Below are 144,179 nucleotides of genomic sequence, written 5' to 3' on the forward strand. Positions count from 1 at the left end.
GTAATGACGTCACTAAAACAATTTTTTTGACTAACCACCGCCCACATGAATTCACAAACGGGGGGGCGTGGCTTTGTTGTGCTCCAACGGAGAAGAAGGAAGAGCTGTTTGTTTTTGTCACCATGTCGTTGAAACGCAGTTTTTTCATCTCTGAGTCCAATCACCTTTGTTTGGGCTTCCCAGGAACGCTGTACTTTGAGATTAATGGTTACAATTTATCTTTAACTCGGTTCCTGAGTTAAATATGCACATGTAAAACTATGTGCAGCTCATTTTGCTGAGGAGAGTTTGCTGAGGACAACTTTCTCAATCTCAATCAGTTTAATGCTGGATTTGCACAAAGATTATTCTTGAAAGATGGAGCAGTTCCCTCTTTGTCTGGACCACAACTGGTAAGTGTATTTTATTATTTAAGTTGGTGCGTTTAACAGTTTCTGTAACTTATTACACAAAGGGCAACGCTGTTTAGCTTTGTTAACTAGATGTTAGGGCTGTGCAAAAAAACAAATGCGGTTTTCATGCGCATCTCGTCAGTAAAAACGCTCCTGTGACTATAAATACATCTCCAGCACGTGCGTTCTAGCCCAATCGTGTTACCAGGAGGGCAGCCTGCTCTCAGCTGCTGTCGAATCACAACACAGGAACCGCTGACCCAATCAGAACTCGTTACGTATTTCTGAAGGAGAGGCTTCATAGAACAAGGAAGTCATCAGCCCGTTTTTATGACAGTGAAAATAGCAGTATACAGATAGGTGAATTGTGTGAAAAATACTGTTTTTTTACACGCGAAACATGAACACATGTTAAATTGCACATTGCAAACACAATCAAAGCTTAAAAAAAAAACGGGACCTTTAAAGGAACGGATCACCGAAACAATCAAAACTTGCTGAAAATCTACTTGCCCTCAGACCATCCAAGATGTAGATGTGTTTGTTTCTTCATCATAACAGATTAGGAGAAATTTCTCATTACATCAGTTGCTCACCAACTGATTCTCTGTAATTAATGGGTGCCTCCAGAATGAGAGTCTTCACAAGATGTTAATTGGTGGATCTGAGTCATGTTGATTAGTTGTGGAATATTGTGATTTTTTTTTTTATCAGCTTTTTGGACTCTCATTCTTACGGCACCCATTCACTGCAGAAGATCCACTGGTGAGCAAGTGATGTAATACTACATTTATTCTAATCTGTTCCCTTGAAGTAACAATCTCATCTACATCCTGTATGACCTGAGGGTGAATATTTTGTCAGTGAATTTTCATTTTTAGGTGAACTATTTATTTTTTAATGATTAATTTAATGAGTTCTTGTGTCTTTTTTTAAAGACTCACTATTAGACATCAATAGCAAAACAAGTCTGAAATTTTAAATATCCAATACTGTTCAATATCAATAAATGCGTTTTAAAAAAAGTTGTCCAATAATCAACATGGTACCGAAATAAAGAATATTGTGCATCTTTACTTAAAACAAGGGAATAACGGAAGTTTCAAGAGTTAATTCAAAGTTTGCGAAGGGCAATGTTGGTGTAACATACTCCTAAACAAATAGGTAGTCGTGTTAGGGCATATGAGAGACAAATACTTGTGAATCAGTTTAACCTTTGATGTAATGACGTGTTAAACAGTGACAGAATCCCCTGGATTAAGAGAAATGGATACAACAGGAGATAGAGGAGGAAAATCGAAGGACAGCAGTAAATAATGGTGAGGTGAATTAGTCTGGCCTTCAGGGTCAATGCTGTTGCACTGCAGGTGAATTTCAGCCAATTCTCAGTCAAAACAGTCTTGCAACTGTGTGCCTGCTCTCTGACACCTTTAAAAAACATCCACACTGACCCTTAGCCAGCATTAAAAAATACAAGAGAAATGAGCTCAAGATATATTTCACATTCTAGACTTCTTGGGCTTCACACTTAAATTTGCTTGGGCTTTGTTTGCAATTAGTTTGAGTGCACTGATATAAAAATATTAAGAATTTATACATACCCTAATGTGTATTAAACACTGACAATCTGAAATAATCCACATTCACAATTGCAAAACTTTTTGTTGAACAGTATATAAAGTATAAACTAGTTAAACAGATGAATATGCATGTGTACATCCCATGTCTTTTACAGTTCCATTAGATGTGAAGAGGCACTTTACAGCTGTAGCACCTGTTTTATATTAGTTCACAGAAAGCTTTTGTCACTTACTGAAAATAGTATACTCTACTGTGCAGCAGTCTGGAACTGAGATCCACAAAACACAATATTCTTACAAAATTAAAATGATTTGAAAATTCCCATCCAACAGTCTGTTTTATGCAACTTACTGTATATATATATATTATCACTTTCGAAAAGAAAAAGCTTAGAAATCAACCTTATTGATACCTTGTATCTATTTGCTTACAGGTCACATTTGTAGTGGCCAGCTGTCTATGCCCCATTCACCATCAGCCTGTGTTTTGGTGAATATCCAGACACATGCACAAATGGGCCGAAACAATTGAAGACACCTGTCCCCTATTAAAACACAAAAGAACCAGTGGCACCCAGAAACACATGAGAATAACACGCACATTAATGGCCCAAAATGCAACTGCATGTCAACAAGAATTTTCCATATTTTAAAAACAGTGCTACTAGAAACCAGAGAGATGAAAATTGAATTAATAGTTACCACAAAAATAAAAATTTGCTGAACATTTAGCCTCCCTCTGGCCATTTAAAGATAATTAGCTTCTTTCTTCATGAGAAAAGGTTTAGCCAAATTTAGCATTACATCAGCTGCTCACCAATGGATCCTCTGCAGTGAATGGGTGCCATCATAATTAATGGAAACAGTGGAAAACAAATATCACAATAATCAACACAAGAACATTAAGGCATTTTAACTTTAAACCAGTAGCCCTCCATCCTCAATATTGCTTTCTCTGGTGAAAAAGATCAAGCACTGTTTACAACCGAACAGTCCAAAACATTTCTAAACAAATAATTTTTGGTGTCTCAAAGTGATGGTAGGATTATTATTATTATTATTTTTTTCCCCTATACTATGAACTTTACTCATCCTATGACTATGGACTTACTATAGACTATAAACAGTTTGAAAGTGACTTATTAAATGCTGTATTACTGTATACTTATCATATAGCCAACATTCCTATCAGCCAATCCGATTTTAGGGGTGGGCTTAAGATTGGGACATGAACCACATTTTTAACCTATATATGATTTCCCTCTGAATTTAGGTTCAGTTAATGGTTGGTCTTACAGTCAGGTTTAGGTTTAGTAACTGTGGGTTTGGTTTAGTTTAGTTAAGTTCGACAAGTATGTTGTTCCAGAACCAACAGCAAAATGTTTTTCCTCAGTATAAATAGATGTGATGCAAGCATGTTTAAAGGGGGGCTATTTCATGCATACTGAGTTTTTTTACACTGTTAAAGAGTTGGATTCCCATACGAAACATGGACAAAGTTTCAAAAATTAAGTTGTACGTTTGAGTTGTGGCTGAGCCAATTCCGGTTTGTCACAAGTTTCGGAAAGTTTTTTTCGAGTATGGCTCTGTGTGACGTTAGATGGAGCGGAATTTCCTTATATGTGTCCTAAGGGCACTTCTCCCGGAAGAGCGCGCGTTCCCGTATAGCAGAGCAGAGACGTTCACTGATCAGAGCGAGAGCAAAATGTCACAGAAGTGTGTTTTTGCTTGCCAGGGCAAGACAACCCTGCACAGATTAGCAAAAAAAAAAAAAAAAAACAGCATTAAGGGACCAGTGGATGGAGTTTATTTTTACAGAGCATCAACGGAGTTGTGCAAGTGTTTTTGTTTGTTCCCTGCATTTCGAAGATGCTTGTTTTACAAACAAGGCCCAGTTTGACGCCAGATCTGCGTATCGTTTATTTCTTAAAGGGACACTAAGTAGGAATTACTCCCATCTAGTGGTGAAATTGTATTTTGCATTCAAACTAATTTTGCTCTCCAGCGCCTCGCTTTTTCAAATGTGCGTTGCATCTACGGTAGGCGATATGTCCCAAAAAGCTTTGACGGGATGTCTTCTAATAGCACTTCGTCGAGTTTTCCTTCAGGTGAACAGGTGTGTTATTTCAAACAAACTGCAACATGACCATAAACAAACGAATGTTACAGTATGAATTACTGACTGTGGAAAACATGAAATATTGTAATTAGTAGTTATGTCTTCTTTATTCGTTATATTTTCTGAATAATGTGCATTGTTAGATATAAAAAAAATATTGTAATATAGATTGTAACACTGACTTACCTGTCGAGAAGAAAACTGGCCACTTCAGCGTCTCTTTTGAAATCTTTATCCAGCATTAGCTCTTTCCACCTAGAAAAAGCTTCCCAGACATTAACTCTTGTTTTCTGTAATCTACGGTCACGTTTCCTTTTACGTTCTATTTTTGACTGTTTTGGCGACGATGTTTTCTTCTCCTGTGGCGCGGCATATGTATGGTCCATAATAAGAATGCAATCCAGACTTTTAAACTTGCCGGTGCAGTTTCAAGCGCCTCTCACTGCTCTGCACCTGCGTTTCTGACTCTGACCGAAAACGCATTGTGGAAACGCGTTGGCTTAGTACTTTTTTTCCCTCTCTGCTATTATAGTTTTGCAAGATGGCGGAACTACATGGAAGCCTCCGTCAACCTACCCGTCCCATGTATATAAAGATAATAAATTCTTCATTTAATAGGATTAGTTTAAACATTGGCATAGGTATTTGTACACCATTGAGGGCATATTTATGAATAAAAATATTGATTTTAGATAATAAAATACCTAAAAAGTTACTTATTGTCCCTTTAAGGATAATGCAGTCCCAACGAAAAAGGGTCACGATCGTGTGTTGGAACCGCATGCGGTGAGTAAAACTGCTTCAAATATCTCTGTGTTATTAACTTAACTATCAGCGTGTAAGAACATCAAGTAAACAACATACGATGTTGTCATCAAACTGCACTTTCCCCATGTACACAAAAAAATTCGACATAAAGTGTAACTTAGTCATTTTCCAAAACCGCTAAGCAAATATATACAGTTTCAATACACACCACATAGAGACGTCGTTGCTGATGCTGCTCTTGTTCAATTTCAGCCTCTGGATCTGATTCTGGATCATAAATATACGCTGAATCTGACTGTAAGCCATGGTTTGTTTTGGATGATGTTTTTTCCTCACGGTAATGTCACAGTTTCCAGATGCTCTCAACGCAAAAGCCTACTCTTTAGCTCCGCCCACACGTCACGCCTCCAGCCACTCGTGTTTTTCCGGGAAAAAAACGGTACAGACTATCTTTCTCTTATAAACATAATAAAACTAAAGACTTTTTGGAGTTATGAAGGATCCAGTACTCTATAGGTACTCAAGATTAACAGGATATTGAGTGAAAACGAGCATTTCACCCCCCCTTTAACTTTTTTTAGCTACTGAACTTCCACCAGACTTGGCCACTGATATAGATGACACGATCTTTCTCTAAAATCCCACCCTCCAAGACAGACCCAATGAAACAAATCAGAGGGAGAGGACATTTCAGATCGGCTACCTTTCTTTTTTAGCTGTCTAGAGAACCTGTAGCTGTCACAGGGACTGACGTGTTTTCTCAGGAGACCTATTTTGGTGATATCTGTGAGGAAGTGGAGATATTTTATGAATAGTATATAAAAAAATAAATAAAAAAAAACATGCTTACAGCACCTTTAACTGCCACTGACAGGCATCTGTGGAGTATATGATAATACATTCAACTCGCAATGTAAAGGGCTGCCAGACATTCACTTTTTCTCATATTTCAGTGTTGTGAGACACATCAGATAATGTGCAGAAGAGCTGGACAGGCCCACAGTGCATCCACTTACATAACACCCTCATTATAGCCTATATATACATACACTACATCAGCTGTAATTATGGGATGTGCACATATGCATAACACCCACTCCCTGAGCCTCTTATTTTGATTAATTACTAAATTTCATTGATTTTACATCTATATGAACACCTCTACAGCTAAATGATCACAGACTAATAAAGGCACTAATAACATCAGTAGAATTAAAGGTCCAGAGCGCATTCTAGCTAACGGAAAAGCCAATGGCTAGAAAATCAAGATTAAAGTTCACAGTGTGATGACACTATTGATTATCTGTGAAGAGTAAAATAACAAACTCAAACTCGAACAGCCCCTCTACCCTTAGCTAATTGAAATGCACAAGGCTGTTTATTGCATATTAAACAGAAGCAGGTGAGTTTGTTTTCACGGAGCATGCAATTTGTTGGTCATAAAAATCCTTTTTGTTTTGTGTTTTTAAATGGTTAAGTAATTTCAGTTTGTTTGTCTTTTATACTTCTACCGTTTTGTTTATACACAATTATGCTTGGAGAAAAAAATATACACCGAATTTTGAAACAGTCTCCATGAAGGATGAACGATTTTAAAGGCATAGTGCACCTAGAATTGATTATCATTGTAATTATCATTATTTTCTCACCATCATGATTTTTCAAGCCTGTATGACTTTCTTTCACAAAAGAAAACGTGAAATATATTATTTAAAGGCTGTTCTTTTCCAAATAATGAAAGATAATGGGGAATGGGGCTACAAAAATTATATAAATAAAATAAATGAGTCCTACAATTCTAAAATAAATGAAAACAACTGGCTCGAAAGCCCCAGTCCCCATTGACTTTCATTATATTATATTCTAAAGAAGAATGTCATTTAGGCTTGGGACAACATAAGGGTAAATCAATGACAGCTTTTTTTGTGTGTGGTTTGTTCTATTAAACCCTGCTTTTGAAGCATGTCAGACCCAGTCCCCATTTACAAGGAAATATGAGTGACCAGGATATTCTTCAAATAATGATCTACAGAATTCTACAGAATAAAGAAGTCATAAAAGCTTTGATCAACATAAGGACGAGTAAAGAACACAATTTTTGTGTGAACTGTGCATTTACACCCTGTATTTGAAGCTTGACAGCCCCAGTCCCCATTGAAATGAGAGGCTAGGGCATGTGGTCTGTTCCTTTAAACACTAGGGCTAGTTCAATGTGTTTCTCATGCTCCACTTGAAGGAAATGAAAATCCACTGCCAGTGGTCAGACTCGTCAAGCGTTCAAAGCCAATTATTGTGGATGCGGCCCATTTTACCATATAGTAGTGCATGCTTTCACCAAACCCTGTGAATGAATGCACAGTAATTTGTTCCAGAAGCAAACTGAAGTTGGCTAAAGTTCCACAGAAAACCACACAGCACCCGATGGCAGTGAAGGCTAATAGAGGCCAGAACCTCATAAGAAAAGATGAAGGCATGTTCTGCTAGAGCTTGAAGCTTCAGGACTCTCAAAATGAAATGTGTTGCTTCCACTTTGCACTTCGTCAACACTGCTGGGAATGATCTCATTGCTGCCACCACTGAGTTGTGAAAAGAAGGGACAGAATAACCTGATGTGGTGATATCAGTGTCAAGGAGGTCTATAATACCTGGAGAGAGCTATCCGTTAGCATAAACATTCATCTCAGTGGCAGTGGATCAAAGTGAAGATTGAAAAAAAGATCTTGTCAAAGCATGTCTATTACCTGTCACCATGCTGAAAAAAAAAGTGACTGATGCCACTATTAAGAACAGCTTTAATCTGATTGGAGGATGGGAACTGGCATATTTTTCTCTCCTCTTTCCTGATGGGTCAATGACATGAAGGCAGATTATTTTTTTATTTTTTTTATAGTATTGGATCTATCAGATTTATAAAAATACAATTTATAATTATAATGACTTTATATATATATATATATATATATATATATATATATATATATATATATATATATATATATATATATATATATATATATATATAGTTCATAGGATATAATTCTACAAGTTACACATTTTCAGTAGAAAAAAGTTATCAGCACTGTGGGTCAATATGATTGTTATAGTTTCAGTAGCTGTAGGTGTAGAAGCTATGAGATACAAAAAAGGCTTACAGATGTTATCTGTAATAAATTTGTGATCGATTGAAGTCAACAGCAACCCACTGTTCATCCCCCTTATTGTGTGTGTGTGTGTCCTCTGTGGCTTTTTAGATATGGATGGAAGCCCAGTCCATCACAGATATTTGCAAGAGGAATGCAGAGCTAGAATTCCATAGAGTATTATAGAATTTTCCATAGATCAAGCATTATTATGATTTAAGTCATGTTTTGGACATAAGCAAAGGTTAAAAGTTAAAAAAAAGCCTTTGTTTCTTACAAATAGGCAGCTTTTTATACTTTATAAGACTTTAATCGATGAACTAGAGTCGTGTGGATTATTGTGATTTTTTTTAAAATCTGTTTGGACTCTCATTCTGACGGTACCCATTCACTGCAGAGGAGCCATTGGTGAGAAAGTGATGTAATGCTGAATTTCTCCAAATCTGAAGGTGAGTAAATTTTCAGCAAATGTATACTCTGGAGTGAACTATCCCTTTAAACCAACCTACACTGTTCCAGTGACCAGAAAACCAGAATGATTTAAGATTTTAAGATATGTAAACAAACATGCATTTGAAAAATGTGTGTTCTTTATCTTAAAATGCTCTTAAGTAAGCACTAAACAATGCTGATGAAAGTAAAACATTAAGAGCTAGCACCAATAACGATAGTGTGTGTTTGTGAGCTAGACAATGATGGGTTGTGTTAAAGATGTGGGCTGATACTGTGATTTTTCCCACCGGTATGTCAGCATTTTTAACCTGTCCACACAAAGCAGGCATCAGTTTCATAGGCATGAAAATAATATAGCTGTGTTGTTCAAATCTATTTCCCCTTATTACTTATACAGAAAAATGTCCCATGGACAACAGTGCATAGAATTATAGCAGATAACAATGGCTGAAAAAGTCAACAATGTTCATTTTTTTCCTTTTAGACATAAAGTCACGCATGCCAAAGTTTGGGAGAAAATGAGTTTTAACTTGTTCTTATTTTGTCAAATTATATTTGGCAGCAAAAATAATGATCGACCAGGTATCTTGAGAGACATACAATATCCCCACAAGCATATTTTAAAGTAATTTTCTTGCCATTCAAATAGGCACACATTATCCAGCCAGAATTCAAAACAAAGACAAACAATCACTCAAAATGCAATTTACCGCTATTTACTTGTCATCAAAAAGCTTTTATAAACATGTTTGAAAAGTCCATTCGATGCAATGTCTTTATCGTTCCCTGCCCATATTCGCATATACAAAGCAACTGACATTCACAAAAGTCAAAAGGTAGAAGACAAAGAAAAAGAATTGCTCTTTAAGAGAAAAGACGCTTGACCAAGAACTAATCTCACTATGCAAAAGACTTGCTGATATCCACTGAAAAAACAAAACAAAAATACATAAAAAAACCTTAAGACATACCAATCAGTGCAGAGATAAGGGCCAAATGCCCTTAAAAGTAATTAAAAAACTCAATTTAATGTTAATTGTGGTTAAACAGACTGCTTATCATTTTCTTGTAAAGTACCACTGATAGGTCCCAGGATTATAATGGCACTCAGATGATAATCTTTATAAAAAAAGGTGAATTGTAAAATTGCGTATTGTTGTCCTTGCAACAAAGAAACAATTTAGAGAACAAGGCTTTATTTCTGAGTGAATTTGCATTGAACTTAGAGACAGGCAGATGTCTGTGAGAAATGTGTCATCTTCTGCACTGTAGGTGCAGCTGTGTTTAACCAACAATGCATCTGTTGTTTGATATGCTCTGCTTATCAAAATGAGGCTGATATTAATTCTCGTGGCACAGTGGAGGAGCAAACAGCAGGGTTTTCACTGGTTATAAATGTTAGTCAGGTGGAATATTACCGTAACGTGTGCATTGAAAATCACTGTACTTCCCGTAGCCAGTCTACATGCAGTAAGCTTTGAGACGGTGATGAGACAGATGGGATAGAATCGTGAGAGTGATACAAGAGTGAATTCATTTTTTTTATGGTTATACCTTATCTGAGAATGAAAACAGTGACAGATGGAGGACAGTGAGCCTCCAGATGAGAAACAGCAGCATGAATCTCAGTTCCTAGTCCTATTACATTAGCTTTAAGTGAAAATGCTTTGAAAGTGAATAAAAACACTAATGAAACTAGAAAATGAATGAATGAATGAATACCTTGCCATAGCACAAATTTACTAATTTATCTATTATTGTTTTCCTAACACTTTTTTTAACTAGTGCATTATACAATACTGATTATATGAAAGCAGCTTTACAGTTTCAAACAGGAAAATAGTTTGTAAGTAATTCAAAAGGACAATAACAGTCATTTTAACTGGAAGATGGATGTCATCATCTAGTTCAGATCTCTTCCAATAGTGTCTGTGCCGTCTTGAATAATTGTTGAGATGACACCACAACTAAGGGAGATAATCTGTGTAAAATTCTGAATACTGCTACTACTAATACTTTATGTAAAAACATTGAACACAAATATTATATAATGAAATTAATTTTAATAATTAAGATGTTTACATGTTCTCAAAAGAAGTAATATTGTGAAATAATATTATAACTTACAATTTTAGAAATTCTAACATCTTAATTTATTCCTGGAAAGGCAAAGAAGATTTTACAGCAATCATGAATCCACTCTTTAGAAATAATTCAGAAAAACATATTTTATATATATACATTTGTTTTTGCCGCCATTTTTCATGACCTGAACTCTAAGATATAAGACTTTTTCTATGTACACAAAAGGCCTATTTCTCTCAAATATTGTTCACAAATCTGTCTAAATCTGTGTTTGTGAGCACTCCTCCTTTGCAGAGATAATCCATCCACCTCACAGGTGTGGCATATCAAGATGCTGATTAGACAGCATGATTTTTGCACACGTGTGCCTTTTGCTGGCTACAATAAAAGGCCACTCTAAAATGTGCCTCCTGGTATCTGTCCAAAAGAAAGGTCATTTTCTCCTTCATATCAGACAGGGTCAACCATAAATCAGCGGTTCTCTTCAGCTTTAATATATCATGTGCTTGTACTTCTTCTCCTTTATCTAGCTCTTTAAGCAAGTCGGCTTGGTATGCCTGCAACACAGCCATTTTGTGCAGACATGCACCAACCTGACCTGCTGCTGTGTAACCCTTGCCCACCAGCACTGAAGTGGTTCACAGTGGCTTGAAGTGCAAGACCAGAGCCTTTAAAGATGACGCCACGCTCCCTCGAGAGCCAACTCCACATGCTTCACTCCCAAGCAGACCACGCACAGACTGTGTGTATCTCCGCTTGTGATGTAGTGTGGGTAGGGAGAAATACACAATCTGTAACATGATCTGCTTTCGCCCATTAAATGCTTGGTTTTACCCTCAGCCTTTTTAGACATATTAAACTTATATGTGCTGATTATGCTACTTTGACAGACAACATAAGACTCACAGAACATAAATTGCGACTGACACACACAGAGCACTTGCTGAATGACAGAAAGCTGATGCTGGTTTCCACCTCACAAGCTTTTATCTCGCCCTTACATTGGACTGATTACACATATATTTCAGAGTGTGGTCACACTGGGGGTGTTACCATAGAGTTTTGACGCAGCTCAAGTTCTTGAAAGGGAACCAAACATACAAATAATGAGAAAAAAATGTATCTTCATTTTTATAATTACAAATAGTTTGAGAGAAGTTTATCTTCAATGTTAGAGTTTTTTTATTTTATTTCCATCACACCATAGATACGTCAACTACCTATATATATATATATATATATATATATATATATATATATATATATATATATATATATATATATATATATATATATATATCTCATGCATTCAGCCAAGGTACATTCTAGTTTAATTAGATGATCAGAATAGATTACTTGCTGAAAGATGTCCTTGCTTGACGTCAGCTCTTTACACTGCCATCTAGGTTATTCAGATTTCAGAATCTAATATAGAGCCTGTATGACTCCAGAGTGCTTTTACTCTCCAGCAATGTGCAATGATTGCTAGAGAAAACGGCAGAAAAAATATATGCAACGTTAGCCAAGTCTGCGTACACGTATCAATATGGATTTCTGTACATATAAAGGATGAACATAGAGTATCAACACACACCAAATCAGTGTTCGTTTCATCTGGAGTGTGGGGGCAGAGACAGGGATATCATGTATCATGGAAGAATACATGGGATTATTCTTTATATTATTCTTTGTGTATATATATATATATATATATATATTAGTGCTGTCAATCGATTAAAAAAAATTAACTAATTAATCGCACAATTTTTTTAAATTAATCGCGATTAATCGCAATTAAAAGACTGAAACATTTTGGATATGTAAATGCAAAATGTAAATAATTAATGTAAACTCAAGACAAAGAAACTATTTAAATTCAAAATATGATTGTTTATTGGAATTTTTGTTTAACTTGTAACACAGATTTTCTCATGTAAACAACATACCTGCAATAAACCATCAATATCCTCCAAATTAACTGTTGGCTTGAAAGCCATATTTATTACAGAAATAAAAACACAGGCATGTAAGTGCCCTTTGAATTTCAAAACAATCAATGCCAATAAAAAAAAAAATGATTTCCATGTTGAATTCTAAGTGGACTGCAAAAAAATTCCAAAGTATAGTCATTGCCAGTGCTTTAAGTGGGCCGGTACGCACCGCAAAATTCGGGACAGTCCCGAAATCTAAACTGTTGTCCTGACTCCCGAATCTGGCCCTAATTGTCCCGAAAAATATACTAAAGCAAAATCTTGAGTATTTATTGTCTGATAAACATTAAAAACTGTCTGCGGAGGTTGAGTCGTCCTGCAGCCCCCGCTGGCTGCTCATTGGCTGCAGCATCTTTTTTCTAAGTTCTAAAAAAATACCGTAGACGGCATGGCACAAATTTAGATATTCATTTATCTAAATAATGTATAGCCTATGCACAAAGACAATATGATCTTTTTGTCCCCTTTTTGTTTTAAAGCTTGATGAAGAGAGAGAGCGCAAGTTGCTGCAGCTGAGGAGGACAGTGATGCACGCGCACAGGAGTGATTGACAGTTCGCGGCACTGTGTACAAAATATACTCCACTACACAATTATTTAGTTATTTTCGTTTAAGCTTATTAACGTTAGCGTTACAGAAAGGTCTGATTTACGCACTGTTACAACAGTCATTGTTTTTTTTTTTTTTTTTTTAAACAATGACATTTGAGTTCATGATTTTAATGTTGCTGTTTCTTGTGGCAGACTGAATGAAGAGTAATGTTTCTTGTGGCAGACTGAAGAGTAATCCGGCAGAGTTTTATACTGAAACTTTCCGTCTAAAAGTCCTTCCTTGGTCTTATCCATATTTCTTTGCACGTTGAACACACATAGGCCACAACCGGAAATTAAAAAAACTGCAACCGCGTTAATTGCAATATTTCTTTTTAACGCGTTAAATATTTCAAATTAATTAATCGAATCGAATTAATTTTGACAGCACTAGTATATCTATATATATATATATGTATATATATATATATATATATATATATATATATATATATATATATATATATATATATATATATATATATATATATATATATATATATATATATATATATATATATAGACTGATTGATTGCTTATTGTATAGTTTAAGATAAATACCGTTTCATTATCTCTTAACCTGGTAATTGTTGGAACTGGAACTAGAACATGAACTGGACTGAACGGTATGGGGCATCCCGAACTTTAATCATCTTTGACCTATAAGCCTCAGCCACTACAGTGCAAAACTCCCCATGGAGCCTAACAAACCTCTCTCTCTCTCTCTCTCTCTCTCTCTCTGTCTCTCACACACTCTCTCATACACACACACACACACACACACAAAGAATAAAGAGAGAGATAACTTCCTCATTTCAGAAGTCCATCACTCTGCACTAATACTGTATAGTTAGAGCGTTACATAAATAAATTGCCATGGAGCATTACCTTGGAGGCTAATTTGCAGCTATGTATAGGAATAAGTCACTGCTGAAAACAGCATGTTTCTCACAGATATCACAGTCTAATCATGGGTTCTGATCACTCACTCTGCTTTCACGCCGAAAAAACGTCAACCTCCATGACAAGGATGACTGCTCAGTCAATAGTACTGGGCTTTCTTGGAGGTGCAGGCCTTTTTCGTCTCCGCTTTAGCCTTAGGTAAGAGAAAAACAAGCAATTGGGGAAGAATAATGCAAATATTAATGAAAACGGGAAAGTGAAGAGTGAGGCCACCAACAGAGTAAAATTGCATTGCACTTACCTGCCTATTATTGGAGTGATTTGATTTAATAGTCAAGGACATTAAGGATCATCTACTGTGCCATTATTATTATTTTTTTCTCTCATAACACCATGCCCTTGGAGTGATGACCCTGCCAACCATTCCTGTTACCATGACAACTTATTCTGAAAGTGATTTGTTTTCCAAATAGAAGGCAAATGTAACATAAGGCAATGCTTGAAATACCAGGACATTAGACTCCTGGTGAAAACGAATGTGGCACAGGAAGCAGAAAATCCACTCTGGCCACAAATGCACCACTTTAATTGCTGTAACACTACAGCTGTCATCTATTATTGTCAGAATATCAGTACAGAGACCCGTAGGGGCTGCCCAGGACCAGTTTTAGGACACCGTCTATTTAAAGCAACCCATTAGACGCTGTCTAGATCAGTAAACGGGTCTCTCCAGTGGTACGGAAATGGCCTGTGGTCAAAGTCCTGGTCCTCAATCAGATTAGCAGTAGACTGTGTCGACGACGCTTGAAAACACCGGTCCGTGTTCACCACAAGGACACCGAGCAAGTCACCTTGGTGCATCGAGAGATAAATTATGATATAAATGGAGGCAGCCATTCATTAAAAACACATTGATTGCTCAATTAACTTTTGTTCAAGCCACACAACTGTGCTTTCCCACTTCCGTGGTGAAATCATCCCTCAAAACTTCTGATGCATTTTGGAGTCATAATAAATAATTTCTACTCAAAATTCGTATTGCTAGTCAAGAAAATAACTTCAAAATGGCACTCGCAATTATCCCTGCATTCATTAACCGGTATAGCACATTTGCAACTTGGCAAACTGGCAATATTTTTTAATTGTTTGTATGTTGTTAACGCAGTCTTTACTAGATTAAAAGTTTAACTTCAGCTGAAGCCTGGCTTCAAATACAGCGGATGTGAATGAAAAGTTGCAAACGAGCCCAAGATGAGGAATTACAGTACCATGGTCTGTTTCAAGCCAATCCTGCCATGTTTTTGGTGGGTGCATTTTGCTCCCTAGTTAATGATGGAGTTATGTGAAGTTACAGTAATTAAATGCTTGAAATGCCACATGGTGTTCAAAAACACACTGTTCCCATTTGGATAATGTCACATGCAGTTCTCCTACAAAATCCCCTTACAGAAATGCACAAACGCTTTAGGTCCAAAAATGCATAAAAAATACAATATTAAATATAATAATATGAATAGCCTGATATTTCCACAAAAGAAATATCTATCTATCTATCTATCTATATTTACATAATGCAAAACAAACCATTTACATACACAAACACACACACACTTATATACTGTATATATATATATATATATATATATATAGAGAGAGAGAGAGAGAGAGAGAGAGAGAGAGAGAGAGAGTAAATACAAAAAACTAAATCCTACAAAAAAGTGCATTTTAAAACCCTTTTGACTTCATAACCTCAATTTTTAAGAGTGCAATGATGAATATCCTCCGTTTATGAGATACTATGACAGCATCCTGTCCTAATTCTTTCCCTGTCTATATTAGTATAATGTCATGACTTTTTCCCTCACAAATCAAGTAAATCATATAAATAAACTGGCAGTCTCCATCTGAAGCTCCTCTACCACCCATGAAGTTGATATAGCAGTCATGTTGCGTGTGGGACTATAAACCCCCACACAGATTGTTGGGAATGAGATGAGGCAGTTGATGGCTTCCTCTGACTGAAGTCTTCACGCTTCTCTTCGTCCTATTATGACAGTGCATTGTGCCTCACGGATAATGAAGTGGAACGCTACTTCCAGACCACTCGCTGTAATGGAAGCCCAGTCACAATGATTAATGTGCTATTCACCATGAACTCAACGTTTTTCGAAGCTTGTCAATTCTTCTGGCCTGCCACCGAACAAACATAACAAATGCTTTGGCTTTCCCTCATTAAAATGCAAATGCATTTACTCTGTTGTTGATTTTTAACCAATACATAGGACTCACACAATTTTAATGAAAGCAGATGTGACTGAAGTGTTGTAGCTGACGTCATACCTGCAGGTATGACTACACAGTTTTACATAATATGTAAAATTCTAAATATATATTTAAGACTTTCCTGCATACTCTTTTCCTGTGGTTCAGTGGTAAAGCATTGCATTAGCAGCATGAAAGGTTGTGGGTTCAATTCCCAGGGAACATACATGCTGGTAAAAAAAAAAAAAAAAAAAAAAAAAAAATATATATATATATATATATATATAAAATATATATATATATATATAACCTGAATCCACTGTAAGTTGCTTTAGATAAAAGTGTCTACTAAATGCATAAATTAATTAAATAATAATAAAAAAATAATACTGTATATAGAGGCAGGAAATTAGTTAGTGATCATATAGTCATGCTATTTGATATTAATTTAAGGTGTTTGGTTAATTGTAAAATAATCGAGTTCCATTCAAAAGTAAGTGGTCTTTTTTTTTCTCAAGAAATGGATATTTATATTTAGTAAGGACACACTGAAGTAATCAAAAGTGACAGTCAAGACATTTATAATTTTACAAATGAATGCTGTATATCAATACAGAAAATAGTTATTTTAAATTGTAATGATTAAATGCAGCTTTACAGAACTTCTTTTAAAAAATATGGAAAAGTAAAGAATGAATTTTAATGGTAAGGTCTAGAGGGAATCTGTCATTATTAAATTTGTGCACAGATACCATGTTTAAAATACCAGAACGACAGTGTTCTCTCCTAGTGATACTGTGATATCTGCACTGCTTTGACACCAGAGAGAATGAAAATGACTTATTATTCTATAAAACAGAAAGGAAAAGACCTTTCACCTGAGAGTTAGTTTATATCAAAACTCTTTCACATAAAACAAAAAAACAACAACAATGCTTACTTCCACACTCCGTACATCGTTTTTTACTTTCACCTCAAGGGCACAGTAGAACTGTCAAATACAGTACATCTATATCAGATGACAATAATTCAACTATTTTTCATTTTCCCAGCCTTTTCACACCAGCTTGCCTTGTCCAATTTCCCTTAGCTTGAGGACATGAAAACAGTTAAAGAGTCTGCAACTGCAATGGCATACTGTATAATAATAATGATAATAATATAACATTAATATTTATATGATTATTAATTTGCCAACTTCTAACATGCAATCCAAATTGTGATCAAACTGCTAGACTTGCACAGTTATTTTTTACTGAATCAAACCAATTCACTGAAATGAATGAAACGAGTTGGACAATCAATCTGAATTGAACAAAGCATCATGAGTCTGAGTCATGGACTGAATCATCAGACAACTACATTTGGATTATTTATGCACTTCCTGAACTTATGCATTATGTACTGCATGACTCAGAATGAGCCAAGAATCATTACTGATCTTTCAGCCTTTTACTGGCTGGTTTTTAATTTGACAGCTAACAATCTAAATGTTTTAAACAGAGTATTGTTATCGTTAACGTGTTTTTAGGAATCGGTAATGCTAAAGAAAAAGTGGAAACAATTTAGTTTGGGGACCAATTCTCAGTATTAATTAGATTCTTATTATAATGCATATTACTAGCAATTTGGCTGTTTATGACATATAAAGCCTTATTCTGCTTGACCATAGTTTAGCTCCCTTAATCCTACCCCATAACTAAACTTAACTACTACCTTACTATTAATAAGCAGCAAATTAGGAGTTTATTGAGGTGAGAATTGGTCCCTAAACTAAAGTGTGAAATAAATACACACATACATACAGTACACATAAACAAACAGATGACAGGTAATGAAAGAGTAATGCTATTTAATAATTGTTGAATGATTTGAAGAATAACAGACACTAATTAACAGATAAAGTAATCCTTAAGACTGCTCTCTGAATTAATCCAATATTCTTTAAAGGAAGGTCACATCAACACAAGAGTGTAGACAAAATAATGCAGCGTATGTTCACAATAGTTCGTTCCTGTCACACTCTCTTAGGTGTGAAATTCTAAATTCTTCAGACGCCGCCATTTCTGAGAGGAAAAAGCAAGTATATGCTTAGTGAGCTTTTTCGCCAAAATGCTGAATGAATATTTGCATTCCATTCCGAACAGAGAGAGAGCGAGACTCACAGATAAACTACAGCCACTGCTGCTCTCTCTGAAGAAGAAAAAAAAAAAACAGCAACAACTTTTTATTGCATATACATTCCATAGACTTAGCGTCATGAGGCTTGCTATGCAATTTTTCTTATCATATGAAGAAGAAAACCTAATATTTTGAGCTTTAGGCACTTCAATAACTGACATTTACAAAAATCTTAGAGTATATCATTCACACACAAAGAAAATGTACAGTTAGCTCAGGATAATGACAGATTAACTATTATTTAATGTGAAAAAACCTAAACAAATAAAGAGGATTATATATGTTTTTGTGAACAGACGACGTTTGAATGAACATTATTTCTGTAATGCATTATTTCTTTTTCAGCTAAATGTTCTAAAAGGCAACTCTCTACCCAGTGATATGAAAAATCGGCATAAAGAGATCTTCCATGTAGCTTAAGTCACACCATTACATAACTGTATTAATATCTAGTCTGGAATGTAAATTACGCCATCTCTGGAAAAATTTGATTGCTTAAAGGTTGTTTTTTTTCTCAATGTTAAAATTAGGCACCAAAGAGACAATAAAGACACAGATAGAGTTATAATATTATTGTGGTTAACATAGCTAAGATTATTTGGGATAACTGACTGACATATACATTTTATATGTTTATAATTTCATTATTGTATTTTTAAAATTATTTTTATTTTATTGAAAAAAATATATAAATGTATATTTTTTTATTATTATTATTATTATTTCAAAGTCATATGAAGCAAACACGAATACATTTTGTTTGGGGGGGGGGGGGGTAAAATATATTATTTAAACATTTTTAAAAATAAATTTTTACGCAAAGATTTACACACAGACAATTGTAGTGAAATTGCAGTACCTGCTAAATTGTAATTATTTTACCTAAGAGGGATCATACAAAATGCATGTAGTTATTTACTAACCTAAATAACATATTTCTCATAAAAGATGTTTACATATTGTCCACAAGAGAAAATTATAGTTGAATTTATAAAAATGACCCTGTTCAAAAGTGATGTTCAGCAGTTCTTCTTAATAATAAACTTATTTTCTGTTCATCAGTCACTAGAGCTCAGAAAATATTGTCATGGTGAAAAAGAAATTTAATTAAATGATTTCTTTTTATTTTCATTTTGCCATATATTTTGCATAGTTTTCTATAATGAAATTGTTAATATTGTTTGTATTTTCAATTTTATTATTCAGTAGATTTATTTTAAAATAGCGCTGAAGCCCTGATGCAAGTCAAGTGAAAGGGACTTGCAAATGTGTGACTTCAACATACCTGTCAGCATAATCTTACTGTAAGTGACAATAAACGTCAAATAAAGCATGAATTGAATGGTAATCTTTCACATCTTATCGAGCTAAAGATTTTGGTAATTGCTTCCATTTTGCGTGCACTACTTAGAGAGAGGAGTGTTTGCCAAGAACATACATTTAAATGTCATTTTTTCAATGCTTTAATGTCCGTCTATATAATGACTACCTTCCATTCATACATGTTACTTTCCCCTGCATATCTCATTCTGTTCAGCTTTTATTGATACCTTTTCAAATTAACTACTAGACTGCCACACGGGGAGAAAAGCAGTGCAAGTCTCAATCATGAGAAACTGGCCCACAGCAACAATTTATTAGACACCAAAATAAATCCTGCACTGTGGACTGGCTCTAAGCTGTGGAAAGATCAAGTCTACAAATCAATAACGGCATAAACGTGACAGCTCTCACTAATTGTCAATCCATACTTGGTGTTCAAAACGTGTTATTGAGATATAAGCCCATTTTTTCATGAACAATAATGGAATATATGGGTTCAATATAAATTATACTCAATCAACAGCATTTCTGGCATATTGTTGATTATCAAAAATATGTATATATTTTAGTCTCAAGAATTCTTATTTCTTCTTATTTCTTTTTCTTATTTATTATTATAACAAATAGCAATTATTTAATTATTGTATAGTGCTGGGATATTAATCGCATTGTTATGCACAGAACTAATAATGCATTCAAAAGTAGTGTATTGTGCACTTTTTTCCCCTTTAAAAGTAGGCCTACTGCTTTTTGAACAAAAGTGTAATAACATTTAATTTTTTTGGCTTTACCATCACAGGAATAAATAGCATTTACAAATATATTAAAATAGGAAAATCTTACCGATCTAAAACCTTTGAATGGTAGTGTAAATAATACTAAAACGACACTAAGAGTATTGCAATGTTTACATACTGTTCTCATACACTTCCTTTGCAAATGTCATGAAAGATGTGGATTGAGCTGAACTTGCAATGAAGCTAAATTTAATTCACTAAAAATGATTTGTGCCAGCATTACCACCCACTTTCTGCAGGTGATAAAACCACAATGTGACTGAGTTTTATTAATAAGGCACACAACAAGCTCAATTTACATGAAAAAGGGAGGCATATAACTGTACTGACAAGCATAGCATCTAATGGTGGGTGGCTAGTGAATAAGACGCACATTTTTGTGCTGAAATAAAATGGCACACTAGTTCAGTAAACACACCCTCAATATTTTAGGGTGATGACACAGTAACAATTATTAATCACACTATAAACCTGAAAATGAAAATACTCTACCAGTGTAGCCGACTTTGAGTATAACGTAAGAGTTCTGTAATTACAAAAGAAAATTATTAATTTCACAGATGAATGATTCTGCAGGTAGATATTACTCCACCAAATCACAGTAATCAACATCCTCAGTTAGTAAACGGACACGTGCCTTAAACCCAGATTCACTGAGAATAAATACAACGTGAAAACATCCATCAGCATATTCAACATAATTACTATATATCTCTAAAAAGAAAGAAAGAAGAGGGGGGAAATCATTTTGCTTTGAAAAAGGGCTCTTAGATGCAACATTGGTCCCAGAGTTCCCAGTAGTGAAGCACTGCAGTCATTTGTGATGAGTTCTAGACCTATTAAGATCGCACAGTAATCAACAGCCGGTGATGCTGTTGTATATAAGAAAATGTCTGAAGACTTCCAATAGCTTTTTAAACTGTTTTGGGAAAGTGGAGTGTGAGGTGAAGAACAAAGATGTTTTGTTCGTAGTGCAGCATAAAAAAAGTGAGACTGTCATGATTTTGTAAGAATTTACAGCATGTGTGTCCACTTTACGGAGAACCAGAGTTGCTAAGTGGGCTTGTAAATCATTTTTTGGTCTCACTGTGCCTGTGTGTCCTACATTATGTCTCGGTTAAGGATACCCTCATTATACACAATGTGACAAATTTATTCCACAGCTGAACCAGTGCCCTGAAAAAAAAATAGCTTTTATGTGGTGACCCTGATAGGGATATTCCCAAAAAGTGCAAATTTACCATACAAAAAAAGTTGTTGAAAGTTGGTACTTTCAGTTTTGTGTGTTGTAATGGTAGATGTGAGTGATTATGTAGATTGAAAAAAGCAAACAGCTCAATTGAGACACAATTATTTCCAGCGCAGTACATGGCATCCGATGACTGGCTCAAAGCAGCTAGGACAAGCGGTGTGTTTGCATATGGCTATACTAATTATGCTTCACACCCTACACTTAGTCCAGCAAAATACGAGCACCCTGCTGTTCTTTAAATGATTGCACATTTTCATGGCTTTTGGGTCCCCAAAATGGGAAATGGGCGGAATCACACCAGGAGACAAGGCTTAATCAACTGAATGTGAACGGACTGTGACAAAGCAGTTATTATTTAGGCACTGTCACATTTACAATTGCTCAGGGCCCGGTTTCCCGATAACGCTCGCTCTAAGCGTGCTAAGAAGACCTCGAAAGATATATCTTACCAAAGTTGTTTATGTTCCTAAGTGTGTTCCCCGAAGTGTCCCTTAGGAAGCTTCTTAGCACGGTGCCTCTTACGTCCGACGTTACAAGAGCGCTGTCCAAAGTGAGGGTGCTGAATTAGTTGGCGTTGATTGCTCATGAATCGATTTTCCACTTCACGCAAAGGTGCAATACAAGACAACACGTTCTATGCAAATGAAATATTCCTCAAATTATTATAGTAACATTTATTTGAACATATTTTAAGTAGAATATCAGTAGAATATAGACTATAAATTAAATTCTCATATGGTCAGTAATATGTTCAGACGATATGACGGTTAGACAAACCGGGTATCCCTCGCTAATCATCCACCCTCCTTATCCCGTTGTGACACTTGTGCTACTTTATAATACACTTTTATATTAATGGTAAGGTACTTTACAATCAGAATTGATTGGCAAGCAGCTGCAGTTACTTCTGTTTAATGCGGTATTGATTGCAATTGGTTTATGTTTTAAATAAAAAGCAACCTATCTACAATGATCAAAGAGAGAGAGTTAGATACAGAATATGATGGGGAAGCAATGTAAAAAAGGGCACCAAGCCTCTCGTCAGAGGAAGTTGAAGTTTTGGTGGACATTGCCACCAGGTCGGAGATCACACCCCTGTGGTCCACTATAACCTGCTCGTTTATGGCCGCGTCTCCCTTTCGCGATGAGTAGCCTACGGCTGATCAATCACTGATGGATTGGCGATAGGGATATGTGCCATCCACCAGGATGTAATCCCCGGCATGGCGCAGAAGGGCGTTGGTGACAGTGTGGACGCACCTCCACACCGAGGTCTTGATTAGGCCGTAGCCCTCTCCCAAGACCTTGATGAATCTCTCTGTAGCAAAAAAAAAAAAAAAAAACACCTAGCGCTGGGCTTCAGGGTTTAAAGCAAAATCCCACCGCGTTAGCCTGGCAAGCGCAGGTCTGAGAAGGTCCAGCAGCTAAATAAAGAGTTGTCTTGGGAGGCGAATTTTATTTTAATATAGCCACGTCAGGCAAAATGTCAGAAGGGCTTAAGTTTTGCCGAATAAAAAAATTTACATGGACTAAACGGCTCCGCGTCCGGCTCCGTCTTTGATTCAATACAAGGACACGTTGGATCGCTGCTATAGTTGGTCCCTTACTGGACACCACCAGGCTTACCCATTTATAGATCTTAGCCATTTAGAGCCAAATTGTTTGCCAGATTTTAATTATCAAAAAATTTATTTCCAATTCACTTTAATTACATTACGAAAAAGCCATAGGCTAATTACCACCATATTAGTTCTGATACCACATAAAGTCAACTTCATAAATAGGCCTGTATCCATTGCGAACATAATTTATTATGAGTCTTAAAAAATAACATAAAATCATTAATGAGCCACAACATTGTCAACATACCATAGTTTGACTTGTACTGCACTGCGCTGATTTCTAAAGACTGCTGTACAGTAGCGTCTTGAGCTCAAATAACGCTAAGAGAGAGCTTACGAATGGTCCAGGCCAACCTTACCAAAGTGTGACTTACAGAAGATATACTTAGCGTACGAACGTGTCGGGAATTGTGCCATAAGGTTAAGAGAGAGGTTAAGGAATAGGTTAAGAACTACTTAGCGATAATAACGTTTTGGGGAACCGGGCCCAGTTCATTTCAGTAGGAATCTACTATACACGCTTGGGAATGTTTGTGTGAGGGTGTAACTTTTTACCTTTTTTTGCCTGCAAAATTTTGCTGATGTTACCATTTGCACCATTAGTTTGTAAAGTATTTGTACTTTGTGTGCCAGGGTTCCGCTTATCATCAATGACGGCAGGTCTTTTTCTGTCAGCTTACTCTCCATTGGCTCTCAGAACAATTAACACTTTCAGCAAATATAAATCAAAACTTTAATCAGAACTATCACTAAATAACATTGTGTATTTGTCCCATATGTATGATTATTATTATTATTACTTAGTTTGTGTTATATGTAACTATCTGTGACTGGATGGTAACATTGTAATGATTATTTGTTGTTTTGGTATACCTTGTAAAGCTTCCTTGAGCCTGGGAAAAGTCCTATATAAATGAAACATTATTATTATTTTTTATGTAATAAAGTCATTGCTATAAACCATAAATAGTTACTAATAATGTATATAATACTTGGAGTAGGCTATTCATGGATAACAATGCTTTTTAGAACTAGATAATGTAGCAAAAGCTAACATAGATATGCCAATAAGCTAAATCCCTTGTTTGCTACTTGCTACTCAGTTGTAGATGGTATTAGGGATACATTCTCTTTCTAGAGAGCATTTGATTGGAAAAACATCTGTGTTTAGTGTACTATTCATCAATATTTTTTGCTCCAAGGGAAATATTGTAGATGTGTTTATTTGCTAAAAGTGCATTTTGCTAACTTTACATTAACAAACAGACATTAGCTAGAAGCCACACAGTTCTCACTTTTAATTTCGATCTTTAAAGCAAACAAACTCCTATGATGTCAGATCAAACTGACCTAGCGGGTATCATTTTAATCTTATTGGATACAGAAGAGTCCAAGACTGTATTAGCATGGAGGTAAGCTAATGAAAGAAATAAATCTTGTTTCATTACCGATGGACATTTATGAGCCCTCTGAACTGTATAATGCTCCGATTTGAGTCCTGAGGGTTTTTACTAGCATAAGCTGGACAATGGACAGTTATTGTACAGTTTCCGAGTGGTGCTGACCAGACTGACATTAGCTTCTCCCTGTACTTAGATTACTAAGAAATCTTCACAGCAAAATAAGAATGTGCCTGTGAATAACAGTCTGGAGTAGACAATAGTAGTTTTAAAATCCTAAATGGCTATGAAATCTGGTTGTAGGACACAAATCTTAGCAGATTTTCTACCCTCAAATCTTGAGCATGCACACACTACAAGATTTGCAAATCATTGAGCATCACACACAACAAAATATTATTAGGATTATCATGCCACCTCACCTGATCTCACACAGAGATAAAATTTCTACATTATACAAATTTCATTTCATGTTGATCATCCCGATTTAAAATAAATATCAAACATTATTGATATGATGAGGGATGCACCGATTTGTGTGCAAGCAGATCAGGAGGTGCAAGGTTGGAACTGTAAACATCTCACATGAAACCGGGTTCACACTACAGCAGTTTTAGGCTGATGTATGCCAGATTTGCTGTACAGGTCTGTTGGATAGTGGAGATGGAGGAAACTGCATGTGGAAGTTTTGCAATTATGTACAAATTGCAAATTGTCTGTATTATGTGTCGAAAACGTACCACAACCGGAAGGATAAAAATGAATGGCCTCATCTTTGAACATTCCGGATGAGTGTAGAAAGTTGCTAGCACCCTAGCTAACATATGTACAGTAAACATTAGTTGCTGAAACGCCAATGATGATCTGCTGCATAAAATCACACGAGGTGCTTTCAAACGCCTGTAGTCTGAAATCAGCTTTACCAGATGATCTGCGGAACCGATCGAGGTCCTCAACAAGATTTTTCTCCGATTCTCAGGTGGGGAAATTCTGGGATAAATCAGCCTAAAACTCCTGTAGTGTGAGTCCACCTTTATGTTGGTCCGATCTATAAATTTCAGAGAGCCATTTCACAGCTACAAAATCATGAAGTAGCCAATTTATTTCAAAAGTTTATCTAGCGTCTTTACTGGGGTCCAGTAGAAAGAGTTCATTATGTGCAGGAGAGGATACTGAATAAATGAGTGTAACGACTCTTGGCATGGTTCAGACTGACTAGAAAGATGAACAAATCTCACAGCTAGCATTTCTAGCTCTCACGGAGAATCCACTTTGTTCACTGTAATAACGAAAATGTGCCCAAAGTACCCAATCAGAGTTTTATCATTCATGGTTTGGCTGAATACACCAGGTGTACTCCAGGCACAAGGTAATAAAAGGACCAGGGTGACCTAGAACTTCAATACTGTATGCCCTGTGTCTGTCATTTATCTTAAACGCTGTAATTAATTGCAGACTGTGTGTTTGTGGCTGAGTAAGACCATTAAAATTCTCTTTATAGAATGAGAAAGCACCTCCTCTAAATCTCCTTTAAACAGCAAGTAGCAAATCATGTTTACAGCTGTGAAATACAGGCTGATTAGTAGTTTTCAAAGGAATTTTTACATAAACTTCTATACAAGTTTAACAAAATACAATGCTTGTTCATGGCATAAAGGTGAGCAGAGGACAGTCTGTGAGACAGCAGAGGACACACAAACCCTCAGGGCCATTCTAAATATATTGTCAAGGCAAGTTTGAGTTAATTTTTCTTTAAGAGAAATGTCCTAGGTCCTATGTAACTTGAGGACATAGCTTGTCACATTGACGTTTTGTAAACTTTCCCCCCCTGTTCTTTTTAAATGTTCTAGTTATGAGATCAAAATAGCTTAAAAGAATATTAAATTAAAAGCAAATACAAAATTAAGTTCTCAAATCTTTCAAATATATGAATAAATGAATATTCATTTTGTCGCCTTGGTAACTAACAAATTACCTAGAAAAACAAAACTAAATAAACAAAAGGTCTTTTCTACATGCGAATATTATAACATAATTTTATGGAATCCATTTCACTTGCAGAAGATCCATGAATGAATAAATTAATAGCAAAATTAAAGCTAATTTATCTTGACATTTATATTGATAGTTATTTATGTATTATTATAATTTTTTAAAACACTCCTGTTGGCTTGGTAACAAAACAAAAGAAAACAAAGCAAAGCAAAAATAAATAATATATATATATATATATTTTTTTTATGTGAACATTATAACAGGTAATTTCGATGACCGCATCATTGATTTGTGGTTATAGACATACAATGAGACACTATTAAATATAATTTTCAGGTGCAGAAGATTATGCATAGGATGAACAAAGTAATGAATATAGAATTATATAGGTTACATATAAAATAAAAGGATGGGGGGAAAAACTAATTAATTTTATCTCAGTTTTCTCACTAGGGAATGAGTTAAATTAAATTAAAGCTTAGTCTGTAAGGCAAATGTGCTGAAATTCATTTTAATTATAACTTTTCTATCAAGTTCTACATCTTCCGAGCTACAGACCATCCCCATCATTGTACCCAGCTCATATTTCCCACAGTCCCTTGGCTCCTTTTTGTGCTCTTGCTCTGTCTAATTATATTGATGGCTAAAAACGCTTTGGCAACAGGATTCTGAAAGAATTGCTTGAAGATATCAGCCCAGCTGACAAGTGAAATAGTGCTTGAAGCAGTCATAGAAAAGAACATTTTGTGCAAGGGAAATTGCAGTTATTATAGTCCACGTAATGCATGTCCCGAACTTAAAGACACAGTGCATCGACTGATAGGCAGCGAAGAGCAGACTGTAGATGGAGAACTCTGGGACTCAGGGGGATATGAACAAGCTTGAAGGGGGGATTTATAAGAATAGGTTGTGACTTGAGGCTTATAGAGAAGAGATTGTACTTCTTTGTGTCTTTCCTGCCTGAGAGAACAACAGTTTTTGTTTTGAGTGAGTGTCTGGGTAAAAAGACCTAGTTTTAGAAGTGGTGAGGCAACAAAGTCAGGTACAAAAATACATCCCTTCCTGAAATATCTAGGTTTGAAGGGAAATGGAAGCATCTGATACTTTAGACATAAGTGTTACTTTTGTTGTATTGATAGAGGTAGCGACAGAATCACAGAAGGGGAAGAAGTAGCCAACTTCTGTGGAGAACGAATGTTTATAACAACAAAAAAAGAGAGAATTGACCTTTGATTTGTTCCAAAACCTTAGGTAGTTGACCGTTTAACAGCATCTTATCTGAAATGAACATCATAGAACACACTTGGCTCACAATTAACTTCAACAGAGTTTGGTTAAACTAATTCCGTTATGCTAAGCATAAAAATACAAAAGGAACTGCTTTTGTGTCAATGAGAGGAACAGGAATAGTTCACCCAAAAATATGAACTGCCTGAAAATGTACTCACCCTAATTGTACTCATAATTAACATCTTGTGAAGTGTAAAGTTTTGCATTTTTAAGAAACAATTCCATCATTAAAGTGTTTTAACATTAAACTCTTGTTTCTGGTTAAAATATGATGTGATGTAATGCTAAATTTCTGCAAAAAATCAAACCTGTTTCAGTGATGGGAGAAAAATAATAAACAAGCAAGCAAACAAACAAACAAATAAATAAATAAATAGAACTCATCTACATCTTGGATGACCGAAGGGTAAGTAAACTGTCAGATAATGTAAATTTCTGGCTGAACAATTTCTTTAAAATACCAGCACTTTAGATAGCTTTCTTTATTATGTTAATAAATTGTTGCACTTTTTGCCCCAAATAACTATAGATAGATTTGATAGTTTACATAAAAGGCCTTTATGTAAGGCAATTAGCACATCTGCACTATTTTTTTCTTTTGCTTATTATTTGACACATGGTGGAGTCCTTTATGGCATCACAAAAAAAAAAAAAAAAATAGACTCTGAGATTGCCACTAATGAGGCAGCAAAAAGTCTCTCGAGACTTTGTTCACAAGTTTGCTAGCTTGGAAATTACTGATATCTTCCATAATATCGCTAGAATTATTGTTTATTGCAATCAAGGAGATTATAACAATAGACAACACTGGAGGAGAAGATGAGTGTTGAAGGCTGCTTCTTTTTAGTGAGAGAAGTCGTAGTTAGAAAGGCTACTTCAACTGGCTTAACATTAATTAAACAGCACAGACACTGAGTTTTTGGCATGCTTGACGAAATATTTAACAGTGCTATCGTTGGCCATTTATAATTAAGTAACGGATCAAGTTCAAGGCCTTTTTGCTATTTGCATGGTAATTGTCTTTAGTGTTATTGATTTGAGTATGTGAAGTTGGCTCTAACCGCACATTACAGTACATGGCTCGCCGCAATACTTGATTCTAATTGGTCAGTCATAACATTCTGAAGAAAAATATTTTATACAGATCTATTTATCTATCTACAGTGGGAATAGAAAAGAATAATTCCCCTTTGTGTTATATCTTTGACTTGGATATTAGTAGTTGCACTAAGTAAATACAGTTTGAAACATTGATAATACTAAGAAATTAGTCTTGAGCATCAAATCGTTTTAGAATGGTTTCCACAATTTGGACCATTAGTGTATATTAAACTGAACAAACTGTTTGCTAAAACTCCTCGAAGTCCGAAGCAGAGTGGTTAATTGTCCACCGGATGCTTTCAGAGAGTTAGCACAGCCAAATTTCTCTGGCTTTTTCAATAAATCAGCCTTGCAATCAGCCACACTTTACCTTACAATCTCCCTGCTCTGATCTTTCATCAGAACTTACTTGAAGAACGGTATGGGGCATCCCGAACTTTAATCATCTTTGACCTATAAACCTCAGCCAATACAGTGCAAAACTCCCCACAGAGCCTAACAAACCTCTCTCTCTCTCTCTCTCTCTCTCTCTCTCTCTCACACACACACACACACACACACACAAACAAATGGCAGTTGTTCAGCAATCAATTTACCTGAAGCAGTACTGCTGAAAATTACTTAAGGAGCTCGTCCCAGCATGGCATGGCCTTCATTGCAGTGCACAATGAGGATGTTTTTCTTACAATTTGACAGGTACGATTGTGTTTTTCCCAATTATGTCAAATCACAAAACAATGACTGATTTTACATATAGACGTAAAATGTGGAATTTTTAAGATTACCAAATATGACTTTAGATTTGAAAACAACCTTGAATGTCTCTGTGCTGACAGAACTTAGCACTAAACTAATGCAAATTTACCACCTGGAAGTCTTAGCCCAGTGGTTAATACATATGTGCTACTGAGTTGTGGTGCTCAAGAAAGAGATGCAGCTTCAATCTGATTTTCTGATAGCATTCTCACTGTTTCTACCTCATATCCATCTATTTACTGTACTTAGAAGTGGGAAAAAACACCAAAAAGGTAAATTCCACACTACATGTGTCACCAAAGTGTGGATTTGGAGAAAGACTGCAAGAACTTAAAGCCTGTTGTATCATATTTGATATGCAAGATCTCTAAATTAAAAACCACTTCACACTTATAACTGCATTTGGGACACAGTCTGCAGAGTAGAAATATACAAAATACAATGTAAAATTATATAAGAATTCATAACTCTGTCAAGTTGAGGTAGCAGAAAAAGGAGGAGTTGTTTCTCATTAGCGTACAAACAGCCTGTGTCGCCCTACTGACATCTGAACAATGTGGACAGTCTCTGTTGACAGAGAGTTTTCCACTCGGAAATTCTGTCACATCGTTTCCTTTCCCATCATCACAAACATCACCGCATCGCTGATGACAGATTAGTTGGTGGAATGCGCTTTTAAAGTCACCTTTGTCTCTGCTGATGACAAGGTCAGTGCTCTCAGATTTGGAGCCTAGGCAAGGACTGTTGCTATGTGACTGGTGGGTGATGTGTGTTGTTTAAATATGCCATTGCTTTTGCTGCTATAGTATGTCTCAAATAATAACTTTGCCATGTGGTCTACAAGCATGAAGATTGATTGAACTAACCCACACAGATAATTCATACAAAATCATAGATTTTACTATGTGCACTCAAAAATGCTACAGTAAAATTAATTTGTAAATACAGTAGTTTTAACATGACATCATATGTAATTTAGATTAACCCCTCAAGTGTATAGTTTTTGTAGCTAAAATTTAATGAATTACCACATAATTTGTGGTGGATAAAAAAAATAAATAAACAGTAAAAGGATATTTCCAAAATGATATAAAATATATGTATATATATATGTATAATAATACATTAATATGTGCTTAATAAGTATTAATAACCAGCCAATTTGCTAGTAATGTATGCTAATAAGCAATAATAGTGAGATTAATAGTTAATAAATAAATAATAGTTAATAGTTGTTAATAGTGAGAATTGGTTTTTAACTACACTAAAGTTTTACATTTTTGTTCTTATTATTTTTGTAGTGTTTTGTTATCAATTAACAGCACATAATTACATAAAATATACAGGCATAAATGTGCCTTCCCTTGATACATGAAACACACTTACCACATTTTTTATGGGTTGGGCAACCACAGCTGCTGTTTTCCAATGTTCTATCAATACACAGATAAAAACATACATTAAAATTGTGCTTCTTACACACAGAGACTCAACTGTTTGTAAATGTGTAAAAATTCAAGGAATTTTGTCAATCAGATCAAAGTCATGTGGTGCAACCAACACATAAAAAAATATAAAAGATGCATAAAACAGGAAATATCAGTGAAAGGACCCCCACAGACCCTTGTGACTAAGCATCAAGATCATCAAGTAAAAATATCAGAAAATGTGGCCTTCTTATGGTAATTTTGGTTCAGGTTGTAAAATTACATATGGTGCACAAAATTTGGTACTGATTTTTATGAATTAAATAAATTATATGAAATTATATTTATAAATAATAATACAACAAAAAGTTTTACCTTTAAGTTTATTAAAACAATGCATCATGGAATACGCTTGTTAGTTGATTTCTTTGGTTATTCCTTTATGCACTCATTTATTTGAATACGTTTTTGAAAAAATCAAATGAATAAATTGTGTTCACTCACATGCATTCAAGGTGCAAGGAAAATATGTTTTTTTTTTTACTTTACATTACAATGGTTACACCACTTGACATTTTAATGTATTTCATTTTTTTGTGAGAGTTAATCGATTAAAAAAAAAGTTTTTTCAAAAAAGTTTTTTTCAAAAACGCACATAGGTTTTTTTATTTATTTATTTATTTTTTCAATCAACTCATTTATTATTGACCTATGTGCTTATGCAGAACAGAACTGCAATGGAACAGCCAATGGAGTGCCAGTTTTACTGACACTCTCTATTTCATCCAGAACTCAAAACTGTTAGAAAAACACCGTGAAGACATCATTAAAACACACAAGATGCAATCAAACGACTCAACTGATTGAGAATCTCGCAGGTTGAGTCATAGAATGACTCAGTCTGCATAATATACAATGTAAGATGGTGACTTATGCTATTGTGTTTGAAATATGAGAAGAGAACATGATTATTGCATCTGATAATAGTGACCAAAACACAGGCAGTTGCTCTTTTTCAGGACTGCGGAATGATGAGAGCGCCGAGCATGCCAGTTTGATCCTGTGGAGCGAATGCTAATGGCGGAGATTGAGAGATGAGCCAAAAAATATCACATGCTCTTAAACGACAACATCACAACAGTCTGCCGAGATAATGATAGTCCATCCTCCTCTGCAGTAAAAGCCTGCCTTATTTGAATACCTCCATTGGTTTTATATAGAACATTGAGCAGCTGTATATAATAAATATTGACAGGACTGGTAACATCTAGTGTGTGAGACAACAAATCCGAAATCAGCATTTAGCTGTTAGAAAACTGGAAATCCTATTGCTTACAAAACAGTCATTTCACATTTGAGTAAAATCATTCAAAGTGTTTCACAGACGGTTGCACCCAGGTGAAAGGGATACATTGGTGCAAAGCGGCCTTGTTAAGCAATGCTGGAGTTGACAGAGCAGATGGGAGGAAATGTACATTACTGATGACTGCATTAGATAACTACATCAAAATTTCTCGGCTTTGTAGAGGATTCTGAGGGATCTTGAAGGCTTCTGCACAAAGAGAGCGAGACAATTATTTTCTTTCTCATAATGGGCTTGTCAAAGGCTGCTTTCTGCTCACTCAGAGGAGCCCAGGATGTCGTCTTTTATGTCGGTTGCCTGTTTCCCCTCTCTTCTTTAAAAAGGCTTAGGGGGGAGAATCTGCATGACATGCTGACAAAGTAGCCTAGTTTCTCCTCCCTGAAGGCTGATTTAAAAAAGCATTGCATTTGTTAACTATATCATTCCGAAGTGAGAGGCATGCATAATGACGGTCTAAATATCAAGCTTCTTGAACAGAAGAGTTCTGTTTAACCCATTTTGCCTTCTGAAACAGACCAGGTACACGTTAGTACTTATTTTTATAATATTTTTTACCCAGTGCTATTTGATTATGTACTGCAATAAATATCAGCTACACAAGGCACATTGTATTGTATTAAGGATTTTTTTTCTGTGTGTGTTTTACCTGTATTTTCAATTTTCCTCTTCACATCCATAAAATTACAAACAAATTCCCCCCAAAAATATTTACATTTTATTTAATAGGGATTATCATAGATGCAATATGCATTTGCTCCTGAGGATATCTGAGAGTTAGCACATACTTGCTTAGAGTGATGACATTTGATTAAGCATCTGAATTGAATGCCTATCATACTAAACAGTTTGTTTATGACAGGCAATGTGCATTTACAAATTTACAGATTACAAATTGATCTCAGTTTATTTGGTTAATTAGCCTGACTCATTTAGAGACACCATTATACAACTGACATTTCCCTCATGTTCTCATTTAGACATACATATTGATTTTTTCAAACTTAAGAATCTAGTTGCTAAGTGTCAACCTTTTTACTAGTAGAAGGCTTAATAATAATGATAATAATATATTATTAATAATGATATTGCATTTGAACATTTGTGTTAGTAAATAACACATGATACGGGTATGATATATGAAAATGTGTCTTCATAGATAGATAGATACACATGGTATGGTATGGGAGACTGCTGTTTTAATTTCTAAACTCATGATATAAGCCAGTGCTAGAGAAAACATTTGACTAAAACACCTTACACAGATACTTGCCCGACCCCTTAATTCATTAGGGCCAATATTATCGCTGAAGCAGTTTAACACGCGATTTATCTCCATTAACTTGTCTCATTAACTAATTCGAGTGCTAACAAGTCATCTTTATACAGCGCAAGGTCGTGTCAGACATGACTGTCGATGCCCTTGTGCCCTGAGCCAGTGCGCAGCGGTCAGACTGATGCGGTGATATGTTTTCATTGCGTCCGCTCTGACGTGAAGAGCGACAGAGCCCCAAGGGTCGGACGTGTAAGTTCAGTTTCGTGGGAGAAAGCGTTTCCCTGAGCCTCACAAAACAGACGAGAAGTAGAACTGTGCCCTATTCCTGTTTGTTTTCTTCTATATCACCGACTCGGGAAACTACGGCAGTTCTGAAGCCACAGGCACGCTGGTGGACACATAAGGATTTTCTGATGAAAGTCAAGGTTGTCCAGCTTAAAGTCGAGGTTATCCAGCGAGGAAGATTTATTGCTTCTCACAGGAATCCGAAGATTTTATAGTTCACGCGAACAACAAACTTCTGTTTGAAAGGGGATAATATGCGTTTGGACGATAGAGGAATAACCGGTGATAATATGAGAGAGAAAAACGACGGTCGAAGTTTAGTCGTTTGTAACAAAATATCTCTGAAATAAAAGTTTTAGAGATTATCTAACGTTCGTATATTCAAAAATTAACCACGTTTTGGAAACGCGGATTAAAACGCAGGCTCGTCCTTTTTGTTCCAAATTTGAGGAAAGCGTCGACGCTCTTGTGGAAAGGATATTATTATTATTGTTTTTTAACTTCTCAAAAGTCCCAAAAGGAGATAAACAAGTACTGGAATTGTACGTTTTGAACAATTTCTGACGCTATTTTAACCGGCGACTTACTGTTGGAAATGAACCTGAGGTGTGACTTCCGTTAAATATCCGTTGGATTTGTCAGCGAACATTGACGGATTCTGGGATCGCAATAGCTCACTGGGAGCTCAAATGGGATCTATCATGATTTTACTGAATATTCTGAGCGTCCTGCTTTTATTGGGTAAGTGATGAATCGCATGTTTCATAAATGGCGCGAGAGACAAAAACCCATGCAGATGAAAGAATGATAAAAACCCACGCAGATAAGCATTTATCATATTGAGAGTGTAATCATGTGGTTTAACTGCCTGCGTAAAGTAGACATTTGACGGTCAAGGAGACCGTTTACAGAATGAATTCACTCTTTCATGCTGGCAGGCTTCCAGACTTTAATAGTCTCATATTCAACATCACTCAATCAGTGGAAAGATCAAGATTAAACAAACTGTGTAATATTACTGATGCTTGGTTTACATTGCAATGCTATGCTATGCTTGTTATTTTACGATGCAGTAAACCATGTTTCCCAAATAGAAGTAGATTGCTCATTATTTAGAAGAACTTCGGGACATCGTTACGTGAGCTGTTAGATCTAAAGGTGAACTAAGACCAGTGTCAAAACTTGAAAAATGGAGTGAAAATGCTGTCAAACGTTAAAAGTATAGCTTGTATGAAGCTTGTAATGCTGAAATTGAACATCTCTGAGTTTAATAAAATGAAAAGATTTGGCCACGGAAATACAAAAACAGTGCAACATAAATTTGCTGATTTGCTTATTTATTTATTTTGATTGATTGATTTATTGATTGATTCAGGGTCCAGGACTCGTATAGGGGCAATGAATTGGGAACATTAATATAAAGTACATAAATACTTTTCAATGACCAAAATCCATAGAAACCTCTGAAAACAGAAATCGCGTTTGTCTTTAGTAACCACGGCAACAATACGCAACTCCCTCACTCTTAGTTTGGACCGGTGTCTTATCAAATGCTACACCGGCAAAATATAAATACATACATTTAAATAATCACAGTTTAAATACATCACCAAAACAGCAATTAAAAACTTTAAAAGATAGGGCCACACTACTACTGCTTGTTTTGCGACAAGAGGAACCTCAACAGTTTGTGCCCATTAACTATCATTGTTTGCAATTAGTTACTTATGCTTAAAGTAGACCTGCATAAACTAATGCCTTGTTATTGTTCTTGTAACTAAATTTAGGCCTAGCCAGTGTGTGGGATGCACAGACAGCTGCAAATTATCCAAATGCATTACTATTATTTATTAAGTGTCCTTTTATAACCAGTGAAACCTAAGCTAGTTAATTAAACAACGTTTTAACGTGCTAATTACATAATCACCCTTTTGGGAAACATGCTATAGAGATTTAGTAGGCTACTAAAGTGCTTATTAACATTCTACTTAGTGTTTCTGGAATTATAGCACAGGTTATTGGAACCCATAAGCATTGAGGGGAACTGTCCATGGTGCTGAAAAAAAAGTCAATGTAGCCAAAAAAAAAAAAAAAAAAAAAAAAAAAAATATATATATATATATATATATATATATATATATATATATTATAAAAAATTATATATTATATATATTATATAAAATTATATATATATATATTATAAAATAACCTACAGGATTTTTATTTTATTTTTTATTTACTTGTTCAGGTTGTATTATTATATATTGTATAGTCAAATTTGACATGTTTTATTGAAATGTTTTCACATTGTGTTTCACGTGAGAGTAATGTCGAGTAAATCAGTTCACTGCCATCTTGTACAGTTCCTTACCCCACCGACACAAGTCACTGTCGTTAGGGTTTAATGCTTTCTGCTGTTTCACTTTGTGAAAAAATGGTAGACAAAAACTTTGGACTCTCTTGGGTCTCTACAAACATACAAAATAAATAATATTGTTTCTGTTCTTTTCCAAATGAAGTCTTATTAAAAAACAAATAAATAACTTTATTCACACAACCTCTTACCTGGTCTGATAATGCCTGTGCCCTTCCCACAGATGAGGTGGAACTTTCCATGGCTAGCCATCCTGCTTTGTCAGAGCTGGGAACTCATGGTTGGAGAGCCCCCATGGACTGCCTGAGGGCCAGTGAGGTGTGCAACCAAAACTCACAGTGCAGCTCACGCTTCCGCATCATGCGCCAGTGCCTGGTAGGTCGTGACAGGACTACCATGCTGGGCAACAGAGAGTGTCAGGCTGCCCTTGAGGTGCTGCAGGACAGCCCCCTGTATGACTGCCGCTGCAAGAGGGGCATGAAGAGGGAGCTCCAATGTCTGCAGAGCTACTGGAGTATTCATATGGGTCTTAATGAAGGTAAGACTGAGTTTTTCTTAAAGTGTTTTTCTGTCGCATCTCATACAGAGACAGCTATACATAAGCAATTTTAAAGGATGATTTCTGTGAACATTTTTTAAAATACTAGCGCTGTTTTTTTAGGAATCTTGCCCAGCCCAACACAACTGCTCGACCAATGGGGTGAGTTTTGGCCGGGACTATTCTGTTTGGTGACCATTGTGACACACTTTGCTTTAAAAGTGAATGTTCATCCAAAAATGAACATTTGGTCATCATATAAATCATGTACATGTGGATTGCCAGATTAAGGACACTAAACAGGAACAAGCTAAATTGAAGAGTTTTACACTGTAAATTGATGAGTTGATTTATCCGCATTTTAATATTGCTCTGGTCATAGAGCTTTTTAGATGGATACAGCAGCCTTTTAGGTCTGGGCAGAAACTGCGATCTCTGACAAAGCTTGTTTGCTGGCTTCAGGGGCTTCAATATGCTGTGTTTTCCACTGACTGGCAACCCATGGAGTCAAAATACTATTGGGTACATTGGCAGTTGGTGGAATCAAAAAGATCGAAACAAAAGCAGACATTCCAACATGGAATGCACATTTCAACATAGAATAACTGTATGTAGCATTGTTTTTGGAATAAACAAGTATGTTTCCTTAATATCTGCTAACACAATAGTATTTTTATGCTTTAGTATGAAGTTTTTATATGCTTTTATGCTTTTCAAAAATAAGCATACAGCATCTTAAACTAAAGCTATATATTTTTTGAATTACAATTAAGATGAAATACAATACAAATATTAGACAAAAAGTTTTAAGCTATCGAAGGAAAAATAAGTTTGAGGAATTTCTAATTCAAAATAATGAATATCTATAAACGTTAATATTTTATAGGTCTAAAACAACAATTAGAATCCACTTACTTTCAGTGAATTTTTTTATTATCTTCTGCAGAGAAAAGAAAGTCATGTCATGTCATTTCCACAACTTTTTAATTTGTTCCTTTGTTTTAATTCAATCGTGGCCACAAATTAAAAATTATTTCCCTCATTTTAGCATTAGAATTCTTATTTTGTGCCCATCATTTAAGTAAAACAAGGGTATGGAGCACAAATTCAAATTTGTGGCCTCAATAAATATATATTTGTCTGCATGTCATGTCCGGGCAGGATTGCCAGTTTTTCAGTCTCGAATCAAATCTAGCTCAAAACTAGTCCATTCACATTTCCAGGGGGTCCCCAGTTAAAAATTGCTTTTGGGGGGTAAAATACATGTTTTAAGTCGGGTTCCACTACATAAATTTGCATTCCAGGGGAACTGTTCTTTTAAGCGACATTTGATGTTTGAATTCAAAACTGTTAATCAAAACTGTCTTGGTGGAACCTTGTAGACAAACGAGTCAGTTGCTTTTCCAAGTGCTGCATAATACATGATTTGGTTTTTACTTGATGCAAGGCCGATCTGTAGCATAAATTTAGGGCAGTGTTGATGTGCAGAGCAGACAATTAACAAGAAAGTCAACACGCACCTTCTCTCTTTACAGTCAGTCCATTACAGAAGCATTTAGACTTCTGATATGGCAGTTAGCATTTGCTTTTGGGAGTGTATAGGGGAATCATTATAGGATTTAAGAAGTGCAAATCGGCCTAAATTATAACCCATCTGCTTTGGCAGTTGCTGCAGGAGCAACAACAAATAGGGTCCTATTGATGCGAGTAATCAGAGAGCCTTTTAAAGCAACTGCCCCTCTCAAGTCCGGCATTTCAATGAGGCATTGTGGACTGCTGGGCCTGCTTACTGCCTGCTGAGGTAAGGGAAAAAAAATAAATATCACACAGCTTCCTTTCATCAGAAGCTGTGTACAAACAGATTAGGTAAAATCACACAGAGAATAATAAGTGATGCAACAGATGCACAGATGAAGTTATTCATGCAAGGCATTAACAATTAGCAAGAAATTATTTGGGCATTCCAGAAGTTAAGAAGAATCTTGTAATATATAAACTTTATGTCGTCAGTTTGCAAACAAGTTATTTGCTTTTTGAGCACTTTTCTATTGATGTTGCTCCAGCACTTGAAAATGATTGGACCCAATTTTTTTTTGTCCTACTTTGGACAGCACCAGCCCCCATTATGATGTTTTTCTTGTGACTTTGCTCTTCAGTCCACTACAGCAATTTCATTGGGCTTCAGAAAAATATAGGTTGCTCTCAAGTGATGGTGAGGGACCATGCGGCAATGATTGCACCTTGACAGAACTCTATCAAATCCACAAACGCCACACAATTGGCCCAACGAACACACTCAATAATCACCCAAACTAAGAGAGGCCCCATCAAAGGTTAATTATTCTGCCATTCTGTTTGAATGGAATGGATTTTCTATTTCTAAAGAAACTGGCCTCCATAAACTGAGCTAGGATGTAGAAAAAAAGCATTGAAAAGAGAAAAATGGGAATGAAATTGGAGTGAGAAGTCGCTGAAGTTGCCGCAAGCTCAAAGACTGCGGGAGGTTTGAGTGTTTGCCAAAGCAAGCAGTAAGATGAAGTTCTCCCTCATCGCAGTGCTAAAATGACTCAGCGCTCTGTTGGAGCAACCCCTTCTCCTCAATCGCTCCCTCTTGCCGAGTCAAAGCCCTCACAGCATGGGCAATATTCATTCTGATCCATAACACAGACAGGCATGTTGTGGCATTCAGAAAATCACCAATAGTCATTGCCAACTAGGATGCCTGAGACATCTGCTCCAGATTTAGAAACACAAGCCAAGTTATGCTTTACAATTTACATGAAGCTCTCCATCTTCATTAAAATCTCCCGTTGATCAGGATTTACCAACCTACTGGGTTTTTGAGGCCAAACATAAGGTGGTGAAAGCAGAACCGTTAAAGGAATAGATTATCCATTCACCTTTAGCCATCCAAGATGTAGATGAGTTTGTTCATTGGAACAGATTTGCAGAAATTTCACATCACTTGCTTACCATTTGCTGTGAATGGGTGCCATCAGAATGAGCATCTGATTAAAACTTCACAATAATCCACAAGTAATTGCTTCCGGCTAAAATATGAGTTCTCTATCCAAAATATTGCTTGCAGTGATAGTTGTCTCATCTGAATCAGGAGAGAAATATGCACGGATCAAGCACAAGACAAGTGAAAACGGTTCCAATATGTTGGAGAATTTTGATGTGAGAGGCCGCCCGGAGATGTACTTTTTTCACTGGACTTTATTATGGATTATGAACTCATATTTTGGCCAGAAGCAATGGTTTAAAGTTAAAACACTTTAATGATGAATTTGTTTCTTGCAAACATGCAGCATTTTACGAGATGATAATTAATGGAGTGGAGTGGTGTGGATTACTTGTGGATTATTGTGATGTTTTTATCAACTGTTTGGACTTTCATTCGGACGGCACCCATTCACTGCAGATAATCCATTGGTGAGCAAGACAAAGAAACAAAGTCATCTATATCTTGTATGGCCTGAGGGTGATTATTATTATTATTATTATTATTATTATTATTATTTTTTTTTTTATTTATTTTTTTTTAGTTATTTCTTTTAAGCAAGAATACTTGTGCAGCTGAAAACATCATGTTAAATGAGCTGTGGTGTCATGGTGACCCTAAAACAATAATGTTGATTTGTTTTGCACATAACAAACTAAATATTTGTATTTGTTAAGGTACATTTTAGCTGGTGGGCTTGTTTGTGTTGGGACACTAATGAATGAAACATTTAAGTGATTGTTTAAAGCGTAATGATTAGTTTGTGCTAATGGCAAGATAATCACTGTTAGAATTATTCTAAATTATTTGATAATTAAGCATATTTGTTATTTTTATGGGAAAAGAACTGAACTTCTGCACTGCACTATTTAATATAATAAGGAGAAAGTATATTCATTACATTCATTTGCAGCTATTACTGTAATCTTATAAAAACTTATATTTGTAGTCTTAAAACATTATTGGTAGCACTTTATTTTACAGTCCTGTTCCTCATGTACATACTATGTACTTATTATAGTAATTACAATAACTATGTAATAACTAGGTACTAACCCTGAACCTACCCCTAAACCTAACCCTACCCCATGTAGTTAGCTTGTGTTACCAGAACTTTCTTATATAAATACAATGCAAGTACACTATAAGTACATGTTAGTACACGTACTGTAAAATAAAGTGCAACCACATTATTTTTACTGGTGTAATATGATAAAATTAGTACATGAAACAGGATATATCCATACCTATGTTTGTATATGTACACCATGTAAATAAATATACATTACCATTCAAGTTTGGGGTAAGTAAAATATTAATTAATTTATTTATTTATTTATTTATTTATAAATCAGCAAGGATCAGTGTTGGGGAGATTTACTTTTAAAAGTAATGAATTACAATATTGCATTACGTCAGAACAAAATTAATGGGCTACGTTACTTTTGAATTATTATTATTATTACTATTTTTATTATCATTATTTTTTTGAGCTTGCTTGTTTTTTAATATAAAAAGTTGTATTTTTTGGCAAATGTAAAAGCTTTTCACACCAAAAGTGCAATGAATAAGCCTCAGGCCGAAAGAAATTTAAATTTATGTGTGTACAGTATAGAGGATACAACTCAAACAAACCTTGAATGAAGAATATGATGCAGGAGGATAAAGTTAAACACATTTCAGAAGTACTAATAAAATAAATAAATAAACAAGCAAACAAATAAATCATTAAGTCATTTTTGTTTATTAGTATAGTTGAATGGGATCAAAGGTCCAATTCATGTGTTTGTGTTATTTAACATATGGTAATTATTGCAGGTTTGTCATATTCTGAGTTTGTGTTCCACAGTTTTTATTTATTTTGGGGAGTACAGATTCAGAGTTTTTTTTTGCAAATGACATGTATAAATGTCTGGGGAAAAAGATGCTGAAAATTAAGCTTTGCATCACAAGAATACATACATTTTTTAAATAATATGCTAATTGAATACAGTCATTTAAATTGGAATCAAATGTCACAAAATTATTGTTTTTACTGTATTTTTTGATCAAATAAATACAGCCTTAGTGAGCATAAGAGATTCCTTACTGGCATCTTACTGAACCCAAATGTTTGAACTTGTAAACATTTAAATGTATTTACTGTACCCAACAACAACAACAACAAAAAATTTAAATGGGAACACCATCAATTGCAGTGTAATAGGTTTCAGAAAAACACTGTGTAAAACAGATATAGGGTATAACGATGAATCTACACTAAACCTAGTGCTTTCACTGGTTATCTTAATTTTTCTTTTGACAATTTTGATAACACATTTTTGCTTGCATGCAGTTTGCCTGTATCTCTGTCATTAAGCATGGGGGCAGTTATGTAATTACAGTCAAAACAGTGGCCTATGACCTCAGCCTGAGCATATGCAAATTTGTATTATAGCTGTCCATGTTAATTAGGACATTGTACTAGAGTTTAAATAAGGAGACTTTAGACTTTAAATAAAGCAACCCAGAATGTCCCCTTACATATAGGCCTTTCAAATACTTCTGTAATACGAGACTCAAAATTACACTTAGGCTAATACAAACACATTAGCAGACTGTTGTGGTTAAAACGTGTAAATTGAGAAGAAGAAAACATCCCTAATAGTATAAATAGATATTATAGTGACAGATTATTCAGGGCTCAACAATAAGGACTGCCCAATGGCCTGGGCCCAGTGTGAAAGACGCTCAGGACGTAATTTTTACCGATCGGGCCACTGCTGCATCGTCATGAAAGTTTATAATTTGCATGTGTTTTCAAGCCTTGCTAATTTAAAAATTCAGAATTCAAATTCAAATTTTAAGCATGTAAACAAGACACGCTGTGTATTCTATGTGAACAGTGCGCATACAGAAAACCATGCGGTGACTATAATATAATAAAACTATTTGAGTCTCCGGCAACATGCAGTCCCCAGATTGAGTTTCTTTATGCATCTTTTTGCACTGGAATTGACAAATATATACAAAAGCATGTTAGAATACCCGTCTCGGCATGTTACTTTGTAACTTTTACAATAAATAATCTACATTTAATATATTCAGTGGAGTACAGATGCAGCGTTCAACTGGCCATTCTTTGTTTAATTTCAACCTATCTTTGTTCTGGGCTTGCACACAAACTGCATTTCAATCATTTTCCAAAATGTTATTTGTGTGGAAAAAATATACTGTCAGTCTGTAAATGACCATTAACAGAGGTGAGAGATGCTGAGAGGAGAAAATTGTACAGTGAGAGGAAGATCACTGTTCACAAAGTGTGAAATATTGTAAGAAAATTCTAAATATTGAATTGGAGGTGAGGATTTATATGAATGTATATCTGAAGGGAACTGACTGTTTTCAGAAAAGTTTACTGAAAAATCTTTTCTCTTTATAATGCATAAAGTAGAGTTTAAGAGCAGCGCTGCTTTGTTTACAGTGGTAACCAAGGAAATGTGTGTTACAGCTGTTCCATAAGCGCCACCTGCTGTCAGAGAGTGAATTTGCATCTCATTCAGCCCGTCTCCTGTTTTTGTTTCACGCAGATATGTTTTATGCATTCCATTCTGTTTTTGCTTCAAATTTGTTTGTTTGTTTTGATCCATTTGTGATTAAAATGCATTGGTTGCCTCTATTTTCAAATGGTTACATATAGTTTGGCATGTAATATACTCAACTGGGCTAGTAGAAAAAATCCTTAGTGTTGAGCTCTTAATGTGTGTGTGTGTATATATATATATATATATATATATAAAAATTTTGAATGAAGAAAAAGTGAACAGCAGTTCTTGTTACATTTTTGCCATAATATGACATTGCGATGACAAACCTCATGTGCAATGTTATCACCTTTATATCTCAGAGAAATACAACAGTTAATGTGCTAAAACTACCCGTTATCACTGCACTGACATCTAAAATAAAACTGTTTATTGTTATTCGGCATTCATTCATGATCCAATCAAATATCCATTGATCTAATCATGTTTCACCCCACAATTTATTTTTCTCATTAAGCATCCTGTGTCAGATTACTTAAGTAAATGTGTTCCTGTTAACTAAATATGCAGTCCCACATGAGCGCTGCATTCATGACCATTTCTGTGCATATTACACTGGTAATCAAAATATTGACATTTTGTCATAATGTCCCAGTAAATGATAATGATACATGAGCAACCCTATCTCAACAGTAATGAGTGGAAATAAATATAAATAACAGACCATCATTATGAATTTACCAGCTTAACTTATGCTGATTTTGTACTAATTACATTCATAAAGCTTATCAAAAGATTAGTATTAACAAAGCAATGTTTTATAAGCTACACTGATTGAAGTGCACAGTACACCAGATAGTCCAGGACTCTACCATAATGGAGGTGCAGGTTTTAAACAGCATGCTTAATCAAATATCAGTGTAGTCCACGCTTTCTCAAAACTTTAATTAAACAGGCATGTAGATATGAGGATGGGAAAAGGGCAAAATTCATTAGCTATTGTGTAGCTGACAAATTATGAAGCGAAACTGGGCCCTTTGCTGCTAAATCAATTTGCTATTTGGTATTTGTGGATTAATGAATCTGCTTAGACTCTACTACAGATTTACTTTGTTCCATCGAGGCAATGTATCAGGCAGTTGTTCTTTGTTTGCTAATTGCATCCTTTGATTCCCACCAGGCACAACATGGGGGAAACATAAGCCCTACCTCCTCCTGAAAATAAGATAATAACTGTCTCCAGACTCTTCAGATATAGTTTCATAATAAATCTTACCATAACAAACAATTTCTCATTTAGCCATCTTACAGCATCTTACTTTGCCTGGGTTATTCAATTACACAACCCCATGCAAAATTAAATTATGATGATGTGAATGATGACATGAATGATGTAACCCTTAATTCTTTAGCAAAACATAAGAACTAAGAAAAAAATTAAGAACTAATACATTGTTAACTAAAATACATCTATACACACACACACACATATGTATATATTAGTGCTGGGCAACGATTATATTTTTTTAAATTGCGAGGAATCTCATTATTGCAATATATTGTTAGAGGGACATGTGTTTCCATGATCAGGTCATTAAAAATGGCCTTACTTTAAGAAAATTTATCCTCAGTTGCTGATAAATGAATGTCTGAGTCTGGTTGTGTCTGAGTATTGAACTCTGAAAGGTTTCTTTAGTCCCAGTCTAGTCTTCAGAAGACTAGAAAAGAGTCTCTAAAATAGCATACTAAATGTATGTGTACAAATACAAACGAGACTTTGACATCACAAGCTGTCTTTTACAAGATTTGTTCAAACAGGAAATTTGTTTGGTCTTACTGATTTTAAAAGAAGAAAGCAATTTCAAAAGCATCCGCTAAAGACTCTTTCTCAACAGCGTTGTTGTTATTCTGATCACTCCTGACAGGTTTGGTTCATATCTGGGGGTGGTAGGAGTAAAGAAACACAGTTACAGAGCCATGCTCAGCTAGACTGAACCAGTTCAGATAGTGATTATAATAGATCAGGCTCATATATGAAGCACAAACACTTAAGGTCCTTGCACACTGAGTCCGAAATTCTGAATTTTTGCACACTAAAAATTAAAAACAACCTCATATTGTGTCAATCACATTTACACACTGCCTCGGAAACCTTCATCCATCATAAAAATTATTTGGATCAGGTTGAATAAGCATTTTGAAAATTCAAAGCCACCAGACAAGCGAATGCCAAAATCCAGAATGGCGTCTTACAAGTTGAACCATTTGATCTTGCAGCACAAAGCAATGAAGTAAACTTTGAATTGCTCAGGATAATCCCGCAGTAGAATTTCCACTTCTTGATAAGGAGGTGGTATTCTCCTTCCTCACAACACAATCTCAGGATTGGATGGACCCAATATTTCCTTTTTCTCTTTTTAAGAAGAGAGGGGACAACAACATCATCCTAACTTCTTGAAGACTCTATTTCGTATTGTTTTGTGAATTGTTTTGCAACGGAGTAATTAATATGCATCAGACTTTCTGTCGTATATTTTTAGGATGATGAATATGAAAAAAACATACAAAAATTTCGGACTCAGTGTGCAAAGACTTTTAATTTAACAGCACAGAGACCCTCTTGCTGTTTGTGATAGACACCCTTCTCTTACATTCACATACATCCACCTGATAATCTATAATCTTAGCTTGTTTCAGTTCATAAATGCAAGCCATCCTAAATGCAACTTTGCCTTTTTTTGCATAAAAACTATTCAGAGTGCACGTACTGGCAGTGATTATTCATTGTAAGATCTCAAAAGCTCAAACTGTTTTATCCAGTCAGATCCTGGTGCTTCTCAATAATGGATCTGACTAATGGATTCTTTAAAAAAAATCATAGCAGGGACACATTTTCCTAAAGACAGTTACTGTTTTTCTCAATGCAATAAGGGAGTATAATGGGCTTGTGTGGCTTATAATAAGTTATAATAAGTTGCGGCATCACATGTGCATATTTGGAAAGTAAGTATATCACGAACTGTGGTTTCCTCAAGAGCCCTTATTATATGTGGGATCATCTATGAGATTTATGCCATCTGAACAGTTCTGGGAATAAGTGATCCATTAAATAATTTTCCTTTTCTGTCTTGAATGCATTTTTTTTATTTATTATTATTTTAATGAATTATTTGAATGATCTAAGCATATGCTTTAAAGTGCATGTCAAAATTGTGCTTAGGGCGTGTCCGAATCCACTTCAGTGGGTTTAGCGGGCTGGGCGCATGGTCTTAGAGGATAGTCCCTATTCTCTTAAAGGGCTAGTTCGCCCAAAAATGAAAATTATGTAATTAATAACTCACCCTTATGCTGTTCCAAACATGTAAGACCTCCTTTTATCTTCGGAACACAGTTTAAGATATTTTATATTTAGTCCGAGAGCTCTCAGTCCCTCCATTGAAGCTGTGTGTACGGTATACTGTAGTCCAAAGTAGTCCATGTGACATCAGAGGGTCCGAAAATACATTTTGGTCCAAAAATAGCAAAAACGACGACTTTATTCAGCATTGTCTTCTCTTCCGTGTCTGTGCGAGAGAGAGTTCAAATCAAAGCAGTCTAGATATCCAGTTTGCGAACGAATCATTCAGTTCACCAAATTGAACTGAATCGTTTTAAACGGTTTGCATCTCTAATACGCATTAATCCACAAATGACTTAAGCTGCTAACTTTTTTAATGTGGCTGACACTCCCTCTGAGTTCAAACAAACCAATATCCCGGAGTAATTCATGTACTCAAACAGTACACTGACTGAACTGCTGTGAAGAGAGAACTGAAGATGATCACAGAGCCGAGCCAGATAACGAACAAAACATTGACTCGTTCACGAGTCAAGAACCGTTTCTGTCAGACGCGTCCGATTCGTGAACCGAGGAGCTGATGATACTGCGCATGTGTGATTCAGCGTGCAGCAAACCGACACACAGAGCGTCTGAACTGAACTGATTCTTTTGGTGATTGATTCTGAACTGATTCTGTGCTAATGAGCGCAGGTAAACCGAAGGTTTGAATCAAGGGCAATCATCGCAAATGACGCCATTACGTAGAGCGCAAAAGAACCGGTGAACGGTTTTCTTCAACCGGTTTATTGAATCGAACTGTCCGAAAGAACTACTGGTGATCCGAACACCGACGCAACCGGTTCTTCACTTGTGAACGAGTCAGTCTATTGTTCGTTATCTGGCTCGGCTCTGTGTTCATCTTCACAGCAGTTCAGTCAGTGTACTGTTTGAGTGCATGAATTACTCCAGGATATTGGTTTGTTTTAACTCAGAGGGAGTGTCAGCCACATTAAAAAAAGTTAGCAGCTTAAGTCATTTGTGGATTAATGCGTATTAGAGATGCAAACCGTTTAAAACGATTCAGTTCGATTTGGTGAACTGAATGATTCGTTCGCTAACCGGATATCCAGACTGCTTTGATTTGAACTCTCTCTCACACAGACACGGAAGAGGAGACAATGATGAATAAAGTCATTGTTTTTGCTATTTTTGGACCAAAATGTATTTTCGATTCTTCAAAAAATTCCAATGGACCCTCTGATGTCACATGGACTACTTTGATTATGTTTTTCTTACCTTTCTGGTCATGAACAGTATAGCGTACACACAGTTTCAATGGAGGGACTGAGAGCTCTCGGACTAAATATAAAATATCTTAAACTGTGTTCCGAAGATAAAAGGAGGTCTTACATGTTTGGAACAGCATAAGGGTGATTTATTAATGACATAATTTTCATTTTTGGGCGAAATAACCCTTTAATGAGTAATGGGTGTGTTTTAGGTGTAACGTGCCCTAAACTCACATCCCATTCCCTTAAAAGCCAGCTCGCGCCATGGTGGGTTTGCTATTTACAGTACATGGCGGAATTAAATTTTTCAATTTAAACATTTTTGTGTTCTGCTGCGCATCCTTGTGTGTGTAATATGCAAAGAGTACCAGTGTTGTGCAACAACCTATAGGCTCTTATTACTAACGAACTCTTTAAATTACAATGTTTTAGAACATGTTTTTGTTGGTCAATGGAGCAATCTATTTCAGTTACCTCAAAATATCTATGTGCCAGCAATGCGCCTGAACTCACCTCATTATCAGACCAGCACACCCATGGGTGCATAAATGGGCACAAATGTATTTGCTATTTAAACAATGTGGAGTAGTATTATGTAAATGACAACTGCGTCGGGTTGAAACTATAAGTTGCATTTAGTTCAGTGTTTGGTTGTCTGGTCTCTTCGATGTATACGTGTGTTTTCTGCCTTTTACCTGTGGATTATCCCTGTATGGATATATAGGGATATATCTATACATAACTGAACCGTGCTCTTGCCCACATCTTCCAACCGAGCCAGGGACTGCTAAACAGAACTTGTTTTATCTATAATAAACTATAAAATATTTTCTATAAAAACATTAATGTCCTTGCAGTGACATATAGCTTGTTTTATATTTCATTTAATTACATTAATGTTATAAGTTGAGATTTAGGCTACAATAAATATTTTAACTGCTACTATATAAAAGGAAAACTACTGTAAATAACAACTTATTTGTTTACAATGTTTGCAAACCAAATGTTGTTACACTTTTGTTCATAAAGCAGTAGGCCTACATTTAAATGAAAAAATTTCACTATACACTACTTTTGTGCATAACAATGCGATTAATCGCAATAAAAAGATAAAATAAATAATAATCATTGCCCAGCACTAATTTTTAGACATTGATTATTATAGAGATTAATTAATAGATTATAATTAATGTTATACCCCATTCATTCATTTATAATTTATATTTATCATAAATATATACATAAAGAATAAGCATATTTCATATTAAATTTGACAAAAGTTTGAAAAATGCTTAATTATTTAGATTTAATGTTGTTCTAATTGAAGCTAATTAATAAAAAATAAAATTAAAATTAATCTCATCCAGGTAACAGCTGAAGAACTGTGAATGTGTGTCCAAAATAAGAACGTTACTACATTTAGAAAGAATTCTTGTTTTGCTCTGCATAACCTGAACGATTAAAAATATATTTTTTGCTAAGAATGAACTGAAATTAAAACATTTTATTTTTAATCTGCGTATTTAACAGCCAGGGAGACCTTCCCAGGGCAGTACCCTGCCTCACAGACTAAAATCAGGGCACACACTGGTTGCCACCTTTAACGAGCTAAAATAAGGGACACCCATTCATTTTATTTTTTGTGTGTTTTTAAAATCATACAGAAAACGAAAATATGCAATTAATCTGTAAAAATGTGTTACTGTGGGTTAACAAATGTACTTAAGTACACTATTTATATGCTTGGATACACATAGAAACAGAGTCTGGGTCAAATCTGGTTTACATTCACTTCTGGCTTCAACGTTGTTGCTTTTTTAGTCTTGATTGCAAAGGTTGTTGTTTTATTTTGGGGATGTACGATGGATGCTCTCTGTGAACTCTGGCACCGACCATGATGGTAATGCTAAACAACATCCAGTATTATATGAGATAAAAAGGAACACATTTCTGCTCTAGTGTGGATGAATGGTTTTTTGAGTCTTACAGCGTGTATACCCTGGGCACGATGTGACAAAATACTATAGAACACATTATAATCAGTATTTTGGTCTGCAACACGACAAAACCCAGACAATAAACTGCTGCCTTGTTCTATTTATGACGTACTTACATAAAATTAAAATGATTTGCAAATGATTTGTAGACAGACAATTAAAGCTGAATGCGAGTTGAGGATAAATACAGGCTGATGAGAGGATTTTTTTTAATGCTGTGACATCATAAGGAAGAAGACAGACTGTTGAAATCCAGATATAGGGACAGTCTTTATCTGAAAGTCTAAATTATGATATTGAAGATGTTTCTCCAACAAAGGCCTTAACTTACACTTTGCTCAAGGGCTCCTCAGTGGTGGTATTGCTGGCCTGAGACTCAAACACACAACCTTAGGGTTAGGAGTCAAACTCTAACCATTAGGCCACGATTTCCCCAAAAAAGTGAAAGTCATACATTTGCCAAGTATGGTAATCCATACTTGGAATTGGTGCTTTGCATTTAACCCATACAAGTGCACACACACAGCAGTGAGTAGGGAACACACACACACACACAAACCGTGAACACACACCTGGAGCAGTGGGCAGCTATTTACTCCAGTGCCCGGGGAGCAATTGGGGGTTCAGTGCCTTGCTCAAGGGCACTTCAGCCACTGGTATTGAGGGTGGAAGAGAGCACTGTGCATTCACTCCTCCCACCTGCCAGCTCTGAGACATGAACCTGCGACCTTCAGGTTACAAGTCCAACTATTAGGCAACAGCTGCGCCCAATTTTTCCCAACATTCCTCTTTTTTATTTCTTTCGGAAAACTCCCATAATTTGTATGACCCAAACCTTGTTCCTGGGACCCAGGCATAGAATTTTGTCATCTGTAGAGGACATTATATTTTAGCGAATTTATTTGAAAACAAACGTGCCACATCAAATGTTTGGAGGTTTGATCATAAACACTCCATCTCTTTGGTCTTTAAAAATAATTGATATTGAAGAATTATCAAATTTAACACTTTTAGGGAAATATGATAATGTTTTGTAATTTTCATTTAAATCTGGATATATATATTTTTTTCATAAGTAAACATCTCCAAAAATGTTTCAAATCGGAAAATAACTTTTTGTTAGGACACAGGTCATAATTTTCGTACATATCTTCTGTAAAAATCACAAAACTTTTATTTTTTCCTCTGGTTCTATTATTTAAAATTTGTCCAGTTGCCAGATTTTGTATGAAATGTACCCTACTCACACAATCATACAAATTTAGTTTTAATCGTTTAATCACCACCACAGCGTCTCGTATCCATTGGCAACATGCATGATTTGTGTAGATTGCAAGTGACGTCACAGGTAGCGGAGAGTGCAAGTGGCGATTGCAAGTGACATTGTAATTTATTTTTATTTTTTCATTTCTTCACCACCTGGCTACTGTTGTAAAATATTGAGAGATTCAAACAAACAGTTATCAATAAATAGAACAAAATGAAAAAATAAAGACTGCAAGTGATGTCATTAGCGGAAGTGCAAGTGTCTGAGAGTGCAAGTCTGAGAATGCAAATCTGAGAGTATAAGTGCATGTCTGCAGCCAGACCCTTCTCAGATTCATCACAAGGGATGGAAGGAGGCAGAAACCGCGTTACAGGTGGAAGTTTATTTTTGTTAATTTGGCCTGCCTCTGCCATCCAGCATCGGGGTAGAATACTTTTTCAGTCACATGTGTTCAGGGGTCAGTGTGAATAGATCTAGATTTAAATTCAAAGAGAAGTCTATGCATGGCCTGGCATTTTATTTGCATCAAAAATGAGGAGATGTGAACATTGCAGAGCATTAAACACTCAAATTACATGAACTATCCAGAATCTCTGGTTATCTAAGTTATCTGATCTGTTTATTCATTTTTTCCACAATGACTTGAAATTTGATGAATATGGTTTAAAATTAATGTGGAGTGTTGACTGCTCTTTGGCAAAAAGTTTGATGTTTCAGATCTTCAGGCATTTGCATTTAATGCAGCCTCCCACCAAGAATCCCATCCTCCAGAAAAGGGTCAAGTTTGTAAATACTGCTGCTTTTTTAATACCATGCCCATTGTTCAGAGACATAATTTCAGGTTGAAATTATTGCTTTTGGACAAAACATACTAGCACCTTCTCGGCATAAATAAGAGCCTCAACTGAAAGAGCTTTATTTCCAAACTGAGCTTTATCTTCAGTTTTCTTGTCATTGAACCTGTCCAAATTGTGAGGATCAGTGCTTTGTAGATGGAGTGAGTGTGCATCCATTTTCTTTTGGCTCAATAACCAGAGCATCCTTTTAAACTTCAGAATCCACACAGTAGCCCTTTCAAGGCTATTCCATGTAGGGAAATGCTTGATAAACTTGTTGACAGGATCAAGGCCTCTTGTCAGAACTGTATAAAAAGCCATAGCTTCCTTCTTTATTTATGAATCATCTCCAGATATGTCAATTTGTTCCTCTGCTGGAAAGCAAGACCAATTTGATTCAGAAAGTGAAAGAAATTCTGCACCACTCAACCATCCGTCTGAACCAAAGAATTAATCAATCAAAAAGCCATGTGATACGGCATCTGCAGAATTCAGAAAAGCCATTGATGTAACACCACTGAGATTTCTCAGACAATGCACATATTTTTCTGACTCTATTTGCAATGTTTTGAATTGTGTTGTGCCATTAAAGATGTATTTCAGAACAAATGTACTATCTGTCCAGAAATCCAGATTCCATAAATGTGATTTCAATCTCTTTCTTGAGCATCCTTTCAACCTGAGCAGCAAGAACGGCGGCTGCCAACTCCAGCCCTAGAGATAGTAACATAATTTAATGGAGCAACTATGGCCTTGCCCAATACAAAGGCAACATGAACAGCACTGCTACTTCTCTGCCAGTGGATGACTGATGTCAAATTTGGCTACCACAAGAATCACAACAACATCCTCATTGGAATCGAAGAGTAATTTCTGGTTTAGAGATGTGCCTCGAAATGAAGACCCACAATCAAATACAACTCTAATTTTTCCTTCCTATTATGGTACACACTGTGATGGGGTATGTACCAAACCTTTCCAGATGTTCCTGAAAGCTGATCTCCTGGCACCCTTTCAGCATGCCTTTTCTCCAAGATCACTCATGAATTCCTTATAGTCAGCAAAAAACACATTGGACACTCTTTGGAATCTCTTCTTAAGGGTAATAGCTCGCTGTTCAGCTACCTTTTCTATTATTAGGCAGATAGACCTTCTTTTGACGGAATGGAAGTCAAATTTGATAGTGGCCATCTTGTTCTTGTTTAATTTCAGAATCTGCTGCAATTTTGAGGAACATACTGTCCTCAATTGAATGCTAAGGCTTCTCATGTCAGGCATTTTCAGGAAAATTATGATTTAGATGGCTCACGAAAATATCTTCCAAATTGGGTAGCTGTGGAAAGAAATTGTGTTGTTAACATGATTTAAAATGGAGATTGAAGATGAGCTGTTTTGCCGTTGTTTATACTTTTGCGATGAAGTTGATAGTTCGAACTTCGAACTGCGTTCTCTAGGGGGCGCTATGGGGAACACCTTGTCGTGATCTGTGTCTGAAGTATACTTTGAAAAACACCAACGCATTGGCCGGCAACATTTTTTAGTGAATTGTTGGCCTTCCTGGAAAGTATGTTCATTAACTGTGCATGTACTCAGTACTTGGTATGGGATCCTTTTGCCTTAATTACTGCCTCAATTCGGCGTGGCATGTAGGTGATCTGTTTGTTGCACTGCTAAGGTGGCATGTAAGCCAAGGTTCTTTGACAGTGGCCTTCAGCTCATCTGCATTTTTCGATCACTTGTTTTTCATTTTCCTCTTGACAATACTCCATACACTTGCTCTCATCTGAAAATAGGACTTTGGACCACTGGACAACAGTCCAGTTCTTCTACTCCTTAGCCAAGGTAAGATGCCTCTGACATTGTCTGTGGTTCAGGAGTGGCATAAGGGGAATACGACAACTGTAGCCAGTTGTGTGGTGGCACTTGATGCCTTGACCCCAGCCTCAGTCCATTCCTTGTGAAGTTCACTCAAATTCTTGAATCGATTTTGCTTGACAATTCTCATAAGGCTGCAGTTCTCTTGGTTGATTGTGCATCTTTTTCTTCCACACTTTTTCTTTCCACTCAACTCTCTGTTAACATGCTTGGATACAGCACTCTGTGAGCAGCCAGCTTCTTTGGCAATGAATGTTTGTGGCTTACCCTATCTTGTGAAGGGTGTCAATGATTGTCTTCTGGACAACTGTCAGATCAGCAGATCTGATATTGTGGGTATACTATTCTATGTTATTGTTGAGCCCCACAAAAGGCACAAAAACATTATTTAGCACCAAAAAACAAGTGTTCTGAAGCTGTTACATAGTTCCGTGTGAGGTACAGATTAATAGTTCAGTTCAAATAAACTCTTCTTTCTGCTGCACCTGTCTGTCATCCTCTATTTAGCAATCAAACTGCGTTTGGTTACTACAGTCAAAACGATGAAACTTTCATTATGAGCGCACAGTTACTGAGGTTTCAAAGAAAAGGCTCAATAAACTAACACACAGATTTAATACATTACATATCAATATCTCTTCCCTTTGTACTAGTGATGTCTGGTTTACAAACTAATTGTTCGATTTAACCAGTTCTTCTTAGTGAATCGGTTGAACCAGTTCACCAAATTGGACTGAACTGTTTGAACCAGTTTGCGTCTCCTGTAATAAAAATCCGCCTCTCTGGGTCTAAATTAACCAATATCCAATATAACAGTATACTGACTGAACTGATGTAAAGAGAGAACTGAGAACTGCACAGAATGCACACTGTTACTATATTGTTTCAATTTCATCATTCTGCACACAGGATGTGCATAAGCGCTCTGTGCCGCTCAAGTATTTAGTAGTATAAGCCTTTAGTATTTTAATACTTTTCTGCGCAATCAAAAATTATTACAGTTTTTCTTGATTGCTTAAACACATTTCTTGAAACTATGCCTCATATTTTCAAAACAGTAAACACAAATACATGACATCTCACCCAATTCCCCAAACATCCTATTTTCACGTCAAAATGAAGCTCTACACTCAAAACCACTCTTGCTGAAAAACCAAACATTGCCCTCAGACATCACACACAAGCACTCAAAAACACACACACTACAACATAGTCTTATACACTGTTTTGATCAATTCAAAACAATACTACAAAAACCAGTAAGAAGTTGTCTTGCTTGTGGTTCTCCCCCTCAAGGAACTTTTTATGTGTATACATTTGCAAATTTTCTATTCCTTAATGTACTGTACAGTACAATACAACAACAAAAATATTCTACCCCAGCATCACATCCTTGGTCTTGGTCAGACCAGAGAATCTCGTCAACATCACAGGCTATACTGGCCCTAGCCAGGCAGCGGGTATAAAATCCTCTTGCATTACTGATCCATCCCTGTCACACATCAACAGTAATGTCTAGTCAGGCTTCTTCCATTCCATCGTGTCTGTGTCCTGTAAAAATAGAATAACTGATTACTGTAACTGTAACACATACTTTTTACAAAATGGAAGCAGACAGAAAGTATATCTATATGTAAGACATGAGATGTGATGTGTTGTAACAGAGTACAGCTCTCAAAAGTTAAAGTAGAGTACACTGAGGTACACCTACCTGAATGTTCTTATGATCAAGGCGACTGTGAAGAAGCTTACAGTTTTTCTCAGTCGCTTTGGTGCATTTCTCGAATCATCCTTAGTAGGATGAAGCTGGTTGGTTAGTTCTTGTCACATGACCCGTGGTGCGCCTGCGGCATTCTGAAAAGTTGAGATGTTTTTAACTCGATGAAGCCCCCTGGGCCTCGAGCCCTGTCTCGACAGTATGTCTGCTCCCACAGTCAATCTCCCAGGAATATATACTGCTCCGAACGAGAGGAGTTTGTCCTGGGACCACAGAAGGATCTGGTGTGCCAGCTTGTACAAGGGGCGCGAATGCAGATCTCTCTGGTGACTGATATGAGAAATCGCCAATGTGTTGTCGTGGGCACAACACATGGTGACCTCTCAGGTCTGGGAGGAAATATTTAAATGCTCGATGCACAGATAGCATCTCTAGACAACTGGTATTCCATGTCAGGTGGCGAGGTGCGGATGCACCTGGAAAAAACGAGCGCGTCGCACCATGTGTACGTCGCTTCCATTATGAACGCGCATACCGCGTGTCTACACTGGAAATAACGGACTTGAGCGCGCAAAAGACGTGATATGTGAACGGCCCCTTAGACAGAACTTTGCTTTTGAGCACAACACTGTATGAGGAATTGAACTGCACCTCCTGATATGCCAGTCTGCTGGCCCACAGATTCTTATCTACATCATTATGAATATCTTTGTGGAACTGCAGTCAAGTGAACCATCTCACAACTTCATATAAGTGAATGAGGCTGTCTTCAACTTGACCAAAAGCAGAAGGTGTTTTTAAAATGTCACTGGGCACTTATCTTAGACTGTTTTCCGAAGATAAATGGAGGTCTTACTGGTTTAGAACGACATGAGGGTGAGTTATTAATAACATAATTTTCAGTTTTGGGTGAACTATCCCGTGAAAGGGAACTCAGTCTTTAACTTAATATTCATTGTTGTATAAGATCTTGAATATTGCTGAAGACAGGATCCTGCAGTATTTTTGCCTGCCTTTCAATGAAAGCAACCACATTTATCTCTACCGTGTGACCTTTCTAGAATGTTACATGCAGTAACAGTGCTCGCACTGGACACGTACAGTTTTTTCTGGTCTGGCTCCCGAAAGGGAGGAGGGCAGAAGGCCTGTAGTACAATAGGTTGTGCTGTAACAGAGGGAACCTTAGGAACATAACCCGCTCGAGGGTATAAAAATGCTTTGGCCATACCAGGGGCAAAGTCTAGGTAAGTAGGGGCCACCGAAAGGGCCTGAAGATCTCCAACTCTCTTTAGCGAGGTTATAGCCAGTAACAGGGCAGTCTTAAGTGTCAGATGTCTATCTGAGATATCAAGTATCGGCTCGAATGGAGCTTTACAAAGAGCCTCTAAAACCACAACCAAGTCCCAGGGGGGAACACGGGACCGTACTGGAGGTCTCAGCCTCAGCGCACCGTGGAGGAAATGTGTAACTAGGGGGTGTCTACCCACTGACTGACCGTTGAAAGGGATGTGGTAAGCAGCCATGTACACATTTAAGGTGGAGTGAGTTAACCCCGCAGAGAGCCCAGCTTGGAGAAACTCCAGAACTTTACCAACTGGGCAGTTAACAGGGTCAAGCTGGCGGTCTCTGCACCATGAGGTGAAGAGCTTCCACCTCAGGGCGTACAGTTTCCTTGTAGAGGGAGCTCTGGATTGGAGGAGGGTCTCAACAACCTCGGTTGAAGAGACAGGAAGCTATGAACTGTGTCCCCTCAGGGACCACACCCACAACTTCCACAACTCCGGGCGAGGGTGAATTATTTTGCCCTGCGCCTGAGAGAGTAGATCTGTCCTGATAGGAATCTCCCATGGAGAGCTGTCGAGGAGAGAGATCAGATCTACAAGCCATAACGAGCCCGACCAGAACGGGATTACTAATAGAAGACTGACCCCGTCCTGGCGTACTCTCGCCATAACTCCCTGGAGCAGAGCGATAGGGGGGAAGGTGTACAGATGAAGCCTCAGCCTGGTCTGTACCATAGCGTCCAGTCCCAGAGGAGCTGGATGAACTAGAGAGAAACAGAGGGGACATTGCGATATCTCTTGAGTCACAAAGAGGTCCAAAAACTCTCCATATCTACTTCACCACCTCGGGGTGAAGCCCCCTGGGCCTCGAGCCATGTCTCGACAGTATGTCTGCTCCCACAGTCAATCTCCCAGGAATATATACTGCTCCGAACGAGAGGAGTTTGTCCTGGGACCACAGAAGGATCTGGTGTGCCAGCTTGTACAAGGGGCGCGAATGCAGATCTCTCTGGTGACTGATATGAGAAATCGCCAATGTGTTGTCGTGGGCACAACACATGGTGACCTCTCAGGTCTGGGAGGAAATATTTAAATGCTCGATGCACAGATAGCATCTCTAGACAACTGGTATGCCATGTCAGGTGGCGACTGCTCAACGGACCGCGGGCAGGGTGGCCACTCATGACCGCACCCACACCAGTGAGGGACGCGTCTGTCGCTAGAGTCACCAAGAGCTCCCAGCACCGTGCCCTTATTCAAGAACCAAGAAACTATGGCAGTTTCAGAGACTGCCATAAGCCCTAACAGTCTCTGAAACTATTTGACAGTGAGTGACTGGCCTTCTTTGACCCTCTCGACTGATGTGAGGATCAACTCGATCCGAGCAGGAGACAGACGTGCCTGCATCGTGGTCGAATCCCACACTACGCCTAGATAGATGGTTCTCTGAACTGGATAAAATACACTCTTCTTGGCCTTTAGTCTCAAACCCAGCTCCCCCATATGTGCTAGAACGACATCTCGATGTCAAACTGGAATTTGCTCTGATTGAGCTAAAATCAACCAATCGTCGATATAGTTAGAATGCAGATGCCCTCCATATGGAGGGATACCAGAGCCACATCTACACATTTTGTGAACGTGCGGGGTGAGAGTGCAAGGCCGAAGGGAAGTACTCGATATTGGTAGGCTTTGCCCCCGAAAGTGAACCTCAGAAACTTCCTGTTTTGTGGAAGGTTGGATATGGAAGTATGCGTCTTTGAGATCTATTGTGACAAACCAGTCCTCTGATCTGATCTGAGCTACAACCTGTTTGACAGTGAGCATTTTGAACTTCAGTGACATTACTGAGAGGTTTAGATGACATAAGTATAAGATCGGACGTAACCCTCCATCCTTCTTTGGAACTATGAAATACCGGCTATAAAACCAGGACTCCCTGTCTAGAGGAGGGACCACCTCAATGGCCTCCTTCCTTAATAGGGTATTCACTTCTTGTTCCATAACCAGAGCCTGCCGGGGGCCGACTATTGTTGGTGTAACCCCATTGAATGTTGGTGGTGGATGGCGGAACTGAATGCGATAGCCTCTTTCTACTGTAGGCAGGACCCATTGAGATACATTTGGCAGTAGTTTCCATGCTGCTAACTAATGTACTAAGGGAATCAGTCTCTCGAGACTGACCTCTGGTGTAAGAGGCCCCCGAAGGGGCGGTGAGCGTCTCAGCTCCGCTACGCTCACGGGCGGAAATAACTGAGAGCAGTGCTCGCTGGAAGCAGCTGCACCCTGAAACTCTGGCAGGGTTGGCAGACCCACCTCCCGAGGGCACTGAGGTGAGACGGGCACCGTGTAATAAGGTGGACACCGCTCTACCCCAGTAGTCGTGACTGAAATGTGTCATGACTTCTTGGCCATGGACCTCCCAGCCTGAAGTACAGCTCCATCGGCTTCGGATTAGGCTGAGAAGTCACTGGCCCAGAGCGTTGCTTAAGCCTCTGGTCCCGAAGCGGGGACCACGGGCAGCAACACTCTGTTTGTACGCGGAGGGGGCTAGCAGTCCCTCCAGTACATCTAACTTCACGAGTCAAATAACTGTCATTATATTCCTCAGAATTTAATGCAATCAAACAATCAGACAAGTAAATATGGTCTGGATTGTGATACATTACATATTGAAGTGATATATGGACTTCTTAAAGTCATTTTATTCCTCAGAATTTAAAGTAATCAAACAATCAGACAAGTAAACACGGTCTAGATTGTGATAAAGTTCACATTGAAGTGATAGAACTAACTCCTCCTTATTAAATGGAGTTTAGATAACCAGACACGCAGTCGGGTATGGAAAAATTCACATCAAAACTGAAAATGATGTAATACAAGTGTTGCCTCGACAGCGCGCAAATAGCTTAGTCACAAAAACAATATTAATCCTCTCGGAGATTAAATAGCTGTTCATTAACGCTGCCTGTATAATTTTAGGCATAATACTGATTGTTGTATACTGGTGCTTATGCAACTTGTATGTTTGTGCAACTAACCGTGTACTCTGGAGGGATGTTCTGAAATAAACTATGGCCACATTTTGGATGACAGTTACTGTATTGAACAATATCCCATATGCTTATGTATGCCGTATATATATTTCAAAAGTACACAATTACACATTGCTGTATGCGGGATATTCATTGAAAAAGACTCGAAAGAAATCCCAGTTATACTTTTACTCATGGTCTGACCAAAAATAATAGTAAAAAAAACCTTTATCATCTAAATTATCTTCATTAGTCACAATTCACTTGCACATTTCATGCCAAATATAAAAAAGTCTAATAATAATAATCAAGTATCCAGATATCAATAGAATCAGCAAGCCACAGTATGCACATAAGCATCGACTTCTTGTATCATGCTTTGATCAAAGCCAAAATTCTCAACAGCAGCTCATGAATTGGATGAGTTTTCAGAATCCTTTGAATGCTGCCAATGCATCCACAGATGGCTTGGTCATTCCATAACGCAGGCCTTGATTGGGCCTACCACATGCCTGTATGTCCTTCTTGGGCGTTTATGTCCTTCTTTGGGACAAATTAAAATAACATGTTTTAAAATCGGCTGAAAATATCAAACATGTTTGATATCCTCCGACCAAATGAACTGGAGTCTGTGACAGTCATATTCTATGTGATTTTCTATGGAATCTGTCAACTCAAATCTGCAGACTACCTAAGACCTTAGCTGACATTAGAGCCAGTGGCAAATTCCAGAATATCTGGCCGAGGTGAGGTTACGAGGTTGGGGCGGCAGTGGCTCAGTGGTTCATGTAGGTTGTCTACAAACCGGAAGGTTGGTGGTTTGATCCCCGGCTCCACCTGACCAAGTGTTGAGGTGTCCTTGAGCAAGACACCTAACCCCAGCTGCTCCCGACGAGCTGGATGGCGCCTTGCATGGCTGACATCGCCGTCAGTGTATGATTGACTATGTGAATGTGAGGCAATTTGTAAAGCGCTTTGGATGGCCATGTGGTCTGTTGAAAGCGCTATATAAATGCAGTCCATTTACCATTTTATCATTTTACCCTAGTCTCTCAGCGGGTGCTGAATGGCTGCTGACACCCTGGAACTCACATCTCTGATTTTTTTTTTTTTTTTTAAATAGACATTATCTTTATTAACAAACCACATATTTGAACTACTAAATAACTTTCTCACCTTATAAAAAAAAAAAAAAAAAAGCTTAAAATATTGTTGCGACTATGGCGACTGCCAATTACATTTGCTGTGCGAAATGCTGCAAGCGGAGTGATATAAACGGTTTCTGTGGTGATATTGGGTGCATATCTCATAGGTGGAAAGACCTCTCAGCCAGGCAGATTCGAGGACCAGAAAGAAGGTTTTATTATATTATATTATTGTTGGTCACACTTTATTTTAAGGTCCAGTTCTCGCTATTACCTGTACCAATTCATTAACTATGACTTTTGCCTCAATAAACTTTGAATTTGCTGCTCATTAAAAGTTGGTGAGGAAGTTCTTAAGTTTGGGTATTGGGTAGGATTAGTGACGTAGAAAATGGTCATGCAGAATATGTGCTTTATAAGTAATAACAAATAGCCAATATTTGTTAATAAGTCAATAAGTTAATAAGCAACTAGTTAATAGTGAGAATTGGTCCCTATTACTAAAGTGTAACCATATTGTTATACACTCTTAAAAATGAAGGTTCCAAAGTAGTTTTTTTTTTTTTCACAGTGATGCATGGGGTATGGGGTATTAAGGGACTCCATCTACTCAATTTATGTTTCGATCATCATTCTGTGTCCAATCTGTAAGTTGTCTTAAAAAAATAAAAAATTCTCAGTTCTTTTTGGAGGGTTGTTCAAAATATGAAATGTAGTTATATTTTTAGATCTGCTGCCTAGAAACGAGCAAAGGATTTGGGATCGTAAGAACTCTGCCAATTATGTCAATCAGTAATTGTCCTGTGGCTGCAAAGTCATTTTTGATGATTGAAGGGCTTTTTATCTTATTTTATTCCATTTGAAACACAATTCATTATAAACTCCTCGTTAGTGCCATACAAATAGAGTAAGAATCCTGATAGGTCATTTGTACGAGTCTAAAGTATGGCAGTTCATGCATTTGAAATCTTTCCAGCATCCCAATGCCAAGTCTAATTTCAGTATCTTAGGAATGCTCTCCATCTGTTGAACTCTTCAAGTCACAGCATTTTTTAACAGTGCAATGGACAAAGTCAGCGGCAAGGACGAAGTCAGCATATGCTTGTGTTCTCTGAATTGTTAAATCTGCTTACTCAAGTAACTTGCGGCCAATAAGCACTCTTTTGCATTTATCATGTGAGCATCTGTGCTCTGTAATGCCCTGCTGAAAACTCTCAACAGGATCAAGTTTTGAAGATTACACTCACCTAATTTATGCTAAATACATGCCTAGTAAACTCCACGAATATGACGGGGGACAAACGCCTTTATCCCAAGATTTATGTGCACACTTATTTTATGCCAGTAACGGTCCCCCCTCTGGAACTTCTCAGTATTTTCCCCTGTGCAGCCACTGTGGGCTGGTACGTCAGAGATTAAGGCTGTGTGTGCAGGATAAACTCATTGAGCAGCAGAACATAAAGGTGGCCACACAGCAGCAGCAGAGCAGGGAGGTAGATAGCGGAGAGCTACAGTGACACAGCAGATAAATTCTTGATCCAGGATGATCCCATAAAAGAATTCTGAGCCAGATGTACATTTGGGGTGCACACAAAGACACTGTTGAGTCCAAAGGGCCCTCTGAGCTCATTGGGCTGGGAATACGGACACACAAGCTGGGGTTGATGATGTTGTTAAGAACCATCATAGGGTGATGGGAGCACCTGGCATCATGGTGTGGTACTGTGACCAGCATATGGCACCTAAACCCAGCCAATGCACGCAAGTCATTATTTACAGCTGGACTAAGTGAATCTCTGACTGATGTGATCTTGATCTATACTATTTTTCAAAAAATACAATAAAAAAAAAACACTTTTACTGGGTTTTACAGTCACATGTTTTTACTAGTAAATGAAGATTTAAAAAAAATAATGAAACAAATGGCTTTTACGGTTTAATAACAATAATAATATAGCATTATAACATTAAATCTCAACTAATTATTAATCATATTCCCTTATACTGTATACCTTGGACATAAAAGCCGTCGGCACGATCAGTGGCATTTTATTCCAGATAACAGTAGAAACAACTTAAAGTATGCCATGATTTCTGCTCATACTGATAAGAGTAATACATTATTTGAAATTTGTAATGTGGTTTTGTAAAATAAAGAAAGCAGGATGTGCATTCTGTCATGATGGTTTCAGTGAACTTGAGCGCATAACAAAAAAATGGATCCTCTGCATATAGGCTACATGAGAAATATCTATAGAAAGTCTGAAATGTATTAAAGGTGCATTTCTGGCAAGTCATCACCATCAACTCTATCTTTGCAGCCACACTGACTCAGAAAACACTAGTTTATTAATAAATAATTAAAATATGTCCTTGCTATTTTTCCCAACAGTCATTACCTTTTCCACTGCTTTAAAACAAGCTTTATGTGTGCCATTGACCATGGAATCGGCTACATAGGCTCATTAAGGTTTAGTTCCCCACCCCCATTATTTATTTAAGTAATTAAATTACTTTCCTTCAAATTTAGTCAACTACTAGTCCACTAGTACCAGATTCTGAAAAAATATATGTCAGTCAATTGCTACCATCAAAACCATGTTTGGTTTCCAACATTCGTTAGGGTGAGACAGGGTGCATTCAATCCTACATTCCCCAAATGAGCACAATGTGTTAATGTATATGGAAAATTTGTGCTAACCACCCAGAAGGAACTTTTTCTATGGATCTCAAAGGAAAATATTAAAGAGCCAGACAGCTGGAAGTCTTCATTTGAGAGCCTCAGATCAGTCTCTTGAAGATCTAGTGTCACAGTTTTCATTGTTATAGCAGCACCTGGGACCAGTTAGGAGATTGGTTGCACTTCTTTGTGGGCTCCAGCTCAAGACCCTGGATAAGAAAACAGCAGACGTTCTGGACACAACCAATGGGATGCAACACTGGGGAGTTAATTAGTGATTGCTGGCCAGTACAAATCTGGACAAAAGACTGCTGAGCTTTAATTCTTGAGAGAGTGTGTACTTTGTGTACAATGTTAGATTTTATACGAGTCTGGCCATTATTTATACAAAGCATTATTTTAAATAATTAAGAATTTGTATTTATCCACATAACCATTGCAAGATGTACAAACCGATTCCCAAAAAGTTGGGACACTGTCCAAATTGTAGAAAATGAATGGAATAATTTACAAATCTCATAAACTTATGTTTTATTCACACTATAATATAGATAACATATCAAATGTTAAAAGTGAGAGACATTTTGAAATGTCATGCCAAATATTGGTTCATTTTGGATTTCATGAGAGCTACACATTCCAAAAAAGTTGGGATAGGTAGCAATAAGAGGCCGGAAAAGTTAAATGTACATATAAGGAACAGCTGGAGGACCAATTTGCAACTTATTAGGTCAATTGGCAACATGATTGGGTTTAAGAAGAGCCTCTCAGAGTGGCAGTGACTCTCAGAAGTCAAGATGGGCAAAGGATCACCAATACTGAAATGGCCAGCCTGCAGTCCAGATCTTTCACCAATAGAAAACGTTTGGCGCATCATAAAAGGGAAGATGCGACAAAGAAGACAAAAGACAGTTTCGCAACTAGAAGCCTGTATTAGAAAAGAAGGGGACAACATTCCTATTCCTAAACTTGAGCAACTTGTCTCTTCAGTCCCCAGACGTTTGCAGACTGTTATAAAAAGAAGAGGGGATGCCACGCAGTGATAAACATGGCCTTGTCCCAACTTTTTTTTTAGATGTTTTGATGCCATGAAATTTTTAAATCAACTTAAGTTTCCCTTAAAATGTTTTTTTTTTTTTTTTTTAGTTTAAACATTTAATATGTCATCCATGTTGTATTCCAAATAAAATACTGAAATTTGAAACTTCCACATCATTGCATTCTGTTTTTATTTACAATTTGTACAGTGTCCCAACTTTTTTGGAATCGGGTTTTTAGATGCATTCGTAAAGTATTTGTAAAATACACTACTTATTAATTAACCCATATGCCCTGTCCTAAGCGTATTATATTCCTGTAAAACCAAAACAATGCTAATATCTAATATTTCTTTTTTCTTTTGAAGGAGAAGAACTGTATGAGACCTCCCCATATGAACCGATGCATCTCTCTGATGAGTTTCGACTCGCCTCCATTATTTCTGGTAAGTAAAGAAATCTTAAGAGCTTTTCTATGTTTTTCAGTGGTTAACTAAAGCCCAGACTCTCTGTTCAAGGTTAGCACTGACCTTTATTTTCATACATATTCTCATACTCTCAGATAGTTTAAGTGTGAATAATTGATTTTTACAGACCTACAGTGCAGCTTGATGTTATATTGGCACAGCCAGCATGATGGATGATGTCCAGTTGTATCCGGTCAGCAGTGAAAAGAACTATTGCTTGCATATGCCTGTATGCTTCAGTGTCCCCAGTTGACAGCAGTGACAGCAGTGATCACCTTTCTTTACCAATTTCAGTCCATGTAAACATTTCTAAAGAAAATTGCAAAATAAAAAGACAGATGTATTAATCAAATACTTTCCAACAAACATATATATTCTTAGGACAATTATGTGCTATACCTTAATTACGCAGTGGTCACCATCCATTCACTGAAGCACAACCTCAATTCATTTGATCAATAAATGGTTCTATGTGTATTAGTCATGGTGGCCACTTAAAAAGACGTACAAGGAGAATGAAATGATTCCATATTAATCATAATTGCAGCTTTGAGAAAGGCTATGAATAACATCTTCTGTGATTCATACGTTTTACCTTACAGGTTTTTCTTTCTCATTCGTTGTCACCTCCAAATGTTACATTTCCTCACAAACCAGCCTCATGTCACAATTACATGCTGGGGCTGTTGGAATACGGTCCATGGGAGGCAGAAACCTGTTTGCAGGGCTTTAGGTAAAAAATCTGAACAGAGAACACATACAGAAAATAAAACACGCTGTGGTCTCGCTTGATGGCTTTTAACAAAAGCTATCCCTGACACGGCCACAAAAAAGCTATTTTTATGTCCCATTCCTTATGCCGCTGTTCACATTTCCCATTTTTTGAATCACAGCAGAGGTAATCTGTAGCATTATATAAAACGGACGAGGATGCCATCTGAAAAACCATCTCTACAGGCTGCAGATGTTTTAGTATCACATGCAGGCACATATGCAATCATATCGAGAATTATTTGCAAGTCAGGGACATTTAAGGTAGTAAATGCACTAGGAGAAAATGTTATGTTTTCATATGTTATAGGCAAGGACATATTCTGTAAGAAGAAGAGTGGCAATTTCAATTATTTCTGCAGCATTTGTCTTACACCTGTTTTGCGGTTCTGCCCTTTTATATTCCCACATAAGAAATACACATCATGAAATATAAATTTGGATTTGGCTCTTCATTTTAGGTCTCATATTAGAGACAATTGCTTGAATACCGTCAACTATGAACATTTGTTTGATAAATATTCTGTCCTGGAATTGGCATTTTAAGCATTTTTGGTGCAAAATGGCAGAATACTGTATCTAGCTGTATTATTTTATGTGTTCTAAATAATCCCAATTAAATATGTCCACACTATTTGCAGCTTAATTGGAAATGAGGTTCTACAAAATTATTCTGTTCAAGAGAAACATACTTGGATTTTTCTGCACATATTTATTTTCAAGGTCTTCACACACTATTGGTAAACATGTATGCAAAGTAAAAAAAATAAAATAAATACATAATATATATGACAGTGTTTTTAATGTTTAACTTTAGAGATTATTATTGTTAAAAACAGAAACTTAAAATAAAAAAAATAGAAATGTTGCTATGGCAAGTGACTGAAATAAAAAAGTACAAAAATGACTAAAGAAATTAAGCTAAATAGGCATTTAAAAATAAAAACTATTATAAATGACAAAATTGCTAAAACAAAATATTTTTTTTTTAATATAAAAATCTAATTCACAATATGAATAAAGCTATAATGGTATATGAATTATACTCAAATAACAGTGATATGAAAACAGTGGGTTTATTTCTCTCTAATCATTTCTTTCTGATTAACATTTTGTGATGGATTTTCATATTTTAAGATCGAATGTTCAGGTTCATGTATGGAAAGCATTTAAAAAGTAGAAAAAATAATTGGAAAAGCCTGGTGAAATGTTTCTAATACAATTTTAATGTGACTTAACATAACAAGAAGAAAAAAAGGCGTTAGTTTTAATAAAAGTCAACCCTTGGGACACAAATGTGCCTGTAATTGAAGAAACACTCATTTACATTTTTGTGAAATAAAATCTGAACCCTCTAAATAACGTTTCTCAAAGAAAGAAAGAAAGAAAGAAATTAATAAAGGACTAAATACTTGGACAAGCAAGCACACTCAAGATGGTGTTTGTATTAATAATTTACTAAGTGACCTGAATACACAGAGCAGCACTGGATCCTTGAGTATTTCTATAATGTGCATAGATTGTTCCTTACTTCTTAAGTGTCTGTTTGCAACGATAAAAAGCGCATGTAACGTGAATAAGTGCTCAAATTATTACTATACACTTTAACAACTGCATTATAAGCAAGTCTGTACATAAATGTTAGACACATTTGAATGAATTCTCACTTGTATTGCATTGATTTACATCGTACTTTTGCTTGTGTGCATCTTGAAATGAAAATCTACTCAAATGTGAACAATTTGATATTAATCAAGCATCACTGACAACATTACATTGCACTTTGGAAAAATCTATGTAGTTGCAAAGTTATTGCAGATGTAAAAAAAAAAAAAAAGTTCATTCAGATTAGTCCAGACATCTGATGACAAATTGAATAATAATCATAAAGTTTTTACCCTCCCTGGTCTCCCCTAAATATGACTAGAGGCTTCAATCTACAGTTAAAATGGTGAGACAAATACAAAATGTGCAAGATGTGGTCTAAAATCAGCAGATTTTCTCCAGTTAGAGCTGAAGCCAAAACTAAATCAAATATTATCCATTCATAATTCCTTTCCCTCTCTGGTGAAAGCCCCAAAAAGGTCGCTCTCCTTGAGGGTTTGTAGAGTCCCTTTCCTTTTGACATGAGATAAGATGAATATCAGGGCCAAAACAACAGACCTGAGAGCACACGTTTCGCTTCAAAGGCAGGACTGGAAAACCACTCATAACATAAAAATAATCAAACATCTTGTTACAAGGCTCTTCTGTTCATTTGTCAATGAACAGATGACCGCTTTAAACCAAAGAATTGTCATCGAACCCAGGTATGATAGATACTCAAGACAAGAAGCGGAGCTAAGAGGATAATAGAAAGGGACTTAAAAAATAAATAAATAAGGCCACACTAGAGAGAGCAGTGGAACATTAAAGGATGTTTTCAAGGAGTGTTTCCAATTGATTACTGTGGAACAGTCAGCTAAGATGGGAGTGATGTGGAAAGAGTGTTTATGCTCTGCAGTTGCCAGCAGATTTGAAAGCAAGAAAAGGTTTTCAGGAGTATGGATTAATTTTTATTTTACCTTGGTACCGGGTGCATGATAATCAGATTTAACTGAGATAGTTTATGGTGAGTGTGATGAATTATAGAAAAGACAGTTTCAGGTGTATGGACAGCACTTTTAAAAGGAAAGATATAAACATGGAAAGAAAGAGAGTCCACATAAGAATCTCAAATTTAGTCCTTTAAAAAATTAAAAATCAACATGATTTGAAGATCTTAGAAAATCTATAATAGCTGGAGGTAGTCACCCATTTGGATTCCCATTCACCATTAAGCCAGTTAGCTTAGCTATTAGGATGTGCAGGAAGTATTCGGTAAGAATATTTTTGAATGGCCAACAATACAAGCATTTTATTTATTCAGCGCATATACAATAAATTGGCTGTAATGATAATTTTACAAATAATAATAATAATCAAAATAAATAAAAGCTGTTCTTTTGAGCTTTCTATTTATCAAAGAATCTTGGATGAATCTTTATTTTATGGTCCTGTTCTGCATGTACATGTACTTAAAGGGTACATAACATACACAGTTTTACCTAATCGTATGTCAATCTTGAGTACCTATAGAGTAGTACTGCATCCTTCCTATCTCCAAAAAGTCTTAAGTTTTATCATATTTATAAAAGAAAAATAAAGCTTTATGATTCTCTCTGGAAAAAGCCGAGCTCCTGGAGGCGTGCATTAACATATGCCGCGTTTCCACCGAAATTACCCTGAACAATTGTACCAGGAACTTTTTTCACCAGGAACTATTTTCCCCCCAGACCAGTTGCTTGCTGCGTTTCCACCGTGGTGTAAAGTACCGGGAAGATTAGGCAAATAGACTGGTGACATAGGTCTGCGCGCGTTTCTCAATACAAAGTACGCTGATTTTGGTAGTTCAGACTTTGTGCATTCGACTCGGGAGTTTGATGTCCGCGACGACGCAAATCCGGTAATTCTGCAAACAGCAGCGTACTTCATAACTTTAATCAGCTGACCATGGCTACTGCAATTTTCCTCTCTGTATATTTACAATAAAACAAAATAGGATATCGAACACCTCTGCCTCCTTTCATTTTCATTTAAACGTAATGACAGCTACAGAAATGTTCTTAGTTCAGGGATATGTGTGTGTATATATATATATATATATATATATATATATATATATATATATATATATGAAACGAAATACTATATAAATTTGCCTTTTTTATTTTCATTTTAAACATATAGATAAATTAAATACAGACCAAAGATAACCTGTTAGATTTACAGAAAATGAATTATATTTTATGTTTAACCACTAAAGAGACATCAGAGCCTGCGGCACACATCAGAAGGTCTAGCCGAGGTGAGGCTGCTCTCGGCGGATACTTGAGGATTGATCCTTGAGGATTGCGTAGAGCTTACCGTCTCCGAGATCTGCGAAAAACATTTTTAAATAGGCGCTGTCTTTATAAATAAACCACAGATTTGAGTTTTAAACTACATTCTCGCTTGAAATACTTTTAAAATAACATTTCATGACACAATAACAGAAATATTTTGAAAATGATCCGAATTAATGGTGGTTGAACTCAACCAATGCTGAGTGAACTCAACCAATCAGGATGTTTAATGTCCAACATTTGTCACTGAAATGACGAGAACAAGCAAATGCACTTGCTACACTACATTGCTGCTCTGGAAAAACAAACTGCATTCACTGTTCATGTAACGCTGGGTTCTTTGGGAAGCTGAACATGGTAAACTTTCCTTCACATCCAAAAACATACTTATTTGGAGACATTCTCAAACAAATCCTATGCAGCGCTGGCGATGATTTCCCGATAAAGCGTGTTGATGGGTGTGGTCTCGCTCTCCTCTGGTCGACATGTGCGCGGGCACGCTTTTCTGAGAGAAATACTCATATAAGGAGTTCCACCATCGTCTATGTCATTACATCCACGATCAAAAAAAAAAAACTGCCAAAACTTGTACCAACCCGGAAGTAAGATTTTCGGCACAGAAATTATCTGTCCTTCATCCAAATAATTTTTTTAAACTTTGGCTATGTTTAGCATGAGAATCCATCTCTTTAACACTGTGAACAACTCTGAATACATGAAACACCATTGTAGCCCCCCATTTAATATAGCAATTACTATAACTGGGTAATAAGAAGGTACTAACCCTGAAAGTACTCCTAGACCTAACATTAGCCAATGTAGGTACCTTACTACAGTACTTTTCCTCATATAATTTTATTAACATAAAACTACTCTTTGAAATTGCTTGAATAAAGAGGATTTTAGTGCACCAGTGGGAAACATAAATCACAAGAAAGACTAACACCAACAATATTAGCAGTTCTAAAGAGAGCTCAAACCTAGAATACTTCATGCACCCTTAAAGGCGACATATCATAAAAATCTGACTTTTCCAGCTATAATCAGGTCCCCGGTGCATCTACCAACCAAGAAAATGTTAAAAAGATGAACCCAGTAACTTTGTTTTGGTAAGCCTTTTTCTGCAGGCTATACAAATCTATACGATGTTTGATAGGGAGCCAGTGCAGTGTCGACAGAACCGGGCTAATATGGTCATTATGCACTTCCAGGTTCTAGTAAAAACTCTAGCTGCTGCATTTTGGACTAGTTGTAGTTTGTTTACTAAGCATCCAGAACAACCACCCAATAAAGCATTACAATAATCTAACCTTGAGGTCATAAAAGCATGGATTAACATTTCTGCCTTTGATATTGAGAGCATAGGCCATAATTTAGATATATTTTTGAGATGGAAAAATGCAGTTTTACAAATGCTAGAAACGTGTCTTTCTAAGGAAAGATTGCTATCAAATAGCAAACCCAGGTTCCTAACTGACGACAAAGAATTGACAGAGCAGCCATCAAGTCTTAGTCAGTGTTCTAGATTATTACATGCAGAGTTTTTAGGTCCTATAATTAACACCTCTGTTTTTTTTCAGAATTAAGCTGTAAGAAATTACTCGTCATCCAGGTTTTATATTGACTATGCATTCGGTTAGTTTTTCAAATAGGTATGTTTTGCCAGGCCATGAATAAATATAGAGCTGAGTATCATCAGCATAACAGTGAAAGCTAACACCATGTTTCCTGATGATATTCAATTAAATCCAATTAAATTCAAGTTTATTTGTATAGCACTTTTTACAATACAAATCGTTACAAAGCAACTTTACAGAAAATGTTTCTACAATATTTAGTTATAGCTTATAAGTGGTGACTGTCAGTTTGTGCACATATGACAAGATTTTTAGAAAAATGTATACAAGACGTAGTCAGACAGACGATGAACATTATTAATATTATTATTAATTAAAGGGGGGGTGAAATGCTATTTCATGCATACTGAGTTTTTTACACTGTTAAAGAGTTGGATTCCCATGCTAAACATGGACAAAGTTTCAAAAATTAAGTTGTACGTTTGAAGGAGTATTTTTGTTCCAAAAATACTCCTTCCGGTTTGTCACAAGTTTCGGAAAGTTTTTTTCGAGTATGGCTCTGTGTGACGTTAGATGGAGCGGAATTTCCTTATATGGGTCCTGAGGACACGTCTGCCGGAAGAGCGCGCGCTCCCGTATAGCAGAGCAGAGAGAGGCTGTGCACAGACAATCACTCATCACAGCGAGAGCGTCGCGAAATGTCACAAAAGGAGTGTGTTTTTAGTTGCCAGGGCAAGACAACCCTTCACAGATTACCAAAAGAGAAACAGCATTAAGGGACCAGTGGATGGAGTTTATTTTTACAGAGCATCAACGGAGTTGTGCAAGTGTTTGTGTTTGTTCCCTGCATTTCGAAGATGCTTGTTTTACAAACAAGGCCCAGGTTGACGCTGGATTTGCACATCGTTTATTTCTTAAGGATAATGCAGTCGCAACGAAAAAGGGTCACGATCGTGTGTTGGAACCGCAGGCGGTGAGTAAAACTGCTTCAAATATCTCTGTGTTATTAACTTAGCTATCGGCGTGTAAGCACATCAAGTTAACAACATGCGATGTTGTCATCAAACTGCACGAGTAAAACTGCTTCAAATATCTCTGTGTTGTTTACTTAGCTATCAGCGCGTAAGCACATCAAGTAAACAACATGCGATGTTGTTATCAAACTGCACTTTCCACATGTACAGCTTAAAAAAAAAAAAAAAAAGACGACAAAGTGGAACTTAGTCATTTTCCGAAACCGCTAAGCAAATATATACAGTTTCAGTACATACCACATAGCATACCGCCTTTGCTGATGCTGCTCTTGTTAAATTTCAGCCTCTGGATCTGTGTGTCAGCTTCCAGACGCGCTCAACACAAAATCCTACTGGCGCTCGTGATTCTTTAGCTCCGCCCACACGTCACGCCTCTAGGCGCTCGTGTTTTTCCGGGAAAAATCGGTACAGACTATCTTTCTCTTATGAATATAATAAAACTTAAGACTTTTTGGAGTTATGAAGGATGCAGTACTACTCTATAGGTACTCAAGATTAGCAGGATATTGAGTGAAAACGAGCATTCCACCCCCCCTTTAATAATTGTTATATGATGCAGTCACACTTGTAGCAAAATTTGTTAGTTCTGTTTGTTGATTCAGGGTTAGCATCATCTGTGGTCCTCTGATGGTCAGCATCATCTCTTCTCAGGTGTTCTGGATCCAGACTGGAGCTTGTGTAAATCCCGTGGCAAAACATAGAAACAAATAGAGACATCATTAGCATAGCTGCTGATCCAACAAAGTAAAATTAATTAGTTTAACCCAAGCTAAAGAATAAAAATGCGCATTTGATCAGATGCAACTACACTCACAATTTAAGATACATTATTCGAATGCTTGGTGAAAGAGATGTGTTTTTAAACTATAGATTTAAAGAGAGAGAGTGTGTCTGAACTCCGAACATTATCAGGAAGGCTATTCCAGAGTTTGGGAGCCAAATGTGAAAAAGCTCTACCTCCCCATATCTCCCAAGGATAACATGTAAAGCGTGAAGAGTAACGGCCCTCGTACTGAGCCTTGAAGTACTCCATACTGCACTTGCGATACCATTTAGTTTAAACAACAAGTTTAAGTTTAGATTAAGTTTAGTTTAAACACAAGTTTAAACAATTTAAACTTCCATTAATGTCAACAAAGTTTTATAGTCTATGCAAAAGAATGTTGTGGTCAATAGTGTTGAACACAGCTCTAAGATCCAATAGCACTAATAGAGAGATACAACCACAATCAGATGATAAGAGCAGCTAATTTGTAACTCTAAGGAGAGCAGTCTCAGTACTATGATAGGGTCTAGATCCTGACTGGAAATTCCCACAGATACCATTTTTTCTCTAAGAAAGAATATAATTGTGAGGATACTACCTTTTCTTTATATTACATTATGTAAAAAGGAGAGAATTATGACACCTTTAAATACAGTAGTTCACCCAAAAATTCTGTTATAAGTTACTCAACCTTATGTCATTCCAAACACATAAGACCTTCGTTCATCTGCAGAACACAAATTAAGGTATTTTTGATTAAATCTGAGAGCTTTCTGACCTTCGTGGTACTTTCATGAATGGATGATTTTAAAGGGATACTACATCCCAAAATGAAAACTTTGTCATTAATCACTTACCCCCATGTTGTTCCTAATCTGCAAAAGCTTTGTTAATCTTCGGAACACAATTTAAGATATATTGGATGAAAAAAAGGAGGATGCAACTGTCGCATTGACTGCCAAATAAATAACAGTGTCAAAGTCCAGAAAAAAATATGAAAGATGCCGTCAGAATAGTCCATCTGCCATCAGGTTCAATCTAAATTTTATGAAGCAAGAAGCTGTCTGCATTTAGCTCATATTCTCCAAAATAGCATTATGCGTGATGTGGAGAGACACAGAGGGGATAAATTGTTGAATAAAGTCGTTATTTTTGTTTTCTTTGTGTACAAAAAGTATTTTCGTCATTTCATAAAATTCAGATTGAACCACTGATGGCAGATGGACTATTCTGACGATGTCTTTCATACTCTTTCAACATTATGGTATTTAATAAGATTCAATGTCCTGGGGTTTCTGGAGAAGAAGTGAGAATGTGTTTGTGTCATCAGTCATTGGGAAAGAGGGGTGAGGAGCTGATATCTGGCAAGAGAGCAGGGATATTTTTGTGAGGCAATCAGTGGACAGGTACAATTTCCCCTTACATGACCTAGTGAGAAGCGAGACCTCTGTGAGATCTGTTTTGAAGCTCCTGGCTGATTCCCTCAGCTTTAACAAAACATGTGTGGCGCTCGCAGCAAGGAAGCACTTTGAGCCGGGAATACTGTGAAAACCTTATCTGTCAGAGAGATAACAAGGTAGCTCTGGCGTAGTGCTAATTGGCCATTGCGTTTCTATATGTAAAGAATATCTAGACTTTATGCAAGCCTTGAGAGCATTTCCTTTTTTGCCCACTTAAACAGTTTTGCCCTATGCAAACTGTGAGTTTTAACAGCACATTTGAAGATGCAAAATGAGATGATGAATTTTAGAAACATGAAGAAAATGTTGGCTGGTGTTCCTTTGGAGTGGGATGTTAAGACTCTTTAACAAGCGCACAATGGTTAAACTAAATCAGAACATTGACACTCATTACACATAAAGGGGTCCTCCGGGGTACGTGTCTCTACTGCAAGACCCCCAACAGGCAAAAATATTGTGTATGGCCCAACAATATATCAAATGTTGGTTTGATGTTGTACAGCGACAGTGTGCTTAACAGTTTATTATTTCATTACATTAAAACTTACATTACATCACTACTCTTTCATGCTGCTAGTTCTGACCCACTAAAAAGAACCTGTTTCCCAAAGTGTCATTCATTTGTGGGGCAGACAACACTGGTTCTGCTGCATGTTTTTAATTCACCAAGAAAAAAACTTTAAAAAGATCTCTTCACTTGGGAATTGGGGTACACTACTGTACCACTAATTATTAATTCATGAATTAATTAATTTAATCACTAAAAAAGATTCATTTTTTATTCACTTAAAAGAACTCAGTCTTAAGAGCCATTTTTTAGGAATAAGAACACAATGTTTGCTTGTTTCTGAATCGCCAAAAAGTTCAAAATATGCATTCATTCAGGAATCAGACCAAACTTGTCACATTTTATGTTATAGATTCACACACAAAAAAAAAAAAGGCTCATGAATGTAATACTTTTAAAAATCAAACAACAATGGTTGCACTACATGTTTTGAGTCACCAAGAAGAAAAGGTTCAAATTATTTATTCATTCAGGAACCACAGTGTTTACACTGGATTGATTCAAAATAGCAATAATAATAAATAACAATAAAAATAGACCAATGCAAGGAATGTTAAACAAAATATGCCGGCAGAAATATCACCCTGGAGCCCAAGACCGGTTGCCCACTGAAGCTAAGCAGGGCTGAGCCTGGTCAGTACCTGGATGGGAGACCTCCTGAGAAAACTAAGTTGCTGCTGGAAGAGGTGCTAGTGAGGCCAGCAGGGGGTGCTCACCCTGTGGTCTGTGTGGGTCCTAGCGCCCCAGTGTAGTGATGGGGACACTATACTGTCAACAAGCACCGTCCTTCGGATGAGACGTTAAACCGAGGTCCTGACTCTCTGTGGTCATTAAAAATCCCAGGATGTCTTTCGGAAAGAGTAGAGGTGTGACCTCGGCATCCTGGCTAAATTCGCCCATTGGTCTCTGACCATCATGGCCTCCTAACAATCCCCATATCTACTGATTGGCTTCATCACTCTGTCTCCTCTCCACCAGTAAGCTGGTGTGTTGTGGGCATTCTGGCGCAATATGGCTGCCGTCGCATCATCCAGGTGGATGCTGCACACTGGTGGTGGATGAGGAGATACCCCCTGTCTATGTAAAGCGCTTTGAGTGTCTAGAAAAGCGCTATATAAAATGTAAAGAATTATTATTATTAATTATTTTTATAAGAATTATTATTAAAATTCACGAACATCATTTGTTTCGGTATTTTTTAAAGATTCATCCAGCTCCACTGACAGACAGACTTCAGTGTGAAAGAGCATTTGCATCACCTTTCAAACCAAAAGCACAACAGCATTAACATAAAAAGTTAAATGATACTAGGTAAATTTTGACTAAAATAAAAACCCTTCCCAAAAGTAGATAATTAAATATGATTCACAAAATCATGCTAATGTGACCAGCCTCGTCCTGGAGCATCACGATGACAAAGCCATCTCAGCAAGATTTTCTAACTCAAAAAAGACTGAGACTATCTTCTAAATGACAAGCAAGAGCTATTTCACACTGAACCACGCAAGACTTCTTACAAAGACTAATCCAGCAGTTCTCATTGGGTAAAATCTAATGAAAATGCTTCAAAGAACAAAAGGCTGACTCACACGAAGCCGGCTGTGCATGTTCAAATGAATAACGCTATTACAGTACATGCTAGCTCTTCTCAAAAAGTCAGAAAAGGTCATAATATGTCACGGTTTTCAAGTGGAGATGTGAAAAGAGGCTAATTTGGTGGATGCAAGCACAGCCAGGGTCATATTTGATAAATGTGCTTGTCTTGATTATTTTCAAATACGAGTATTGCAAAATACCTTTATTAGATGAATTTGTGTGCATTGACATTTACATGCTCAAAAGCTGAAGCAAGCAGACAGTGTGTCATCTGTGTGCCTAAGTAGACACATCTAAATATGTATTTTCACTTGAATCTGACTTGTCTCTGTTTAACCAAGCATGCTGACCCTCACTGCTCTCCTCTATCTGTGCTGACAGCCATGGACTCTGCTTCTGCAAAAGGGAATCTGTGTTCTGACACGGGCAAGCCCTGCAATCCATGCCTGGATGCAGCAAAGGCCTGCAACCTCAACGACACCTGCAAGAAACAACGTACTGCACTCATGGCCACCTGCAGCCCTGCAACTCCCATTCAGCAAATGCATGAACCCTGCAACCGAAAACGCTGTCACAGGGGTCTGCGGCAGTTCTTTGATCGCGTGCAAACTGAATTCAGCTACCCATTGCTCTTCTGCTCCTGTCGGGATAAAGCATGTGCTGAACGTCGCCGGCAAACCATCATGCCTGGGTGTTCTTATGAGGAAAAGACAAAACCCAACTGCCTTGAGCTAAGGAGGACCTGCCGTTCAGATCCACTCTGCAGGTAAGGTTATTTAGACCGGGTCACGGCACCAGAAAAATTCAACAAATATGGTTACTTTTTTTTAGGGCAAAAAAATAAATAAATCAATTCATATCTATAATGACTTGAATACACTTTTTTTTTTTTGCAAAATTTTATTTTTATATTTTTGCTCTGCATTTAGTCCTTCCAAGTACACACATACCATAGTGATCACACCCATACCGTGAAAACACATCTGGAGCAGTGGGAAGTCATTTTTGCTGCAGTGCCCAGGGAGCATTTGGGTGTCAAGGTGTTGAAAGTGGAAGAGAGCAATGTACATTCACTCCTCCAACATACAATCCCTGCTGGTACAGAGACTCGAAGCTGCAAACTTTGGGTTACAAATCAGACTCTCTAGCCATTAACCACACCCAATAGTATAATAATTAACCATTAATAGTATGTTAATAATATTTAAGGTAGGGGTGTTCCGATCACGATCGGCCGATCGTTATGCGCATCTCGTCAGTAAAGCCGGTTTTCTAATCAGCGGTTAATTCCATCAGGTGCGTGATTTCACATAGAGCAGCTGTTACTACACAGAGCCGTTGTTAATAGAGAAGATGCGCAAATCACGTTAATTTTCAGCGTTTATTGGCGCATCTTCTCAGTTAACACATGGCTCTGTGTAGTAACAGCTGCTCTATGTGAAATCACGCACCTGATGGAATTAACCGCTGATTAGAAAACCGGCTTTACTGACGAGATGCGCATTAACGATCGGCCGATCGTGATCGGAGCACCCCTAATTTAAGGGGTCAAAGTCTCATTAAAAATTGAATGACTGGAATCTTTTTTAATTTTAACTATATATATATTTAGGATGCAGAGTCAAAAATGTAATTATGACAACTGTCCTGATATCACTTAAGTCAAATGAATAAATAAATAAAAGCTTGAATTGACATCTTTTTTTTTCTTTCTATATTTGGGAAAAATATTTATTTGATCCCCTGCTGATTTAGTAAGTTTGGCCACCTGTGAAGGGTCTGTAATTTTTATGGCAGTTTTATTTTAATGGACAGAGACAGAATACCAAAAAAAAAAAAAACATTAAATAAAAGGTTAGAAGTTTATTTGCATTTCAGTGAGTGAAATAAGTATTTGATCCCCTACCAACCAGCAAAAATTCTGGCTCCCACAAATTGGTTATATGCCCATGTGGAACATATATTAGTCCTGCCACTTTAAGAAGTTACTCCTAATGACAGCTTGTTAGGTGTATAAAAGAAACCTGTCCACATAATCTGTATCTTCCATTCCATCTCCCACCACCATGGGCAAGGCCAAAGAGCGAAACATTATGCTTTGGGGGTATTCTTCTGCTAAGGGTACAGGATGACTTAACCACATTGAGGGGTCATGGACTGTAAAATCTTGGACAAGAGCCTCCCTCCCTAGGCCAGAACAATGAAGATGGGTCATGGATGGGTCTTCCAGCATGACAATGCCCCAAAACATACTGCCAAGGCAACAAAGGCCTAGCCAATCTCCAGACCTCAGTCCAATAGAAAATCTGAGTAGGGAGCTTAAAATTTTGAATTGCCAAATGACAGCCAAGAAACATTAAGGATTTAGAGAAAATCTGTAAAGAGGAGTGGATACAAATCCTTCCTGAGATGTGTGCAAACTTGATGACCAACTACAAAAAAAAACATCTTACCTCTGTGCTTGCCAATGAGGGTTTTCATGGTTTGCTTGGGGATCAAATACTAATTTCACTCACCGATATTTTTATATTTTTGGGCCATTAAGTAATGATAACATAACTGTACTGAAATGTATTAACTTATAATACATTTATATATATATATAAATAACCGATATGTAATCTATATAGTCAAAGACAAATAACCCATTAAAAGCTAATTATTGACCCAAATGCTGACAGGCATCCAACAACAGAACTGCATTGACTGTAAGATTTGATCAGGATATAGAGTATCCAAGCAAAGAGTCTTATTACTCAATGTCAGAAGATCAAAAATCAGTGATGAATCAACCAGTGAACACTTGTGGTCTATTAGCAACAATTAGAATAGGTGCTTTATTGATTGGGGAATGGTAATTAACCTTGTATGTTGAACTAGGATAAAATCGATGGGTTATGTGTCAAATTAACCATTCTCATTTGAGCCAGTGCTCATCTCTCCCCAGTTCATGTCTCATTTATCAATAGTCCCCTGGGACTGCAAGAGATTGCCTGAACATAAACCTGTCTTTAAAAGACAATGGATGAAAAAAGCAACTCAAAAGCCAGCTTCTTACTCATGCTTTAAAAGAAGCTATGGGGTCACAGACACTATTTAATTGAATTGCAAGACCTGCAGATAACATTAAATGAAATGCCACAGTGCTGTAGTCAATTAAATGTTTTTTTTCTGTCATAAAATAATGTATGGTTTTGTTCTTTTTATGCAGACCTTTTATGACCAACTAACTTTTAAAACAAATTAAAGTATTGTAAGTTAAAGGTGAAGCACTGAAATAAAAAACAAACCAAGTTTCACGAACCCCAGGTGAACAAATAATCTGAAACCCAATGGACAGACAGCAATTACGTTTGGTGCCATTTGTTACACAAAAAATGATAGACTTTACCTTTACCTTTACCTTATAAATGCACAAAGTTTTGTTGTTATTATGTCTGTATACAAAAAAGTAGACCCTTTATTGATGTACTGTTCTTATCTGTACAATCAAAACTGAAAGTGTAATTTAAGTTCTTTTCTGGATTATCAGGAGAAAATGCCTTTTAATGTGTGTACGTGTTAAGCGACTCCAAAGGGTTAAACTGACTCTGAAAAGTCAAAAATTTTAAAAAGTCTTTCACCGGGATGCAACACTCTTGAAATATCTAAGATATTGGAGCATGATCACAGAACCACCACGTTTTGTAGCAAATAGTCAACAGGGTCGCAGGAAACGTGTAGAGAAGAAAAGACTAAAATTAAGCACCAAAGATTTGAAAGAATCAAACATGAAGCTACCAGGAACCCATTATCCTCCAGTGCTGCCATATTCCACAACTGCATCCTACCTGGAGTGTCAAGACGTATGAGGTGTTCAGTTTCAGAGACATGGCCAAGGTTAGAAAGGCTGAAACCCGAACACCTCTAAACAAGACACATAAGTTGAAAGGTCAAGAATGTGCCAAGAAATATCTGAAGACAGATTTTTCAAAAGTTTTGTGGACTGATGAGATGAGAGTGACTCTTGACGGACCAGATGACCAGATGTAATGGACACAGAGCTCCACTTCAAATCAGACGCCAGCAAGGTGGAGGTGAGGTGCTGGTATGGGCAGGTATTATTAAAGATGAGTTAGTTGGACATTTCCGTTTTCCAAATGCACTCAAAATCAACTCTCAGAACTAATACCAATTTTTACAAGACACTTTCTTTAAGGAGTGGTACAGGAAACAGTCTGCATCTTTCAAGAAGACTTAGATTTTTATGCAAGACAACGCTCCATCACATGCATCAAAGTACTCCACTGCGTGGCTGGCCAGTAAAAGCCATAAAGATGAAAAACTATTGACATGGCCCCCTTCTTCACCTGACTTAAACCCTATTGAGAACCTTCTTTGAGCCCTTCTTAAGCAGAGAATTTACAGTGAAGGTAAACAGTAAACCTCTCTGACCAGTGTCTGGGAGGCTGTGGTTGCGGCTGCGGCTGCACAAAAAGTTGATTCTGACCAGATCAAGAAACTAACTGACACCGTGAATGGAAGGCTTGTGACCAGTATCGAAAAGAACGGTGGCTATATTGGTCACTGAGGTTTTCTTTTTGAAATTTCAGACACGTTTATTTGTAAATTAAGTTTGTGTATTATTCTCATTTTAACAGGTGAAAATAAACAAGTGAGATGGGAAAATCTTTGTTTTTCGTTTAGTTGCATAATAATTCTGCAAACTAATAGTTGCTTAATAATGGTGTACATGTAGATATTCTCTTAAGAATGGCAAAACTTCACTTTTACTACTTACATGTTCAGGTTTGAGGGTTTGTTAACATTTTGGATTGACCAAGAGCACTGTAGTTGTACAATATTACTGTTTAACTCTAGGGGAGTAAGAAAATGAACCTATTTTCAAAAATAGTGGAGTGTCCCTTTAAAAGTTTTCTTTTATATATATATATATATATATATATATATATATATATATATATATATATATATATATATATATATATATAGAGAGAGAGAGAGAGAGAGAGAGAGAGAGAGAGAGAGAGAGAGAGAGAGGAGAGAGGGAGAGAGAGAGAGAGAGAGAGAGTGTTAAATAACATGATAATATACAGTATTATCATATTAACAGATATGGGCACATAAAAATTTACTGCACTGTGAATGAACCATATATAAAACAAGCCAAAATACAACAACAGGGTTAGGAAAATGCATGCAAGCTCGCATGCTGCATCCTTAACTCTCAAACTTATTACATGTATGGTCACTGGCCTCCAGACTCTTTGTCCTCAAACACTGTGTGATGTGTGAACTGGGAGAAAAGCGAGGGTCCCCACCAGGCCGACCTGAGGACTTTGGCTGCCCTTTCTATCTGTCATAGCCTCCAGATATCACCTTGCTTTTCCCATAGCAGGAGACTGGAGGACATCCAACAACAGAACTGACTCAGTGCAGTGGCCAGGCTGAGGATACAGTAAATATATTGTTATGCCTCACTTGAATAACTTTGTGAGGCCCTGTCATTAATTTTGTCCTATGTAAAGGGCATTTTGAACATGAGAACATGCTTTCTTGGTCACTGGTCTGCCGTCCTCCACTCATCATGCTCTTTTCCTCCTGACAGGCATCCTTGCTGATGAGGCTTGTTCGGGGCGATCAGTGGTCTCTTGGTCTCTCTGCGGTTTCTGCATTTATTTAGTTGCTACACTTCATAAGACTACTTCTTTTGCATTGCATGAGTATAAAGCATCTAGACCATTGTTAGATTTAGCACAACTGTGATTAAACTGGACCAAATTTAAAACAGTAAATCTGAAATGTTTTAATTTATTTGATTCAGATTTTTTTTTTTTTAAACTGCTGAAATCAGTTTAACCACATACTTTCAAAGTTAAAAAAAAAAAAATCCCTGTAATTTTTTTTTCTGTGTCTCTTGTTCATCATCTGCAAATCACCACTGGCCCGAATAACTCTAGTTATGGAGAGATTTCTGCACATGATGTTTGTCAGCACGAGGTTGACATCTATTTAAAGTTGACCCTGAATGACATAGCAACTTATGATGTCTCCTGGGCGCAGAGGGTAACATTAATGCTGATGATGATGGTTTAACACACCAGCCCGGCAAACCTGTTACCAGGGGCATTCAGCACCCTTGAGCCAGCTAGAATGTAATTAACAATGTAAATCATCAGCTCCACTGATGGATTCATTAATTTCGGCAAGCACTGTTATTATGTTCCTGGTTTAATAGGAAAACAAGACAGTCCGTGTGCACCTTTACTTTTGTGCCAAAAAAACTCAAACCACATCATGCAACCATATTATGCAACTGTATGAATGTTCCTCAGATCCAGAACAGTTGTTTAATTAACATATTTTTTGAGGACATTATATATATATATATATATATATATATATATATATTAATATTGCTTTACACAGACTTTTAACACTTCACATTAAACAGATTTTCTTCAAATCAAAGAAATAAATGCCAATGAATAGACCTAAATACACTGGATTTAAAGAATGGGAGTATTTTTAAGGGTCGGATGCAATAGAAAAAGCTCCTAAAGGTAAAAACATCAAGAATATTTACTGCCACATCTACGAGCTTCACAAACCTGCTTCAGGACATGGCTGTCCAAGTTCATGGGGTTGAATCATGATGTTAGACTGATAGAATATTCATGATCTCTGCATAGAACTTGAACTAAGTGAGGTGATATGCTGAATTCATGATTTAAAAAAATCTGTGGCCTTAAAATGACTTTACATATGTTAGTTTAAAAATCCTGGCAGGATCCTGAGAAAACCCATATTTATTTCAATGACTTTAACTGTGTTTTTGTTTGTTTGTGCTGCTTTTTGATTCCCATATTTGTTTTCTACATACAATATTGTTAAAAAAAAAAGTTAATGCTTTGAAATAAGTTCTTATGCTCTCCAAGGCTGCATTTATTTGTTCAAAACTACAATCTAAACAATGAATTTGTGAAACATTACATTTTAAATAAACTTTTTTATTTATTTATTTTTTTATATATTTTAAATGTAATCTATTCCTATGGTGCAAAGATGAATTTTCAGCATCAGTACTCCAATCTTTAGTGTCACATGATCCTTCAGAAATCATTTTAATATACTGATTTGCTGCTTATCAATGCTGAAAACAGTTGTGTTGCTTCATATTTTTATGTTAACTGTGGTAAATTATTTCAGGCTGCTTTGATGAATAAAACATTTGATGAATAAAATATATCAAAAGAACAGCATCTATTTTATATAGATACATACATTTTTATCTGTCTAATAATTCCATGATGATTTTTTTTTTCTACTTCTTACTAATTCCAAACATTTAAATGGTAATGTATGGATAAAATGTGTAAAAAAAATTACATTTATTATTCAAGATGTGGTTGGGAATTTAAATAATTGAATAATATCTTTGAACTGCTAGTGCCATAATTTGGGAGCACTTCAGTTAGCCATTTCACAACGGGTTCACTTTGAATTTCAGTCTCATCAGCATGTGTCACTGATTGACTGCTGATTTTACATACCTTGCTGCCTTTGCCATTTTTGGTAGTGGTTATATAGATATAAAGCTTGGGGTAAAAATACAGTACAAAATGCAATAGAAGAACATCCATTTCCATGTCAATAAAGCAGAGCAGAAAGGATGACCTTTTCGCCCAAGGCCCATAAGAGCGATGCAGATACCATTCTTTGTTCTGTGAGGTAAACACTCAGTAGGCAACACCTGTGGACACAACAGCAAGAATGGTTTGGTTAATATGCACACAGTAGCTGAGTTGGTGAGTCAGGGGTGATACTGCCGTGTAGGATGATTCACTATTAATCAAGGTCTTGCAAGAGGGCAGCAAGCCTGAGATCTCCATCTCACTGGCGTTATTTGAGGGAAGTATGCACGGGGATATTATGTGCGTGTAAAGTGCTAGGAAAGAGAGTTCTTACTCTAGAATAAGTACTAATGTGACCCCCTGCCCACCTCAGGTCTTGTACTTGGATCAATCTGTTTCTGAATGCATGTAACCCCCTAGGAAGAGGCTGTTTAAGGCAGATTGCTTGACTTGGAGAAATACCACATGGAGTCGAGCAGAAAATGGCCTTGAATTGGAACCCCACTAGACACTAGTTAGGACTGACAGAATGCATCTCATATTGCACATTAACTGCTGCATATTTTTTTTCAATCTTGGATGTTAGAGCATTGATGATGGCAGATGTAGCCGTGGCGATAAATAACTTTGAAAATAAAACTTCCCCTATAACTTGATCCAAAAGCATCAGAATATTGGAGCACCTTATTCTTTGGCAATATACAATTCCATCCTTTCGTCAGCGTCATGTACTGTAAACATGGTTTATAAATATAGAAATACTAGTAGCTTATTCAAGCGTGCATCTAAATCTTATTCTGTCAAATGTGCAAAAAAAATTCAAGCCTCTTAAATTCTATAATTTTTGTTTTGGCTCTAGATCCAGGCTGGCAGACTTCCACATGAATTGCCAGACGACACCACATTCAATAACAAGCTGTCCTAATGATAACTACCATGGTTGTCTGGTGTCCTACGTTGGACTTATTGGTGAGTGATTTTAGGAAAAATCTGCTTCACTGCAGTAATAGGAATTGCATTTTAATGGACTGAGTGTTTGGAACATGTATTTTGCCTTTTTTCATTGTTTGAATTTGAATTAGTGATGCACCAGGAATTTTACTTTTAAGAAAGATTATACAGAACAGGAGAACAGATGAAGGCAAGGGGTATTCAAATGTTTTTAAGCCCAGGACACCAAATATAACAATCCCTTTGGGGTCCCCTTTCCTAAAATATGAATGTAACTATAAATAAATGTATAGTATGTGAAATACTGTTTTATCATATATTATATATATGAAATTTTACCTTTTTTAGGTTTGGTACCTTATGAAAGTGGAGTTCAAGTCCTTTCCAAAACTGTTTTCATTTCTGTCCAAAGCTTGAACGTAACAAAAGTTATGTCATTCTGAAGTTGTCTGTTAGAAAAAAATTCTGTTGTTTAACGTGATGGACATAGTCTTTGAACTTTTGATCACCCCTTGTATGTTTGGATAGCACAAATAGTGTACCTTGTAGTTAGAAATGTGAGCGCAGCATACCTTTGCATATAACGGACTGTCATCGGATTCCTCCTCTTTAGTAACATCATCATATGATCCTTCATCTCTGGATGTGAAATAGTCCATTATAACATTTATTAGGGCACTGACATCACCACGATTGAGCAGACAGAGACGTGCAAGATCGTCTAAGTGAGCAGCTTCAGACTGCGTTGTTTTCTTGCACTCAGACCTCTCACGATAGTTAAATAAATAAAAACTTTGCATGGCATAGTTTACACAGGACTGGCAACGCAAAATGTGTATTGATACACATTTATCATATACGTTACTTGATTTATTTTGATAGGGTAACTGTTTTAGTGGTGTTAAGAGAAAGCACCTCCACAGTGTGTTCTTAACATGAGAGAAAGACAAGTATTTTCTGCTTGCTGCAATAAATCGCTATTTTTCTGCACTAAAAAAGTTAATTTTGCCAATATATTTTCAGAGATGATAGACAAGATGTTATATAATAATAATTGAATGAAACCTTAATTTTAACAAAACAATTTACATACATCCTATTTGTTGTATTTCCTGAAAACGTCCTTAAAATCAAACACTGAAATGTATTAATATATCCATGAGTGCAAAGGACCAACACAGAGCCAAATATTGTACTAGTACTAGCTATTTTACAAAGTAACAGAAGAATTTGCATCAAAATACAATCAAGTTTACGAGTTATGTCGTGATGACATTAGGGGTTTATGGAAAACACCACAACTTGAACACTATCACAACCCTGTGGCACTGCAAATGTTGACAAGCCATAGTGTGTCGAAACAAAAGCTATGCTAAGGTCATAACCTTCCCAAAGCCCCAGCGCAAATTCACTGATCTTGGTACCGAAGGGGACCACTATTCCTCTATGTTCTTTCCAAAACTTAGACGAGTTGTACGTACCCCTCCCATCTCAATGTGTACACTCAATCACTCTAGTGTGTGGCGCTATATGCTAGCATTTAGCTTAGCACCATTTATTCCTTAGGATCCAAACAGGGATGAATTTAGAAGCCACCAAACACTTCCATGTTTTCCCTATTTAAAGACGGTTACATGAGCAGTTACACAAGTATTATAATTGTATATTATAATAACTATAGTGGTTTCCCCGAGCATTGCAATTATTTCATATTTAATAGAATTCAACCTTTCACCAACTAATTTTTTAGTCTGTCCTGAGCATGGTATATTATTTATTCTGCACAGTCGCAACATAAGAGGCGAGCAGTTTAGAGGGAACATTGGACCTGAGGCACAAATTAATTATTTTAATGTATATTTGCCTTTTTAATAAAAAAAAAAAAAAGAATAATTACTACTTCTACTGTGTAAATTAGGCATAAAACCCATCAGATAAACTTTTAAATTGCATCGTTTGAGCCTTTTACCTAAAATGAATTCTGGAGAGAGCAGACCAACAACCTCTGACCATTATACTCAGCCAAACAGCACATTATACTGCAGACAGTGAGATCTATAAACCAACATTTTCCCACCTAATTCATATTTATGAGAATCTCTACCCTTGGCCTTACAGGATCAGATGTGACTCCAAACTATGTGGATGCAAGCCACACCAACATCACCATTTCCCCTTGGTGTGGCTGTCGAGGCAGTGGAAATCACGAAGCTGAGTGTGAGGCCTTCCTCCGAGACTTCAGAGAGAACACTTGCCTGAGTGAGTGGAGATGAAACCTCATGTAAACTCATGGCTCACGGCCTGAACAGCCATCCTTATGGGCTTAACCTAAATAGCACATTACTGAGAAAACCTCTCTACAGGAATGTGATCTATTTTGCTGGGGGTCTTTTTTTCCCACATATACATTTTTTTAATGGCCTTTTCATGCATGTGTTTTAATTTGCATATGTGTGCATGTGTTTTGGTGTGCAGGAAACGCTATCCAGGCATTTGGTTATGGCACGGATGCGGGTCTTGTTCCCATCACGGAGTCTCAGCCGGCAGCCCCATCAGTACAGACCAATCTGCAACCAGCTATCATCACCAAACATGTCATTAACTCAAATGATGTCAAGCAAATAGACAGGTCATGTGTTTTCTCCACATGTGCCAACCTTCAGGTAGGTCTTAAAATTTGGGTTGTTCATTGCATTGTGCTCTATTATTACCCAGTGACTCCAAGGCTTTACAAAAATTAAGGAATTTAAAGATGAAGTGTGCTGTTTTTTTAATATATTTTTTTCAATATTAAAATACTTTTTCCTAATTGCCTACATTCTTGGTAAAAAAAAGGTAGAAGCTTGTTATTAAGGCGGTAACCTTTTAAAAAGTACCAATATGTATACATTGGGTACTAAGATGAACCATTTAACGGTAAATAAGCAGTATTGGGGAAAGTTACTTTTAAAAGTAATGCATTACAATATTGTTTTACTTTATAAAAAAGTAACTAATTGCATTACTTGGTTACTTTTTATGGAAAGTAATGCATTTTTACTTTTGTGTTACTTTTTGTCACCTGAGCTGGGTTTGCTTATTTATTTTGAATTAATAATAATAATAATAATAAGTTATATTATTGGTAACTGTAAAGGCTCTTTCACACTAAAAGTGAAATTAATAAATCTTAGCCGGTGTCTGCACCAATTTCTCAACTTGGGGACAGGAGAACTGGGAAAACAGTTGTGTAGACTGCATTACTTTACTAGTTACTTGGGAAAATCTAATCTGATTACGTAACTCATGTTACCCTAAACACTGTAAATTAGTTACAAAAATGTTCCTTTAGCTTTTGAATGTTATAGGGCACCTCCCCAGTGACAGCTTTGTACCTTTTTTCTGAGAGTATAGTATGCAATGACATTTATAAATAAGCTATTTGCAGGTTTATTTCACTCAAAAAGTGTAAACACTGACATGCTGAGGTGTTTTCCAAACGTAGTTTGTTTGAGAATCACCTTTATTTATATAGTGCTTTAAACAAAATACATTGCGTCAAAGCACTGAACAACATTCATTTGGAAAACAGTGTCTCAATAATGCAAAATGATAGTTAAAGGCAGTTCATCATTGAATTCAGTTATCCCATCAGAATCCCAACCAACCTGACACAACAACAGCTCAACCAATAGTGTAATTTTTATTTTACTCTGGTTAAAGGTGTGACATATTGCATTAATTATATTTCACAGCAATGATTGTATTGGATTATTTTACTCAGCCCAATTTATATTCTACCAATGTACAATGTTTTTCAAGAATTTCATGTCTTTCAAACTGTATTTCTAGTGTTGGAGTGCCATAATTTTAGTTATGTTTTTAGTTATGTTTTAGTAATATTTGGGCTACACTGAAAAAAGCTTGGTGTAGAAACAGTTTTCACTCTGAAAGTGCTAGTAAAATTCACAAATAACTGCAAAGAAATGGCAAGTAAAAAAAATTCCAAGTAAAATTCCAAGTATATTCTTATAAAAAGTAGTTCAATAATCATGTGTATGCACATGGTTATTATTATTATGGTTTTCACTTTTTGACTTTTTGATGAGATGACTCCAATGACTCAGTTATTCTAAATGTAACCCCATAGTTTTATTGTCATCAGACTAATTTTGATTGTCCAATGGGTTGGTTTGTTTACAAAGATCTGGCAACCCTCATGCTAGTGAAAACGAACCGTTATGAACCGAAGTCATAAAACACATTCATTATCATTTTTTATTTATTTTTTGGTCAGTGTAAAGGGCAATAGTGCTGGTATTTCTGTAAACCTACATTCAGTTTGGTTAGTCCTGTATTTGGCATAATAGCTTCAAAATTGCCCTGAATGTCAAGATTGGTGCTAAAACCTTTATCGCTGCTTTGTGCATGTACAAAAGCGAAAAACACAAAATCCATTTAACCATGCGTAAATCCAGGCCAAACCTTGAGGACATCATCTATTACAATTATTAAAATTAAGGGACGCAGAATCCAGTCACGGCACTAGAACCTACAGAGTGTCAGTAGGCGTTTGGTATCAGTATAATTTATTTTTGCCTATAAAACAAAGTGTTTAGTATTAGTAATTAGTAATTCACAAAGAAGAAAAATGTATTACGATTTTCCATTGGCCCGATCCACATCAGAACTGGTTCTAGCAGAACACCAACCTGCTAGAACAGCTGAAGTCTTACTCTCATTGAACCTTCTCAGTTGAGTATCTTTCCATTCATCCCGAAATTTTCTTGTCAAGTCTCTTTCAAATGTCAGTTGCACTAAATGGGCCTTTCGCTGATGTAGCATGCTCATTTGATTGTTGGTGAACAAATGTTTCAGGGTAGAAAACGAGTTTTCGTATGTAGCTGTAGATGCTCCAAATGTCACATTTCATTGCAGCGAGTACACTAGGTATAGCTTCAAGCTTCACATCTTGTACGACTTGCGCATCCAAGAATGTGCTGTCATACTTTGGATCAAAAGCTGAAAGAGCTTCAATTAACTTGCGATTTCTTTCTCCTAATCGCTCCGAGATTTCTGCAAGCACAGCATCCAAAAATATGTAGTATAATCATCTGAGCTCTTTTTGATTTCCCAAAACCTTAAGCCTGGCCAATGCTTTCCACCAGCAGATATTCTTGAAGGCCTTTGTTGATGGTCCGCTTTCATTTGGGAGCTCTTGGCATTTCAGTGTCGTCAGGATTCTTCCACTGCTCTAAGAAGTCAGATTCACTGTGCAATTTCTTAAGTCATTCTAAACCACATGTAACTAATTTGACTGCACTTAGAAGGTCCATGTCCTCTGACTGCATCAGTTTGTTTGGAACATCAAGCAGCTGTAGAATCTTAAACACCATGTGGGCAAAAAACTTGAAGCTTATCTCTGATACTTTACTAATCAGGCCAGCTGCTTCCATGCACACCTCCATCTCGTATCTGCAGTTTCCATTGATCTTGGCTAACAGCTCAGTAATTCTTTTCAGGAATTGTTTTGACCATTTGAAGATGCCATGTCCATCACTGTTCAAGTAATCTCTTAAGCTGCTGCCCTCTGTACAAGACAGCAACGTTAGGCTTCTTTATCAATTTATAAAGCAAGTTACACATATTAAAGACGTCTTCAACCACAGGCTCTGTGGATATTGCATGAACTACCACAAAATGGAGCTGATGATTGAAGCAATGCATGTACGTAATCACTCTTCGTAATCTGTCCTGCAAAATTTTCTGTACTTCTCCGTTTTTTCCATGAGACAGGCCCCGTCATATACCTGGCTCCATATTTTAGAAGTACTGAGCCCATTCTTTTCAAGCTCTGTAATTATTGTGTTGCTCAGGGTGTGGACATCCCCTTTTTAATGTGTTGTCATGGAAAGACATCACCCTGTGACTTGATAATTGTCCTTAATAAAGCAAACAAAATATTTTCCATACCAGTTGGGTCACGTGTGCCATCTACTTTGATTGTGTACCATGAGTCTTTTGTAAGCAATTGTAAGAAGCTCCCTGATAGGCTTGCGTTACTAGGAGACAAATCTCCGCCTACCACCAGTCTGACAGTCATGCCAGATTTTTGCCTGATATTTTTTGTGGTTATGTTATGATTAAAACTCGGTTCAAAACTTAGTGTTGCCCCTTCCAGTGCCCTGTGCGAGCTGCCTCTGCCCCTATTTGGTGTAGGCTGGGGCTCGGAACAAGTATTTCCACTTACCATTGTCAGAGCACTACCACACTAAGTGAGATTGAATAACACTGGGAAAATGAACCCGTTCCACTGGGATCAGGGAAGCTGCGGAAGCCCCATCCTTCTCAAAGGAGTTTTCAGAAGCGAATAGACATATAGCATATGTTTAGGTGTATATGGAGAAATTGGAGGTGATTGTAACCCTCTTGGGAAAGCAAAAGTCTGCCAGGGAAACACAGGCTCTAAGGCTATACTGTGGACTATACACATGCAAGTACTGCTTAGGTCTCAATATCAAAACCAGCCTTACAGTTCCTACAGATTCATCATGAAGGCCTGGCGCTGGACGTTCTGCCATGTCTGGCTGCCTAGGGTGATGGAGGATCTTGACAGGGTCTACATTACAGACACTTTGGAGCAGTTTTAGCAAGCCGACACTAAACGGGGCCTCTCAGTGCCACTGCCCATTTGACGTGAGAACACAGGAGGATATCGGCTCTACACGAAGGCTATAGAATCTAGAGAACGTGTAAGGGGTAACCCAGCCAGCAGCCCTACAAATATCGGACAAATACAGGAGGATGCAACACTTATTCTTGAGTGAGGTCCAGGACCAGGTCTGAGTGGGCCAATAAGGTGAAACTAGCAAGACTTGTTCCTTTTTCTCCCAGACATTGCACAGTGTCTGTGCGGGAAGGCTCACCGGGGGAAATGCTAATTTGAACAACAGGGAAAGGAAAGGTCTCTGGAGAAGCAAACAGGTCTACCTGAGTGGCTCCGAAACATCTCCAAATCAGCTGGACCTTCTGGGGATGGAGTCGCCATTCTCCCTGGAGCATTGCTCGAGACAGCTCATCGGCTATACGGTTGAGCAGGCCCGGAATGTGACCTCAGACCCTTCCGACTCCAAAGGACGAGGTGGCAGGTGAGTTGTGACGTGACAGGAGCACAGACCTCCTTGTCGGTTGATGTACCCAAAGGTCACTGTATTGTCCATTCAGACCAGCACATTCTTGCCTTTGAGATGGTTCAAGGCAAGGTGCACTGCTAACAACTCTAGGCAATTGTGCCAATGCAGCTGTGGGCCCATCCAAACCCCTGAGACTGTATGCCTGTTCTACGTGGTCCCCCAGGCGGTGGTGGAAGCATCTGTGGAAATAACAGCATGCCTGGAGAACTGTTCTAGGGGCACCCCTGCCCGCAGGAATGTAAGATCTGACCACAGGGGGAGGGTTTGGTGACAGGCCAGTGTAACTTGGACCCGGTGAGTGCCGCACTTCCACGACCATCTCGCGGCTCAGCCATAAAGCCAGTACTGGTGCGGTGTCATATGTAACAGACCGAGCGGTGTAAGTGCTGCTGTGGCCGCCATATGCCCCAGGAGCCTCTGATTTTTTTTTGACCTGGTAAGCTCTTTATGCACTCCTGGGAAGAAAGGCCCTTGGGCGGGGAACAGGCCACCCCTAGATACCAATCATCCAGCCTCAAGAGTTCGGGACGCGGTAGAAGTTTCCACTTGAGCCCTACCCTTTCAGTGGCCCAGGAAAGAAAATAACCATCATCTCCGTATCCAATTCAGGCTTTGCTACCATCCCGGAGGGTGGCAGCGTGGCTGAATCTTCATCGGTGAGCTCTCCCTCCGATGCTGAGATTGACATCTGGTCAGGAGAATGTCCACTGAATGCTGCTGGTATGCTCATTGAAGAGGGCCCAGCATGTTCCGTCAGTTGTTCCACTGGATTGGAGGTGCTGGAGGAGTGGTGGGCCCCAGAGGGTTGGTTCCCTGTGGGGTTTGCTACCACTGTAACTCTCAAACCACCTGCGCTACTGCTGGAAGTGGTTCTTATCTGTCAACCACAAGAACGAGCCCCAAATTGTGGCAGCGGCAACAGGACTGCAACAGTCCCCTGAAGGTAGCGGAGCCTGGTTCGCAGCTCCAAGATGGTCATCTTCTTGCAGTAGGAACATGACAGGGGAGATGGCCGCTTGCAAAACGACAGGGGGTAGTGCAGCCTGAAGTACGCCATCCACTCGACTCTGGAAAGACCACCGCTGAAGCACCATCTCGCCAACACAGGAAGCTTCCGAGAGTGTGCTGAACTCATAGTTCATGACTGGACACACAGTTGAGCAGAACAATACAGTCGCTTGCCTCCGAAGCGAAAAGCCAATATGCATTGCACCTGCTGCCTTATTAAACTCACACTGTGATCAGCAGCAGCTGGATGCAATAATTGCATGGCAATGTGCATTGGCTCACTTAGTTTACACTCAGAGTAGATTGGTCTACCGAAGCGATATCCCAATTTGTCAGTCACCAACGTGACGTTGAGAGTGACCGACTGAAAGGGAACTTTTTTGTATAATTCAGTATCCAGAGTGGATAATTTATATATTGAGAGCATTTGTCAGCTCATGCAGGGGCCATTCAGAGCAGACCAGCAGCATGCTGTCCATGTCAATGAGGTCTGTAATACCTACAAATATTGAACCTTGATACTCAGATGGAAGATTAAGCTTTGAATCTGGCTCATGAAAATCATGTCTCTATAGTCAACTAGACAGTGTATGTTGATTGTTGCTTTGATTTCATGGATGTCAGTATGATTTGTCTTGCATACATTTAGTTATGTAATCCTATGTAAATGAGTGATGTCATCACAAACACTAATTTGTCAGCTAATCCAAGTTTGAAGGGGCCTGCATTATAGAGATATGACTTAGTGTGACCGTTTCCATCCTTTCGTGCCTCACAGTTCTGTCCTGAGTGCTGAGGATTCAGTTATAAGCCCCTGGGTACTGAAGAAAATGACTTTACTCTCTCATCCATGCTGAAACAAATTATGAAAACTCCACAGACAGAAATATCATATAGTCGTGCGGGAAATAACTATTTTAATGTATGTCTCTGGCAACTGTCGTAGGCGGTAATAGTCAATCTGTGAAAAGTGGTTATCTGAAATGGCTGCTCGTATCTACTCAATTACTTGGTGCGTTTACAAGTTGAATGTATTGAACTTGTGTTCCCAGTAAAGAATTTGTATGGAAGAGTATGGAATGTTTTGATTGAATATGCAGCCCTACTCAAAAATGTCAAGTCTCTGATTATGTGTGTATCTCATTGAAAATATAACACCAGCTTGGGAGAAAACACATCAGTCTCCATAATAGTTAGATTTTCACTTGATACATATACAGCAGCATGATTTTCTTTGTCATTAAAACTACACTGTCAGAAAATTTTTGCCAAAAGTATACTTTTAGCTGTACAATAGCTTGTCACTGGGGCAGTAACCTTAATGGAACACCTTTGTACCTTCTTTACACCAAAATGATGTATACCTTAGAGTAGTAATATGCATGGTACTAAATGTAAAATTTTAGCACATTTTTTCTGAGAGTGCAATTATAACCAGAAACAATTTGGACATTTTAGGGTGAATATCGTCATGCATAATGCATCAGATTTTGTTTGTTTCCAGATCGCTTTACTTGATAATTGTGCTGGCTGATTCTCTGTTCAAATTCTATTCCATCCAAGTCAAAAAGGAAATAATGTAATAAATTATTTAAATAACGTATAGGTGTACATCACGGTAAAATGATGGATAGAGGGCAGCCAGACACAATTAACAATAAACAGTATAGTGTGCAGGTTATGGTCATGTGATCATAAGAATAATATGTATTTCTATTTTCTCAGGACAGTCAGCAGAAGTGTTCTAGCAGTTTTGAATGCGCTGATGAGGTAAGACATTTCACCTGCACAATTATCAAACATAATTATAGGTCTTTCCTACCTTAAAACTTCATATTTGTCTACCAATCTAACAAGAACGGTTCTCAGAACGTTGGCAGACTTTCTGGAAAGGTTCTTTTAAAGTTATTAACAAATGTTCATCATGAACAAATAATTTAAATAACATCAATACAATGTTCATTCAGAGCTATCTTGTCTTTACAAATTTTCTCAAAAAAGAAAAGAAAAGAAAAACTTTTATTTATTTGCATGTATACATCAATCATGGAATGTTTTAATTAAGTTTTTTTATTATTTTTATGATACTGGTTGTTTCAGAACTTTCACAGAAAATACACGAGAAAGATTCCTACAAAAAAAATTAAAAGATTGTGAAAAAGAAAGAAAGAAAGAAAGAAAATATGTTTTGAGTGTTTAGAGAACATTCATAAATAAAGTTTACATAGCTTCATGGGAACATTAGCAAAATGTTCTTAGAACATATTTTCTTTAGCTGGATAGGCGTATGTATTCTGGGCAAATTATTAAATGCAAAGTTCTTAAAGATGTAAATTATTAGTACCACTGTATCATAATTCAATCACTATGGGTCTACTATCACTATCATTTTATTTATTTTTTATTAACTTTGTAATGATGCTGCACTCATTTCTAAGATGAAAAACTGGTAAATTTACAAAAATATATAAATTCCACATATTTAAATTTTCTTTCTTTTTCTAATTAAATGTTCTTGCCAATTATTTCACAGTTGATTCCGGTGTCCAAAATATCACTTTACATCTTTTAGACTAACTTCAATGACATTATGCACCAGGAAGAGACATCATTCAGGAAAACAACAACAACCACAACACGAAGTCAAAGTCGTAAAAATAATCATGTTAAAATTAACCAAGTTTAAGTGTCCGAACACATTTATGAAAGTCTCCAATAAGCTTTTATAGAAATACCACAAACATCCCCATTTTTAAAAATTAGTGAGTACTGAGCAACAGGAATGACCTATAATCCTAATATTTGAACTGAAAAAAAAAAAGCTTGTAATATTTCCTCAGAATGTGCTGAACCCCAATATGGAGGGATCCATTGACTCGGTGGGCTCTCAACAGGCTGACAACAACAGAGCCAGACATTCATCTGTGACTTCAATCAGTGTTTCTGCCGCCATACTGACACTGGCCTTTGCACTGGCCAATCAGGTTCTGTAAACACAGCCTGACTCTACAACTTCAGGAAGCATCTGGTGGATTCTTCTGACCTCAATCAAAGAAATTCTCTAAAGTGACATTGATCTCGCTCTCTCTAAGTGTGTGTGTATGTGAGCATCACACACCATCTTTGAAAACCAGTCAAAACAAAAAAATACAACAAATCCTTCGAAGGAGCTTCTAAAAGACTCGAAACACCACTAGGAACCACCGGCGGCAGACACTAAACACAGAGAACTTCTACAAACATCTTCATATGCCAGAAGGAAAGTAGCCCACTGTGTTTTTCTATATCATGACAAACGGTTGATCGAGAACAGGCTATAAAATGCAATCATGTGACCCACTGATGAACTCTCTCTGTATATTTACCTAGAGAAATCCATTCATTATAAAAAAAAAAAAATAAGTAAAAACTCTATGCTATCTCCCCCGCGCACATCAGTACAATACTGCTCACTGCCTTGGTCATTATCAATAATTCCATGTAAATTTTTCTTTTGTTCAATGAAAAAAAAAAAAAAAACATTTTGTTCCCTTTTTAATTTTCAAATTTGTTTCCGGCAAATTACAAGTGTTCATCCGCGATACATTTGGATCCTGTAATCTGGCGAGATTTGGATCATACTGCCCTGTGTACAATGTGTATAATGATGTTTGTAAGTATATGAGATTCTTTTTTTTCTTCCTGTTTTAACTCTAAAGAACCTTTAGTATTTGCAGAAAAGCCGGTGCGATGTTGGGAACTGGAACAAAAATGGAGAACCAGGTGAATCAAATCACCATGGAGAGCCATCAAGGCCAATGATGTTTGTCTTAGGCTGTTATTATGTATACTAATTTCTTTCTTGACAAAAGGCTTGGATTATATTCAAAGAAAAATGCTCTGGGGAGAGCGGAGCAAAAGATACATTTGCGGAGAGGGTCAATTGTTGGTGTATTTTATAGTGTGCAATCTATCGTGTGGCCTTACTTTTTTTTCTTTCTTTGCTCTGTTCCTCTCTCTTATGTAATGGTTTCAGACCGTACACTTGCATAGTACCGCAGAGACAGACTGAGAGGATTTCAGACGTTCAAAAATAGTGGCTCCTATGACTCAAAAAGGTTTTGATTCATTTGTGATGCTTAAAATGAGGCAAGACAGAGGCTCAAGAATGTGTCGGAAATATTTGTTTAGAGGTGAATAAAAACATCCTAGTAATGTCTCAAAGAGTCTTGACTTTAATAGTATCTATTGCAGAATTCAATTAGGTCTGAGTGATTATCTCACAATAAGTTCGGAAAGACTTCCTGTAACTTGGACATTTTTTTAACAATATTTTAATGAAAAATGCTTTCCTAGTTTTTATCAGAAACTACCAACTTGATCTTCACCTAAAATGATGATCTTCACCTAAGCTGATGATTTCAGGTGCCTTGGTTCTGGTGGTATTTTTCCATTCATTTATTGCAAAGGGACTTTTTTACGGTATTTGTTAAGAAGTTATAAGCCATGAAACAAAGTAACCAGCTATGAGGTGATTCATAACATAAGAAAATATAATTTGAAACAAAAGTGTTGATGGAGGTAACAGCTATAATGAGGGAAAGAGGTATAATCCAATGAAACATTAAACAACTTAACATAAAACAATGGATAACTATAGAATTGTTGCTTGAAACATGTAAATTAAATATATTTTAAAAAATTGTTTATCTTTATTGCAAAAACTGCACACACACACACACACACACACACACACACACACACATATACATACATATATATATTTAAAACAGTTGGGGGTCCACTGTTTTATCACAAGTAATAATAAATAAATAAACTAATTAAAATGGTTAAAAATAAAAGTTAAAAGTTAATTTTAAAAATAAGCTACCTCAGTTGATGCTGCAATAATATATATTTGTGGTGAAACAGATTTAGCAAGCACTTCATTGTGTTGTTCAGTTTGACCTCCATTCTGATTTACATGATTCTGAAGCTGCAGTTGACATAGTGATACAAGCACGGGACAAAACATGACATGTCAAAATAGATATGTGCAATGTAAAAGCAGACTAATAGATTATTATAAAAATATTTGGATCAATATATATATATTTTTTAAACTCGATTCAAATTATTTGTAAATGCCTTGTAAATAATCTTAAATGTCTCACTGCTATTTCTTGTATAGTGGAGCTTTTGCTTTCATATTACATCTGCACTTTATTAGGAAACCCTCACTAATTTCAGAAACTCTGTGATTTGATTCTTCATTGTCCATTTCAACTACAAGAGCAGGTTAGAACTAGATCCATATGCCAGCAAAACAATACAATCAGTTTTGTTTGTGTTTTTTTTGAGACAGTTTTCATTACATATTACATCAATAACATAATTAAAGTAAAATATGTAAATATATTTAAATAAAAAGATTTTGAATCACACACAAAAAAACTTTTGCATAGAATAAGTGTATATGAAATATATGTAGATTAACTGCTAATCTCCTTATATCAGTTTATACAGTCTTACAAATTGAATACTAATTTTTGACACACCAGTTAGCTTTCTAATGAAAACATACTCAGAATATATTTAAAAAAAAACTGTTGATATGCACAGATAGTGGAAATCCATAATACTTATTCTCAACTTTCTGTGCAGATCTGCCTTTCATTTGATGTAATCACTTAAGCATAGTCATATGCAGGTATGTGTGAACTCATCCATTTAGCTTCCATTCAGCCACAAGCACTGCCTGCAGCCCTTCTGGGAGTTCATCATGCCTGCTGGTTAACATCAGCTGATATTTTGCATTGCACTGCATGATAAAGTGCCAAATAAAGAAGAGCTTACAGTATGCAAAACTATAGCAAACGTCAAATAATAACACTGGGATATTAATGAAAGCTCATTAATATGCATTCGTAAGTACACATTTTACAGGTCAAGTAATATGGCTTTCATATTCACATGTAGTTGTTACCTGGTGCTGGGTGATGGTCAGTCTGGGTGACAATCACTGCCTCACGTGTCTGGGCAAACATGCTGAGGCGGAGTTCATGGATGAGTCATGTTCTCATCGCAGGAAGATGACCGTCTCTGAGCTCCAGGCCAGGCTCCATTTCTTCAAGGGGGCGGAGCTGCGCTGCCGTGATCTAAGGTTTGTCCTGGCGGCTGACAGATGAGAACTATTTCCAGCAGTGGCACGGGTAGTTTTGAGGATCACAGTGGTGGCAAACCCCTCTACTCAGGGAACCAGCCCTCGGGGGCCACCATACCTCTAGCGCTTCGATCAAGCTGAGTGGCCAAAGAACTGTGCTGGGCCCTCTTCAAAGAGCGCACCAGCGGTATCTTTCGGTGCCCCTTCCGACGACTGGATGACGATCGCTACATTGGAGGGAGGGATCTCTGGGGAAGATTCGGCTGCGCTGCCGCCTCCAGGACAATGGCAATGCCTGAATCGGATCCAGTGATGACAGCTATGCTTTCCTGGGAATACTAGAAGGTAGGGCTCAAGTGGAAAAATCCACTGCGTCCCAAGCCTTCAAGGTTGGACGACTGTTTTTTTTCGGGTTGGCTCACTCTGGTTCTCAGCACCTCGCCTTGGTGCCTTTCTTCCCGGAAGTCCATGAAGAGCTCATCAGGTTGTGGATGGCATCTTTTACTGCCAGAAATCAGCCTGATAGTTTATCCTCCCTCACCACCATTGGCAGTAGTGCAGTGAGGGGGTATACCCATTACCCTTACTTCATTGTACCCAAGAAAGGCAGTGGGTTATGACCAATCTTGGAGTTGCGAGTCTTTTACAGGGCCCTTCATTGGTTAACATTCAAGAGGTTGATGCAGAAATGTATCTCCAAGATTGGTTTGCAGAGATTCACTTGAAGAATGTGTACTTTCATGTCCAGATCTCTGCACAACAGACCTTTTCTGCGGATTACGTTTGAAGAACATGCACATCAGTATAAGGTCCTGCCCTTTGGGCTGTCCCTGTCCCGACGTCTCTTCATGAATGTCGTGGAGGTGGCTCTTGTTCCCCTCAGAGAGCAGGGTATTCACATCCTCAACTATCTCAACAATTGGCTTATACTATCACAGTCTTTGGATCAGTTGTGCAAGCACAGGAACCTGGTGCTCCAGCACCTCAGCCTGTTGGGTCTTCAGATCAACTGGGAAAAGAGCAAACTCTCCCCGATGCAGAAGATCTCTTTTCTCGGTATGGAGCTGGATTCAGTTGAACAGACAGCACGCCTCACAGAGGAACATGTATAGTTGGTGCTGACCTGCTTTAATTTGTTCAAGTCCAGGATGGTGGTCCTACTGAAACCACTTCAGAAGCTAATAGGGCAATTGCAAATAAAACTGCTTCAGCATTGGATTCATATCCAAGTCCTGAGGTGGGCATGGAAACGTGGCACTCAGCAGGTCAAAGTTACAATGACCTGTCATCAAACCCTCACCCCGTGGTCAGATCTCCAGGCAGGTGTGCCCATGAAAAAGGTCTCCAGGCATGCTTTGGTTTACATGGATACCTCCACCACTGGCTGGGGGGCCATGTACAACGGGCATGCAGTGCACTTACGAGGCAAGCACGTGCTGGTCCGAACAGACAACACAGTGACCATTTTGTACATCAACCAAAAAGGTGGTTTGCACTCCCATCACGTCACAACCCGCTTCCCAACTCCTCCTGTGGAGTCAGAAGTTACTGAGGTCACTTCATGCCATTCACATCCCTGGCCTGCTCAATCGTACAGCTGTTGAGCTGTCTTGAGCTACGCTCCCGGGAGAATGGCAACCCCATCCCTGTACAGTCCAGCTGATTTGGAGATGTTTCGGAGACCTGTTTGATTTTCCAGAGACCTCTCACTGCCAGTTGTCCTTGGAACGGGCGCACTGACATACAGCTGGCTGTAGAGCCTATGTAGGTATCCTCCTGTACTCTCACCGAGGGTTTAATAACCTCAAATTTCTCCATATACACCTAAACGGATGTTATGTGTGTATTTGCTCCCGAAAACTCCTTCGGGAAGGATGGGAATTCCGTAGCATCCCTGTTCCAAGCGGAACGGGTACGTTTTCCCAGTGTTATCCAATTTCACCCATTGTGGCAGTGCTTTGACACTGGTGTGTGGAACTGCTTGTTCTGAGCCCCGGCCTACACCCAATAGGGGCTTAGGCAGCTCACACAGGGCACTGGAAGGGGCAGCACCCATGGCGCTTTGATAGGGATCCCAATTTCGTTGGTCACCGACGTGACATCGAGAGTGACTGACTGAAATGGAACATCTCGGTTACGTATCGTAACCCTCATTCCCTGAAGGAGGGAACGGAGATGTCACATCCCATTGCCATAGTTGCTGTACCACCGCAGCAACAACCTGGTATGCATTGCACCTGCTGCCTTATTATACACACACTGTGATCAGTGGCAACTGGATGCAATAATTGCATGCCAATGTGCATTGGCTCTTTACATTTATACTCGAAGTAGATTGGTCTATCGAAGCGATATCCCAATTTTGTTGTTACATATGGTAACCCTCGTTCCCTGAAGGAGGGAACGGAGATGTCACATTGGTGACCAACGAAATTGGGATATCGGCTGGGTCACCGACTCGGATCCTCAGCGAAAACGTCCCAGGTTATGAATGTAACCATGGTTCCCCGAAGGGAATGAGACACTGCATCCGAAAATGCTATGGAAACGCCCTTCAGCGTGACCAGCTCTGACTAATATGTGAAATCAGTCTCATGAATGGGCATGACGTCAAGGCAGGTGACGTAGCGCCCAGGAAGCTAAAAAAGAATGTGAGGTGGAACGAGCGTCAGCTTCTAGGAATTAAGCGAACTCTGGCACGGATGCTGGAAGTATGGCTTTTAGACACAGCATCTCGTTACCTTTTTGGGGAACCATGGTTACATACGTAACCTGGGAGGTTCCCCTTCAGGACCTTGAGTTGCATCCGAAAATGCTATGGGAATGAGAATGCCCACACCGCCAGACTTGCAAGTCCCTGCCTAGTGTGTATTCAAGGAGCTAAGGCAAGAGAAAGAAGAGCCGCGAGTGGCTTGCAGATCTAAAACCATAAAATCTGATGAATGTGAGGGGCGTGGACCATCCAGCTGTGTTGCAGATGTCCTGTATAGACACACCTGACAAGAAGGCCTTGGAGGCTGCCATACTTCGGTTCAAGTGTGCCTTGACACCCAATGGTGAGGGGAGATCATTAGACTCAAGGTTTTAGGATAGTATCCTGATCAACCACTTAGCATAAGCTTCTTCTGGCCGGAGGCCTCAGCCTCAGTGCACCGCAGAGGAAACATGTAACCAGAGGGTGTCTGCCCACTGAATGGAAACCAAGAGGGGCCTGGTAGGCTGTAATGGCCGCCACATAGACACTCAGGGTGGAATGGGTCAACCCTGCAGAGAGAAGGGCCTGCAGGGACTCCAGAACTGTCCCAACTGGGCAAATAACTAGGTCGAGCTGGCAGTCTTCGCATCAGGAGGTGAAAATATTTCACCTCAAGGTGTACAGTATCCTCATGGAGGGAGTTCTGGATTGGAGTTTGCCCTGGGACCACACAAAGATCTGGTACGCTAGTTTGTACAAAGCACAGACCCCTTGGTGGTTGCTATAAGAGACCACTGCTGTGTTGTCGGTGCACACCAACACATTGTGACCTCTTAGGTCTGGGAGAAAGTAAAGTAGTGCTCAAGCATGGCCAGCATCTTCAGGCAGTTGATATGCTATGTCAGATGACGGCCACTCCACAGACCATGGGCAGGGTGGCCACTCATGACCACACCCCAGCCGGTGAGGGACGCATCCGTCACTTGTATTAAGTGGCGACAAGGAGCTCCAAGCACCGGGCCCTGAGGCAAGAACCAAGATCTCCTCCACATGTCTAAGGCACATAGGACCTCCATGTGACCTTGAACATGCTAAGCAGGTTTCCCTTCATGGAGAACCCCTCGGTCTTGAGCCACCACTGTGCAGAGGTATCAAGTTGGACGCAGCTGCCATCAGACCCAGCAGTCTAGAAATGTTTGACAGTGAGTGACTGGCCTTCTCTTACTCTCGTGACTGCAGTGAGGATCGGCTCGATCCAAACAGTGGTCAAATCCCACACCATGCCCAGATAAGTGGTTCTCTGTACTGGAAAAAGCACACCTTTCTTGGCATTTAGTCTTAACCCCATGTCTTCCGTGTGAGCGAAAATGACATCTAAATTCCGAAACGCCATCCATTCTGATTGATTTAATATCAATCAATCATCGCACCATTTGCTCAAATTGTGAAAGTGTGAGGTGAGAATGCAAGGCCAAAAGGAAGAACATGTATTAGTAGGCTTTTGCTCCCAAAAAACAATTTCAGGAACTTCCTATTATGGGGAAAGATGGAGATTGCATCTTTCTAGATCAATCGTGACACCAGTCCTCAGACGTGATTGTCTGCTTTTAGTGTAAGTGTGCTGAACTTCAGTCCCCTGACTGAGCGGGTTCAAAAGACGCAGATCTAAAATAGGATGTAACCCTTTATCCTTCCTTGGAACGGTGAAGTACTGGCTTTATGACCGGGACACCACTACGGCGAGGAGGGACCACCTCGATGGCCTTTGTCCCCAGAGGGTGTCTACTTCTGTTCATTACCAGAGCCTGCTCGGGGCCCACCAGGCTGGAAAAAGCCCCGTTGAATTGAGGCAGAGGAGAACCGAACTTGATTCTGTGGCCTCTGACTACAGTGTGCAGGACCCATTGAGACATGTTTGGCAGTAGTTTCCACTCTGCTAAATAGTCTATTAAGGGAACAAGTCTCTCGAGACTGATCTCTGGTGTAATCAGAGCTGCTGGCTCGGTGCCCTGAGGCTAACCAGCAGGGGAGAGCTGAACTAGCTGCTTAAGAGACCTCTGTGGAGCTCATGAGCCTCTAAGCACCGCTACGTTTCCGGGCAGTAACAGAGAAGTGTTCGTTTTATGCTGTGTATTAGAAGTGTTACCCCCAGAATGAGGAGCTGGAACACGATAGGTTGGGACTGCTCCGCCCAGCAGCCCCTGCTGACCTCCTCAACCTCCTCAAAGGAAGAGAGGTAAACACGTGCTCTTATTTAAATGATATATCCCATGAGCTCCTGTATATCTGACTTTTCAAAGTGAGATAAATGTCATTATATTCCTCAGAATTAAATGCCATCAAACAATCAGACGAGTAAACATGGTCTGGCTTGTGATACAATTCATATATAAAAAATGATAACTTCTCATAGTCAGATTAATTCTTCATTTAATTCCTCATAATTAAATGGATCCAAACAACCAAATGAGTAAACACGGTCTGATGTGGTAAAATTCAGATCAAAACTGAAAATGCTCCTCATTAATGCTGCTCGTTATAATATTTAGCCTTGTGTAACTGACGCTTGTGCAAGTGATGTTTATGCAACTGATGCTTGTGCAACTGCGAGCTCATCGACGCCCTCTGTATCAATCTCCTTCGGAGAAAGACAGGAGGAGGAGCACGAAAGTGAAACCCGCGAGAACAGCCACCGTTCCACCTCGGCAAAAAGCCGATGCTCGTTCCACCTCACATGTTTTTATAGCTTCCTGGGCACTACGTCACCCGCCTTAATGTCATGCCCATTCACGAGACTGATTTCACATATCATTCAGAGCTGAAAATGCTGAAGGGCATTCCCATAGCGTTTTCGGATGCAGCTCGAGTTCCTGAAGGGGAACCTGGTATGCATTGCACATTGGCTCATTTTGTTTACACTTGAAGTAGATTGGTCTATCGAAGCAATATCCCAATTATTATTATTATTTAAATGAATAGTTAGCATGGTCAGTGTACTCAATACCTACTAAACCTACAAAAAAGAAAAAAAAAAAAGAAAAAGGAGCATACTGTATCTTTAGCTGTTTAAAAACGTCGCTGAGGTGAAAACGATACAGAACGGTCCACTTGACATAAACAAAATTAGACTAATTAAAGCTGCAGTAGAGAACTTTTGACGCTCTAGCAGTTAATAAACAAGAACTGCTTGCGTCTTGCGGAAGAACATTATAGCCGGAGCTACTTCTCTCTGTTTATGTCTATGAAGAATCACAAAGGTACTGGGTTACTCCGCCGCGGTACCCCCGAAGCAATCTAAAATAGTCAGAATATAAACACTTATTATAGGTGTACCCTAGTGATTCAGGACAAGCTAAAAACGCGGTTTGGAAAATGGATTCATGGTGTACTTGCTTATTATGTTCATTTTTCTACATTTTGAACACAAACAAAGTTACGGACCGCAGCTCTGATTGGTTGTTTTTTACCGGGAGTGGATGAATTTCTGCAAATGGCAATAGGACCACTGGGAGGAGCCAGAGGAGCTGGATTTTTTTCACAGATTATCTGTCTCATATTCTACTGTCAGGACATAATGACAGGTTTAACAAATATGTAAAAAATATTTTTTTTTACAAAAGTTCCCTACAGCACCTTTAAGTAAATTAATAATTAAATGATGGATGTATCTACTCAGTAAGTTCAACTTTAAGTGTTCCCAAAGTACTGGGAACTGATGCTTGAGTCTCATTTAAAGCAAGAGTCCACCCAAAAATGATTTACTCCCCCTCATGTCATTATCTTTATGACTTTGTAGAGGAGAGTGACATATTTGAGCTTCACAGCAAGAAGCTCCCCAGTCCAAAACCCTGAGCTAGGATGCCTCTCTGCATGGAGTTTGCATGTTCTCCCCATGTATGGATGGATGGAGAAATGCTTTTTTGATATGTCTTTAAAATAGCTGTGGAAAGTAAATGAAATACATTTGCTTCAGTTAATTTTGCTTAAATGCTGATATCTTTCTGAGATACTAAATTGTTAATTTAGTACAGCTACACTTGGTAGTAAGGGAAAACTCCATTCTGCCTCAAATTGCTAAGCAACGAGAACACAGGGATTATAGTAATTGTCTAATCCATGCAATACCACCATCTTGAAGACCTGAGGGAGTTCAGACAGGCACAAGTGGCTGATTAGAGAATATACGCTCTGAGGCCATGATGTGGTGTCAACTACTGCCAGATTTTGGGGCTACTGACACTGGGTGCCTGGGGGAATTTAGTTAACATTATGAAAGCAATAGATAAAAAAAAAAAAAAAAAGATCTGCTTTTAGGAGTTCATATGTGGTGTGTAAAATATGTGAGAGCATGACATATTTCACTTTTCTAACCAACATAATCATTTTCAACAAAATCAATATGTTTCTTCTTTTGTAAAGTCATAGAAGTGTTATCATACATTTTTTTCTATTTTGGTATTGAAGCAAATAGGAACTCAAATTTTTTTAAATATATATTTTTGTAATTTCTGTTCACATAACTTCATCCAACTATGACTACTGTTGTTTCTGAGAACCTAAGAAATATAAAAAAGGCTCACTGAAATTGATTGAAAGACAAGTCCCTCAATTGGAGTTCTAAACATTTGAGCTACTAAAGTAAAGCATCCTACTGTAAATCATCACAGAGCAAATATTTCACATCCATTAGGATGCTGTCTTGAGATCTTTAAGCAGTGAGGCAGCTCACTAATATGTGGGACAGAGCCATATTCTGGCTTTTGGTCAAAATTGCAGCATATTTCAATGAAAGCACCCCATTTAAATAACTATGTGAACATTTATGTCACTTTTAAATTAGAGTTCCTCAGTGCTGAACTCTTCAACAATATTATATTAGGTGCTCTATTATGTAGACGTAAAACATGTATGCGGCTAATCAAGCTGATACAAAAGGTGACATTGAGAAAGAACTCAATAGGCTGGAAATTACCAGCTCAGTTGGCAGATGGGCTGTTGACAGAAATATTGAGCCATAGAAGTCTGAAATGGTTCGGCCAGAATAGACAAAAGTACTGTACAGAAAAAGAGCAGCAAATGCAGAAAATCAAATCAACAGCTGACAGGTTTGCCATCCTCGGGGAAGGACAACATACACAAACATGAGAGGAAAACACTAAAATAGTCCATGGTAGAGATATGCTGTCTGCATGACAGAGATATGCACATTGCCCTGACAGGTCAGTAAAAGCTCATTTATAGTAGTGTAGTGGGCGATCAAAGGTTCCTTCGGGGAATGACATCAGTAATTATCATCATGGCATGGCACCATTTTATAGAAGAGATGGATATGTCAAGAAAAAAAAACAACCTTCCAATGGCCTGAAACGGCAGCTTCACAGCAATCTTCACAAGAGGAAGTGTCGACTGAAAGACTTTTTAAGAACTGAAAGAGAGGTTTGATATAGCCACTTGATTCCAGAGGATTAAAAAAAGATTAAAACATGACACATATACATCTTCATTCTTGACACACTTGATGCTTATTCATTAGCAGTATAGCAGTTATGCTCTGATTGGTCGTTTAGATCCGAAGTTACAGATTGTATACACGTCGTAGTGAAAAAGAGGGTATGAGAAACACATACTGGAACAGCTGTGTAGATGGTGTAGACTTGATTTCTCACTCTTAATAGGCTGTGCACATAAGGCTTTTTAGCACAAAATTAACATTGAGAAAATGTGACAAGAAAGAGGACTGTATGTGCAGAAACATTTAATTACAACTGAGTGTGTGATCTCACAATTCTACAAAGCATCTTTAATTGGCAAACTTTTTCTTGGTTCACGTGTTAACCTTATCTAATTTTATAGTGATTCTCAGCAGAATTGCTTCAGCTTTTACTTGGGGAATAAATGGCAACAGAATATATATATATATTTTTTTTACCTAAGATACATTTTCTGATGAAAGTTTAAAATAATTGACTTTATTTAAAACAGAAATAAATTAGAATAGAAAACCGAAATAAAAAAAAATAAAAAAAAATGTTTGGAGTTAGTAATTTTTTTTATTTTTTTGGAACCTTTAATACTTTTTTTCAGGATTCACTGATGAATAAAAAGTTTAAAAGAAAAAAAAAATAAACAGAAATAGATTACAATAGAAAACATAAATCATAAAATCATAAAAATGTTTGGAGTTAGTAAATTATTATTATTTGTGTTATTTGTATTTTTATTATTTATTTATATATTTTATTTATTTATTTTTGTAAGATATTAATACTTTTATTCAGCAATGATGTGTGAAATTGACAAAAAGACTTCTAGTAAAGACATATTGTTAGAAAAAACATATGTATCACAGGTCCAAAAAAAAATTATATATATATATTTATTAAGCAGCACAACTTAGAATATTCAGTTTTGCATCATCAAGAATTATTAAAATATAAAATTTTAAACTGTAACAATATGTCACAAAATCACCGTTGATTTATTGTTGTTGTTTTTTTGTTTTTTTGATCAAATAAATGCAGCCTTGATTAGTGGAAGAGTCTTCTGAACAGCAGTGCACATTAGTAAATAGACTAATGTACAGTAAGTCTCATAAACATCATGCAAGAATTCCTATTTCAAATCTGACATAACCAAAAATGATTCAATCAGCTATGAGCAGACAACTCTGAACGATTACCCTGAATGAATACCTGTTCATACAAAGAACAATAACTATAATAATTTTATTATGAGTTTGAATAACAGTTCTACTTCTATGTGAATAGAAAAGTCCACATCACAACTATAATGTTAACAACACAGAAGGATTATATAATGGGACTCACTTTCAAAAGGTTTTTTTTTTTTTTTTTGTCACAGCTGATGAACAATAAAATTATTGACAGCCAATCAGAATCCACCCTACTTTAAAGGTTATTTAAAAGGGCAGATGACATTACGGCAGCACACTATTACTGTATAAAAAACAAAAGTCATCGGTTGTTGGTGTGACTGCATGGATTAAATATTTTTGTTGGCCAAACCTCAGAAACAATATAACATTTTAGCACTTGTGGATCCGTCAACCTGAAGTCATTGGGTTTTGAATAGATATTTTCATGTTTTATTCTACTAAAATCTGCTTAGTCCAAAATTCAAAGGAAAATCCTGTTGGGTTTTTGTTGAGAGAACCAGGGTGATGCGAACTTATACAGTAGGTTGGCCTATAAGAATGCATCATCACTGCAGTACTTTAAAGTGGCTATACACAGTAATGGTCAAAAGTTTTTTTGCAGTGACATAAATCTTATGTTTTGCAAAGTTTGTGGTTTTCATTTACATTGTTTCTAGATCATTGTGTAGTGGTATCAGGTGCATTTTAAATAACTGCTAAAAGCTTAATTGGCCAAAATATTAACTTTTCACAACAACAACAACAACAACAATAAATAAATATACATAAAATTCACAGTTTTTTGATCCTGACCCTCCATGACAGCAGGTTGGTGTGAGAGCATCTGTATCCACAGTAAGGCCAAGACTTCCTGTTGTCAAGAAGGGCTGCAAAGAAGCCACTTCTCTCCAAGAAAAATGTCAAGGAAAGACTCAAATTCAGCAGGAAGTACAAGGATTGGACAGCAGAAGACTGGTGCAAAGGCATTTCCTCTGATGAAGCTCCCTTCCCACTGTTTGGGTCATCTGAAAATGTTATTGTTCAGAGAAGAAAAGGTGAACGCTACCAGGAGTCCTGTGACGTGCCAACAGTGAAGCATCCTGAGATCATCAATGTGTTGGGTTGCTTTTCAACCAAGAGAGTGGGCTCTCTCATATTTCTGCCCAAAAACACTGCCATGAATAAAGAAGGGTATCAAAACGTCCTGCAAGAGCGACTTCTTATGACGATTTGATGATGATTCGTGCATTTTCCAGCATGATGGAACTTCATGTCACAAAGCTCATTACATTGAAATTTTGGATCTTTGGCCAGGCACCTCCCTGGAACTTAATCCCATTAAAAAAAAACCTGTGGTCCTTTAACAGTCATAAAATGCTTATCATTGCTTTTTAGTATACCATAGAAACGTGGAAAAATAATCTATAGTTTTCACATGTTGCCTGAAGTAAATCTGTAACCAATGTTATAACCGTAATATGGATTTTTTTTTATTATTCTTACATCTCATACAAAAAAGAAAAGCACAAAAATCATTCTCTCTCTCATTATGCTTTCAGTCTGTAATGTGCCCAAGCACAGAGTCAATTACAAGGCAGATACTGTGATTGTGGAGGATGACTTTGTAAAGCCAATTAATGTCCGAGTATTTGATCAGAGCTTTAAAAAAAAGTTCATCACTCCAATACTGCTCTCCTAACCCTTCCATTAATTAGCTTTTATTAATGTGAGCAGTCAGGGGACTCTTCAGCTCCCAGGGATAAAGCATTTAGAGTAATCAGCAGCCATGAATGTGAATGATGCTGAGCCCAGATTAATAATTTACCAAGTACATGTAAGGACAAGATCATTCTTGGCCCAACTCATCCAGCAGAAAAACGGTTTCCTCATGCTGACACTGATGCTGGGACAAAATTATTCTCTGCCATAAAACATCTCGACAAATGGAGTTAACCAGGCTTCAATGTCCACTTCTCAGAAGCCAAGCAATGAAGATTTATGTGATTGTAAGTAACGCGGTCATGGCCAAAAGGGTCACTGCTTGGATACAGTGCTTTGAGAACATGTTGAGCTTATTAAGATTAACACTGAAAGTCATATAAAGACCATTTTACATTAAAAAATTGATTAGATGAAAAAAAATAATAATAATAATTTGTATTGCCTCATAAAAGCTGTTTATTTTACATGGGTTGGGTCATCTCATGAGGGCTTCCATGTAGAGGTCACATGACCGGCCGTATTCCCACGTTAATGGACAGTTTTTGCTTACAGAATTGATCAATCATGGGTGACTGCAAATATTACCCCATTGATTACGTTCCATTGTTTGTGATGCTGCTTCCACACCTCTAGGTGTCAGTTCAAGCCCAAGACGACTTAAACAAAATAAAATAAAATAAAAAAACACTGTCCAAAATCAAAATCATACACTAAGTAGATGTTACATTTGATTTTTGATTTAGAACAAACTTCATGATTATTATAAAAGCATGTTTTATTTTTTTATTTTTGTGTGTGTGTTTGTGTGTGTGAAGGTGTGAGGTTAATTGCACAAAGTCATCCTCCCGGAGCTGCTTCATTTACAACAGTGAGTGCAAGCTAGATTCAAGTGATCATTACGTTTTGGAATATGGATATTTTTCTTACAAAAACGCATCGATTGGCTACAGGAGGCCTTTGTTCACCCCCTGGAGCCATGTGAGACTTTTTTTTTAATGGGAGAGAATGGTAACCACATAGCACTTATTACAGGAGCAACCTGGTATTAATGTTTTTGCACAATAATAAGCTCATGCATCACCCTATATGAGGTTAAACCAATAACCTCTAGCTTTCCAACTCAGATATTTAACCATTATTCACCATTACAGTTCTCAGAAATATAAATAGCATGCAAAGTACTCCATCTATTATAGTTATAACCCATTGGGAGAACAGTATTAGTGTCATTTTGTTGGTCATCTGCAAGGCCATCATCCTTATCTTTTCCAAGCATTTCCTAATTTAAGACTCCTTTAGCATGTTGCTTTTAATTAAATGAAGGACAGCACTTGACCTTGCTGTCAACATTAATTAGGCTTGATGTATTTGACACACTGTGTACACCTCAAATTATCATGTTACAGTCTGATATAACCTTTAGTCAGCCTTACAAATTCCGACACAGCTTTGCTCAATACGAGCTGCCAGGTAATGAGTTACACAGTTAGACACTGACAGCTGCTCCCATCTGACCGGAGCTGAGACGAGACATGGGAGCAGAGAGACGTCCAAGAGGGTGACAAAAAGTGATGAGGTGTTCCGACAGAGAGGATGGTGAAAGGAGAGCTTAAAAAAGCACAATTATAGGTAAACTTTGTCTAGTGAAGAGAGCAACACAATGGTTTTTGTAATGCCATTGAGCTGTTGGCTTCTTCTATTAAATTAGCACAGGTGCTTTATAACTTGTTTGAGCGAACACTCGAGCTGACCCTTTTTAACCTTGCTGGAGCTTGATTAAATTAAATCAGCCATGTAATTGTTCATTTTAGCTTCCAACAACTTCAAGGGAGTGTGTTCGGAAAGTTCACCCAATTCCTGTAGGAAAAAGAATCAATTGCGATTACGGCCAAAATATGTTGCACAAACATTTGTGTTGCATTTGCACAGTGATCCAGAAATAGGACGGAAAACCACCAGCATGAGGTCTCTTATGGGGTTATGTTGTAGACAGAAGTTGATATTTGAGATTCTGGTGGAAAAAAAAAAAAAAAACACACACACACAATGCCTGAGAATCAAAACACATTTTTGGCAAACACACTCAGACAAGGAAATACCATGAAACGCATGTTTCTTCTGGTATTAAGATCACATTTTCATTATTTATAGAGCAGCTAATATATTGGCAAAAACATTAAAAAAAAAAAATTGCGCATATATATATATATAAATGAATTATGATTACAAAGCAGGTTATTTGTGGGGAAAAAAAGCTCATTTTTGCCTGATTCCTTGCTCAATACTATGACCTCATAATGCTTTTACCATAGTGCATGATTCATACTATCATATTATCAACTAATACAGGAAGGACCCTTTAATGTGTTATGTTGTAATGGAAGTGTAGAAGAGTTTCTATTGGGTTTTAGAGTTTTGTGGTTACTGCTGGGCTGAAGAGAGGGGCTTGTGCTCATGATGCATGTTGTTGTTTTACTCCGTGAGAATCTATACCCATAGCAGTACTAAGACCAGTCTATTCTTACTTGCTCATCTCATGTTACATACAGTAATTAATGTAATTGTCTTTCCAAACCACCATAATAGTACAACAAATAATGTGATAAAATGAGTATGATTCACATCCGTTTTGGATTCAACTTAACATGCTTTTAGTGCCACCAGACATTTCTTTTACAAACTGGTTATCAGACCTGTTATACTCCCATAAGAGTCACAGTGAAAGAGAGTTCAACAAAACCCAAATTAAGTTAAATCCTTTAAAGTTTCAATTAGAAAATAACACAGCAAACTTATTCGACAATCTAGTTAAATGTGTGCAGACCACATACTGCTCTGGTATAAATGATCATAACACTATGTCTTCTTTTAACAAGGCCTGTGTCTAATGGTTCTTATCAGAGCCAGACAGTTCTTGAAATAACCCTCTCATGTTGAAAGAAAGACTTGCAGCTTTTTTTTTTCTCCTCTGTGTATCTCAGAGATCATTTTCACAGATAATGAGATTTGTTAACTTGGGAGATCAATAGAAAAGCTAGACTGTTTCCGCTTCTGCAGGCTAAGAGATTTGACCTAAACAGCGAAACCTTTAAACAGACAATTTGTCATTATGCACACAACAATGTGTATATAACAGTATCATCTGATGGAATTCTGGACTCTGTTTTTTTTTTGTGTGTGTGTGTGTGTGTTTTACATTATTTTATTTTATTTTTTAAATGTTTACTGAAATGCTGAAATATTTAGAAGGACTTTAGTAGGACCTTACCTTTGTAATGTTTTGGACACTGGTGGTGGCACAGGATCCTCTCAAGTTTCCTCAGGATCAGCTCCACTGCAAAAATCTGCAACTGCAACATCAAATAAATCTCTTTCAAATGAGGTTTATATAATATTAGTCATGTTTAGAATGCACAGACACAAACCATCTTGGATACATACTTTATACAAGAGTTAAATCCCAGATAATAGTAACTGCGTTCCCCTTCCGGAACGCTGTTGCAAACAGACCCAGCTCTGGCCCCACGTCAGCTAAACATGGCCCTGTTTCCTTGCATATAAGTTTAATATCCAATAGAAATACATAAAAGGCCATTCAGGCTTGCACGATTGAATTTGCTTGTTTGTCTTTCATCATTTGGTCAAATTACCCAGAGCAACTGCCTGTTTGTTTATCAAGCCAACAGAACATAAAAACACAAATCACATCTCATCAATAATACGCTGCTTTCTGACTCAACGTCAAATTAACAGAATTTTGGAAAATTGAGAAAATTAGACATTGTGACGAAAAATATTTATTTCAGGCACATTATTGATTGTAACAATTATCATTAGTAAATGTTTTGATTTAATCGCTGGACAGTAGAATGTGAGTGACACAAGTGACTTCTACAGTAAAGCTCAACAGCAGTCAGAAGAATTATAGAATGTTTAACAACAATGAAATAGTTAATATTTATATTTTTGTACCTAAGAAAATGATAGGTGTATACATAAAGCTCATCTCAATTGCATTTAATGAGCAAACTGAAAAACTGAACTGAAAAACTCAAATCCAATCCAACAAATTAAAACCGAGAGTTAAATAAACTTGATGCTTTGTTAACAGTAAATTAAATTGAAAACCATCTGGTAACCAAACTCATCTAAAAGCAAAATGATTTACAGACAATCTTCACCTTTCTGTTTATTGGAAGTGTGATCATACGAGAGCTGCTAAGATGGCATGAGTCATCGGGGCCAGAGCACTTAAGCGGAGCCACGGAGGAACACGTAGGAGTAACACCTCAAGAGGAGTGCTGCAGATGAACTAAAGACTGAAGCCAGTACTACAGATGCCTGTCTCACTCCAAAAAAAAGTTTGATTGTTTGTTTTTTTCACAAGTGAAATATGCATTTGTATTTAATCAGGTCATTTCCCAAAGTCATTTTTTGCTCACAGCTGGTGCTCATCTCTGATTTAAAAGTTAGTGCAGATAACTTAATGCATTTGAAAGTAAAACTGCATATATTTACTGAATCAGATATGTGCATTCATATTACTGAAATGCTGTGAAGGCGTCATGCTGTTGTGTGATCTATAGGAGTTCTTTATTCATTGTTATGGAGTCCACGTAAAGCTGCTTTCTCCTGTGGTGTGGTCAGCGTCAAGGTCATTTTAAAGTTTAGCTCTCACTACCACTTTCTCTGAAAGGTTTTACACAAGCCATTAACCTGATCTGAATTTAGACATTCTGTATACGTTTGTTTAGAATATGGAGGCAATATTAAGTATATGGATGACTGCACTATACTTCCTATCCTTAAAGACAATTCTTTACATAGACAGTAGTATGCATACACATACAGCAACACAAAACACATGAAACACACCTTTATAATAATTCATTTGAAAACATGATTGCGGCAGGTATGAATGATTTCTTATACTGTAACTATTTGATTTACACAAACGGCGTTTAAATATCCAGCCAGAAGGATGTGTGGTGTATTTTGCCGGTTCTCCCAAGGATCAAACTCAGTCAGGGATTTTTCTCTCAGAAGAAAAGACTTAAGCAAAACAAAGTCGAGAGCTTGTTGCAAGAAGTTCTGTCGAATGCTAGGTTGCATCTCATTATATACCCTATACAGGGCGGTTCCACATGGTAAAACTTTTCCTTTAGATTACACTTTACCTAAGTCCCTAGGGAGGGGAGGTCCTTAATGTATGTCTAACCATATGTTATTCATTAGCCCTGTACATTCCTGCACGTAACCATTTTCCTTTCTATCCATTTCCTATAGGATTATAAAGGAAAAACAACTAGCAACAAAAATGGCTAGATTCACATTGATTATTCTGGATTGATTAAAATCTTACTAATAAAAATCTTCCACATATTCTCCCCTTTGAGACTTAATAAGTCTCACATTTGATTATTCTTATCCAGAGTGCTACTCCATAATCCAGTCATATTAGTTACACTACCTAGTGACTAAATAAGTCACATTGTATTATCCCCAGTGACTAGATTATGAAATTCCACTCTGAGGGACTACTGGACCAAACATCTCTCTCCTACTTTGACATGGAGTGAGTAAAAGATCCAGTCTCCCTAACCCCTCTTTAATAGTAGACATTGTTAAAAGCATGAATATGCAATTGGTTCAGCATTTGCCTGGTTATCACAGTTTTGTATAAAAGGCATAAAAATACATACACATACAAATACAAATCACATCACACATTGAATATCACAAGATTATAAGAGTTGATCTTCAGCTTAGATACCTTATGTATCAATTTCCCATTATCTTGACATCTTTGAATTTAATTTGCTTAACTGTGGCTTTGACTAGTGACCTCAATATAGGAAGTATACAGTAAAATAGTAAATATCCTGTCATTAATGCCATTCCTAAAAACTTTCCCTATTTAATTATAAACTATGCTCCACATGCTCCTAACTGTAAATCAAACCAGTCTTACATTTTATTATCTTTTCCAACATTTTCTTTATCTATCATTCTTAGCCTTTTCAATTTGATCAGTTCTTCATTAAATGCTCCCTTCTATAAATACAGCATTTTCCCCAAACATAACACATACTTTTCCTTCTTCAATTCACAAATCTTGAGCTTTTCTATTTTGCTCCTTTCATTCTATTTGTTGCATCAAATTGCTCTATTTTCCCTTCAAATCTTCCTACATCCATATTTTCCTTCTCATAACCTTCAAATTCTTCATCTACCATTACTTAAAATTCTCTATCCACCTTTTCTTTTCTATTTGTTGGCTCATATCTGCACCCAAGTATGTTGATCTCAGTAGCAGTCCCATCACTCTCTCATTCCATCTTCACCAGGGAGACTCTTTGCGAGTCGTTGCAATGGTCTTTCCCTCGTTGGCAAGGGTGGGTCGTTACTAGCACGCCCTTCATCCCTCACTTCATGCTGTGTGGAGTTGTTGAAGCTGGTTGGCGTATTTTAAGGTTAGAGATGTGAACTCAGGTGTCACTCTGTAACTATTTTTCTGATTCATGCAAGGATTTCGAGATCATTACTGCACCCTCACTGGTTCTCTTTGATGGGGCGAAGCATTCCTTGGTCTTACTGGAACTGCTGTCACCTGTAAATGGAAAACTTAAGAATTTTTTGTTAGTGTTATCAAGCATGCTAATTTGTTCATCTTGCCAGTCGTCCTTCTTGGTGTGACCTGTGGAATTGTAATGTGGGTTGAGGGCTGTCTTGGCCCCTTTTTGAGTTTTCACAATTCCTGTGCTGTCTTTACTATTTTTTAATTCCTTTCAATTTTAATCTGAGCAATTTGCTTATTTTGTTATCTCTTTGTTTTGTAAACTGAGTTCCACTATATCACTGGATAATTTATCTAGGCCTATGTTGCTCAGTAGCACAGGCCTTTTGCCCTGGAAAACACTCAACCCACTGCATTTATTTTAAAAGTCAGAAAGATAATATTTCATCCTTTTGACACAATCAGCTCCATCATGATATGCTGAAAAGGAAGTTAGATGTGGGGTGGACAGAGCAAGCGTGCTTTGCTCTGCCTTCCCATGTTATACGCTGCGCATGTGTGGCACTGTTTTTCTTTCTGCCACAACAAGGACCTAGGTACTGACCAGGAAACTTAACCAAATTCATCCATGGTCATTATTTGTCTGGGCATAAATTTGCCCTGTGGGCCCACATTCAAATTTGTATACAGCTGTTTGGGCAAATTGATTGAATTGCCTCAGTGTCTCGTCAGACATTCTCTTTCATGCCATACAACACCATCATTCATACTTTTTCACCCATCATTCATAGTTTTTCACACATCACTCCCCCTTTTTTTTTTTTTTTTTTTTTTTTTTGCCAAAAACTTTTATTTTCTTTCTTTCCTTCCTTTTTTCAAAATCTCATAGATGAATTTGTTTAGAATATTAGGCCTAGGCATTGAGCATTTGAGAGAGTCAATTATCATTTCTCAAATGTCATGTGTTTGTCTAATTTAAAGTTTAGTCAAATACTTTTTTGTTATTGCTCATGAGCGACTCTGAGAAGAGGATTGGAGATCTCTGCATATCTTGGATCCATGGCCATCAACATTTCCATCTGGTTATCCCCAGTGATGACAGTATATGTTATTTCATGATTTTGGATCTTTGGAATAATCTTTTATTCATTATTATTTTATTCAGTTTTACCTTAGAAAATTACCTTAAAACAAAATGGAGTGACCAATATTTCTATTTTTTCAACCATATACATTTTTCCTATTGTTCATCAGGATACCCTTTTTTATTTATTTATTTATTCTCTTCTTTCCCAAAGCGCTCAGCATTGTTGTCAAGTATTTAGTTGTGCATTTCCCCCTAGTTGTTTAATGAAACTGTCTTACTATGCCAAATCCAGCTCCATGTTTATCTGATTGGTGAGTCAAGTACTCACTTCTGTCTGTCAAAGTTATTATTTTCTTTAAGACATGAGGCTGGACTGGAACCTATTGAAAAGCAGATTGAGAGAGTTAGTTAAAACACAGAATTTAAGGAAGTGCTGTGAGACCAGTGAATAATCAAGATTAAAACATAGTAAATAAAATAATGAAATAAAATAATTTAAATTTGAAGCAGTCTCTGTGTGTTCATTGAATATGCAGGACCTGTGCACTGAAGGGATGGAAGTCCTACTGGTTAGATCATCAGCCTGGGCTTTTGTACTGGGTCGTCAGTCTGTGATGGCACTCAAAGACCTGATGTTGTGGTGTACGGTCTCCGTTGTTACTCTGCTTCTTCTCAGTCTGGCTTCTGGTTGCTTTCTGCCAGAGTTTTGCATTTCATAATGTTCTTTTCAACCTTAGGAAAAGTCTCAAGTGAAAGATTCACCTTTTCCTGCTTTGATTCAGTCTTCTCCTTGCTGAAGTGTGTTCTTCTCTTTCAAGAGGGGAGGGGAACATCCGTCAGCCCCTCCCTCTTCTTCTCTCTGTAGCTGTGTTTGCTGCTTTGCCATTCCTCGACAGACTCCATTTCATTGCTTTCCTTTGTCAAGGCACTGTTCCGGAAGTCATCTGAAATTTGAACACTCAGAGACTGCATTAATCAAATATACCTATGTAACTTCTGACCAAATTGTTTCTGAGCAGTCAGCTCTTTTTCTAATTTTCACTTTTCAACCTCTTCTTTCAGTGGTCCCTTAATAAAAACTAAATCATCTGGTTGAAAACAGCAGTTCTCTTATTCTTTGTTAGTTAAGCAAGTTCTTCATTGCAGGAAAATAGCAAGCATTTTTCTTCTTTGCAAAATGCAGAAATCAGCTACCTTTATTATCTAAATATACTGCAATAAAATAAAATAAACCTTCCTTTTATATCAGCATGACATGCATATGGTAAAATAAAGACTTCAATCATATTTTTTCTTCGATATTTGCATACATGATTCAGAATAATCTGGTATTTGTGAATTAATGTTTCCTAACCAACATAAAATAATTCCTATTGTTGTAAATAAAATAATTAAATTTAATTCTCTAAGCAACTAGTTCCCTTCCTATTGTAAAATGCCTATAGCTTTTGAATCAAAATTTCTATTAACTTGGTCACCCAATCTTGCTTTCATTCCACATTGCACAAGTTATTTCTTTTATTTTTGACATTTACACAAGCCCAATCTCTGAAACTCTGTAATGGATTAACTTCATACTGTCCCAGGGATAACAAGAAACAAATTTTAGATGTCTTCACATATTAGATATAAAGTTTTAAGCACGTGCATCTTTTAAATTCATCTATTAATAAAAGTTATTCAATAATAAATGCATATCTTATTTTAATTTATTTATTATTATTTCTATATTCCACCATATCTGCCATTTCTATATTAGTCCATTTCTTGGAACATTTGTATTTATTTTTCTCTAAAACAACCTTCATACAGTTGACTTTATTGTTTTAGGGCTCCTGCATTCCTTTCTCAACACCAGTCTCTGTAACCTGATCACTCCCAAGTGATGGTCCAGGAGGGGAGAGCACCTCTTGCTCCCCCCATGTAATACAACTTTACTGTGGAAACGTCCTCCTTTGTTCTCACTTCCACTACACTGGGCTCAGAAAATTTTCTCCCATTTCACACAGACATCCTAAATGCAAAAATCTATTATAGATCTTGGTTCAAACTTTATTGATGCTATTTTCCTAACCTCATTCACACTTTCTGCACTCTTTATTGAGCCAGCGTGCTTATTCTTGCATACTTTTTCCCTTTATCTAAGGGATAATCAGTTGTTAATTGTCCTTTTATTATCAAGGCTCATCATACATTCATCCCTCTCAAGTGGATACTAGTTGCGTCCAACTCCACCCAGCCACCCTGAAGTGACGGTCCAAGAATGGTGCGCAACTTTTACCCACCCAACACGGAATTTCTTTGTTCACACATTCATTCAGTCCGGACACAGATACATTCACACAACAAAACACAGCTCTTCCTAGAGCTCGCTCTACCTAGAGCGTCCTTAAGGGCCCATCTATTCAGTCCTTCGAGAATTTCACTTATACATTCTCAAAGCGGTATCCATGGGACTTTTCCTCGCGATTCCTTAACTAATCTGCTTATCCGTTTATCACTGTCCTACCTGGCACAGCTATCCAATAAACACAGACCACAGCATGCCATGTCTTTCTGCCTACACCATATTTGTCTTAAATCGAGGTTGCCTTTCAAGGCCTTCCCATTAATAACCCAAATATGTGCAGGCAGTTATTTCTTCTGGAGTAAAAACCCTTTTTCAATTTAGATATCATATTATTTTTCTAAATTTGGAAGAGCAGATTTTAAGTGTCCTTACCACTCAGAGCTGACCAGTCAACAACACACACTAATTATATAAGCAAAAATGCTTACCTTATTCTATGGTGGCCACCACCGTGTGTGTGTTGCTCATCAGTCAGCTCAAGAGCAGTCGTCCACTCTGCTCCTTTCCAGTCCCATCTGGGTCGCCAAATCTGTGGTGTATTTTGCCGGTTCTCCCAAGGATCAAACTCAGTCAGGGATTTTTCTCTCAGAAGAAAAGACTTTATCTTAAGCAAAACAAAGTCGAGAGCTTGTTGCAAAAAGTTCTGTCGAATGCTAGGTTGCATCTCATTATATACCCTATACAGGGCGGTTCCACATGGTAAAACTTTTCCTTTAGATTACACTTTACCTAAGTCCCTAGGGAGGGGAGGTCCTTAATGTATGTCTAACCATATGTTATTCATTAGCCCTGTACATTCCTGCACGTAACCATTTTCCTTTCTATCCATTTCCTATAGGATTATAAAGGAAAAACAACTAGCAACAAAAATGGCTAGATTCACATTGATTATTCTGGATTGATTAAAATCTTACTAATAAAAATCTTCCACAGATGCAGTTGAAAATCAGGACACAATGGGTGGGTGACATCGGAAAGGACTAACTGACCCTCCCTAGCCCCCTTATGTTCATAAATTTGAAATGAACTTGAGCAGTTCTGCAGAGAAGATTAGGCAAATATTCCAAAGTCTAGGTGTGCAAAACATAGTAGAGACATATCCCAACAGACTAAAGGCTGCAATTAGAGCAAAAGGTGATTCAGCAAAATATTGACACATTAAAATGTAAATTTTTAAAGATAAAGATTGCTGTTGTGTATGTGTGAGCAAAATCAGTAGATTTTAGATTACATTCACATTTTTAAGAAAAATAAATCCTCTCAACATGAAGGTTAATAAATAGGGCGATTATGAATATATATATATATATATATATATATATTTTTTTTTTTTATTATTCTGAGCAGTCAAAAATGTTTTATCATGCATGAATCTGTATATTTATCCATGGCAACACACTGCTGTTACTTTCTTATCTTTAGTATCACTTTCTTTTTATTCATATCAATTTTGTTATTCATAGCCATTTTGTTCGCCACGACATAAGACACATACGGCAGTTCCTTTCCAGCCAATTCAGACTACAAAAAACTTTGTCTGAACAAAGTCTTTGCCATTTTGATAATCTGCCATGGTCCATTTGTCTTTTTATATGCATTTTTTTTGTAAACAGGTTTGATTGAAATCTTTGACAATCCACTTATGATTATCAGAACAAGTCTGTGTCTAGATGTGTCGCAGAGTTGGTAAAGCCATGCATGACAAATAAATGGAAGTCGGGTTTGACACAAGATGTTTATTTCCATTAAGTATTTCCATTATGCAAGTTATTACTTTGTTCCCATTATGGTAACTTTGTCATAATACGATAATATTATGATACAACTAATGCATCATCAATACAAGCCACACAATCTACAGGAATTAAGATCCTAATGATTGCGGCACAAAAAAAAAAAAAAAAAAAAAAAAAAAAAGAGAAAGAAACAAAATGAACCAGCAGTTGCTAGGAGATAGGCTGGAATAATTCTGTTGCTGTGTGGCTTCAGAATAAGATCTAGTTTTAAATTTTCCACTAATCCAAATTAGTTTTCCCCTCGTGTTATTTTTGTCATTTTTCTTTGCGTCTGCAGCCCCTTGCTGTATCCTACTGGAGTCTGTCTAACATTATGGACAGATGTATTTTCTTTTGACAAGCTCCGACACCTTAATGGTCCTTCCATAACGTGTATGGTTTCTAACCGCTGACAGCAGCATACAAATAGCATCAATTACCATGTAGGACTACAGCAGGGTGAAGCCGGGTTAAGTATAGCTGTACTGTACCTGCCTGAGCATTATTTCTATTCACAATGCAGCTAAGATAGGAGTCAGCAAGACAAACGGGATTTAGAAATCAATCTTTTGGTGGAGCAAGTTTTCTCTTCTAGACCAATTAAAATTCACAAAGTAAAGCAGAATCCCTGCAACTTGCTCAATACAGACTGATTTAATAGCATAACATGTCTTTATACTTTGATGTCTTAACACGGTCCGCCAATGGCTTCTACTTCAAGTCTGCAACTTGGGAATTTGAATTGAAAGAGTTATTCTGAAGATATTATCCTGTAGTCAACAATTTGAATGTGAAAAATAGAGATGCCACAATTCTCTTTATAATATTAAATCATTCCGTACGACATCCACGGTTCAATACAATACTTGTCAAATATTTAGTTTTTTTTTTTTTTTTTTTTTTTGTGGTTTGTGCTCAAAATGTTTGTTCATAACTTTGAGGAAACTTTGCCAGAATATTAGCCAAAGTTTTGAGAATGTTTCCTGTTAGCTGGGTAATTCTTTTCAGTGTAAACATCAATTTTTACTCCAGATTATTATAGAATAATTTTATTCACAAATTTTATTCACAAATTCAGTATCTGCCATTGCTAGATCAAAAGATGTGTCCAGATTTCTGTTACTAATACATAATAGTAGTTTTAGAAGAAGTAACGTCTGCTTCGTCCATTTCTGAGGGTAACAAATAGGAAGATATAGCTTCAATACAACGGTTTAATAAACTAGAGCTTAACTTACATTCTAGACAAAATATTGTCAGTTTCTTTGTCAATTTTTTCCCCACCAACAAACATAAGACTGACAGAACCGTCTCAACAGAAAACAGTAGTGTTGTTTAGTCCCTGAATAAACTGTTAGTTTTGAACATATTATAAAAAAATTTTTACTGCTTCCAAACCAGAAGATCCCAGGGCAACAGACTAATGCTAATGAAGCTCGTCTCTTCATTGAAGCATTGCATTAAAGCAATTATCAGATGAAACAAGAAACATAACTGCTCATGAATTATTCTTGTGTTCAGATATGCTGAAGAACACATGATTGCTCATCTTGACTGAATGTGAAATAAGAAACACAGCAAGAACGAGAAGTACAACTGAAGAAAAATTTACAAGTAAAATGTGCCATGGCAAAGGGAAGTCTAAATATTGATGGTGTCACCTTAAGAACTGATGCATCTGGGTCACTGTTGTGCTTAAATGCATGAATATTCATAGCATGCATATTCAAAGCAATGCTGTAACTGCATCCACATTAACCATTTACTATGCTCCAGTTTGCATAAGTGACAGAATATAACCTCTCAAATTTCTCACTACACACAATCAACAGACAGAATTCAGAGCCTTAATATTGGAGATAGTTCACCCAAAATTTTAAATTCTCTCACCATGTAATATCGTTTCAAACCTTGATGACTTTTATTCTTTGGCACACAAAAGAAGATTAAATTATTATGATTACAATTACTGTAAATTTTTATTTTTTGTTCATAAAATAAAGTCAGGGGGTTCAATATTCTTCAGAATCTCCTCTTTTGTTGTTATGTATAAGTGGTCAAGTATTGCAGGCCAGTACCATACTAGCGGTGCTCTGTGTGCTTAATTTGTTCTGTATGTGGTTCGCAGTTTTGACTGTAGGCAGAAACCTGAGTGCATTTTACATGTGCTCCGGTTACTAAAACATCATTTTTTAGATCTCCTTTTTTAAATTGATTGATATGTAATAATGATTGAGGTCAATATTTGATTCTGAGAAATAGCGACCAGTTATTTGAAAACTGCTGCTAGCATAAAACCAAGAATTATTGGCTCACATTTCCTTTTAGAAGCACTAATTATGTGAACTGTGAATAGTGTGACAGTGTCTTGTTAGCAAGCCCTAAAGCTCTGATCTAACTGTGCTTGATTACATATACCCATAAAAATATACAGATATCCAGATGCCTAAGTGTTGAATTATTTAAGTACTGTATGAGTGGAAACAAGTGAAAAAGCAAAGTTTAATGTTTGAATTTAATGTATTTTGTCTACTTCTCTGTGCCATAATTAATGGGCACTATTTAAAGGAAGAAATGAAATTTAACTGAAGATGTAGATGAGTTTGTTTCTTGAACAGATTTTGAGAAATTTAGTTTTACATCACTTGCTCACCAATGGATCTGTAGTGAATGGGTGCTGTCAGGATGAAAGTCCAAACAGCTGATAAAAACATCACAAAAATTCACAAGATATCCACACCACTCCAGACCATCAATTAACATCTAGTGTTTGCAAAAAAATAAAAATATTATTTTAACCTTTTACAGTGATTAATATTCCTAAAACTAAATTTGTGGCTATACTAGAGCCGGCTGGTGAATGAGTGGACAGTTGTGGTCCAAAGAGACCAAATGAGATCATGCATCATAACCTGCCATTTCAAATTCTCAATATACAGCAAATTCACCTACAAAAAATAAAATAAACAGCACATCTTGCAAATCAGCACAATAAATAAACTCATAATCCAATTTAGCATCTACCTAAGTTGTCTGCACTCTTTTGAGCTCACATAATTACAGGCTCATTCTGTGTCAAATAAACCAAATTTCAGAAACTTCCCAGGTTTTTTTTTTTTTTTTTTTGCTAATATTTCTTTTTTTCTTTATTTTTCTGAAGAATGATAAACACGTGTAGTAGTGAAAGTCAAAATATTATGTCACAGATTAAAATTTAGCAAGTAGTCCATTATTTTGTAGAGGGTAGTCAAAATTGTCATTTTCACCTGCGATTCAGAGCCAAATTACAGGGGGTTAAAAATAACTTCAGAAAGATGGCAGCTTCATAATGTCACTTTTACACAGACATTGGTAGGTCTATTAGTAAAATTTGTTGACTTTAGCAATCTTCGTTGCATTATGTGGCAATGACAATATTTTTCTCTCTTTCACAAACACAATACAACGGCTACACCTTCTAAAATCCTTCATTGCAGGTTCACAAATTCTATTCTTTGAATCCCAAAATTACCTAAACAGGCAGTGATGTAGAATCAGGGATTGATTTTCTTCTGCGGAGGTGGCGTTTATACACACTATTGCATCAGAAAGTGACACATTCCTCAACCTGGTGTTTTTAGACTAACCAGAAAGTTCTGAGTTCATGGTAAAATGACCTCTTATATTGTACTGTATGTCAAAAGATCAAGAAAATTTTGTTTTCGCAGTTCATGACCACTTTAATATTTTGGCATTCATCACTATACATGTTAATCTTTCTTCAGAAATACTATTAAGAAAAATGCAGGCATTAGCATGAGCAAAGGACTTCTGGTTGAGTTGACACGGAATGAACCTATAGTGATTTTTAGTAGGCACAAATGTTGAACACATCTGGCTAGTCCCTCAATTATACTAGCAGGCCTCCCAAAGTATTGTCAAAGCTAGTGGGGCATGATGAATTTACAGTCTACTTTTAGTTTTTCTGTGTTATGTGATTTGCTTACCCTTAAGAAATCGATCCAAGGTTTTAAAATAGTAAAAGTGTAGCAACAATGTTTTTTTGCCATATTGATTAAAGTTTTAAAGTACAAATACCTTGGTTAAACTATGGTTAGTGTAGCAAAACCATGGTTAAATTATGGTTACCGTGATTTAACTACAGTAACTGTTTATTTTTATTTTTTATGTGTAGTCAAACCATGGTTAATTTTTGTAAGTTGTTGCTCACTGTCAAAATCTGGCATGTTTATTTATATCATCATTATATGTTAGCATAGCAGTTGTGACTGAACCCCAGTTTGACAAGGATACAAGAAGAAACTTGTGAAAACTGAAGATTGCCGCTGAAGATTTAGATGTTCCTGCTTCTGTAGGTTTCATAAGCTATATGGAACAAGCAATCCCAAAGTTTGTTACCCATCTCACGGCTTAATATATTGTCAATAATGTTCAGGAATGAACAAGAACTCTGGTATACTCACTTATTCGCTACAAGCTCTGCTGAATAGTTTAAGCTGTTCATTATTCAAACAGCTCTGAGGATGAAGCAAAATATATTTCCCATGTTTTGGTGCAGTATGCTTTAATGAGTTTCATTAACCAATTCAAAAATTCATTTCACCGCCAATGCCAAAAGCCGCATAAAGTTGTAGATAGCGTGAGCATATGGGCCCGAATCTGCTGCTCCCGTTTAATAAGCTCCATAAAGAGAACAAACAGCTTGAATCAAATCCATCCCATGTGATTCCTAACTTATTAAAACACATTACTTCCAACAATCCCTTTCTCCCTGAACTAAATCAGTGAAGAACTTGGTATCTGAGCGCAGGATGTTTTGCTATTTCCATTAGAGAAAAAAAAAAAATGCTCAGACTCTTTATTCCACTACTTACAGAGCTGGTAATAATTGTATTGGTTTGCTTGGACTCTGTTTGATCCGGGGTTCTTTGATGTCGGATGCCACAAAATGCTCACAAGATGCTCTGTCAGAGTTGATTATTGTAGAAAAAGGTGTTAATAAGAAAGAGACTTCTCTCCCGCAGGATTTTTGATTCACGATAGGAGCAGAATGTATAAATGTCTCACATTTGGTTTTAAGACCCATGGTCAAGGAAGGGATAAAAGAAGATTGTAACTGTTATGTGGTGTGTTTTTTTTTTCTCCCTCTTCCGTCTTTAACTGGCTGTTAATCATCATTAAGGACGTGGTCTCTCCTGCCAATCCGGTGTCAGCCTGCTGGTTAAAAGTCATTCGGCGTACTGCGCTGAGTGGCTAAGTGTGTGTTCAGGTGTTTGATCTGAGGCTTGTGGTTAGCATTTTGTATATTTTTGTTATGATGTCTGAGCCTAATGCTTGTCCGTTGTACTAGTTAGTGTCTGAGTTTGGATGGTAACTGTTCTCCTTTTATTGGGGAAGAGATGGGGAACATATTGCCCGCAGCTAACAGGTGTTAGACATACTAGGTAAGTGGTGAGCACCCTCTTTGTATTTTTGGTTTTGTAGTTAGGGTAGTTTAGTTGAGGCGTCATATACGCTGAAGGTTTCGGGTTTGTTTAATCACTCAAAAGCAAAGCTCTCCCACATATTTTGCTGTTCTATATTTGAATATGGCAAGGATTTTCCAGGATTTTTTTGTGACTTGAGTGATTCAAAAGTCCGGAGATTTTGGCTTGTGATGTCAGTGTGTGTGCTGTAATCTCATTTGTTCAACATCAGATTGTGCGCCACTATCTCCTTTGTTTATAAATTAGAGAACTGCTTTACTGACGAGATGCGCATTAACGATCGGCCGATCGTGATCGGAGCAGCCCTACTTTTGATTAAATGAAAGCAACTTATTGCTGTACTTATTGCTTTCCTTAAGTAGGGGGGAAAATCGGAAAAAAATTGGAAATCGAATTAAAAAAAAATTAAATCGGAGATTTAATTTTTAGGCCATATCACCCAGCACTACAACAGAGGAAAATCACAGTTCATAAAAACACCTGTGTACATGTGGAGTAGGCATATGTGTGCTTAAAGGGTTTCTCCACCCCAAAATGAAAACGGTCTCAATGACTTACACCCATAGACAGTAAAAGAAATGGACACAGCGACAAGTGAAGCCCATTTTTACCGATTTTTAGCACTTCCGTTTCTGATGCGCAGACTCAAACTAAACTTGATGACGTCAGCAACCTGTCTGACAGATGTAAATCTTCTAGTAGCTGTGCGTGCAAACTGCCATCGTTAATCTTGCAGAGACGGCGAGCTTGAGCGGGGAGTTCTCAGCAAACAGAGAGCAAAAAAAAACAAGAGTTTCAACACACATCCAAAAAAATGGAACACAATTGGAAACATGTAACAATATTTAAGATGTGTCAGGTACAGTATGACAAGAATAACTTGAGAGAATAAAACTTGGCTGAAAATTCTAATAGGGAACATGTTTGAATGGGAATGACACATTACTGTAATTCTAATACAGACCTGCTTATATCATCTGTGAAATACAATTGTCCACAAAGTAATTTCTGTTTTGAGGACTCCCATTTACAATATTATGCCTCTGGCCAAGTTCAAACGTAGAAACTGTTTTTCCTCCATCTGAAAATAGGGGAAACTCATAAATGTTTAAATATCCAGGCATTTTTTTTTTTTTTAAGCTTGATGACTGAAAAAGCCTGAGGTGATGTTTTTCTTTGTTTTGTTTTTTTAAACTGCCTGAGGATTTGACAGAGGCAGGCCAAATATTCATGATAAAGGTAGAGTAAGTCATTACTTACAAGTTATAAAGTACAAGGTGATGTACAGTACAATGCCAATTCATTTTTTGAAATTGCGGCAACAATATGGCAATAAATACAAGCATTACACCTTATGTCCTTCAGGCATTCGGTCTCATACGGGCTTGACTTGAGCTCTCTAATTCAAAAGCATATTGGCCCATAATATCTCAAAATGTATTCATAGTTGTAGGTTGCATACTGTAATATAAAATATTGTGTGCGTACATATGTTAACGTTGCTGAGCTGCATAGTCCACATATGATATTGTTGACTATGTTCATTATTGCTACATTTGCTTATTATTCTGTTGCATGCTGCTCTGAGTTATAGTGTAACATCAGCAGAACTATTTTGCAGGAAACAAGAAGTGTTGGACATTACAAACAAAGCAGGAACCTGATTTACAAAAACAGGACTGATAGCCGTATCTTGCTGCTGTTTGGCAAAGGCCTAGAAATATCAAGTCCTAGAATGACTTCACAACCTGTTGTGCTGTCTGTCCCCTGAGGTCCCCTGTTACCCTATCTTAGGACTCGATAAGAAGCAAATGTTATAAAACACATAGTGGGTACACTTCTTTTAACATGTATTTTCCAATATCAAAATTACAGCAATGGTTGAATTAAGGATACAGTTGCAGCTCATGCACACAGATTTATCCAGACTTGACAATATAAATGAAAGCTGAAAAACAGCAGCAATACTCACATACAACCTTGAACATCAATACTTGGCAAAGATAAAATAAAATAAAATAAAATTAAATTAAAAAATTAAGTAGAAAAAAAGGAAAAAATAAGACAAAAAGGGGGTGGTAACCAAATTCCATGTTGGAAATGTCTATGAATATTTTTATCAGTACTTATTTCAAAACTGATAATATAAAAATATAATTTCAGTCTACTTTTTGTGCACTTATTAGAGATATAAACAAATATATACTTTGCTGATACTGACAAGTACAGAGATAATAAAAATAATTGTAAAATATAAAATAAATAAATAATCTGTGAACACTGTGAACACACACCCGGAGCAGTGGGCAGCCATTTATGCTGCAGCACCCGTGGAGCAGTTGGGGGTCTGGTGCCTCGCTCAAGGGCACCTTAGTCGTGGTATTGCTGGCCCGAGACTCAAACCCACAACATAAGGGTTAGGAGTCAAACTCTCTAACCATTAGGCCACAACTTGCCCCATGTGTGTGTTTGTGTGCTCTTGTTTTTGTGACATATCAGGACACAACTCTGTATAAGGACATGGGTATGACACAGGTATTACAAGGAGAGGGTGACTTATGAGCACATAAACCATGTCCTCATTTTTCAAAATGCTTATAAATCATACAAAATGAGTTTTTTTTGAGAAAGTAAAAATGCACAAAGTTGCCTGTGAGAGTTAGGGTTAGGTGTAGGGTTGGTGAAGGGCCATAGAATATACAGTTTACAGTATAAAAACCATTACCCTATGGGATGAACCCACTTTTCACAAAAACAAACGTGTGTGTGTGTGTGTGTGTGTGTGTTCACATTGAGGCTGTCTAATCTTAGCATGAATGAAAAATTTCAATGAAAAAGAATCAACCCAAGAGGAAGGCCTGTTCAATTTATCTGAGGTCTCAATCAGCAAACCTGTTTTAACAAGGCATGCCTTATTTAGTATGGTCTATGAGCAGTTAAATTATTTAAAATGGAAGTAGTTTCTTAATGCATGCTTGTATCATCTTTATGAGTCTTCAGGTAATACTGTAGATCACATTATCAGACAGGCACAAAAGTCCAATTTAAGCATATTTGAACTAAAACAATTCATTTACAAAAGATACACAGCAACACAAACTGCTTTTTTTTTTGTACTGATCAAGGGATAAATGATTTATTAAATATGTATTTGTCTTTGACCTTAAACTCACAATACAAATAAGTAGAAATATCTGTAATGACTTTGTTCCTTTCATTATGCTCATTGTTACTAGTCGGTCATTTTATTGACATTTTGTTCCCTTTCTTTGCGTTAGAGGATGAATTCTTTTAAACAAATCATTCTTTTTTTTCTGTCTTCGTGCTTTTGTCTTTTCAAAAGTGTTTGCAACAATGTCACATTGTGACTTTCACTACAGGATTAATACCGATGAAATATTGACATCCCACATTCTAAGTATCTCTTAATAGCTCGACCTTGGCTTCTGATTTCATGTATTTTGTAGATCTTGAAAAAGAAAAGATGGCGACTAAGAGGAGTATTTCAAAAATAAAGAAACTAATTTTTTAAGTGTTTTATAAACCTGCTTTTACAAACGTCTCCTAGACTATTTGTCCAATTAATGCCAACATTTTTATTATCATCTAGAGACCCTGTTTACCGACAAAAATATATGAAAAGATTCATCAAAAGGTTTGAAGATATAACTTAATAAGTGAATGGAGCCATGACTACAAAATGAATTGGCTTATATCTTCTAAAAGCTAATATCTTCTAATTAAAGGCACAATATGTAATTTTTTGCCTCTAGAGGGCGATATTCAAAAACAAACAAACAAGCAAAGATGTAGTTTGATGAAACCATGACAGAGTGTGGAATCATGGGACTTGTGGTCTTCATTCCCACAACCGATGTAATCCAATGGGATTTGGGCAGAAATCATGTTCATGGATTTGCTAATGATTTATTAATGTAGTAGAATAAAGTAGGGTGAGGCTGAAATCCTTCGGAGCGAAACGAGGCCAATGAACAAGCGCGGCACATGGCTCGAAGAAGCTGAGCTATTATAATGCCACAGTCGACCACTTGTGCACTTTTTTTTTTTAAACGTGGGGTCATGTCATCATTGGCAGGTGACACAATGACACTATGGACACGGTCTGTGCCACTAGTTAAACTTGCTTATTTCTCTGGATTTAAACATTTTTCGAAACCTTTGTGATAAATGTAAGTAAACAAGTCAGCAAAATATATAACACTGTTCTGGTGGTTTAGGGATATTTACAAACAATACAGATTTTAAACAAATCTGACATATTATGCCTTTAAAACTTATTTTGATATTAGTGTGAATAGATAATACATGCAAAATTTTGTGAGAATCAGTCAAGTGGTTTGATATGAGCGAAAAATAAGTTTTTGTCAAAACAAAACGGCCGACAGACTTACAACATGTTGTACTAATGTTATCCACTAGAGGGAACAACAGGATAAGAAATCCTTTTTTTCTATCTGTTTCCACCAGTCCGAATTTTTATATTTTTGTCTTCCTTTACATGTTAATTTACCAATTGATGTCTGTGGTTCACATAGACAATACTCACCGAGGGTGTCATATAGCCTAATTAACAATGCATATCTTTTACGAGGGTTTCAGGAATTACTCAGAGATCAACTGTTAATATCAATTTGAATGACACATGAAAGCTCAGAAACTGAAATCTGTGTAAATGGTTCAGAATAATGACTAGTAGTATGCAAGATGCAAAAATAATATACAGTCTCATAATTAATCAATTAATTAATTTGATCAGTTTGTGGTCTCCAAAACACTAAACACACAAAAATATATCAAATGTAACCTTGATTTAAATATTCCAAATAATATTGAAAATATTTGTCAAGCTGCATGACATGAAAGTGAAAGTGAAGTGACATTCAGCCAAGTATGGTGACCCATACTCAGAATTTGTGCTCTGCATTTAACCCTTCCGAAATGCACACACACAGAGCAGTGAACACACACCCGGAGCAGTGGGCAGCCATTTATGCTGCGGCGCCCGGGGAGCAGTTGGGGGTTCGATGCCTTGCTCAAGGGCACCTAAGTCATGGTATTGAAGGTGGAGAGAGAGCTGTTCATGCACTAACCCCACCCACAATTCCGTCCGGCCCGAGACTAGAACTCATAACCCTTCGATTGGGAGTCCAACCCTCTAACCATTAGGCCACGACTATTTTTTGGCTGTCCAGTTAAAATGAAAAGTTGCCTCATTTTGTTACAGTGGCCTATACATATTGCTGCCTTCAAGTATACTCATGCCAGCCAACCAGAAAACACAACATGGATGTCAACCATTTATATAAATAAAAATGAAAGATAAAGGCTGTAATACTAATATTGTCCACCGGAGGCACAAAACAAATGATTTTAGGCCATAGTTACACTGCATGGTTCAAGTGTCCCAATTCTCTTTTTTTTCTCCCATGTGGCACAGTTTGGATATGGCCAACGAATCTGTAAGCAGAAAATAATGTGCATGGGTTCTGATATTCTCAGATCACTTCTAGGCCTCAATCATAAATGGACATAAATCGGATACATATGTTTGTATATGTGCATTTGCGCCTGCCATGTAAGCAGACAGATTGGATATTCCTCTGTTAATTAGAAAAAAATATTTTTTATTTATTTATTTACATCTCGCAGTGCAGATATATCTAAGACAAATGAAACAACTACAGTTGACTAGCAGATTATTCATTTTGTTAGTTTGTGTTAAAGCAGGGGTGGGGAACGTTGACCCTGGAGGGCCTGTGTCCCTGCTGAGTTTAGCTCCAACCCTGAAAAAAAAAAACCTACCTGTATTCTGAAGACCTTGATTAGCTTGTTAAGGTGTGTTTGATTAGGGTTGGAGCTGAACTCTGCAGGGACACAGGCCCTCCAGGATCTAGGTTCCCCACCCCTGTGTCAAAGGGATAATGAACTGAGAAATCAAATTTCCCTTGATCTTTTGACATATAACTGTAAGTTTCAAAAATCTAAACTTGTTAGTATAAAAACAGCTTTTATTGAAACCAATCTCAGAAAAGCCTGGTTTTGGAATGTGCTTTTATGATGTAATAGTGTGTCTAAGCACAGCCTCCACAGGATAAGATAAACGCCTGCTTCTACAGCACTGCCTCTTTAGTCCCGCCCACTGATATGCACTTAGTAGTAGGAGAGGAAGCACTAGAGAGACACAAGCACAAAATTAAGAAGACTGGAAATATAATTACATGGACAACTTTTATAGCTGCCTTTTTCCTTTGAAGTATAGAGAAGACATGGAATTACTTTTCAATCTAATTTCTTGTTCCATGTAAGAAAGTAAGTAATACGGGTTTGGAACAACATGAGGGTGAGTAAGTAATGACAGAATCCTCAGTGCTGGAGATGATTTAATGCTGAAGTTGTATGAGGTTTTACCATATCAAAAGTTGATCCTGCTATTTGATTCACAGGCATAGGCCTAAGGCAGAGCTGGAATTGAGCAGTTTCTTTGCTCCAGTAGCACAGCAGACCCTTTCAACCTCTGCTGTTTATTTGATTAGAAGTCTGCCGTTGTCATGAGAGAAACGCTGGATGTTAGCATCCGCAAATTACCACACAAAACAGCAGCCCCACGAGCATGAACACCATTTCACCCACAGCTTTGCTACTCATTACCACAGCACATTCTTTCAACATTGTGCCAACACAAGGTCAGCAGAAAAAAATGATTATTATTACTGATAATTGAAAGGAAAACTGGCTGATATACAGTATGTGGCATTTGAGAAATATTTACATTTATTGTAGCTTGATTTAACCTCCCTTAGTAAAGTTGTTTATTATGAACTAAAGACTAAAATTTCACACATAGGTATTAGCTTCAGGGGACTTGCAATATAGTACATGATTCATATAAATTACACTCTTATGGTGCATTTGTCATTTTTGGAGCTTGACAACTTTTAGTAACTACAGTATATAGTTTTAGTAAAAATGTTGGTCACACTTTATTTTAGGGTCCAATTCTGACTATTAACTAACCATTAACGATGACTTTTGCCTCAATTAACTCCTTATTTGCTGTTTATTAATAGTTCATAAGGTAGTTGTTAGGTTTAGGGAATTGGGTAGGATTATGGATGTCATGCATTATATGTACTTTATAAGCACTAATAAACAGCCAATATGTTAATAATAGACATGCTAATAAGCCACTAGTTATTATTGTGAATTGGACCCTATACTAAAGTGTTACCAAATCTTCTATCAACAATCACATTCCACTTTTTGTGTTCAGCATAAAATTATACATAATAAATCGACATGAAAATGACAGAGGCTTCCTTTTAAATGAACTTTTTATTTAAGAGTTTTGAAGTATAATTAAAATGAAAGCTAAATTAAATTAGCACCAACTCTGCAACTGCAGCCATTACAAACATTAAAATTTTTACATAGTCTTCACAATCTCCTCGAACTTTATTTTTTTCTTTTTCTTTTTTTCTGGACAGTATTCACTGGAAGAGAGCATGGTTACACCCTCAAAAATAATTATAAATAATTTCTTAACACTATGCATAGTTTTGATGTCTTTCTTGTTGAGCTTCTCATTCAGGTATCATCTTTTAAACGCATTGATAACAATAACACGTTTATTAAAAATTACCCCCGGCTGTTCCTCACTCAAGCCACTTGCCATACCTCACTCTTTACAAGGACAGTCTGGTGCTTCTGACTCACGGTATGTTAGTAGGTTTACATATGTAAAGGATTTGCCACTGATGATATGGAGCAGCACTTGTTGTTTGGCATTTCTCAGATCACAAATGCAGACATGGTTTTATGTTTACGAGGCACAATATGCAACGTAATACATAAAAAGACATTTTAATCAATAATTATGTTCCCACTGGATGCAACAACTGCCTCGTTTGTAATGGGTTTTATTGCTTTTGTTCTGTAATGCTGACGTTTTGACTTGCCAAAACAGTATGTTGAAGGGCAAAACATTTCCGTCAGACGCTTGAAACATTTGTCCAATCACAGCACACTGGATAGCTGGCCAATCAGAGCACACCTCGCTTTTCAGAGCGACCAGTCTTGTAAAAATCAACGTGTTTCGGTAGGCAGGGCATAGAGGAGAAACAAAAATGTACATCATGAGGAAAATAACGTTTTTTTTTTTTTTTTACCTTACACCGCATTAACACATTTCATTACACCAAATACACCAGATAATGTTCTTTTTAGCAGCATTATTGAGTACAGTATACAGCTTTAAGTATACTCAAACAGGCTGTATAGGTAATTTCCACATAAATTATACTAAACTGACTTAAAATCTTGTTGACTAATGAATAGAATTGGTTAAATTAATTTGATGAGTTAAATGAAAGGGTACATAATAGTGATCGACCGATATTGATTTTTTATAACCGATACCGATACCGATTATTTGCATGTTTATGTACCCGATAACCGATATGCAGAACCGATATTTATTTACTGTTATACTTCTGTTTCTGACAATTATTACAACACAAATGAGCTGAAAAAAAAAAACATTTTTCATCATCACTCCTTCCTTGCATACAAAAAAAACTTTATATTTATACACAAATAAATAGAGGGTAGAGTTGTTCCGATTCCGATACTAGTATCGGAAATATCTCCGATACCACAACAAATTCTGGCATCGGCATCGGCGAGTACATGAACCCATATACCGATCCGATACCATTTTCTTAAAAAATACCTAGTTATGACCGCAAGCTTTGCCTAACTGCTGCACGGTTCTTCTTCGCTGCTCAAAATGCATTGAAAACACAGGAAGTTGTGCTGTGTTGCCACAAGCAACCCCTGTTTAGAGCAGCGAAGAAGAAATGAAAACGCGTTAGCAGCCCTGATCTATATATGACTGGATCACTCATCACATTCTAAACTGCCAAAAGACAGTGAAGCCGCTTCTATATTATAGATCAGTGGTTAGCAGTATGTCTCTGTAGTACCGGTAGTTACAGACTCTCAAGTATATTCAGTACCGGCAGCTGCGTTCAGTCGCTTCCGTGTAAGTCAAAGCGCAGGGCTCCAGACAGTAGCCGAATATATACTAGTGTCTGTGAATATTAAACTGCAAAATACTATTTAAATATTACTCCCGCAAAATCTACATCTCTGTGGGTGACTGGCACAGATGCGCGAGAGCTCGCTGTTTTGTAGTCTCTGCTGTGTGTCATGAGGACACGAACGCATAAACCGTCACTTCATGAGAATTTACCGTTTCATTTGAGAATACTGTCATATCATAAACACAGACACTCAAAGATCTTCATGGCAGCCCATTAAAATAAATGTTTGGTTTACATGAGTAAATTGACAATATATAAAGCTACTGTTGTAGCCTACAGTAATAATAATACGTCTCTATAATAATAATAATTATGCCTAGATGGTTGCTTGTTTTTTACTTGTTTTGTTGTAAAGAGATTATCTGATTAATAGATCTTTTTTTATATTCCTAGACTTATTTGTTGCAGTTTTTTTATACAGTTATATTGTAAAACTTAAATACCTTTTTTAGTTTGCGGTGTTAGATTTTTGGCTGCATTTGAAGTTCTTTTTTGCATATGAAAATAAATAATACTGTCAAATTCATGTTAGATAATAAAAATACTGTAATAAATACAGTAGTTCACCATGTATTTGTTCATGTTTTATTGAGGGATCTGTCTGAAGCACACCATAAAAAGAATTCTAGCAATTTACACAGGGCTAGTAGTATATACAGCTGTATATACAGATACACACCCAGGTATCGGATCAGTACTCGGTATCGGCCGATACCCTGAGCCCAGGTATCGGAATCGGTATCGGGAAGAGAAAAAGGGTATCGGAACATCTCTAATAGAGGGGTCTGAGTCCAAAAAATTTAAGTGCGCTGTGCAAGTGTCTTTGTTTTAAAATAAAAGCTTTGATGAGGTAAAAAAATAAAAACGGGTAAAAAAATAAAGCACAAAAATGATTCTAACATATTGGTGGGGGCGGGAGGGCTATTTAGGAGTGCATAGCTATTTAGTAGTGTAACTTAATACTCCCAGTTAAGCAGAACTAGGTTTTAGTGTAGAAAACAGAGTCTTTCAGCATTCTGCCCTGTAAGCCTGCTTCCTTCAAAATTGTCATGCAGTGGCCGTGCTTGAGGCTTCCTGATCATCAACCCAGTCAGGTGCTGAGCAATATGAACGAACTTTTATCCCGAGACTATATAAAATTAAACAGCACTTGTCAGTTGGCATTTTATGATCTAGATTCAATCTAACGTTAGATCATGAAATGCCAACTGACAAAGTGCTGTTTGACTATAATTTAATCAACCGCGATCGCATGGAGATAATAAATAATTAATTTCCACAAAGCGGTATATGTATATGTGTATTAGCGAAAAAATTGTTATGTAGTAAATGATAATATAATCTAGTGTGTTTAAACAAGATAATCTTGTCAAAAGTTTCATTCAGTGGCATTGCATGAGGCTTCCTGATCATCAACCCAGTCAGGTGCTGAGCAATATGAACGAACTTTTTTCCCCGAGACTATATAAAGTTAAACAGCACTTGTCAGTTGGCATTTTATGATCTAAATTTAATCTAACGTTAGATCATGAAATGCCAACTGACAAAGTGCTGTTTGATTATAACTTAATCAACCGCGATCGCGCATGGAGATAATAAATAATTAATTTCCACAAAGCGGTAGGCTATATTTATATGTGTATTAGCGAAATATTTGTTATGTAGTAAATTAAAATATAATCTAGGGTGTTTAAACAAGATAATCTTGTCAAAAGTTTCATTCAGTGGCCGTGCTTAAGCCTCCAGATCATCCGTCAGTTGCTAAGCAATATGAACAAACTTTCTCTTCTAGACTAATGGTGAGCAAATACAACAGATAGAGAATTAAATTCAACGCTTTTCAGAATCAGAATCAGAATCAGAATGAGCTTTATTGCCAGGTATGTTTACACATAGCGTACGAGGAATTTGTTTTCGTGACAGAAGCTCCGCAGTACAACAGAATAACAGCGACAGAACATAAAACACATAATAAAAGAATAAAAAAAAACATTTTTTTTTATTTTCAACATGCACTCATTCATGTCTGTTTTATTTAATTCATTTAAAGATACGTCTTTATTGGAGCAGGACATGACGAACACTACGTAACTCGATGAGTTCGTCTCAATTGTTTAGAAACAAGCTGCATAAATTAACTATATCAGGAATTTATGTCTCAGATCTCATTTGTGCATGTCTGTTATGTTAAATAAAGTTGATTAATTAAAGCAAACCAAGTAGAACATATACTTTACCTGTGCACTGAGTTGTTGTTGACTGATCACCTCAGACGCCCGGGCTGCAATGGCGGAAATCTCAAAACGGCCACAAGATGGCGCCGTAAATCGGCGAATCCGATATTACAAAACCGATACCCGATTATGGAAAAATGCTTAAATATCGGGAAAAATATCGGTAAACCGATACATCGGTCGATCACTAGTACATAACATACACAGTTTCACCTAATCTCATTTTCTCTCTGAAAAAAAGCCGAGCTCCTGTAGGCGTTCCATCACTGAAATGAAAAGAACAGACAAATGCACTTGCTACACACCGTTGTTGCTCTGGAAAAACAAACTGCATCTACTGTTCATGTAACGCTGGGTTCTTTGGCAAGCTGAACATGCTAAACTTTCCCTCACATCCAAAAACATACTTATTTGGAGACATTCACAAATCCTTTGCAGCGTTGGCGATGATTTTGAAGCGTGCTGATGTGCGTGGTCTCGCTCTCCTCTGGTCAATGTGTGCCCGAGCGCGCTTTTCCAGGAGAAAGGCTCATATAAGGAGTTCCACCATCGTCTACGTCATTAGATCCACGATCAAAAAAAAAAAAAAAAAAAAAACAGCCGAAACTTGTACCAACCCTGAAGTAAGCTTTTCAGCACAGAAATTCTTTGTTATTCGTCCAAATTATATATTTTTTTTAATTTGGCCATGTTTAGCATGAGAATCCATCTCTTTAACGCTGTAAACAACTCTGACTACACGAAACACCATTGTACCCCCCCTTTAATGTAAAAAAAAAATTGAGGGAAATGTTCTGAAATGTGGGATGTTATGGATAGATCCAGTTGCTTTTAATTTTGGTGGGTAGCTGTTAAATAATGTATATCTGGAATAATGTATTCTACAGTCAGCCAATGACTATAGAGTATATTAATACAATCAGTATAAATAAACACATATAAATATATTATGGGTGACCCTGAATAGTCGGCGAATCGATGCTTTGATACGAGGAGCCTGATTCGACTACCAATCTAACAGTCGAATATCCGTGGGGTGTTATTGATATTGCCATTATTACTACAGTATATGGGGGAGCTCAAATGTCTGATTTCACATAGAACAACCGGTTTTCTCCCAATAAGTTAAAATACAGCCTATTATGATAAAGCTGCAAGAATCTGAAAAGAAAGAAGCTTCAAATTAACATTTTAAAGTGCGTGAATAATTCCAACCATCCCTATAGATTTATGTTTCACTTTCCATAATCCGTGACCGACAAAGGAGCATCTTGGTGGCAGGGATTTAAAACTTTACCAAGACTCAAACTGACATAGGCAGAGACTGGATTTTTTCAATCAGTTCAAAACATTTCAGCTGGTGTATAGGCTATATATCGTGGATATATTATTTACCTGATATAAGATGCATTTGGTTTTGAGTCAAGCGCTTCATAATCACTATGGTGATATCTCTTCAGTGCACAGCGCGAGCAAGTCAAATTACAATGCAGAATATATACATACTATTATAATGAGAAGACAATTATACTAAAATGCAATGAGTTTTTATAGTTTAGCTGCCGTGTTTCTGCACATTGTTTCGTGAAGAAAGCGTCCATTTTGTTGAGTTGAATCACATTGATTAAAAACTTGCTATTAAATGCGTCAGTCTACTGGTCACCTTCAGCATGCGCAGCTCAAAACAGAAATGCAGAACATTAACTGCTAATGCTTTAGGCTAACTTTATAATGAGAGCACTACTGTAAAAAAATAAAATAATAATAATTGATATAGTTTCGTCGAGTGTTAGCTATCGGTTAAGCAAAACATAAAACATTATTACCCTGTTTATATCTGCATTGTGCTCATTACACATTTTCCCTGTGTAATTATGTTCATCGGTAATTACGTTAGTCGAATGTCTGACTTGACTCTTGTTAATGTGTTTTGCCCCGCCCCCAAACATATGATTCGACTATCAGTCGAATTTCAGCAAAATACGAGAATTCCAATTCGACAATGAAACTCCTTAATCGGGGACACCCCTAAAATATACACATTTAAGTGTAAAGGTCATGTTACCATGTTTTCTAATTTATAGATACATTTATCTTTTTTTTTTTTTCATTGCAATACACTCCAGTGATTCCTAAAATAGGTCTAATAACTATCAGGCCATTAAACTACCTTCCTGCCTCCTGTACTGTGTGGTCACCCAATCAATCACTGCTCTACATGGTAATTGTAGTTTAATTGCAAGACAACTGCCCAGAGAGTGTGTTTCTTTATAGCTACCCTGTAAACCCATTTGTAACCATGACATTATGCATGACAATTACCTGCAGATCTTTCAAATAAATTTAGACATGGATGTGGGGGAAGAAATAAAGTTTCTAATTAACATCTAATTAACAGAGAATGTTATAATCACATCCAAGACACCCATTACACAATCAAAGTGAGGGTGTGTGGTGAGTATCAACACAGCTGCTCAAAGCACCCGTTGGTATTCAACACATGTAAACGCGAGCAGACTGACAATTACCATGCACCACTGAAAATGCACACTTGGCTCAAATTCAGATTAGTTTCTGGATCTGCCTCTTCATTATTCACAAATTTTACTATTGAAGATGCTTCTACAAAAAAAAGTGTGCTTTCAGATAGGCAGTTATTTGATAATACACTAGAAATAAAATGGGCTATAGTTGGATTTCAGGTTTAAGTGTTCCTCCTTTCATCGCCATTGTTTTTGGCCTGACATGTGAACGTGTTCACAGATGTGTAGAGGAAAAAGGTGACCTCAGCTGTTTGGATGAAAATGTAATTGATTCTACGATCACATTTAACTCTGCTTTGTGCCCGCACGTATCAAATTAAATAAAGTTGAAGATTAAGGTCAAAATTTTGAATCAAATGTTGGTATTTTCATTAAAGGCAGGGTAAGTAAATTGATTTGGGGAAAAAAAAACACATCCTAATAGCAATTACTAAGTTAAGTAGTCTAAAAGTATTTGTATGTATTTATATCATCTGGCGTAGTACCATAAAATGTTTGTCCAATCATATTGCTCGGTCCAAGAGCTACACTAGGCTGTCCTGCCTTCTTGTCAATGCATGTATTTGCATTCCTCCCCACACCCTGTTTGTGCAGATATGATATGTCATCAGTGTGGTCCATTATGCTGTTGCAGACATGGAAGGCATAATTATTATATTATATTATATTATGCGTTTAGTACTGTAACGTTTTCTAACCGATGAATTGTAAATAACCATAAGTATATTCTGATACTGAAAAATATAATTTATTTAGAAATTTTTGTATTGCAATGGTTGACTACTGGTCTTAAGCTACATGCAATTATTATTATTTTTTCTTCTAAGTTTGGGAGGCACAAGCGCTCTGGCTAGTGCAGTTTAGTTCCTAAATATGGCAATAACTTCGACCCAGAGTCAAACTTAAACATCTAATTCATACTTGCAGCCCCTCATAAGAGGCAAAAGGTATGTTAAATCAGTTGAGATATGAGCATTTTGTCTGTTAATGTGTTCGTTTTGCACAAATGTATTACAGCAGATTTCTGAACAATGTAAGCTGATCAGTTAAATGTTTTGTATACATTTCAGCTTTTACGTTGGTGATATGGTGAATGGATTAAGGCTCAAAGGATTAAACATCATAAAACCATCAGTAAAAGTCTCATCCTTGTTCGGGGGGCATGCTACAAATGAGACATGAGCTAATCTGATGAGCTAGTCTCTCATGGTGTTGCTGGTTAGCCTCTGTTCGGCCTGTGCGCGTTCATGTGTTTTAGAGGAGGCGTGGCTTCAGAGAGTGATTTGCAGAGAGGGTGGGATGTTTTGTTTTCAAAGCTAGCTTGCTATAGCCTTCCCAAAATCACTTACCCTACTTTTAATTTATGTTTGCTGAAATTACAAATTATTAAAGGGGGGGTGAAATGCTCGTTTTCACTCAATATCCTGTTAATCTTGAGTACCTATAGAGTAGTACTGCATCCTTCATAACTCCAAAAAGTCTTTATTTTTATTATATTTATAAGAGAAAGATAGTCTGTACCGATTTTTCCCGGAAAAACACGAGCACCTAGAGGCGTGACGTGTGGGCGGAGCTAAAGAATCACGAGCGCGAGTAAGCTTTTGAGTTGAGAGCATGTGGAAGCTGTGACACAGATCCAGAGGCTGAAATTTAACA

General features: G+C 37.1%; 1 protein-coding gene across 2 annotated transcripts; it reads left to right on the plus strand.

The window, feature by feature from the left end:
• The first annotated feature begins 34,241 nt into the window (after positions 1 to 34,241).
• On the plus strand, positions 34,242 to 97,714 carry LOC113054266 (GDNF family receptor alpha-2-like). 2 transcript variants are annotated; one of them, XM_026219688.1, is made up of 10 exons: positions 34,242 to 35,089; positions 36,946 to 37,260; positions 37,384 to 37,422; positions 65,637 to 65,714; positions 77,812 to 78,196; positions 85,924 to 86,033; positions 88,134 to 88,274; positions 88,491 to 88,678; positions 95,921 to 95,965; positions 97,036 to 97,714. In XM_026219688.1, exons 1-10 carry the CDS (start codon positions 35,038 to 35,040, stop codon positions 97,186 to 97,188), a joined length of 1,506 nt encoding a protein of 501 aa, XP_026075473.1. In that variant the 5' UTR covers positions 34,242 to 35,037; the 3' UTR covers positions 97,189 to 97,714. The 2 variants fall into 2 exon arrangements, with proteins under 2 accessions (XP_026075473.1, XP_026075474.1); XM_026219689.1 differs by lacking the exon at positions 37,384 to 37,422.
• Positions 97,715 to 144,179: the final 46,465 nt, after the last annotated feature.

Source organism: Carassius auratus, chromosome 35 (genome assembly GCF_003368295.1).
Source record: "Carassius auratus strain Wakin chromosome 35, ASM336829v1, whole genome shotgun sequence".
NCBI lineage: Eukaryota > Metazoa > Chordata > Actinopteri > Cypriniformes > Cyprinidae > Carassius > Carassius auratus.

Excerpts from the sequence above, each read along its gene's own strand:
- LOC113054266 (XM_026219688.1), top strand. The coding sequence starts at position 35,038 with ATGGGATCTATCATGATTTTACTGAATATTCTGAGCGTCCTGCTTTTA. Across the intron at positions 86,034-88,133 it reads GTCCTACGTTGGACTTATTG|GATCAGATGTGACTCCAAAC; the intron begins GTGAGTGATTTT and ends TTGGCCTTACAG. Across the intron at positions 88,275-88,490 it reads CAGAGAGAACACTTGCCTGA|GAAACGCTATCCAGGCATTT; the intron begins GTGAGTGGAGAT and ends TTTGGTGTGCAG.